Here is a 142,117-nt window from a genome sequence, read left to right as displayed (position 1 = left end):
GCTTCCCGCCGCCCGGAGCCGCCGCCACATGGACGCCACTCACCGTCCGAGAAGCCTGGCAGGAAAGGGCGGTGCTGCGCATGCGCCCCGCCCACCTGATAACCCTCCAGCCCGCATGCGCGGCCGTCCTCTACTGTCGCCCCGCCTCCACCCTCAGCACCGCGCATGCGCGGGCGCAGACCCGCCCACCCGCATTGCGCCTGCGCCCCTTCTCCTCTTCCCCTCCGCGGGGTTCGGAGGGAGGGCACGGGATTCTCTCAGTGCACATGCGCGCAACTCATCCTCCTCCTCCTCCTCCTGGCCCTGCCCTCACGGAGATTTTGCGCCTGCGCACCTCCATCCCATTTCCCCCGTCCCCCACCTTTGGACTGCGCCTGCGTGCCTACTCCCCATCGTTCCCAACGCGCACTGCGCCTGCGCGCGTTCTCGTTTCCCTCCGTCCCCCCCAGCCTCCCGTCATGACTGACTGCGCCTTGCGGTGGGCGTGACAGCTCTGCTCAGCGCGCCTTTGCCCCGGTCCCTTCTTCCACCCTCATTATTGCGCACTGCGGCTGCGCGCGCCTCCTATGCTCCCCTTCCCTTTGCGCACTGCGTCTCCCCCCCCCCCCCCATCTCCTGTTTGGTGCTCTTGTTGTTGGGTGGAGGTGACAGCTTTCCTCAGTGCGCCTGCGTGCGGGCTTTCCCCGCCCCCCTCCGACTCCTTTCCCTACTGCGCCTGCGCGCGGGCTTTCCCCTTTCCCCGCCCTTCCTCCGACTCCTTTGCATACTGCGCCTGCGCGGGTTCTTCTCCCTCCCCCGAGTCCCGAGCCACACCGTTGCGCAGTGCGCCCCGTGTCACAGCGCAGGCGCAGCATTCTGCCCTCTCTCTGCCTGGCGGGGGGAGGGGAGAGGGGAGAGGGCAGGGCCGCATCTTAAAGGGACCGCGTCCCTTCTGAGGATCACTCAGTGCCCAGCAGTCAGCATGACCAAGCCACAGGGGTGAGTCAGCTGCATTCAGTCAAACAGTCTGAGATGGAATTGGGAGTGTCAGCCCTCCTCCTATTTGTTAGGATCTCTGTGATTCTGAATCACAGCTTCCCCACAGTGCACAGGGAGGCCATTCAGCCCATCTAGCCGGTTCCGGCCACAATCCCACGCAGGCCCTATCCCCCTCACCCCTGTGTATTTACCCTAGCTAGTCCGCACGGTGGTTGCCATTTCTACCTCAGAACCTGGGTTTGATGCCCGGCTTGGGTCACTGTCTGTGCGGAGTCTGCACGTTCTCCATGTTTCTGCGTGGGTTTCCTCCGGGAGCTCCGGTTTCCTTCCACAGTCCGAACGACATGTGAGTTAGGTGCATTGGCCATGCTAAATTGCCCCTTAGTGTCCAAAGATGTGTAGGTTAGGTGGATTGGCCATGCTAAATTGCCCCTTCGTGTCCAAAGATGTGTAGGTTAGTTGGATTGGCCGTGCTAAATTGCCCCTTAGTGTCCAAAGATGTGCGGGTTAGGTGGATTGGCCGTGCTAAATTGCCCCTTAGTGTCCAAAGATGTGCGGGTTAGGTGGATTGGCCGTGCTAAATTGCCCCTTAGTGTCCAAAGATGTGCAGGTTGGGTGGATTGGCCATGCTAAATTGCCCCATAGTGTCCAAAGATGTGCAGGTTGGGTGGATTGGCCGTGCTAAATTGTCCCTTAGTGTCCAAAGATGTGTAGGTTAGTTGGATTGGCCGTGCTAAATTGCCCCTTAGTGTCCAAAGATGTGCAGGTTAGGTGGATTGACCATGCTAAATTGTCCCTTAGTGTCCAAAGATGTGTGGGTTAGATGGATTGGCCATGCTAAATTGCCCGTCAGTGACCAAGCTCTGTGAAAACCTGCTGTCCTTCAGTCACATGACATGACCTGTCAATCATCCCCCAATCAAACTCCAATCCCAGGGGAAACATTAAAACCACAGAACACTGCATTAGTTCAGATTAAAATCAACATGATATCAATTATACTGCTGCAGTATCAATAAAGGACATCGGCTGCAGACAACATGGTGCCGACAAAATGATGAAGTGATGAAAATACATTTCTTAAAGGCACAGAATCTGCAGTGTTATTTATTTGTGTCACAAGTAGACAACACTGCAATGAGGTTACTGTGAAAATCCCCTAGTTGGCACACACTGGTGCCTGTCCGGGTAACACTGACGGAGAATTTACCACGGCCAATCCACTTGGCCAGCACATCTTTTGGACTGTGGGAGGAAACCGGAGGAAACCAACACGGGGAGAGAACGCGCAGACTCCGCACAGAGAGTGACCCAAGCCGGGAATCGAACTTGGGCCCCTGGCTGCTGTAAGGCAGCGGTGTTAACCACTCTGCCACCTGTAGGTCTTCTTGTGACACTGATAAATAAAATAATAGCATCAGGAGACCATTCGGCCCATTGATCCTGCTCCTCATTCATGGTTGATCTGACTGTGGCCTTAAGTCCATTTTTCTGGTCTTGGTGGGCTCTCTTAACTGTAGTGTCGACATGGAGGGACCAGGACAGGTTGTTGGTGATCTGGACGAGGGGGTCATAGGTTCAAGGTGAGGGGGGGGAGGTTTAACACGGATATCAGAAGGACGTATTTTACACAGAGGGTGGTGGGGGCCTGGAATGTGCTGCCGGGCAAGGTGGTGGAGGCGGACACACTGGGAACGTTTAAGACTTATCTAGACAGCCACATGAACGGAGTGGCAATGGAGGGATACAAAAGAATGGTCTAGTTTGGACCTAGGAGCGGCGCGGGCTTCGAGGGCCGAAGGGCCTGTCCCCGTGCTGTATTCTTTGTTCTTTGGACACTTCGAACCTTGAAGCTCTCAACTGTTTCCACTTCGTCCCCATTGATGTAGACCGGGGCATGTTCTCCTTTACGCTTCCTGAAGTCGATGGCAGTCTCCTTTGTTTTGTTGACATTGAGGGAGAGATTATTGTCCTCCCATCAGTTCACCAGATTCTCTGTCTCATTCCTGTACTCCGTCTCATCATTGTTGGAGATCCGACCCACTACGGTGGTGTCGTCAGCAAACTTGAGAATCGAGTTAGAGGGGAATGTGGCCACACAGTCAGAGGTGTATCAGGGGCATAGTAAGGGGCTATGTTTTAGCTATATTTTAGCTATGTTCCGAACTAAACTTTGTTTGATAAAAGCTTCCTAGTGGGTCACTTGAATTATCCATGGGGTGAAACACCTTATGTTTACCAATCCCAAAATCAAATGTACAACTTAGGGTGTAGGCTATCTTCACAAAACTCCTTGGAGTGTTTGGCCAAAATTGTTATCTCATGACTGTGGGTGGTACAGAATGGTGGCTGAAATAGAATCATAGAAACCCTACAGTGCAGAAGGAGGCCATTCGGCCCATCGAGTCTGCACCGACCACAATCCCACCCAGGCCCTACCCCCACATATTTACCCGCTAATCCCTCTAACCTACACATCTCAGGGGCAATTTTTTAACCTGGCCAATCAACCTAACCCACACATCTTTAGACTGTGGGAGGAAACCGGCGCACCCGGAGGAAACCCACGCAGACACGAGGAGAATGTGCAAACTCCACACAGACAGTGACCCGAGCATCGAACCCGGGACCCTGGAGCTGTGAAGCAGCAGTGCTAACCACTGTGCTACCGTGCCACCATTGTGGAACATTTGGAAATAAGAACATAAGAAATAGGAGCAGGAGTAGGCCATCTAGCCCCTTGAGCCTGCCCCGCCATTCAATAAGATCATGGCTGATCTGAAGTGGATCAGTTCCACTTACCCGCCTGATCCCTATAACCCCCTAATTCCCTTACCGATCAGGAATCCATCTATCCGTGATTTAAACATATTCAACGAGGTAGCCTCCACCACTTCAGTGGGCAGAGAATTCCAGAGATTCACCACCCTCTGAGAGAAGAAGTTCCTCCTCAACTCTGTCCTAAACTGACCCCCCTTTATTTTGAGGCTGTACCCTCTAGTTCTAGCTTCCTTTCTAAGTGGAAATAATCTCTCCACCTCGACCCTATCCAGCCCCTTCATTATCTTATAGGTCTCTATAAGATCCCCCCTCAGCCTTCTAAATTCCAACGAGTACAAACCCAATCTGCTCAGTCTCTCCTCATAATCAACACCCCTCATCTCTGGTATCAACCTGGTGAACCTTCTCTGCACTCCCTCCAAGGCCAATATATCCTACCGCAAATAAGGGGACCAATACTGCACACAGTATTCCAGCTGCGGCCTCACCAATGCCCTGTACAGATGCAACAAGACATCTCTGCTTTTATATTCTATCCCCCTTGCGATATAGGCCAACATCCCATTTGCCTTCTTGATCACCTGTTGCACCTGCAGACTGGGTTTTTGCGTCCCTGACAATGTCCCTGACAATGTTGGGTGGCACAGTGGTTAGCACTGCTGCCTCACAGCGCCAGGGACCCGGGTTTGATTCCAGCCCCGGGTGACCATCTGTGTGAAGTTTGCACGTTCTCCCCATGTCTGCGTGGGTTTCCGAAGGAACAGTGATCCACTGGTCATGCCAGGTTATCCCTTAGTGTCAGGGAAATTATCATGGAATCATAGGAACTGCAGTGCAGAAGGAGGCCATTCGGCCCATGAGTCTGCACCAACAACAATGCCACCCAGGCCCTATCCCCATAACCCCACACACTCACCGTGCTAATCCCTCTAACCTACGCATCCTGGATCACTAAGGGGCAATTTAGCATGGCCAATCCTCCTAACCTGCACATCTTTGGACTGTGGGAGGAAATCGGAGCACCCGGAGGAAACCCACGCAGACACGGGGGAGAATGTGCAAACTCCACATGACCCGAGCCGGGAATCGAACCCGGCTCCCTGGAGCTGTGAGGCAGCGGTGCTAACCACTGTGCCACCGTGCCGTCCTGTTACCGCGGGAACTCGTATTCAGCGAGCCCGACCGGGAGATCCCCGTGGAACTCATGGGGGTTATCACACCCCTCCCCCTCCGGGTCCGAGGGTTCCCCCTCGCTCCTAAGCGGCCATCTTTGCTCTTTGACCCGTGGTCTTCTTTCTGTTGTGTGTGCAGTCTGGTCAGGGGAGTGTATACCAACTGGGCGAGCGTCTCTTGCTCGAGGAATGTCGGAATGTCACTGCAGGTGGCTCAACCTCGATGGCAACCCCTTACAAATGGATATAGGTAGATCAAGAGAGTGGGCCAAATTGTGGCAGATGGAGTTTAACATGGATAAGTGTGAGGTCATGCATTTTGATTGGAAAAAATGGGAAGGCGCCTTATTATCTAAATGGGGAGAGACTTCGGGTTGCCCCGGTGCAGAGGGATCTGGGTGTCCTTGTTCATGAGTCGCAGAAAACTAGCATGCAGGTACAGCAGATAATAAAGAAAGTGAATGGAATGTTGGCATTGATAGCTAAAGGAATAGAATATAAAGGTGAGGAAGTATTGTTGCAACTATACAAGGTATTGGTGAGGCCGCACCTGGAGTATTGTGCACAGTTTTGGTCCCCTTATTTGAGGAAAGATGCAGTGACATTGGAGGCAGTTCAGAGGAGGTTCACTAGATTGATTCCAGAGATGAGGGGTTTGTCGTATGAAGAGAGATTGAACAGTTTAGGCCGATACTCTCTGGAATTTAGAAGAATGAGGGGAGATCAAATTGAGGGATACTGGATGATAAAAGGTGTGGATAAAGTAGACGTGGAGCAGATGCTTCCTCTGGTGGGACATTCTAGCTCGAGAGGTCTTAGGATAAGGGGTAACAAATTTAAAACAGCGTCGAGGAGAAACTACTTCTCCCAAAGGGTTGTGAATCTGTGGAATTCGCTGCCCCAAAGAGCGGTGGATGCCGGGACAGTGAGTACATTGAAGGAGGTGTGAGACAGATTTTTAATTGGTAATGGGTTGAAGGGTTATGGGGAGAGGGCAGGAAAATTAGGATGAGGAGCATATCAGCCATGATCGAATGGCGGGACAGACTCGATGGGCTGCATGGCCTGATTCTGCTCCTCTACCTTATGAACTTATGACTGCGTCTCCGCCGACACGGTCTCCATTTTTGACACCCTCAGAGACCTGGTCCAGTTTTTGAGAAGATGGCTCCAAGGATCCACGGGGCGCCATCTCCGAAATTTCGTACCAGGACAGTGTCTCCCAGTTTAAAAACCCAATCAGGCTGATGTCCACCAGAGCCCCATCTTTGGACACTAAGGGGCAATTTAGCACGGCCAATCCACCTAACCTGCACATCTTTGGACACTAAGGGACAATTTAGCATGGCCAATCCACCTAACCTGCACATCTTTGGACACTAAGGGACAATTTAGCACGGCCAATCCACCTAACCTGCACATCTTTGGACACTAAGGGGCAATTTAGCACGGCCAATCCACCTAACCTACACATCTTTGGACACTAAGGGGCAATTTAGCACGGCCAATCCACCTAACCTACACATCTTTGGACACTAAGGGGCAATTTAGCATGGCCAATCCACCTAACCTACACATCTTTGGACACTAAGGGGCAATTTAACATGGCCAATCCACCTAACCTGCACATCTTTGGACACTAAGGGACAATTTAACATGGCCAATCCACCTAACCTACACATCTTTGGACACTAAGGGGCAATTTAGCATGGCCAATCCACCTAACCTGCACATCTTTGGACACTAAGGGACAATTTAGCATGGCCAATCCACCTAACCTGCACATCTTTGGACACTAAGAGGCAATTTAGCATGGCCAATCCACCTAACCTACACATCTTTGGACACGAAGAGGCAATTTGGCATGGCCAATCCACCTAACCTACACATCTTTGGACACTAAGAGGCAATTTAGCATGGCCAATCCACCTAACCCGCACATCTTTGGACACTAAGGGGCAATTTAGCATGGCCAATCCACCTAACCTACACATCTTTGGACACTAAGGGGCAATTTAGCATGACCGATCCACCTAACGTACACATCTTTGGACACTAAGGGGCAATTTAGCACGGCCAATCCACCTAACCTGCACATCTTTGGACACTAAGGGACAATTTAGCATGGCCAATCCACCTAACCTGCACATCTTTGGACACTAAGGGACAATTTAGCATGGCCAATCCACCTAACCTGCACATCTTTGGACACTAAGGGGCAATTTAGCATGGCCGATCCACCTAACCTACACATCTTTGGACACTAAGGGGCAATTTAGCACGGCCAATCCACCTAACCTACACATCTTTGGACACTAAGGGGCAATTTAGCATGGCCAATCCACCTAACCTACACATCTTTGGACACTAAGAGGCAATTTAGCATGACCGATCCACCTAACCTACACATCTTTGGACACTAAGGGGCAATTTAGCACGGCCAATCCACCTAACCTGCACATCTTTGGACACTAAGGGGCAATTTAGCATGGCCAATCCACCTAACCTACACATCTTTGGACACGAAGGGACAATTTAGCATGGCCAATCCACCTAACCTGCACATCTTTGGACACTAAGGGGCAATTTAGCATGGCCAATCCACCTAACCTGCACATCTTGGGACACGAAGGGGCAATTTAGCATGGTTTCTTGTTTTCCCTCGATTTTCCCACTCAGACTGGGGGAGAGTGAGGCCAAGTCTACTCCGAGGCCCATCAATAGTTCCGCTGAGGCTATACCCCGTTGTCATGTGTGATGTTGTCCGATAAGGGTATAAGTTGAGAGAGGTGGATACTCAGTGAGACCGTGGTGTTTCCTTAGAAACACAGAAACTAGAAGCAGGAGGAGGCCATTCGGCCCCTCAAGCCTGCTCCGCTATTCATTATGATCATCGAATTCAATATCCTGATTCCACCCCTTCCTCCCCCCCCCCCATATCCCTCGATCGCTTTCGCCCCAAGAGCTATCTCTAATTTCTTCTCGAAATCACACAACGTTTTGGCCTCAACTACTTTCTGTGGGAGTGAATTCCACACATTCACCACCCTCTGGGTGAAGAAATTCCTCCTCACCTCAGTCCTAAAAGGTTTACCCCTTATCCTCAAACTATGACCCCCCTAGTTCTGGACTCCCCTCACCATCGGGAACATTCTTTCTGAATCTACCCTGTTGTGCATCAGTCGCTGAAAGTAAGTGCAGGCAGTAAAAAAGGCCTCATAGCGAGAGGATTTGAGTATAGGGAAAGGGATGTTTTGCTGCGATTGTACAGGGCGTTGGTGAGGCCACACCTGGAGTATTGGGTGCAGTTTTGGTGTCCTTATCTGATGTCCTTGCTATAGAGGGAGCACAGCGAGGGTTTACCAGGCTGATTCCTGGGGTGGCAGCTCTGTCATATGAGGAGAGACTAAGTCGGTTAGGATTATATTCACTGGAGTTTAGAAGAGTGAGAGGGGGATCTCATAGAAACTTATAAAATTCTGACAGGGTTAGACGGGGTAGATTCAGAAAGAATGTTCCCGATGGTGGGGAGAGTCCAGAACTAGGGGGTCATAGTTTGAGGATAAGGGGTAAACCTTTTAGAACTGAGGAGAGGAGAAATTTCTTCACCCAGAGGGTGGTGAATGTGTGGAATTCACTCCCACAGAAAGTAGTTGAGGCCAAAACGTTGTGTGATTTCAAGAAGAAATTAGATATCACTCTTGGGACTAAAGGGATCGAGGGATATGGGGGGGAAGAGGGGGGAATCAGGATATTGAATTTGATGATCAGCCATGATCAAAATGAATGGCGGAACAGGCTCGAGGGGCCGAATGGCCACCTCCTGCCTCTAGTTTCTGTGTCTCTACGTTGAAAGGGAAACAAGTCAGCCTCGTTTCCAAGGAGCCCCGAGTTAATTTCTGTTTTTAATATGCTAAATTCTCCCTCAGTGTTACCCGAACAGGCGCCGGAGTGTGGCGACTAGGGGATTTTCACAGTAACTTCATTACAGTGTTAATGTCAGCCGACTTGTGACACTAATAACTAAACTTAGACTTAAATATCTGGACTGCTCATTCAGCCAGGCCGTTTGAAGATTGGCGCCTTGCGGACTTGCCTCACTCCGTTTGTGGTGTGGCTACGAAGGTTTGGAACGCCCCACTTGTAAACAGCATCTCATTATCCGTTATCCATTACCCTCGTCAGACCCCACTTGGAGTACTGTGCTCAGTTCTGGTCGCCTCATTACAGGAAGGATGTGGAAAAGATTGAAAGGGTGCAGAGGCGATTTACAAGGATGTTGCCTGGATTGAGTGGCATGCCTTATGAGGATAGGCTGAGGGAGCTCGGTCTTTTCTCCTTGGAGAGACGTAGGATGAGAGGAGACCTAATAGAGGTGTATAAGATGTTGAGAGGCATAGATCGGGTGGACTCTCAGAGGCTTTTTCCCAGGGTGGAAATGGCTGCTACGAGAGGACACAGGTTTAAGGTGCTGGGGGGTAGGTACAGGGGAAATGTTAGGGGGAAGGTTTTCACACAGAGGGTGGTGGGCGAGTGGAATCGGCTGCCGTCAGTGGTGGTGGAGGCAAACTCAATAGGGTCTTTTAAGAGACTCCTGGATGAGTACATGGGACTTAATAGGATGGAGGGTTATAGGTAGGCCTAGAAGGTAGGGATATGTTCGGCACAACTTGTGGGGCCGAAGGGCCCGTTTTGTGCTGTAGTTTTCTATGTTTCTATAAGGATCTCTGGTATACCGTGAGTGTGCTGAAAGACGACCGGAGCTTTTCTGTGATGTTAAGAGAGGTTGCAGAGGCCATCCGTTGTATCAATGGTCAGTCCATATCAGTCAACGTTAGGAACATAGAACTCATAAATGCCCCTGCGATCTCTGCGTGTACTCACACCCAAGGTCTCCCCGGACATTCCCAGGGATGTAATGAGGCTGCTGGTGGGACCTTCTGGTTGTATCATAGATTCATAGAATCCCGACAGTGCAGAGGGAGGCCTTTCAGCCCATCGAGCATCCTGCACCGGCAACCAATCCCACCCAGGCCCTATCCCCGTGATCCCACGTAATTACCCTGCTCGTCCCCTCTGACACTAAGGGGCAATTTAGCATGGACAATCCACCTAACCTGCGCATCTTTGGACACTAAGGGGCAATTTAGCATGGCCAATCCACCTAACCTGCACATCTTGGGACACGAAGGGGCAATTTAGCATGGCCAATCCACCTAACCTGCACATCTTGGGACACGAAGGGGCAATTTAGCATGGCCAATCCACCTAACCTGCACATCTTTGGACACTAAGGGGCAATTTAGCATGGCCAATCCACCTAACCTGCGCATCTTTGGACACTAAGGGGCAATTTAGCATGGCCAATCCACCTAACCTGCACATCTTGGGACACGAAGGGGCAATTTAGCATGGCCAATCCACCTAACCTGCACATCTTGGGGGAATAAGGGGCAATTTAGTATGGCCAATCCACTAACCTGCACATCTTGGGGTTCTAAGGGGCAATTTAGCATGGCCAATCCACCTAACCCGCACATCTTTGGACACTAAGGAGCAATTTAGCACGGCCAATCCACCTAACCCACACATAGAATCATAGAATCATAGAATCCCTACAGTGCAGAAGGAGGCCATTCGGCCCATCGAGTCTGCACCGACCACAATCCCACCCAGGCCCTACCCCCACATATTTTAACCGCTAATCCCTCTAACCTACGCATCTCAGGACTCTAAGGGGCAATTTTTAACCTGGCCAATCAACCTAACCCGCACATCTTTGGACACTAAGGGGCAATTTAGCACGGCCAATCCTTAGTGTCCAAGGATGTGTAGATTAGGTGGATTGGCCGTGTTAAATTGCCCCTTAGTGTCAGGAGGATGAGCAAGATAGATATGAAGGGTTATGGAAATAGGGCCTGGGTGGGATTGTGGTTGGTACAGTCTTGATGGGCCGAATGGTCTCCTTCTGTACTGTAGGGATTCTGTGATGACAGTCCCTCCATGGGGGGAGGCGTTGTAGACGATGATGAGTTTTTGTGGGTCATAGTGGGTCAGTGCGTTTGTCGATAGTAATCGGTGTTTCACCCTTATAAGAGCTTCCTCCTTTTTGTATTTTGATTTGATTTGATTTATTATTGTCACATGTATTAGTAATCATGATGTGGAGATGCCGGTGTTGGACTGGGGTAAACACAGTAAGATGTTTAACAACACCAGGTTAAAGTCCAACAGGTTTATTTGGTAGCAAACGCCACACAAGCTTTCGGAGCCCCAAGCCCCATCTTCAGGTGAGTGGGAATTCCCACTCAGCTGAAGAAGGGGCTTGGGGCTCCGAAAGCTTGTGTGGCTTTTGCTACCAAATAAACCTGTTGGACTTTCACCTGGTGTTGTTAAACTTCTTACATGTATTAGTATACAGTGGAAAGGAATAGAGAAGGATGTGGAAGCGCTGGAAAGAGTGCAGAGGGGATTTACCAGGATGCTGCCTGGTTTGGAGGGTAGGTCTTATGAGGAAAGGTTGAGGGAGCTAGGGCTGTTCTCTCTGGAGCAGAGGAGGCTGAGGGGAAACTTAATAGAGGTTTATAAAATGATGAAGGGGATAGATAGAGTGAACGTTCAAAGACTATTTCCTCGGGTGGATGGAGCTATTACAAGGGGGCATAACTATAGGGTTCGTGGTGGGAGATATAGGAAGGATATCAGAGGTAGGTTCTTTACGCAGAGAGTGGTTGGGGTGTGGAATGGACTGCCTGCAGTGATAGTGGAGTCAGACACTTTAGGAACATTTAAGCGGTTATTGGATAGGCACATGGAGCACACCAGGATGATAGGGAGTGGGATAGCTTGATCTTGGTTTCAGATAAAGCTCGGCACAACATCGTGGGCCGAAGGGCCTGTTCTGTGCTGTACTGTTCTATGTTCTAAGGAAAGGGGAGAGTGCAGAATATAATGTTCCAGTCATAGCTAGGGTGTGGAGAAAGATCAACTCAATGGGAAGTTCTTTTTTCCATTTATGGGACATGGGCGTCGCTGGCTGGGTCAGCATTTATTGCCCATCCCTGGTTGCCCCTTGAAGGGCAGTTGAGAATCAACCACATTGCTGTGGCTCTGGAGTCACATGTAGGCCAGACCGGGTAAGGACAACAATAAGGTGGCACAGTGGTGAACACTGCTGCCTCACAGCGCCAGGGACCCGGGTTCGATTCCCGGCTCGGGTCCTCTGTCCATGTGGAATTTACACATTCTCCCCGTGTCTGCGTGGGTTTCCTCCGGGTGCTCCGGAGGCATAGGTTTAAGGTGCGAGGGGCAAGGTTTAAAGGAGACGTACGAGGCAGATGTTTTACACAGAGGGTGGTGGGTGCCTGGAACTCACTCCGGTTTCCTCCCACAATCCAAAGATGTGCGGGTTAGATGGATTGGCCGTGCTAAATTGCCCCTGAGTGTCAGGGGATCGGCAGGGTAAACATGTGGGGTTATGGGAATAGGGCCTGGGTGGGATTGTGATTGGTGCAGACTCGATGGGCCGAATGGCCTCCTCATGTCCTTTTGGGGATTCTATGATATGATTAGTATACGGTGAAAAGTATGGTTTCTTGCTAAACAGACAAAGCATACCGTTCATAGAGAAGGAAAGGAGAGAGTGCAGAATGCAGTGTTACAGTCAAAGCTCGGGTGTAGAGAAAGATCAACTTAATGCAAGATTTTTTTTCATTCATTTATGGGACGTGGGAGTCGCTGGCTGGGTCCAGCATTTATTGCCCATCCCTAGTTGCTCTTGGAGGGCAGTTGAGAGTCAACCACATTGGCTGTGGCTCTGGAGTCACATGTAGGCCAGACCGGGTAAGGACGGCAGATTTCCTTCCCCAAAGAAACCAAATGGGTTTTTCTGACAATCGACAATGGGGTCATCAGTAGATTCTTAATCCCAGATATATTTTTATTGAATTCAAATTCCACTATTGGCCGCGGCGGGATTCGAACCCGGATCCCCCAGAACATTGGATAAAAGCAAATTACTGCGGTTGCTGGAATCTGAAACCAAAAGGGAAGATGCTGGAAAATCTCAGCAGGTCTGGCAGCATCTGTAACGAGAGAAAAGAACTGACGTTTCGAGTCCAGATGACCCTTTGTCAAAGCTTCTGGGGAAACCAAAAGTCTCTCTTGGTTTCCCCAGAACATTGGCTGAGTTTCTGGGCGGCACGGTGGCACAGTGGTTAGCACTGCTGCTTCACAGCTCCAGGGTCCCGGGTTCGATTCCCGGCTCGGGTCACTGTCTGTGTGGAGTTTGCACATTCTCCTCGTGTCTGCGTGGGTTTCCTCCGGGTGCTCCGGTTTCCTCCCACAGTCCAAAGATGTGCAGGTTAGGTTGATTGGCCAGTTTAAAAACTGCCCCTTAGAATCCTGAGATGCGTAGGTTAGAGGGATTAGTGGGTAAAATATGTGGGGGTAGGGCCTGGGGTGGGATTGTGGTCAGTGCAGACTCGATGGGCCGAATGGCCTCCTTCTGCACTGTAGGGATTCTATGATAATAGTCCAGCGATAATACCACTCGGCCATCGCCTAGGGTGGTCTAATCAAGAGTCCGATGGCAGCAGGGAAGAAGAGATTTAAGTAGAGTATTGTTGGAGAGTTTAAAAGAGCTAGAATGAAGTTTTAGAAGTGTAGAATGAGAGTAAAAGATAGAATGAGAAGGTATGGTGGGCACAGCTTGCAAGAAGAAGCCTCGCCCCGGCGCCATCTTGAGCCTTGTGACGTTTGCCATGACCATTTTTATTTTTAGGGGGGTGTTAGCACGGTTGTGTTGTCTGTTGACTCGATGGGCCGAATGGCCTCTTTCTGCACTGTAGGGTTTCTATGACTCGATGAAAAGTGCCTTGGAGTTCCTCTGGTCTCCTCTGGTCCCTCTCCAGCACATCCTTCCTTAGATACGGGGCCCAAAGTTACTCACAATGGCTGGAACTTTACCGGCGGGTGAGGCTCGGAGAACGGCCTTCTTCGTTGGCCTCGGGTGGGATTGTACAAACCTCGGGCGGACGTTGTGGTAAAATTTCACCCAATATAACTCCAACTGTGGTCTTCTAAAGCCTTATAAAGCCTCAGTAGTCCATTCCTTATGGATTGTACTTTTAAAAAGGGGATCCAACTCCAAGGGACACGGAATGGATTTTCCGAAGATGAGACCTAGGAAAGGCTTCTACTCTGTTGTGTCCCTTGGAGTTGGATCCCCTTTTTAAAAGTACAATCCATAAGGAATGGACTACTGAGGCTTTATAAGGCTTTAGAAGACCACAGTTGGAATGATATTGGGTGAAATTTTACCACAACGTCCGCCCGAGGTTTGTACAATCCCACCCGAGGCCAACGAAGAAGGCCGTTCTCCGAGCCTCACCCGCCAGTAAAATTCCAGCCATTGTGAGTAACTTTGGGCCCCGTATCTAAGGAAGGATGTGCTGGAGAGGGACCAGAGGAGACCAGAGGAACTCCAAGGCACTTTTCATCGAGTCATAGAAACCCTACAGTGCAGAAAGAGGCCATTCGGCCCATCGAGTCAACAGACAAAGAACAATACAGCACAGGAACAGGCCCTTCGGCCCTCCAAGCCCGCGCCGCTCCCTGGTCCAAACTAGACCATTCTTTTGTATCCCTCCATTCCCACTCCGTTCATGTGGCTATCTCGATAAGTCTTAAACGTTCCCAGTGTGTCCGCCTCCACCACCTTGCCCGGCAGCGCATTCCAGGCCCCCACCACCCTCTGTGTAAAATACGTCCTTCTGATATCTGTGTTAAACCTCCCCCCCTCACCTTGAACCTATGACCCCTCGTGAACGTCACCACCGACCTGGGGAAAAGCTTCCCACCGTTCACCCTATCTATGCCTTTCATAATTTTATACACCTCTATTAGGTCTCTCCTCATCCTCCGTCTTTCCAGGGAGAACAACCCCAGTTTACCCAATCTCTCCTCATAACTAAGCCCCTCCATACCAGGCAACATCCTGGTAAACATCCTCTGTACTCTCTCCAAAGCCTCCACGTCCTTCTGGTAGTGTGGCGACCAGAACTGGACGCAGTATTCCAGATGCAGCCGAACCAACGTTCTATACATCTGCAACATCAGACCCCAACTTTTATACTCTATGCCCCGTCCTATAAAGGCAAGCATGCCATATGCCTTCTTCACCACCTTCTCCACCTGTGACGTCACCTTCAAGGATCTGTGGACTTGCACACCCAGGTCCCTCTGCGTATCTACACCCTTTATGGTTCTGCCATTTATCGTATAGCTCCTCCCTACATTATTTCTACCAAAATGCATCACTTCGCATTTATCAGGATTGAACTCCATCTGCCATTTCTTTGCCCAAATTTCCAGCCTATCTATATCCTTCTGTAGCTTCTGACAATGCTCCTCACTATCTGCAAGTCCTGCCAATTTTGTGTCGTTCGCAAACTTACTGATCACCCCAGTTACACCTTCTTCCAGATCGTTTATATAAATCACAAACAGCAGAGGTCCCAATACAGAGCCCTGCGGAACACCACTAGTCACAGGCCTCCAGCCGGAAAAAGACCCTTCCACTACCACCCTCTGTCTTCTGTGACCAAGCCAGTTCTCCACCCATCTAGCCACCTCCCCCTTTATCCCCCTTTATCTGCACCGACCACAATCCCACCCAGGCCCTACCCCCATATCCCTCCATATTTACCCACTAATCCCTCTAACCTACCGCATCTCAGGACACTAAGGACAATTTTTAGCGTGGCCAATCGACCTAACCCGCACATCTTTGGACTGTGGGAGGAAACCGGAGCACCCGGAGGAAACCCACGCAGACACGGGGAGAATGTGCAAACTCCACACAGACAGTGACCCAAGCCGGGAATCGAACCCAGGTCCCTGTCGCTGTGAAGCAGCGGTGCTGACCACAGTGCCACCGCGCTGCCCGTGGAATATAGTGTTCAATTCTGTTCACCAGGATGTTGCCTGGTAGGGAGGGGGTCAGCCATGAGGAGAGTCGGAGAAACTTGGTTTGTTCTCACTGGAACGACGGAGGTTGAGGGGTGACCTGATAGAAGTCTACAAGATTATGAGGGACATGGACAGAGTGGATAGTCAGAAGCTTTTTCCCCAGGGTGGAAGAGTCAATTACTAGGGGCACAGGTTTAAGGTGCGAGGGGCAAGGTTTAAAGGAGATGTACGAGGCAAGTTGTTTACACAGAGGGTGGTGGGTGCCTGGAACTCGCTGCCGGGGGAGGTAGTGGAAGCAGATACGATAGTGACTTCTAAGGGACATCTTGACAAGTACATGAATAGGATGGGAATGGAGGGATATGGTCCCCGGAAGGGTAGGGGGTTTTAGTTCAGTCAGGCAGCATGGTCGGTGCAGGCTTGGAGGGCCGAAGGGCCTGTTCCTGTGCTGTAATTTTCTTTGTTCTTTGAGGTTCACGAGAATGATCCCACGAATGAAAAGCTTGACATATGAGGACCATTTGAGGATTCTGATTTGATTTGATTTATTATTGTCACATGTATTGGGATACAGTGAAAAGTATTGTTCCTTGTGCGCTATACAAAGCATACGTTTATAGAGAAGGAAAGGAGAGAGTGCAGAATGTGGTGTTACAGTCATAGCTAGGGTGTAGAGAAAGATCAACTTAATGCGAGGTCGGTCCATTCAAAAGTCTGACAGCAGCAGGGAAGAAGCTGTTCCTGAGTCGGTCGGTACGTGACCTCAGACTTTTGTATCTATTTCCCGACGGAAGAAGGTGGAAGAGAGAATGTCCGGGTTGTGTGGGGTCCTTAATTATGCTGGCTGCTTTTCCCGAGGCAGCGGGAAGTGTAGACAGAGTCAATGGATGGGAGGCCAGTTAGTGTGATGGGGAGGGGGAGGGATCTCATTGAAACTTACAGAATACTGAAAGGCCTGGATAGAGTGGACGTGGGGAAGATGTTTCCAGTAGTCGGAGAGACTGGGATCCGAGGCACAGCCTCAGAGTAAAGGGACGACCCTTTAGAAGCGAGATGAGGAAGAATTTCTTCAGCCAGAGGTTGGTGAATCTGTGGAATTCACTGCCACAGAGGAGGTCGGGTCACTGAATGTCTTTAAGACAGAGATAGATAGGTTCTTGATTGGTAAGGAGATTAAGGGTTACGGGGGAAAAAAAATGGGAGAATGGGTTTGAGAACCATGTCAGTCATGATCGAATGCCGGGGCAGACTCGATGGGCCGAATGGCCTAATTCTGCTCTTATGGACTTTTATGGCCTTCACCTTCTCCTCGATGGGGTATAGTCCATCCTTATTGACACTGTATCCAAGATATATCACTTTGTTTAGCTGGAACACACACTTTTCCCTTTTTAGCCTGACCCCAGCCTCAGAGAAACCCCCTAAAGCTTCGTCCAAACTTTCCAAATGTTCCTCAACAAGTGGCTCCTGCAATTAACACACCATCCAGTCAGACCGCAACTCTGGGTACTCCTTGAAGGATGTTCTCCATTACCCTTTGGAAGACAATACCAGCTGAAGACACCCCAAAAGACAAGCCAGTGTACTCATACAGTCCTTTGTGGAAAAGTGTGAGGTTATGGCACTTTGGAAGGAGGAATGGAGGCATAGACTATTTTCCAACTGGGGAAATGCTTAGGAAATCAGAAACACAAAGGGACTTGGGAGTCATTGTCCAAGATTCTCTTCAGGTTAACGTGCAGGTTCAGTCGGCAGTTAGGAAGGCAAATGCAATGTTAGCATTCATGTCGAGAGGGCTAGAATACAAGAGCAGGGATGTACTTCTGAGGCTGTATAAGGCTCTGGTCAGACCCCATTTGGAGTATTGTGAGCAGTTTTGGGCCCCGTATCTAAGGAAGGATGTGCTGGCCTTGGAAAGGGTCCAGAGGAGGTTCACAAGAATGATCCCTGGAATGAAGAGCTTGTCGTATGAGGAACGGTTGAGGACTCTGGGTCTGTACTCATTGGAGTTTAGAAGGATGAGTTGGGATCTTATTGAAACTTACAGAATACTGCGAGGCCTGGATAGAATGGACGTGGAGAGGATGTTTCCACGAGTGGGAAAAACTAGAACCAGAGGGCCCAACCTCAGGCTAAAGGGACGATCCTTTAGAATGGAGATGAGGAGGAATTTCTTCAGCCAGAGAGTGGTGAATCTGTGGAACTCTTTGCCGCAGAAGGCTGTGGAGGCCGGGTCATTGAGTGTCTTTAAGTCAGAGATAGATAGGTTCTTGATTAATAAGGGGATCAGGGGTTATGGGGAAAAGGCAGGAGAATGGGGATGAGAAAAATACCAGCCATGATTGAATGGTGGATCAGACTCGATGGGCCGAGTGGCCTAATTCTGTTCCTATGTCTTATGGTCTTTGGGGGTACTTATAGTCACACATTTCCGGGAGGACATCTCAAGCTTTCAGTTGGAGGTAGGCTTGGCTTATATCCAATTTGGAGAATATAAGACCCCCCAGCCAATTTTGCCTCCAAGTCTTCTCTGTGTGGCATCGGGTATCTGTCCAATTGAGTCCAATTTATCGACACCCCCACAGAGACGGATTGGGTTGTAAAACCGGGACGACTGGTGTGACCCGCGTAGCGAATTGTACGGGGCGTAGCATGCCAAGTTAGAATCCTTACAGTGCAGGAGGAGGCCATTCAGCCCATTGAGCCTTCACCGACAACAATCCCACCCAGGCCCTATCCCCCGCGATCCCACATCTTAACCCTGCTCATCCCCCAACACTAACACCAGACTTTTCCCGTTCTGCCCGCCACAGGAATCGTAGAGGGGGGAGCAGGTGCAGACCATGCAAAGGTCCGTTGACCAGTGGCGGGACTTTTGAGGGGGGGGGGGGGCGAGCGTGGCCGGGATATCCAGCCCTAAGTGCCAATTTAGCACGGCCAATCAACCTAACCAGCACACCTTTGGACTGACAGAAGTCTACACGATTATGAAGGGCATGGACAGAATGGATAGTCAGAGGCTCTTTCCCAAGGCGGCTCGGTGTCACAGTGGGTTAGCACTGCTGCCTCACAGCGCCAGGGACCCGGGTTCGATTATTTGGTAGCAAAACCCACTAGCTTTCGGAGCGCTGCCCCTTCGTCAGGTGAGTGGGAGTTCTGTTCATAAACAGGGCATATAAAGACACAAACTCAATTTACAAGATAATGGTTGGAATGCGAGTCTTGACAGGTAATCAAGTCTTAAAGGTACAGACAATGTGAGTGGAGAGAGGGTTAAGCACAGGTTAAAGAGATGTGTATTATCTCCAGACAGGACAGTTAGTGAGATTTTGCAAGCCCAAGCCAGTCGTGGGGGGTTACAGATAGATTTTGCTACCAAATAAACCTGTTGGACTTTTAACCTGGTGTTGTGAGACTTCTCACAATAAATGCTGGCCCAGCCAGTGACATGCCTCATAAATGAATTTTAAAAAATAGTCTTGATTGTACGCAAGTCGATGACACTTCGTATAGATTACCAGCACCCATCCTCTCTGCTAGGGACTTCCCAAGAGGCTGGGCCCTATTCTTTGCACCACTAAAAGGATAAAGTAACATTGGGAGCTGTCCAAAGGCAGAAAAAGAGAGAGAGAGGCAGAGAGAGAGAGAGGCGGAGAGAGAGAGGCAGAGAGAGAGAGAGAGGCAGAAAAAGAGAGCAAGGCAGAAAAAGAGAGGCAGAGAGAGAGAGAGGCAGAGAGAGAGAAAGGCAGAGAGAGACAGAGAGAGAGGGGGGCAGAGAGAGAGAGAGGCAGAGAGAGAAAGAGAGGCAGAGAGAGAGAGGCAGAGAGAGAGGCACAGAGAGAGAGACAGAGTTAAAGTTTAAAGTTTATTTATTCATGTCCCAAGTAGGCTTACATTAACACTGCAATGAAGTTACTGTGAAAATCCCCCAGTCGCCACACTCCGGCGCCTGTTGGGGTAACACTGAGGGAGAATTTAGCACGGCCAATGCACCCGAACCAGCACATCTTTCAGACTGTGGGACCAGAGCACTTGGAGGAAATGAATGAAGGAGCAGCGCTCCGAAAGCTCGTGATTCCAAATAAACCTGTTGGACTTTAACCTGGTGTTGTGAGACTTCTTACTGTGCTTACCCCAGTCCAACGCCGGCATCTCCACATCAGGAAATGTATTATTAATCCATTTCAAAAAATGGCTCATAAACTGGAAACAAAAGTTTGTAAATAGTAGTTAGCAAAGAGATAGGAACAATTTTCATAAACTTTAATAAAACAACTACCAAATTGGGAGATATAGGGGAATAATTAGAACATGTTTAGGGGAGGCGATGGCCTAGTGGTATTATCACTAGACTATTAATCCAGAAACTCAGCTAATGTTCTGGGGGGACCCGGGTTCGAATCCCGCCACGGCAGCTGGTGGAATTTGAATTCAATAAAAAAATATCTGGGATTAAGAATCTACTGATGATCCATTGTCGGAAAAACCCATCTGATTCCCTTTAGGGAATGAAATCTGCTGTCCTTACCCGGTCTGGCCTACATTGAATGGACCCACCTCGTATTAAGTTGATCTTTCTTGACACCCTAGCTATGACTGTAACACTCTCTCCTTTCCTTTTCTATGAACAGTATGCTTTCCCTGTATAGCGTGCAAGAAACAATACGATATGCTAATACATGTGACAATAATAAATCAAATTAAATCAAATGATGGGTGGCACAGTGGGTTAGCACTGCTGCCTCACAGCACCAGAGACCCGGGTTCGACTCCCGGTTCGGGTCACTGTCTGTCTGGACTTTGCACATTCTCTCCGTGTCTGTGTGGGTTTTCTCCGGGTGCTCCGGTTTCCTCCCACAGTCCAAAGATGTGCAGGTTAGGTGAATTGGCCGTGATAAATTTGATTTGATTTGATTTATTATTGTCAAATGTATTGGGATACAGTGAAAAGTATTGTTTCTTGCGCGCTATACAGACAAAGCATACCATTCATAGAGTACATAGGGGAGAAGGATTTGATTTATTATTGTCACATGTATTGGGATGCAGTGAAAAGTATTGTTTCTTGCGTGCTATACAGACAAAGCATACCGTTCATAGAGAAGGAAACAAGTGCAGAATGTAGTGTTACAGTCATAGCTAGGGTGTAGAGAAAGATCAACTTAATGCGAGGTCGGTCCATTCAAAAGTCTGACAGCAGCAGGGAAGAAGCTGTTCTTGAGTCGGTTGGTACGTGACCTCAGATTTTTGTATCTTTTCCCCGACGGACGAAGGTGGAAGAGAGAATGTCCGGGGTGCGTGGGGGGTCCTTGATTATGCTGGCTGCTTTTTCCCGAGGCAGCAGGAAGTGTAGACAGAGTCAATGGATGGGAGGCTGGTTTGCGCGATGGATTGGGCTACATTCACGACCTTTTGTAGTTCCTTGTGGTCTTGGGCAGAGCAGGAGCCCAGACCAAGCTGTGATACAACCAGAAAGAATGCTTTCTATGGTGCATCTGTAAAAGTTGGTGAGAGTCATAGCTGACATGCCAAATTTCCTTAGTCTTCTGAGGAAGTAGAGGCGTTGATGGGGCTTTCTTAACTATAGTGTTGGCATGGGGGGACCAGGACAGGTTGTAGGTGATCCTCAGTGTCAGGGTTAGGGAGATTGGCCATGCTAAATTGCCCCTTAGTGTCACGTACCAACCGACTCAAGAACAGCTTCTTTCCTGCTGCTGTCAGACTTTTGAATGGACCTACCTCGCATTAAGTTGATCTTTCTCTACACCCTAGCTATGACTGTAACACTACATTCTGCACTCTCTCCTTTCCTTCTCTATGAACAGTATGCTTTGTCTGTATAGCGCGCAAGAAACAATACTTTTCACTGTATCCCAATACATGTGACAATAATCATAGAATCCTACAGTGCAGAAGGAGGCCATCTGGCCCATCGAGTCTGCACCAACCACAATCCCACCCAGGCCCTACCCCCATAACCCCATGTATTTACCCTAGCTAGTCCCCCTGACACCAAGGGGCAATTTAGCATGGCCAATCCACCTAACCAGCAGATCTTTGGGACTATGGGAGGAAACCGGAGCACCCGGAGGAAACCCACGCAGACATGGGGAGAACGTGCAGACTCCGCACAGACAGTGACCCAAGCCGGGAATCGAACCCGGGTCCCTGGCGCTGTGAGGCAGCAGTGCTAGCCACTGTGCCTAAATCAAATCAAATCAGGGGGACTAGCTAGGGGTAAATGAATGGGGTTACGGGGATAGGGGCCTGGGCGGGATTGCCCCTTAGTGTCAGGGGGACTAGCTCGGGGTAAATGAGTGGGGTTACGGTGATAGGGGCCTGGGCGGGATTGCCCCTTAGTGCCAGGGGGACTAGCTCGGGGTAAATGAATGGGGTTACGGGGATATTTATTAGTGTCACAAGTGGGCTTACATTGACACTGCAGTGAAGTTACTGTGAAAATCTCCTAGCCTCCACACCTGATTGGCCGTGCTAAGTTGCCTTTGGTGCCTATGTGGGGGTTATGGGGATAGGGCCTGGGAGGGATTGTGGTTGGTGCGGGCTCGATGGGCCGAATGGCCTCCTCCTGCACTGTCGGGATTCTATGACTCTATGACCAGCTGTTCGGGTATTCTGAATGTGTACAATGTTGCTATGGGCCTGGAATCAGGTGAATCATAGAATCCCTACAGTACAGGAGGCCATTTGGCCCATCGAGCCTGCACCGACAATCCCACACAGACCCTATCTTCATACCTCCGAGTCTTTACCCTGGGGTTACGGGGATAGGGCCTGAACAAGATTGCCCCTTAGTGCCAGGGGGACTAGCTAGGGGTAAATGAATGGGGTTACGGGGATAGGGGCCTGGGCGGGATTGCCCCTTAGTGTCAGGGGGACTAGCTAGGGTGAATACATGGGGTTACGGGGATAGGGGCCTGGGCGGGATTGCCCCTTAGTGTTAGGGGGACTAGCTAGGGGTAAATGAATGGGGTTACGGGGATAGGGGCCTGGGCGGGATTGCCCCTTAGTGTCAGGGGGACTAGCTGGGGTGAATGAATGGGGTTACGGGGATAGGGGCCTGAATGGGATTGACCCTCAGTGTCAGGGGGACTAGCTAGGGTAAATGAATGGGGTTACGGGGATAGGGGCCTGGGCGGGATTGCCCCTTAGTGTTAGGGGGACTAGCTAGGGGTAAATGAGTGGGGTTACGGGGATAGGGGCCTGGGCGGGATTGCCCCTTAGTGTCAGGGGGACTAGCTAGGGGTAAATTAATGGGGTTACGGGGACAGGGGCCTGGGCGGGATTGTGGTGTGGGTCGGGGGGGGCAGACTGGATGGGCTGAATGGCCTCCTCCGACACTGTGGGGGGACCCTGTGATTCGATGAAGTGTGACCCCAGAGCCGCAGCGATGCGGTCGACTCCCCCCCAAGCACAATTAGGGATGGACAATGAGTGCTGCCCATGTGCCACATTAAAAGAAAAGTTGTAGAAACTTTTTTTGTGTCAATTTCAATTTCATTCAAAAAAAAGGTTTCCCCCGCGGTGGGGGGTAGGGGGGCGGGGGGGATTGGGTTGCAGCCAATGGGAGGCAGTATGTTAATTTCAGGCCGGCCAATGGGAGAGCAGCTAGGCTGGCTGGCCCCTCCCTTGCCTGGCCGCGGACTTCAGAAAAAGTTTCAGAAAAGTTTGACAAGTTTGTCCAGGAACTTTGGCTGCAGGAGGGAAGCGAAGTCACGGAAGAGGCCTCTTAAAACGCACCCATTGCAAGCAGGAGGCCAGGACCATCTCCAGGAATGAGTGAGGCGGAGATACAGCCCGAAAAAACCCCTCCCAGTGCTGGGGAAAAGAAAATACTTGGTAGGGAAAAAAAAACAGTGGAAAGGGGGAAGGGAATGAAAAATTTAAAACAAAAACCCACAAGAGTTTAAAGTTACCTAACTTGGCTTAGAGTTGGGGAGGGGGGAAAGAGAAATATCTAAAAGTTTTAAACACTTGTTTTGTTAAAAAGCAAAAGTTTCCAACACTTGGTGGGTATTGGACAGAAAGTAAAACAGCACTTTTGTTTTTGGAAAGACTTTTTATTAAGTTTTTTTTTGTTACTTTTGCTCTTAAAAAGTTTATCGATTTTTTTTTTTTTCTTTCAAGCAGAGCAGGTTAATTTCTGGGTTAGGGCTTTGCTGATTCTGAGTTCTGACTGTGTTTTAATAAATGTGAACTTTGATTTGCTGCCACGCTTGTACAACCCCTCCTACCGCTCTTAAAGTGACCTTACACCCGATTGTGTCCTGATTTAAAGTGACCTGTTGTTTGAGGGGGAGGGGAGGGGAATCCCTCTGGGTGTTGCAATCGGAACCAAATACAGGTGGCGAGGAGGAAGCGTTAATTTTTAATTTTATTTATTAGTGTCACAAGTAGGTTTACATTGACACTGCAGTGAAGTTACTGTGAAAATCACCCAGCCTCCACACCCGATTGTCTGAGTTGCCACTTAGTGCCTGTGTGGGGGTTACGGGGGTAGGGAGGGATGGTGGTTGTGGCGGGCTCGATGGGCCAAATGGTCTCCTCCTGCACTGGGGATTCTATGACTCTATGACCAGCTGTTCGGGTATTCTGAAGGTCTACAATGTTGCTATGGGTCTGGAATCACGTGTATCATAGAATTCTTACAGTACAGGAGGCCATTTGGCCCATCAAGCCTGCACCAACAATCCCACACAGACCCTATCTCCATACCTCTGTGCCTTTACCCTGCTAATCCCCTAACATAAGGGACAATTTTTTTATACACAGCCAATCCTCCTAACCTGCACATCTTTGGACACTAAGGGACAATTTAGCATGGCCAATCCATCTAACCCAAACATCTTTGGATACTAGGGGACAATTTAGCATGGCCAATCCATCTAACCCAAACATCTTTGGATACTAGGGGACAATTTAGCATAGCCAATCCACCTAACCCAAACATCTTTGGATACTAGGGGACAATTTAGCATGGCCAATCCATCTAACCCAAACATCTTTGGATACTAGGGGACAATTTAGCATGGCCAATCCACCTAACCCAAACATCTTTGGATACTAGGGGACAATTTAGCATGGCCAATCCACCTAACCCAAACATCTTTGGATACTAGGGGACAATTTAGCACGGCCAATCCATCTAACCCGAATATCTTTGGATACTAAGGGACAATTTAGCATAGCCAATCCACCTAACCCAAACATCTTTGGATACTAAGGGACAATTTAGCATGGCCAATCCAGCTAACCCAAACATCTTTGGATACAAGGGGACAATTTAGCATGGCCAATCCATCTAACCCGAACATCTTTGGATACTAGGGGACAATTTAGCATGGCCAATCCATCTAACCCAAACATCTTTGGATACAAGGGGACAATTTAGCATGGCCAATCCATCTAACCCAAACATCTTTGGATACAAGGGGACAATTTAGCATGGCCAATCCATCTAACCCGAACATCTTTGGATACTAGGGGACAATTTAGCATGGCCAATCCACCTAACCCGAACATCTTTGGATACTAAGGGACAATTTAGCATGGCCAATCCACCTAACCCGAACATCTTTGGATACTAAGGGACAATTTAGCATAGCCAATCCACCTAACCCGAACATCTTTGGATACTAAGGGACAATTTAGCATGGCCAATCCATCTAACCCGAACATCTTTGGATACTAAGGGACAATTTAGCATGGCCAACCCACCTAACCCGAACATCTTTGGATACTAGGGGACAATTTAGCATGGCCAATGCATTAAAAAAAAAAAATTCATTTGTGGGACCTGGGCGTCGCTGGCTGGGCCAGCATTTATTGCCCATCCCTAGTTGCCCCTTGAGAAGGTGGTGGGGGAGCCGCCATCTTGAATCACTGCACGTGCTGTGGGGTTGACCCACAATGCCGCTAGGGAGGGAATTCCAGGATTTTGACCCAGCGACAGTGAAGGAACGGCCGATATATTTCCAAGTCGGGATGGTGAGTGGCTCGGAGGGGGACTTGCAGGTGGTGGTGTTCCCAGGTATCTGCTGTCCTTGTCCTTCTAGATGGAAGTGGTCGTGGGTTTGGAAGGTGCTGTCTAAGGATCTTTGGTGAGTTGCTGCAGTGCATCTTGTAGATGGGACACACGGCTGCTACTGAGCGTCGGTGGTGGAGGGAGTGGGTGTTTGTGGATGGGGGGCCAATCAAGTGGGGCTGCTTTGTCCTGGATGGTGTCAAACTTCTTGAGTGTTGTTGGAGCTGCACCCATCCAGGCAAGTGGAGAGTGTTCCCTCACACTCCTGACTTCTGTCCTTGTGGATGGTGGACAGGCTTTGGGGAGTCAGGAGATGAGTTACTCACTGCAGGATTCCCAGCCTCTGACCTGCTCTCGTCGCCCATGTGTTTATGTGGTGGGCCCAGTTGAGTTTCAGGTCAATGGTAGCCCCAAGGATGTTGACAGTGGGGGACTCGGTGATGGGGAACACCATTGAATGTCGAAGGGTGGGTCTTTTGGACTGGGGGAGGAAACCCACGCAGATACGGTGAGAATGTGCAGACTCTGCCCAGACGGTGACCCAAGCTGGGAATCGAACCCGGGTCCATAGCCCTGTGAGGCAGCAGTGCTGACCACTGTGGCACCGAGGATTGAGAGAGATGCTTTTCATTTTGTGTCTCTATTTTGCCCCTCCATCCTTTTACCCTCAGACTTTTGATCTCTCTCAGTTTAAAGTGAGGAACCAGATTGTGGCTTTTTTTGAAGGGGGGCCAATAATCTCACCGCACACAAGCTCGTTGGTACCTTGCCCCCTCCGAGGTGACACTGATCTATCCCTGGTCAAGTGGTTTGGAGTGGGGTTACACTCTGATTTCAATCTAATCGGATAAATTCAGTTTCCTGTGCTTCATCCAGTAGGTGTTGAGCAGTGAGTTACAGAATTCAGATTGACAGAGGGATTGGAGTAGCTTATGTGTAGGATAACAGATACTTTACTTGGTTATTTAATTTAGAAGTGAGTTACAGACTGGAATCTAATCGAGGGGTTCGGGGTGGTTTATTTATGGAATAACAGATACCCGGGAGTGAGTTACAGACTGGAATCTAATCGAGGGTTTCAGGGTGGTTTATATATAGAATAACAGATACCCGGGAGCGAGTTACAGACTGGAATCTAATCGAGGGGTTCGGGGTGGTTTATATATAGAATAACAGATACCCGGGAGTGAGTTACAGACTGGAATCTAATCGAGGGGTTCAGGGTGGTTTATATATAGAATAACAGATACCCGGGAGTGAGTTACAGACTGGAATCTAATCGAGGGATTCGGGCTGGTTTTTATATAGAATAAGAGATACCCGGGAGTGAGTTACAGACTGGAATCTATTTGAGGGATTCGGGCTAGTTTATGTATAGAAGGGGGTGGCACAGTGGTTCGCACTGCTGCCTCACAGCGCCCGGGACCCGAGTTCAAATCAGGTCTTGGGTCACTGTCCATGTGGAGTCTGTATGTTCTCCCCGTGTCTGCATGGGTTTCCTCCGGCTGCTCCGGTTTCCTCCCACAGTCCAAAGATGTGCGGGTTAGGTTGATTGGCCGTGCTAAATTGCCCCTTGGTGTCAGGGGGTTAGTAGGGTAAATATGTGGGGTTACAGGAATAGGGCCTGGGTGGGATTGTGGTCGTGCAGTCTCGATGGGCAGAATGGCCTCCTTCTGCATTGTAAGGATTCTATGAATAATGAGTACCCAGGAGTGAGTTACAGACTGGAATTTAATCGATTTGATTTACTATTGTCACATATATTGGGGTAAAGTGAAAAGTATTGTTTCTTGCGTGCTATACAGACAAAGCATACCGTTCATAGAGAAGGAAAGGAGAGAGTGCAGAATGTAGTGTTACAGTCACAGCTAGGGTGTAGAGAAAGATCAACTTAATGCGAGGTAGGTCCATTCAAAATGGCAGCAGCAGGGAAGAAGCTGTTCTTGAGTCGGTTGGTACGTGACCTCCGACTTTTGTATCTTTTTCCCAATGGAAGAAGGTGGAAGAGAGAATGTCCGGGGTATGTTAATTATGCCGGCTGCTTTTCCCGAGGCAGCGGGAAGTGTAGACAGAGTCAATGGATGGGAGGCTGGTTTGCGTGATGGATTGGGCTACATTCACAACCTTTTGTAGTTTCTTGCAGTCTTGGGCAGAGCAGGAGCCCAGACCAAGCTGTGATACAACCAGAAAGAATGCTTTCTATGGTGCATCGGTAAAAGTTGGTGAGAGTTGTAGCTGACATGCCAAATTTCCTTCGTCTTCTGAGAAAGTAGAGGCGTTGGTGGGGCTTTCTTAACTATAGTGTCGGCATGGGGGGGACCAGGACAGGTTGTTGGTGATCTGGACACCTAAAAACTTGAAGCTCTCGACCCTTTCTACTTCATCCCCGTTGATGTAGACAGGGGCATGTTCTCCACTACGCTTCCTGAAGCCGATGACAACCTCCTTCGTTTTGTTGACATTGAGGGAGAGATTATTGTTGCCGCACCAGTTCACCAGATTCTCTATCTCATTCCTGTACTCTGTCTCGTCATTGTTTGAGATCCGACCCACTATGGTAGTGTCGTCAGCAAACTTGAAAATCGAGTTGGAGGGGAATTTGGCCGCACAGTCAAAGGTGTCTAAGGAATATAGTAGGAGTCTGAGAACACAGCCTTGTGGGACACCGGTGTTGAGGATGATCGTGGAGGAGGTGTTGTTCCTATCCTTACTGATTGTGGTCTGTGGGTTAGGAAGTCTAGGATCCAGTTGTAGAGGGAGGAGCCGAGCCCGTGAGTGAGTTACAGACTGGAATCTAATCGAGGGGTTCAGGGGGGTTTATATAGAGAATAACAGATACCCGGGAGTGAGTTACAGACTGAAATGTAATCGAGGGGTTTGGGGTGGTTTATATATAGAATAACAGATACCCGGGAGTGAGTTACAGACTGGAATCTAATCGAGGGGTTCAGGGGGGTTTATATATAGAATAACAGATACCCGGGAGTGAGTTACAGACTGGAATCAAATCGAGGGGTTCGGCATGGTTTATATACAGAATAACAGATACCCGGGAGTGAGTTACAGACTGAAATGTAATCGAGGGGTTCAGGGTGGTTTATATATAGAATCACAGATACCCGGGAGTGAGTTACAGACTGAAATGTAATCGAGGGGTGCGGGATGGTTTATATACAGAATAACAGATACCCGGGAGTGAGTTACAGACTGGAATCTAATCGAGGGGTTCGAGGTGGGTTATATATAGAATAACAGATACCCGGGAGTGAGTTACAGACTGGAATCTAATCGAGGGGTTCAGGGTGGTTTATATATAGAATAATAGATGCCTGGGAGTGAGTTACAGACTGGAATCTAATCGAGGGGTTCGGGGTGGTTTATATATAGAATAACAGATACCCCGGAGTGAGTTACAGACTGGAATCTAATCGAGGGGTTCGGGGTGTTTATATATGGAATAACAGATACCCGGGAGTCAGTTATAGACTGGATTCTAATCGAGGGTTTCGGGGTTGTTTATATATAGAATAACAGATACCCGGGAGTGAGTTGCAGACTGGAATCTAATCGAGGGGTTCAGGGTGGTTTATATATAGAATAACAGATACCCGGGAGTGAGTTACAGACTGGAATCTAATCGAGGGGTTCGGGGTGGTTTATATACAGAATAACAGATACCCGGGAGTGAGTTGCAGACTGGAATCTAATCGAGGGGTTCAGGGTGGTTTATATATAGAATAACAGATACCCGGGAGTGAGTTACAGACTGGAATCTAATCGAGGGGTTCGGGGTGGGTTATATATAGAATAACAGACACCCGGGAGTGAGTTACAGACTGGAATCTAATCGAGGGGCTTGGACTGGTTGTCCAGCCCTGTCTGAATTTGATACGTTTCAATCAGATTCCTCTATTCTAGTTGGTCCACTTGTTGTTCAGACAACACTTTTGGCATCCCAGGAATCAGTCTGGTGAACCTTTTGCTGCACTCCCTCTATTTCCTCAGATTTTGGTACATTGAACCAGGGCAGGACTTACTCAGTTAATGGTAGGACGTTGGGGAGAGTTACAGAACCAAGAGATCTAGGGGTACATGTTCATAGCTCCTTGAAAGTGGAGTCACAGGTGGACAGAGTGGCGAAGAAGGCATTCGGCATGCTTGGTTTCATTGGTCAGAACATTGAATACAGGAGTTGGGACGTCTTGTTGAAGTTGTACACGACATTGGTAAGGCCACACTTGGAATACTGTGTGCAATTCTGGTCACCCTATTATAGAAAGGATATTATTAAACTAGAAAGAGTGCAGAAAAGATTTACTCGGATGCTACCGGGACTTGATGGATTGAGTTATAAGGAGAGGCTGGATAGACTGGGACTTTTTTCTCTGGAGCGTAGGAGGCTGAGGGGTGATCTTATAGAGGTCTATAAAATAATGAAGGGCATAGACAAGGTAGATAGTCAATATCTTTTCCCAAAGGTAGAGGAGTCTAAAACTAGAGGGCACAGGTTTGTGAGAGGGGAGAGATGCAAAAGTGTCCATAGGGGCAATTATTTCACACAGAGGGTGGTGAGTATCTGGAACAAGCTGCCAGAGGTAGTAGTAGAGGCGGGGACAATTTTGTCTTTTAAAAAGCATTTAGATAGTTTCATGCGTACGATGGATATAGAGGGATATGGGCCAAATGCGGGCAATTGGGACTAGCTTAGCGGTTTTTTAAAAAAAAGGTCGGCATAGACAAGTTGGGCCGAAGGGCCTGTTTCCATCTGTAAACCTCTATTACTCTATGATAAGGAGATCAAATCTCAATACTCAAGGTATCTCTCCAGGGCCCTGTGTAGCTGCCGTAAGATATCCTTGCTCCTGCACTCGGGGCCTGATAATCTACATCCCAGAGTACTTCAGGAAGTGGCCCCAGAAATAGTGGATGCCTTGGTGGTCATCTTCCAAGGTTCTATAGACTCTGGAACAGTTCCTACAGATTGGAGGGTAGCTAACGTAACCCCACTATTTAAAAAGAGAGGTAGTGAGACACAGGGAATTATATATATATATAAATGATTTGGAAGAAGGTGTAACTGGTGTAATCAGCAAGTTTGCGGATGACACGAAGATGGCTGGAATTGCGGATAGCGAAGAGCATTGTCAGGCAATACAGCAGGATATAGATAGGCTGGAAAATTGGGCGGAGAGGTGGCAGATGGAATTTAATCCGGATAAATGCGAAGTGATGCATTTTGGAAGAAATAATGTAGGGAGGAGTTATACAATAAATGGCAGAGTCATCAGGAGTATAGAAACACAGAGGGACCGAGGTGTGCAAGTCCACAAATCCTTGAAGGTGGCAACACAGGTGGAGAAGGTGGTGAAGAAGGCATATGGTATGCTTGCCTTTATAGGACGGGGTATAGAGTATAAAAGCTGGAGTCTGATGATGCAGCTGTAAAGAACGCTGGTTAGGCCACATTTGGAGTACTGCGTCCAGTTCTGGTCGCCGCACTACCAGAAGGATGTGGAGGCATTGGAGAGAGTGCAGAGAAGGTTTACCAGGATGTTGCCTGGTATGGAGGGTCTTAGCTATGAGGAGAGATTGGGTAGACTGGAGTTGTTCTCCTTGGAAAGACGGAGAATGAGGGGAGATCTAATAGAAGTATACAAGATTATGAAGGGTATAGATAGGGTGAACAGTGGGAAGCTTTTTCCCAGGTCGGAGGTGACGATCACGAGGGGTCACGGGCTCAAGCTGAGAGGGGCGAAGTATAACTCAGACATCAGAGGGATGTTTTTTACACAGAGGGTGGTGGGGGCCTGGAATGCGCTGCCGAGTAGGGTGGTGGAGGCAGGCACGCTGACATCGTTTAAGACTTACCTGGATAGTCACATGAGCAGCCTGGGAATGGAGGGATACAAACGATTGGTCTAGTTGGACCAAGGAGCGGCACAGGCTTGGAGGGCCGAAGGGCCTGTTTCCTGTGCTGTACTGTTCTTTGTTCTTTGTTCTATAGACCAGTTGGCCTGAGTCATAGAGGTTTATTGCATGGAAACAGGCCCTTCGGCCCAACTTGTTCATGCCGCCCCCTTTTTTTAAACCACTAAGCTAGTCCCAATTGCCTGCGTTTGGCCCATATCCCTCTATACCCATCGTACCCATGTAACTGTCTAAATGCTTTTTAAATGACAAAATTGTCCCGACCTCTAGTCCTACCTCTGGCAGCTTGTTCCAGACACTCACCACCCTCTGTGGGGGGGAAAAAAAATTGCCCCTCTGGACACTTTGGTAAAATTGATTGGGTAAACTGGGCTTGTTCTTCCTGGAGAATGAGGGGAGACCTGATAGTGGTGTACAAAACTATGAAGGGTATAGATAGGGTGAACAGTGGGAAGCTTTTTCCCAGGTTGGAGGTGACGATCACGAGGGGTCACGGGCTCAAGGTGAGAGGGGCGAGGTATAACTCAGATATCAGAGAGATGTTTTTACACAGAGAGTGGTGGGGGCTTGGAATGCGCTGCCAAGTAGGGTGGTGGAGGCAGACATGCTGGCATCATTTAAGACTTGCCTGGATAGTCACATGAGCAGCCTGGGAATGGAGGGATACAAACGAATGGTCTAGTTGGACCAATGAGCGGCACAGGCTTGGAGGGCCGAAGGGCCTGTTTCCTGTGCTGTACTGTTCTTTGTTCTTTTGTGTCTCTCCCCTCTCGCCTTAAACCTATGCCTTCTAATTTTAGACTCCCCTACCTTTGGGAAAAGATGTTGACTATGTATGCAGTTCATTATTTTATAGACTTCTAGAGAGAGAGAGACAGGGAATTATGACGATGTCGGGCGAACTTCTCTGTAAGGAAAGTTCTAGAATCCATTATCCAAGATTCTATAACAAAACTTTTGGAAAACAGTGGCAGGATTGGACAGAGTCAGCATGGATTTACAAAGAACAATACAGCACAGGAACAGGCCCTTCGGCCCTCCAAGCCCGCGCCGCTCCCTGGTCCAAACTAGACCATTCTTTTGTATCCCTCCATTCCCACTCCGTTCATGTGGCTATCTAGATAAGTCTTAAACATTCCCAGTGTGTCCGCCTCCACCACCTTGCCCGGCAGCGCATTCCAGGCCCCCACCACCCTCTGTGTGAAATATGTCCTTCTGATATCTGTGTTAAACCTCCCCCCCACCCCCCCTTCACCTTCCCTTACGAAAGGGAAATTATGCTTGAGAAACCTACTGGAATTCTCTGTGGATGTAACTAGTGGAGTTGATGAGGGGGAAACCAGTGGATGTGGTTTATTTAGATTTCCAGAAGGCTTTTGACAAAGTCCCACTTAAGAGAGCGTGTAAAATTATAGCGCATGGGATTGGGAGAAGTATCCTCGTGTCTGTGTGGGTTTCCTCCGGGTGCTCCGGTTTCCTCCCACAGTCCAAAGATGTGCGGGTTAGGTTGATTGGCCATGCTAAAATTGCCCCTTAGTGTCCTGGGATGCGTAGATTAGAGGGATTAGTGGGTAAATGTGTAGGGATATGGGGGTAGGGCCTGGGTGGGATTGTGGTCGGTGCAGACTCGATGGGCCGAATGGCCTCTTTCTGTACTGTAGGGTTTCTATGATGATTTCTATAATTCTATTCTATGATCTTGAGATGGATAGAAAGCTGGTTGGCAGACAGGAAACAAAGAGTAGGAATTAACGGGTCTGTTTCGAATGGCAGGCAGTGACTAGTGAAGTATTGCAGGGATCTGTGCTGGGACCCCAGCTATTCATGATATATACAAGAGTACAGGCCCTTCGGCCCTCGATGTTGTTATATTGATGGTTCCGACGAGGAAACTCAAAGAAATATCTCCAAATTTGCAGGTGACACAAAGCTGGGAGGGAGGGTAAAATGTAGGGAGGGTAAAATGTGAGGAGGATGCAGAGATCCTTCAGTGTGATTTGGACAAGTTGAGTGGGCAAATGCATGGCAGATGCAGTATAATGTGGAGGAATGTGAGGTTATCCACTTTGGAAGCAAAAACAGGTCCGCAAGGAACTACAAAAGGTCTTGAATGTAGCCCAATCCATCACGCAAACCAGCCTCCCATCCATTGACTCTGTCTACACTTCCCGCTGCCTCGGCAAAGCAGCCAGCATAATCGAGGACCCCACGCACCCCGGGCATTCTCTCTTCCATCGGGGAAAAAGCTACAAAAGTCACGTACCAACCGACTCAAGAACAGCTTCTTCTCTGCATTTGTCAGACTTTTGAATGGACCTACCTCGCATTAAGTTGATCTTTCTCTACACCCTAGCTATGACTGTAACACTACATTCTGCACTCTCTCCTTTCCTTCTCTATGAACGGTATGCTTTGTCCGTATAGTGCGCAAGAAACACTACTTTTCGCTGTATCCCAATACATGTGGCAATAAATCAAAGGTAGATTGTCTGAATGGCTGTAGATTGGGAGAGGGGAGTGTGCAGCGGGACCTGGGTGTCCTCATGCAACAGGCAGTAAAGAAGGCAAATGGTATGTTGGCCTTCATAGTGAGAGAAATCGAGTACAGGAGCAGGGATGTCTTAATCCAATTTTACAGGGCCTCGATGAGGCCACACCAAGAGTATTGTGTGCAGTTTTGGTCTCCTTAGCTGAGGAAGGATGTCCTTGCAGTTGAGAGAGTGCAGAGAAAATTTACCAGACTGATTCTTGAGATGGCGAGACTGACGTATGAGGAGAGATTGAGTTGGTTAGGATTATATTGGCTGGAGTTTAGAAGAATGAGGGGGGGAAAAATCTCTTGGAAACCAACAAAATTCTAACAGGACCAGGGTAGAGGCAGGAAGGATGTTGCCAATGGCGGGGGGGGGGTCCAGAACCAGGGGGGGTCACAGTCTGAGGATACATGGTAGACCGTTTAGGACGGAGATGAGGGGGAATTTCTTCACCCAGAGGCTGGTGAGCCTGAAGGCGGAAAGGCCGGTTAATAGGGTGGTGAAAAAGGCAAATAGAAAAACTACAGCACAAACAGGCCCTTCGGCCCCACAAGTTGTGCCGAACATATCCCTACCTTCTAGGCCTACCTATAACCCTCCATCCTATTAAGTCCCATGTACTCATCCAGGAGTCTCTTAAAAGACCCTATTGAGTTTGCCTCCACCACCACTGACGGCAGCCGATTCCACTCGCCCACCACCCTCTGAGTGAAAAACTTCCCCCTAACATTTCCCCTGTACCCACCCCCCAGCACCGTAAACCTGTGTCCTCTCGTAGCAGCCATTTCCACCCTGGGAAAAAGCCTCCGAGAGTCCACCCCATCTATGCCTCTCAACATCTTATACACCTCTATTAGGTCTCCTCTCATCCTTCGTCTCTCAAATGGCACACTCGCCTTTATCAATCGGGGTATAGATTACAAAAGCAAGGAAGTCATGTTGGAGTTGTGTAGAACTTTGGTGAGGCCACAGCTGGAGCACTGTGTGCAGTTCTGGTCGCCACATTATAGGAAGGACGTGATCGCACTGGAGGGGGTTCAGAGGAGATTCACCAGGATGCTGCCTGGGATGGAACATTTAAGTTACGGGGAGAGGTTGGGTAGGGTTGGGTTGTTTTCGTTGGAGCAGAGAAGACTGAGAGGGCGATCGAAGTGCTCAAGATTATGAGGGACATGGACAGGGAGCAGCTGTTCCCCCTTAGTTAACATAGAACATAGAACAGTACAGCACAGAACAGGCCCTTCGGCCCACGATGTTGTTCCGAGCTTTATCTGAAACCAAGATCAAGCTATCCCACTCCCTATCATCCTGGTGTGCTCCATGTGCCTATCCAATAACCGCTTAAATGTTCCTAAAGTGTCTGACTCCACTATCACTGCAGGCAGTCCATTCCACACCCCAACCACTCTCTGCGTAAAGAACCTACCTCTGATATCCTTCCTATATCTCCCACCACGAACCCTATAGTTATGCCCCCTTGTAATAGCTCCATCCACCCGAGGAAATAGTCTTTGAACGTTCATTCTATCTATCCCCTTCATCATTTTATAAACCTCTATTAAGTCTCCCCTCAGCCTCCTCCGCTCCAGAGAGAACAGCCCTAGCTCCCTCAACCTTTCCTCATAAGACCTACCCTCCAAACCAGGCAGCATCCTGGTAAATCTCCTCTGCACTCTTTCCAGCGCTTCCACATCCTTCTTATAGTGAGGTGACCAGAACTGCACACAATATTCCAAATGTGGTCTCACCAAGGTCCTGTACAGTTGCAGCATAACCCCCACGGCTCTTAAACTCTTAAAGGATCAGTTACGAGGGGACACAAGTTAAAAGTGAGGGGTGGGAGGTTTAGGGGGGATTTTGAGGAAAAATGTTTCACCCAGAGGGTGGTGAGGGTCTGGAATGCGCTGCCTGGGAGGGTGGTGGAGGCGGGATGCCTCACATCCTTTAAAAAAGTACCTGGATGGGTACTTGGCACGTCATAACATTCAAGGCTATGGGCCAAGTGCTGGCAAGTGGGATTAGGTGGACAGGTCAGGGCCTTTCATGTATCGGTGCAGACTCGATGGGCTGAAGGGCCTTTTCTGCACTGTAGTATTATGTAGAATTCTCTACCACCAAGCGGTTGAGGCCAAAATGTTGTATGTTTTCTGGATGGAGTTAGATGTAACTCTTGGGGCGAAATGGATCAGAGGATGGGGGAGGTGGGATTAGGCTGTTGAGTTGAATGATCGGCCATGATAATGGATGGTGGAGCAGGCCTGAAGGACCTATTTTTCCTACACCTCTTTTCTGTTTTTTAAAATTCATTCTTTGGACATGGGCGTCGCTGGCCGACCAGCATTTATTGCCCATCCCTCGTTGCCCCTTGAGAAGGTGGTGAGGGAGCCGCCATCTTGAATCGCTGCAGTCCGCGTGCTGTGGGATGACCCACAATGCCGTTAGGGAGGGAATTCCAGGATTTTGACCCAGCGACTGCGAAGGAACGGCCGATATATTTCCAAGTCGGGATGGTGAGTGGCTGGGAGGGGAACCTCCAGGTGGTGGTGTTCCCCAGGTATCTGCTGCCCTCGTCCTTCTCGATGGTCGTGTGTTTGGAAGGTGCTGTCTAAGGATCTTTGGTGAGTCGCTGCAGTGCGTCTTGTAGATGGTTCACACGCTGCTACTGAGCGTCGGTGGTGGAGGGAGTGAATGTTTGTGGATGGGGGGCCAATCAAGCGGGGCTGCTTTGTCCTGGAGGGTGTCGAGCTTCTAGTGTTGTTGGGAGCCGCACCATCCAGGCAAGTGGGGAGTGTTCCATCACACTCCTGACTTGTGCCTTGTAGATGGTGGACGGGCTTTGCGGGGGGTGTCAGGAGGTGAGTTACTCGCCGCAATATTCCCAGCCTCTGACCTGCTCTTGAAGCCACTGTGTGGTGAGTCCAGTTGAGCTTCCAGTCAATGGTAACCCCGAGGATGTTGACTTGGGTGTACTCTTGCCCGGAAGGCCAACGTACCGTTTCCCTTCCTAACCGCTTGCTGGACCTGCATGTCTGCTTTCCAGTGACTGGTGGACAAGGTCCACGGCACAAGGATACCCAGGTCCCTTCGTACATCAACATTTCCCAATCTATCGCCATTTTAAATAACACTCTGCTACATTCGGCCCATCTTGTCCATGCCAGCCCAATGACACTCGGGTGCCCTTTCTAATCCCACCTTCCTGCACCTGGCCCATAGCCCTTACAGCATTTAAGATGCAGGTACTTTTCAAAAGGGTCTTTGCCTCCACCACCAACTGGGGGACAGAGAGTTCCAGGCACCCACCACGCTCTGTGTATAAAACATGTTCTTTCTCATGTTCCCTCTACACTTACTGCCACTTATCTTGAATCTATGTCCTCTGGTTCTAGAATTCTCCACCAAGGGAAACAATTTTGTCCTGTCCATTCTATCTCTTCCTCTCATAATTTTGGACACCTCAATCAAGTCACCCCCTCGGCCTTCTTTGTTCAAAGGAAAATAACCCCAACCTCTCCAATCTCTCCCCATAGCTACATCTTTCCAGCCCTGACCACATTCTTGTCAACCTAATTTTTAAAATTCATTCGTGGGACACGGGCGTCGCTGGCTGGGCCAGCATTTATTGCCCATCCCTAGTTGCCCCTTGGAGGGCAGTTGAGAGTCAACCACATTGCCGTGGCTCTGGAGTCACATGTAGGCCAGACCGGGTAAGGACGGCAGATTTCCTTCCCTAAAGGGCATTGGTGAACCAGATGGGTTTTTCTGACAATTGGTCATCAGTAGATTCTTAATTCCAGATTTCTTCTTTTATTGAATTCAAATTCCACCATCTGCCGTGGCGGGATTTGAACACACTATTCTAATCGAGGGGTTTGGAGTGGTTTATATATAGAATCACAGATACCCGGGAGTGAGTTACAGACTGGAATCTAATCGAGGGGTTCGGGGTGGTTTATATATAGAATAACAGATACCTGGGAGTGAGTTACAGACTGGAATCTAATCGAGGGGTTCGGGGTGGTTTATATACAGAATAACAGATACCCGGGAGTGAGTTACAGACTGGAATCTAATCGAGGGGTTCGGGGTGGTTTATATACAGAATAACAGATACCCGGGAGTGAGTTACAGGCTGGAATCTAATCGAGGGGTTAGGGGTGGTTTATATATAGAATAACAGATACCCGGGAGTGAGTTACAGACTGGAATCTAATCGAGGGGTTTGGGGTGGTTTATATATAGAATAACAGCTACCTGGGAGTGAGATACAGACTGGAATCTAATCGAGGGGTTCGGGGTGGTTTATATATAGAATCACAGATACCCGGGAGTGAGTTACAGACTGGAATCTAATCGAGGGGTTCGGGGGGTTTATATATAGAATAACCGATACCCGGGAGTGAGTTACAGACTGGAATCTAATCGAGAGGTTCGGGGTGGTTTATATATAGAATAACCGATACCCGGGAGTGAGTTACAGACTGGAATCTAATCGAGAGGTCTGGAGTAGTTGTCCAGCCCTGTCAGAATCGAATCGAGGGAGTGAGCTCGAGGCTGGAGTCTCGAATCGGGTAGTGAGCTCGAGGCTGGGGTCTCGAATCGAGGGAGTGAGCTAGAGGCTGGGGTCTCGAATCAAGGGAGTGAGCTAGCGGCTGGGCTCTCGAATCGAGGGAGTGAGCTAGCGGCTGGGCTCTCGAATCGAGGGAGTGAGCTAGAGGCTGGGGTCTCGAATCGGGGAGTGAGCTAGCGGCTGGGCTCTCGAATCGGGGAGTGAGCTAGCGGCTGGGCTCTCGAATCGAGGGAGTGAGTGTGTACTATTTGGGTCTTGCTGTGTGAGGTTGATTTGAAGTGGAATCTCAGCACCGAACACGGTTTTTCTGAAGTTAGCCAGCTGATTGCAATCTTGAGTTACGCCTTAATTTATTTTGTTTTGTTTCTTAATTTCCATTAGAAAATCAGTGTTTCCGGCCTGCTGGCACCATTCCAGCTTGTTCTTTATTTTACAGAGATTGTGTGTGTCTTGGCTGCCTCTGCTGCTTGAAGCAGCTTAGAAAGTTTTGTCCAAATTCCACGGTTATGCTTTTTCCCAATGTCTCAGTCATGTGCCTATTCCTGTTTGACTTTCTAAGATGGCCGCCGGGCCTATTTAATTAGGCCCGAACCTTCCGGTCTGTCCCCTCGGGAGGAAGCATTACGAATTGAATTGTAAAATCTTAATTTAAACCAAAAAATGGAGGGTACGCATTGCTGCCACTGTGCGCCAGTGGTGGAGGGAGTGGGTGTTTGTGGATGGGGGGCCAATCAAGTGGGGCTGCTTTGTCCTGGATGGTGTCGAGCTTCTTGAGTGTTGTTGGAGCCGTACCATCCAGGCAAGTGGGGAGTATTCCATCACACTCCTGACTTGTGTCCTTGTAGATGATTGGTTTGATTTGATTTATTATTGTCACATGTATTGGGATGCAGTGAAAAGTATTGTTTCTTGCGCGTTATACAGACTAAAACATACCGTTCATAGAGAGAGTGCAGAATGTAGTGTTACAGTCATAGCTAGGGTGTAGAGAAAGATCAACTTAATGCGAGGTAGGTCCATTCAGAAGTCCGACAGCAGCAGGGAAGAAGCTGTTCTTGAGTCGGTTGGTACGTGACCTCAGACTTTTGTATCTTTTTCCCGAAGGTGGAAGAGGGAATGTCCGGGGTGCGTGGGGTCCTTAATTATGCTGGCTGCTTTTCCGAGGCAGCGGGGGGTGTAGACAGAATCGATGGATGGGAGGCTGGTTTGCGTGATGGATTGGACTACACTCATGACCTTTTGTAGTTCCTTGCGATCTTGGGCAGAGCAGGAGCCAGACCAAGCTGTGATACAACCAGAAAGAATGCTTTCTATGGTGCTTCTGTAAAAGTTGGTGAGAGTCGTAGCAGACATGCCGAATTTCCTTGGTCTTCTGAGAAAGTAGAGGCGTTGGTGGGGCTTTCTTAACTATAGTGTCGGAATGGGGGGGACCAGGACAGGGTGTTGGTGATCTGGACACCTAGAAACCTGAAGCTCTCGACCCTTTCTACTTTGTCCCCGTTGATGTAGACAGGGGCATGTTCTCCTTTACACTTCCTGAGGTCGATGACAATCTCCTTCGTTTAGTTGACATTGAGGGAGAGATTATTGTTGGTGGACAGGCCTTGGGCGGGGGTGGGGGGGGACGGGGGGGGGGGCGGGGGGGGAAGAGTCAGGAGGTGTGTTACTCCCCACAGGATTCCCAGCCTCTGACCTGCTCTTGTCTTAGAAATCCTACAGCACAGAGAGAGGCCATTCGGCCCATCCAATTTGCATCGACCACAATCCCACCCAGGCCCTACCCCCATATCCCGACATATTTTACCCACTAATCCCTCTACGCATCCCAGGACACTAAGGGCAATTTTAGCTTGGCCAATCAACCTAACCTGCACATCTTTGGACTGTGGGAGGAAACCGGAGCACCCATAGGAAACCCACGCAGACACGGGGAGAGCGTGCAAACTCCACACAGACAGTGACCCAAGCCGGGAATCGAACCCAGGTCCCTTGTAGCCACAGTATTTATACAGCTGGCTCCAGTTCAGTTTCTGCTCAATGGCAACCCTCAGGATGTTAATAGTGGGGGATTTAGTGATGGTAACCCCCAGGATGTTAATAGTGGGGGATTCAGTGATGGGAACCCCCAGGATGTTAATAGTGGGGGATTCAGTGATGGTAACCCCCAGGATGTTAATAGTGGGGGATTCAGTGATGGGAACCCCCAGGATGTTAATAGTGGGGGATTCAGTGATGGTGACCCCCCAGGATGTTAATAGTGGGGATTCAGTGATGGTGACCCCCAGGATGTTAATAGTGGGGGATTTAGTGATGGTGACCCCCAGGATGTTAATAGTGGGGGATTTAGTGATGGTGACCCCCAGGATGTTAATAGTGGGGGATTTAGTGATGGTAACCCCCAGGATGTTAATAGTGGGGGATTCAGTGATGGTAATGCCAAGGGGTAATGGGTAGAGTCTCTCTGGTTGGAGACAGGCATTGCCTGGCAGTTGTGTGGCTCGAATGTTAGTTGCCACTTGTCAGCCCAAGCCTGGATATTGTCCAGGTCTTGCTACATTTGCACACGGGACTGTTTCAGTATCTGAGGAGTCGCGAATGGTGCTGAACATTGTGCCAACATCCCACTTCTGTCCTTATGATGAAAGGAATGTCATTGATGAAGCAGCTGAAGATTGCTGGGGCCTCGGACACTCTGAGGGACTCCTGCAGAGATGTCCTGGAGCTGGGATGACTTTTGTGGAAAGATACACCGCCACCTTTCTATGTACCAGGTATGACTCCAACCAGCGGAGTGTTTGACCCCTGATGTCCACCGATTCCAGTTTTGCTTCACTCCTTGGCGCCACACTCGGTCAAATGCGACCTGGATGTCAAGGGCTGTCACTCTCGCCTCTGGAATTCAACTCTTTTGTCCATGTTTGAGCCAAGGCTGTAATGAGGTCAGGAGCTGAGTGACCCTGGCGAAACCCAAACTGGGCGTCGCTGAGCAGGTGCTGCTTGATAGCGCTGTTGATGACCCCTTCCATCACCTTTACTGATGATCGAGTGTAGACTGATTCGCCAGGTTCAATTTGTCCTGTTTTTTGTGTACAGGACATACCTGGGCAATTTTCCCCATTGTAGGGTAGATGCCAGTGTTGTAACTGTGCTGGAAGAGCTTGGCTAGGGGAACGGCCAGTTCTGGAGCACAGGTCTTCCGTACTATTGCCGGAATGTTATCAGGGCCCATTGCCTTTGCAGTATCCAGTGCCTCCAAACAAGGGCGGCACGGTAGCACAGTGGTTAGCACTGCTGCTTCACAGCTCCAGGGACCCGGGTTCGATTCCCGGCTCGGGTCACTGTCTGTGTGGAGTTTGCACATTCTCCCCGTGTCTGCGTGGGTTTCCTCCGGGTGCTCCGGTTTCCTCCCACAGTCCAAAGATGTGCGGGTTAGGTTGATTGGCCAAGCTAAATTGCCCCGTAGTGTCCAGGGATGCGTAGATTAGAGGGATTAGTGGGTAAATATGAGGGTTAGAGGGATTAGTAGGTAAATGTTTAGGGATATGGGGATAGGGCCTGGGTAAGATTGTTGTCGGTGCAGACTCGATGGGCCGAATGGCCTCTTTCTGTACTGTAGGGGTTCTATGGTTATTTCTTGATATCCAGATAAACGCGAAGTGATGCATTTTGGTAGAACTAACGTAGGGGGGAGCTATACGATAAATGGCAGAACCATAAAGAGTGTAGATACGCAGAGGGACCTGGGTGTGCAAGTCCACAGATCCTTGAAGGTGACGTCACAGGTGGAGAAGGTGGTGAAGAAGGCATATGGCATGCTTGCCTTTTATAGGACGGGGCATAGAGTATAAAAGTTGGGGTCTGATGTTGCAGTTGTATAGAATGTTGGTTTGGCCGCAGTTGGAATACTGCACCCAGTTCTGGTCGCCACACTACCAGAAGGACGTGGAGGCTTTAGAGAGAGTGCAGAGGAGGTTTACCAGGATGTTGCCTGGTATGGAAGGGCTTAGTTATGAGGAGAGATTGGGTAAACTGGGGTTGTTCTCACTGGAAAGACGGAGGATGAGGGGTGACCTAATCGAGGTGTATAAAATTATGAAAGGCATAGATAGGGTGAACGGTGGGAAGCTTTTTCCCAGGTCGGTGGTGATGTTCACGAGGGGTCATAGGTTCAAGGTGAGGAGGGGGAGGTTTAACACGGATATCAGAAGGACGTATTTTACACAGAGGGTGGTGGGGGCCTGGAATGCGCTGCCGGGCAAGGTGATGGAGGCGGACACACTGGGAACGTTTAAGACTTATCTAGATAGCCACATGAACGGAGTGGGAATGGAGGGATACAAAAGAATGGTCTAGTTTGGACCAGGGAACGGCACGAGCTTGGAGGGCCGAAGGGCCTGTTCCTGTGCTGTATTCTTCTTTGTTCTTGATATCACGTGGAGTGAATCGAATTGACTGAAGACTGGCATCTGAGATGCTGGGGACCATTGGGGGAGGCCGAGATGGATCACCCACTCGGCACTTCTGGTTGAAGATTGTTGCGAATGTTTCAGCCTTGTCTTTTTGCGCTGATGCGCTGGGTTCCTCCATCATTGAGGATGGGGATATTTGTGAAGACTCCTCCTCCCAATGAGTTGTTTAATTGTCCACCACCATTCACGACTGGATGTGGCAGAACTTGGATTGTGAAGTATTGTTGATCACTTGCTGTTTTGGCATGCAGGTAGTCCTGTTTGGTAGCTTCACAGGGTTGGCACCTCGTTGGTGTTGCCCCCTGGCATGCCCTCCCGCACTCTCCATTGAGCCAAGGTTGATCAACTGGCTTGATGGTAATGGTAGAGTGGGGGATAAGCCAGGCCACGAGGTTGCAGATTGTGCTGGAGTACAGTTGTGCTGAGGTAGATGGCCCACGGCGCCTCATGGATGCCCAGTCTTGAGTTGCTAGATCAGTTCGAAGTCTGTCCCGTTTGGTACGGTGGTAGTGCCACACAACACGATGGAGTTCATCCTGCAAGTGAGGACGAGACTTTGTCTCCGCAAGGACTGTGCGGTGGTCATTCCTCCCAATATCATCGTGGACAGATCCCCATTCACGGTAGCACAGTGGTTGGCACGGTAGCACAGTGGTTAGCACTGCTGCTTCACAGCTTCAGGGACCCGGGTTCGATTCCTGGCTCGGGTCACTGTCTGTGCGGAGTTTGCACATTCTCCTCGTGTCTGCATGGGTTTCCTCCGGGTGCTCTGGTTTCCTCCCACAGTCCAAAGATGTGCGGGTTAGGTTGATTGGCTAGGTTTAAAAAAAAAATTGCCCCTTAGAGTCCTGGGATGCGTAGGTTAGAGGGATTAGCGGGTAAAAAAATATGTGGAGGTAGGGCCTGGGTGGGATTGTGGTCGGTGCAGACTCGATGTGCCGAATGGCCTCCTTCTGCACTGTAGGGTTTCTATGATTTCTATGATTCAGGTCCTCTGCTACTCTTCCTGAGAGGGAAGTGAGGTTTGGGCAGTTGTGAGGAGCGAGAGTCATAGAGATAGGAAATTTGGCATGTCCGCTACGATTCTCTCCAACTTTTACAGATGCACCATAGAAAGCATTCTTTCTGGTTGTATCACAGCTTGGTCTGGGCTCCTGCTCTGCCCAAGACCGCAAGGAACTACAAAAGGGTCATGAATGTAGCCCAATACATCACACAAACCAGCCTCCCATCCATTGACTCTGTCTACACTTCCCGCTGCCTTGGGAAAAGCAGCCAGCGTAATTAAGGACCCCACGCACCCCGGACATTCTCTCTTCCACCTTCTTCCGTCGGGGAAAAGATACAAAAGTCTGAGGTCACGCACCGACCGACTCAAGAACAGCTTCTTCCCTGCTGCTGTCAGACTTTTGAATGGACCGACCTCGCATTAAGTTGATCTTTCTCTACACCCTAGCTATGACTGTAACACTACATTCTGCACCCTCTCCTTTCCTTCTCTATGAATGGTATGTTTTGTCTGTGTCACGCGCGAGAAACAATACTTTTCACTGTATCCCAATACATGTGACAATAATAAATCAAATCCTTCTCCCCTATGTACTCTATGAACGGTATGTTTTGTCTGTATAGCGCGCAAGAAACAATACTTTTCACTGTGTCCCAATACATGTGACAATAACAAATCCAATTAAATATGCAGCATATTAACTTCAGCCGAACTTATCCATACCGACCAGAATTCTAAAACTGAACTAGTCCCATTTGCCCGTGATTGGCCCCTGTCCCTCTGAACTTTCCCCATCCATGTACCCGTCCAAATATCGTTTAACTTTGGGTGGCACAGTGGTTAGCACTGCTGCCTCACAGCGCCAGGGACCCGGGTTCGATTCCCGGCTTGGATCACTGTCTGTGTGGAGTCTGCACATTCTCCCCGTGTCTGCGTGGGTTTCCTCCGGGTGCTCCGGTTTCCCCCCACATTCTGAAAGACGTGCTGGTTAGGGGTGCAATGACCCGAACAGGCGCCGGAGTGTGGCGACTGGGGGAATTTCACAGTAACTTCATTGCGGTGTTAATGTAAGCCTTATTTGTGACACTGATGAACTTTAAAAACATTTAAAGTTTATTTATTAGTGTCACAAGTAAGGCTTGCATTAACACTGCAATGAAGTTACTGTGAAAATCCCCCAGTCGCCACACTCCGGCGCCTGTTCGGGTAACACTGAGGGAGAATTTAGCACGGCCAATCCACCCTAACCAGCACAGCTTTCGGACTGTGGGTGGAAACCGGAGCACCCGGAAATATTTACTATAATAGTCCCAGAGATGAGGGATTTCAGTAACGAGGAGAGACGGGAAGTTGTGCTGCTTTAAATGGAGACCGTTACGGGAAATTTGAAAGAGTTGTTGAAATTGAGAAGGTTTTTAACAGTACAGTGAAGTAGGAGAAACTATTTCCTGCAATATTCTTGGCTTGTTAGACTAATACAGAACTTTTATTGAGTGCGCAGAGGCACTGTGCTGGGAACCCACTCCAGCCCTATTCCCCTAACCCCACACATTTACCCTGCTAGCCCCCCTGACACTAAGGCGCAGTTTAGCACGGCCAATGCACCCTAACCAGCATGTCTTTCAGACTGTGGGAGGAAACCGGAGCACCCGGAGGAAACCCACGCAGACACGGGGAGAACGTACAGACTCCGCACAGACAGTGACCCCGAGCCGGGAATCGAACCCGGGTCCCTGGCTGCTGTGAGGCAGCAGTGCCTCCTTTTGGGGAGCTGCTCCTTTTATTTTGTCCTGACTTGATCTGAGTTTGTTTATTTGGTTTGACCTAAAAAGAGGGCAGCGGTGCTAACCCACTGTCCACCGGGAATGTTGCTATTGTACCCGCCTCTCCCACCTCCCCTGGCAACTCATTCCAGACACGCACTGCCCTCCTGTGTGGAAAAAGTTGCCCCTCTCACCTTTAAACCTACCCTCTCTGGTTTTGGACTCCCCCCCACCCTGGGGGGAAAGACCTCGGCTCGTCACCTTATCTCTGCCCCTCATGATATTTATAAACCGCTATAAGGTCGCCGTTTATCCTCCGATGCTCCAGGGAAACAAGTCCCAGGGTGGGATTTTCCAGCCACACTTGCCCCAAGACTGGAAAATCCTGCCCGAGATCAGTGGACCTTTGCATTGTCCGTGTCTCGCCCGCTACGATTCCCGTGGCGGAGCGGGTGGGAAAATTCCATCACCAGCCTATCCGGCGCCTCCTTGTAATTCAAAGCTTCCAGTCCCGGCAACATCCTTGTCAATCTTTTTTTGCACCCTTTCCAGTTTAATTACATCCTTCCTGTAACAGGGTGATCAGAATTGTTTGCAGTATTCCAAATATGGCCTTGTCAATGTCTTGTCCAGTTAGAATCATCATAGAATCTCTAAAGTGTAGAAGACAGCCATTCGAGAATGCACTGACCACAATCCCACGCCAGCCTTATTCTCCTAACCCCACACATTTACCCTGCTCATCCCCCTGACGCTAAGGGGCAATTTAGCACGGCCAATCCACCTAACCCGCACATCTTTGGACTGTGGGAGGAAACCGGAGCACCCGGAGGAAACCCACGCAGACACGGGGGAGAATGTCTGTGCGGAGTTGGCACAGTGACCGGAGGCTGGAGTTGAACCCGGGTCCCTGGCGCTGTGCGATAGCAGCAAACAAAGAAAATTGCAGCACAGGAACAGGCCCTTTGGCCCTCCAAACCCGTACTGACCATGCTGCCCGTCTGAACTAAAACCCCCTAACCTTCCCGGGGACCGTATCCCTCCATTCCCATCCTATTCATGTATTTGTCAAGACGCCCCTTAAAACTCACTACCGTATCCGCCTCCACTACCTCCCCCGGCAACGAGTTCCAGGCACCCACCACCCTCTGTGTAAAAAAATCTGCCTCGTACATCTTTAAACCTTGCCCCTCGCAGCTTAAACCTGTGCCCCCTAGTCATTGACTCTTCCACCCTGGGGAAAAAGCTTCTGACGATCCACTCTGTCCATGCCCCTCATAATCTTGTAGACTTCTATCAGGTCGCCCCTCAACCTCCGTCGTTCCAGTGAGAACAAACCAAGTTTCTCCAACCTCTCCTCATAGCTAATGCCCTCCATACCAGGCAACATCCTGGTAAATCTTTTCTGTACCCTCTCCAAAGCCTCCACATCATTCTGGTAGTGTGGCGACCAGAATTGAACACTATATTCCAAGTGCGGCCTAACTGAGGGTCTATAAAGCTGCAACACGACTTGCCAATTTTTAAACTCAATGTCCCAAAGTGCTGACCACTGTGCCGCCCTTAACGTCCCAACTCCTGGACTGGAGACTCTGACCAATGAAGGCAAGTGTGTCAAACCCCTTCTTCACCACCTGTGATGCCACTTTTAAGGAACTGTGTACCTGCATCCCTAGCATCTCTCTGTTCGATAACCCTCTCCAGGCCCAACCATTAACTGTGTAAAAGCTCTGCCCTAGTTTGTGTTACTGGAAATAAATTTGGTACAGGTTTTGGGAATAGTTATGTCTTGAACTCTTGTCAATTCTCACACACACTCTCTCTCCCTTTTCTCTCATTCCAGCCACAAGTGTTCTAGGTACGGTGAAGTGGTTTAATGTTCGCAATGGCTATGGATTCATTAACAGGTAAATTTTACCCCTCTCCACCCCCCGAAACCATTTCCCCCTCTCTCTCTCTCTCTCCTGTAAGCGCTAAAGACTGGGTCAGAATTACAGTGGGTTAGCACTGCTGCCTCTCAGCACCAGGGACCCGGGTTCGATTCCCGGCTTGGGTCACTGTCTGTCTGTGTGGACTTTGCACGTTCTCCTCGTGTCTGCGTGGGTTTTCTCCGGTTTCCTCCCACAGTCTGAAAGACGTGCTGGTTAGGGGTGCATTGACCCGACCAAGCGCCGGGGGTGTGGGCGACTTGGGGAATTTCACAGTAATTTCATTGCGGTGTTAATGTAAGCCTTACTTGTGACACAAATAAATAAACTTTTCATCTATTCATGTTCCGAGATGTTAAGAGGAACTATGTGAGGGAGAGCACTTCCCACAAATTGGTGAGCTCAGGATGAGAGAAAGTTTTAAAGTTTATTTATTAGTGTCACAAGTCGGCTTACATTAACACTGCAATGAAGTTACTGTGGACATCTCCTAGTCGCCACACTCCAGCGCCTGTAACACTGAGGGGGAATTTAGCACGGCCAATGCACCCTAACCAGCACGTCTTTCAGACTGTGGGAGGAAACCAGAACACCCGGAGGAAACCCACGCAGACACGGGGAGAACGCGCAACCTCCACACAGACAGTGACCCGAGCTGGGAATCGAACCTGGGTCCCTGGCGCTGTGAGGCAGCAGAGCTAACCCACTGTGCTACCGTACTGCCCAAGGCAATCTCTTGAGGTTTAGAGCCAGACCAATCGGGTGGGTGAAATTGGAGAACACTTGGTGACGTACACGGGTGAATCTCTTTCACAACAGGCGTTTTGAAGCAAGGATTGGTCGATTCTTCATGAACAAAGATGTGCAGGAATGCGGGGCAATGGCTGGGATATGGAAGTTGAAGTTCATCTTATTGGGTGGTGGAACAGGCTACGAGGGGCAGAATGGCCTCCGGCTGGTATAGCTTGCTTCCTCACCCTTGCAGCCGAGTGGAGGACTCTCTCTGGTTGTCCCACTCCCGATGCACCCATTCCATCCCTTTTTTGGGCAGTGCTGCTCAGATACACACACCTTGCCTATATTTTCCAGCACAGAAACAGGCCATTCAGCCCACCTTCTCCGTGCTGGCGCCTCTGCTCCACACGAGTCTACTCCCACCCGCACTCCATCTCGCCCAAGCAGCAGAACCTTCTATTCCTTTCTTCTCCCTCGTGTTTTATCCAACTTCACCCCAAACCCCTTAACTGTCTCGATACTATTCACCTCGACCGATCGCTGTGGGAGCGAGTCCCGTGTTCTCCTCTTCACTACCCCCCCCCCCCCACCCCAACCCCCTGCTCGCCGTGGGTGGGAGTGAGTCCTGTATTGCCCCACTCCCTGCTCGCCGTGGGTGAGTGGGAGCGAGTCCCGCCCACCCACCTTTGCTGCTGACAAGAGCCCATTCCCACCTCCTGCATCCGCTCCCGGTAGGAACCCGTTTCTCCTGATTTTTTTTTTCCCCAGTTGGATTTATCGGTTATCATCCGATATCGAAGACCCCAAGTTCTGGTCTCCCCCCACAAGTCTTAACATCCTCTCTGTCGCCCCTATTGAAACCCCACGAAAACTTTAAAAAACACTATAATGTCGCGTCCGCTTTGAAGCGTGAACTTTCTTCAAGTTTATTTATAAGTGCCAGAAGCCGGCTGACATTGACACTGCAATGAAGTTACTGTGAAAATCCCCCTAGTCGCCACACTCCGGCGCCTGTTCGGGTCACACTGAGGGAGAATTTAGCACGGCCAATCCACCCTAACCAGCACGGTCTTTCGGACTGTGGGAGGAAACCGGAGCACCCGGAGGGAAACCCACGCAGACACGGGGAGAATGTGCAAACTCCACACAGACGGTGACCCCGGGCCGGGAATCGAACCCGGGTCCCTGGCGCTGTGAGGCAGCAGCGCTAACCCGCTTTGCCGCCCCGAGGTTTTTAATGACTGCTGTGTGGGTTTGTACTCTGCGGTTACCTGCTAAAATGGCGGGCAAACGCAGGCAAATACCTCAGGAGTTTATCACCATGGAAACGCCAGCCAAATTCTGCCAAGTCGCCTGGAGCAGTGTCTTTTAATTGTTGAGCCACGCCCTGCTCAGCGTCCGCATCGTAAAACAGAGAGAGTGGGGCAATGCAGAACGTCAAAACGTGATTGATGTGAAAGATGAGAGGTTTTGGTTGTCTGCAGGGAAAGACTGAATGGGTCGTGGATCCTCCCTTGCCCTCACACACACAAACATAGAAAGATAGGAGCAGGAGGAGGCCATTCGGCCCTTCGAGCCTGCTCCCCCATTCATCACCATCATGGCTGATCATCCAACTCGACCTAATCCTGCTTTCCCCCCATAACCTTTGACCCCATTCGCCCCAAGTGCTATATCCAGCCGCCTCTTGAACACATTCAATGTTTTGGCATCAACTACTTCCTGTGGGGAGAGCAGGGGGAGAATGTGGGAGGCGCTCCCCCGGGGAGAGCGGGGGGGAGAATGTGGGGCGCGCGCTCCCCCGGAGAGAGCGGGGGGGGAATGCGGGGTGCGCTCCCCTGGGGGGAGAGAGAATGTGAGGCGCACTTCCCTGGGGAGAGCCGGGCGGAGAATGTGGGGCGCGCTCATTTTATCAACAAATGCTGAAAAAAAAAAGGTGGACATGATGCCAACCACAGAGCAATCTCCGTTTTGCCTGTTCTGCCCCTGCACTGAATAATCAGGCCTGTGCAGGCTCCAACCCGAGCTAGGCCCCTGTCTGCCTTTCATTCCACTGGCAGGATGCGGAAGATTCCGGGGTCGCTCTTTCAAAGGAGGCAGTCCCGTCGCATCCTGAAGCAATGTTTGTCCTACGCCCAAGAACACCTTGTGGGGTGGGGGGATATAAAATAAAAAGCAGGATTTGTCACTGGAGTTTGTGGGATCTTGCTGTGCAATATGGCCGCCGTGTGTGTGTGTCGCGGGGATGAGGGTGGGTGTATGTGGCGGGGGGGTGGGGGGGGTGGTGAAGGGGTGTGTGTGTGAGGGGGGGGGAGGGTGTGTGTGTGTGAGGGGCGGAGGGAGGGTGTGTGTGTGTGAGGGGCGGAGGGAGGGTGTGTGTGTGTGAGGGGCGGAGGGAGGGTGTGTGTGTGAGGGGCGGAGGGAGGGTGTGTGTGTGTGAGGGGCGGAGGGAGGGTGTGTGTGCGTGAGGGGCGGAGGGAGGGTGTGTGTGCGTGAGGGGCGGAGGGAGGGTGTGCGTGCGTGAGGGGCGGAGGGAGGGTGTGCGTGCGTGAGGGGCGGAGGGAGGGTGTGCGTGCGTGAGGGGCGGAGGGAGGGTGTGCGTGTGTGAGGGGCGGAGGGAGGGTGTGCGTGTGTGAGGGGCGGAGGGAGGGTGTGCGTGTGTGAGGGGCGGAGGGAGGGTGTGCGTGTGTGAGGGGCGGAGGGAGGGTGTGCGTGTGTGAGGGGCGGAGGGAGGGTGTGCGTGTGTGAGGGGCGGAGGGAGGGTGTGCGTGTGTGAGGGGCGGAGGGAGGGTGTGCGTGTGTGAGGGGCGGAGGGAGGGTGTGCGTGTGTGAGGGGCGGAGGGAGGGTGTGCGTGTGTGAGGGGCGGAGGGAGGGTGTGCGTGTGTGAGGGGCGGAGGGAGGGTGTGCGTGTGTGAGGGGCGGAGGGAGGGTGTGCGTGTGTGAGGGGCGGAGGGAGGGTGTGCGTGTGTGAGGGGCGGAGGGAGGGTGTGCGTGTGTGAGGGGCGGAGGGAGGGTGTGCGTGTGTGAGGGGCGGAGGGAGGGTGTGCGTGTGTGAGGGGCGGAGGGAGGGTGTGCGTGTGTGAGGGGCGGAGGGAGGGTGTGCGTGTGTGAGGGGCGGAGGGAGGGTGTGCGTGTGTGAGGGGCGGAGGGAGGGTGTGCGTGTGTGAGGGGCGGAGGGAGGGTGTGCGTGTGTGAGGGGCGGAGGGAGGGTGTGCGTGTGTGAGGGGCGGAGGGAGGGTGTGCGTGTGTGTGGGGCGTAGGGAGGGTGTGTGTGGAGGGAGAGGGGGTTTGGAGAGAATAGCTGAGTAGATATTTCTTGCCTCTCTAATCCTCCCACTTCTCTCCCCCCTCTCTCTCTCTCTCTCTCTCAGAAACGACACCAAAGAGGATGTCTTTGTACACCAGGTATGGCCTCGCGCTCTCTCTCTCTCTCTCTCTCTCACACTCGCGCTCTCTTTAATCTCAGAGTTTTATCTCCACACTCATTCTGTGACCTTTACAGTGGGTTGGGCAACTGTTGTTGAAATAAGGTTTCAACTCCTCAGTCAAACAAACCTTGCACCAATCCCATTGCCTTGGCTAAACTCATCCCGGCAGCCAAGAATATCCATGTTTTCTTCTTCAAATGATCGAAGTCGGAGCAATGAGAAGGAACGGTGTGGGAGACAAAGTACAGAAAAGCTAGAATGGTTTAGAGATACTTGATTGTGTTTGATCGGGGATGGTATAGAGGGAGCTTTACTCTGTATCTAACCCCGTGCTGTACCTGTCCTGGGAGTGTTTGATGGGGGGCAGTGTAGAGGGAGCTTTACTCTGTATCTAACCCCGTGCTGTACCTGTCCTGGGAATGTTTGATGGGGGACAGTGTAGAGGGAGCTTTACTCTATCTAACCCCGTGCTGTACCTGTCCTGGGAGTGTTTGATGGGGACAGTGTAGAGGGAGCTTTACTCTGTATCTAACCCCGTGCTGTACCTGTCCTGGGAATGTTTGATGGGGGACAGTGTAGAGGGAGCTTTACTCTGTATCTAACCCCGTGCTGTACCTGTCCTGGGAGTGTTTGATGGGGGACAGTGTAGAGGGAGCTTTACTCTGTATCTAACCCCGTGCTGTCCCTGTCCTGGGAGTGTTTGATGGGGGACAGTGTAGAGGGAGCTTTACTCTGTATCTAACCCCGTGCTGTACCTGTCCTGGGAGTGTTTGATGGGGACAGTGTAGAGGGAGCTTTACTCTGTATCTAACCCCGTGCTGTACCTGTCCTGGGAGTGTTTGATGGGGACTGTGTAGAGGGAGCTTTACTCTGTATCTAACCCCGTGCTGTACCTGTCCTGGGAGTGTTTGATGGGGACAGTGTAGAGGGAGCTTTACTCTGTATCTAACCCCGTGCTGTCCCTGTCCTGGGAGTGTTTGATGGGGACAGTGTAGAGGGAGCTTTACTCTGTATCTAACCCCGTGCTGTCCCTGTCCTGGGAGTGTTTGATGGGGGACAGTGTAGAGGGAGCTTTACTCTGTATCTAACCCCATGCTGTACCTGTCCTGGGAGTGTTTGATGGGGACAGTGCAGAGGGAGCTTTACTCTGTATCTAACCCCGTGCTGTACCTGTCCTGGGAGTGTTTGATGGGGACAGTGTAGAGGGAGCTTTACTCTGTATCTAACCCCGTGCTGTACCTGTCCTGGGAGTGTTTGTTGGGGGACAGTGTAGAGGGAGCTTTACTCTGTATCTAACCCCGTGCTGTACCTGTCCTGGGAGTGTTTGATGGGGGACAGTGTAGAGGGAGCTTTACTCTGTATCTAACCCCGCGCTGTCCCTGTCCTGGGAGTGTTTGGGGTTTACACTACTGATAGATTGATGGAATCCATACAGTATTGAAGGAGGCCATTTGGCCCATCATGCCTGCACTGGCTGCCCAAGTGAGCATCATGATTTAATGCCATTCCCCTGTACCCCTACACACTTCCAGGTAGAACATTCCAGAACCCAACCACTCACTGGAGGAAAAGGTTTTTTCTCACATCACATTTCCTTCTTTTACAAACCTGTCTCTCTCTCGTTCTCGAAGCTTCGACCATCTTGTGACCACTATCCCCGAACGTTTCCATTCCGATGTTCTGTCAGATTTGCATACCTGTGACTAACTCAGGATATAAACTGTAAAGTTATTTATTAGTGTCACAAGTAGGCTTACATTAACACTGCAATGAAGTTACTGTGAAAATCCCCCAGTCGCCACACTCCGGCGACTGTTCGGGTAACACTGAGGGGGAATTTAGCACGGCCAATGCACCCTAACCAGCACGTCTTTCGGACTGTGGGAGGAAACCGGAGCACCCGGAGGAAACCCACGCAGACACGGGGAGAACGTGCAGACTCCGCACAGACAGTGACCCAAGCTGGGAATCGAACCCGGGTCCCTGGCGCTGTGAGGCAGCAGTGCTAACCCACAGTGCCGACCCTGCCACCGTGTATCATAGAATCCCCACAGTACGGAAGGAGGCCATTCGGCCCATCAAGTCCGTGGCCCAGGCCCTATTCCCCTCACCCTCATTTCCCCTGCTAATCCCCCTTACACTAGGGTCGATTTAGCATGGCCAATCAACCTAACCCGCACATTTTTTAAAGTTTATTTATTAGTGTCACAAGTAGGCTTACCTTAACAGTGAGTGGCAGAACCCTTTGGAGTATTGATAGGCAGAGGGATCTGGGTGTACAGGTACACAGGTCACTGAAAGCGGCATCGCAGGTGGAGAAGGTAGTCAAGAAGGCATACGGCATGCTTGCCTTCATCGGCCGGGGCATTGAGTTTAAAAATTGGCAAGTCATGTTGCAGCTTTATAGAACCTTAGTTAGGCCGCACTTGGAATATAGAGTTCAATTCTGGTCGCCACACTACCAGAAGGATGTGGAGGCTTTGGAGAGGGTACAGAAAAGATTTACCAGGATGTTGCCTGGTATGGAGGGCATTAGCTATGAGGAGAGGTTGGAGAAACTTGGTTCCTTCTCACTGGAAGGTTGAGGGGCGACCTGATAGAAGTCTACAAGATTATGAGGGGCATGGACAGAGTGGATAGTCAGAAGCTTTTTCCCAGGGTGGAAGAGTCAATTACTAGAGGGCACAGGTTTAAGGCACGAGGGGCAAGGTTTAAAGGAGATGTACGAGGCAGATCTTTCACACAGAGGGTGGTGGGTGCCTGGAACCCGTTGCCAGGGGAGGTAGTGGAAGCGGATACGGTAGTGACTTTTAAGGGGCGTCTTGACAAATACATGAATAGGATGGGAATAGAGGGATATGGTCCCCGGAAGGGCAGGGGGGTTTAGTTAGGTCGGGCAGCATGGTCGGTACAGGCTTGGAGGGCCGAAGGGCCTGTTCCTGTGCTGTGATGTTCTTTGTTCTAACACTGCAATGAAGTTACTGTGAGAATCCCCTAGTCGCCACACTCCGGTGCCTGTCCGGGTAACACTGTGAGGGAGAATTTAGCAGGGCCAATGCACCCTAACTAGCAGGTCTTTCGGACAGTGGGAGGAAACCGGAGCACCCGGAGGAAACCCACGCAGATACGGGGAGAACGTGCAAACTCCACACAGACAGTGACCCAAGCCAGGAATCGAACCCGGGTCCCTGGTGCTGTGAGGCAGCAGTGCTAACCACTGTGCCACCCCTGCCACTGTATATCATAGAATCCCCACAGAACAAAAGGTGGCCAATCGGCCCATCGAGTCTGTAATCGACCACTATCCCACCCAGGCCCTATTCCCCGCGCCCTCATTTACCCTGCTAATCTCCCTTGCACTCGGGTCGATTTAGCATGGCCAATCAACCTAACCCGCACACTTTTTCAAGTTTATTTATTAGTGTCACAAGTGGCCTTGCGTTAACACTGCAATGAGGTCACTGTGAAAATCCCCTCGTCTAAAGGAAAGGTTTAAAGTTTATTAGTCACAAGTAAGACTTACATTAACTAATGAAGTTACTGTGAAAATCCCCTAGTCGCCACACTCCGGCGCCTGCTCGGGTAACACCGAGGGAGAATTTGGCACGGCCGATGCAACTAACCAGCACGCCTTTCGGACTGTGGGAGGAAACTGGAGCACCCGGAGGAAACCCACGCCGACACGGGGGGGAGAACGTGCAGACTCCACACAGACAGTGACCCAAACCCGGAATCGAACCCAGGTCCCCGGCGCTGTGAGGCAGCAGCGCTAACCCGCTGTGCCGCCTCTATCTTTCATGACGTTAAAAGTTTTTGATAAATGTTAAGTTGTCATGCCCCAATCCTGCCGGGAGTCGGGTTTGCCAGCTTTGTGTGAAATGTTGTGTGTGTGTGTGTGTGGACAGGAAAACCTTGACCGATGGTTTGTTAGCTTATGCTGGCTGCCAGTTTTTAGTGGTGTTGTTGTTGCTGAGGCAGTTTGCCGGGGGGCGCGGAGGGAAATGCTGTCGTCTTTACTTTTCTGCTTAACCCTTCAAATCCCTGTTTCCATCCGCCGCCCTCCCCCTGCAGACAGCCATCAAGAAAAACAACCCCCGTAAGTACCTGCGCAGCGTGGGAGACGGAGAGATCGTGGAATTCGATGTGGTGGCGGGAGAGAAGGTATCGTACATGTTTTCCTGGATTGAATGTTGATTTTTGGGGAGGGGGTGGGGTTGGGTGATCGCTCCCAATGTACTGGTGCTCTCATTCCCTCTGGTACCCAATCCCAGGTGACCGTATCTCACCTTGACCTCTGACCCTGATGTGGGGGGGGGGTGGGGTTATTGTCCCTAGTTGGCCTCATCCCATTTGTTTGATTCTCCTTGAGTTTTCTTCGTCCAAGGGATGTGGGGGTGTTGCTGGCCCGGGCCCAGAATTGATCCGCCCCATCCTTCATTGCCCCCTTGAGAAGAGCCGCCATCTTGAATCCGTCCCGTTGAGGTGTAGGTGCACCCACAGTGCCGTTAGGGGAGGGGAGTTCCAGGAATTTGACCCCAGTGAGGGAACGGCCGGTTTTATATTTCCAGTAAGAAGTCTCTCAACGCCCAGGTTCAAGTCCGACAGGCTTATTTGGAATCGCGAGCTTTCGGAGCGCCGCTCCTTCTTCAGATGAGTGGAGAGGTGGGTTCGCAAACACGGCCTTTGCAATTGTGTTTGTATATGCCGTGTTTGTGAACACACCTCTCCACTCAACTGAGCAAGGAGCAGCGCTCCGAAAGCTCGTGATTCCCAATAAACCTGTTGGACTTTAGCCTGGTGCTGTGAGACTTCTTTGAGGTTTTAGTCGTTGAAGTTCAAGTCCACCAGCTGCCAGGGTGAGAAACTTACCCGGGTCCCCGGAACAGTTGGCCCTGACCTCTTGGCTACTGGGCCAGTGACGTCACACTAAGCCATTGCTACCAGGGTGTGCCGGTTGTGGGGAATGGGGGTGATTTTTTTTCATTGAATGCCTACAGTGCAGAAGGAGGCCACTTGGCCCATCGAGCCTGCACTGACAACGATCCCACCCAGGCCTTATCTCCATAACCCCACATATTTACCCTGCTAATCTCCCTGACACTAAGGGGCAATTTAGCATGGCCAATCCACCCAACCCGCACATCTTTGGACACTAAGGGGCAATTTAGCATGGCCAATCCACCTAACCTGCACATCTTTGGACCGTGGGAGGAAACTGGAGGAAACCCACGCACATACTGGGGGAGAACATGCAAACTCCACGCAGACAGTGACCCAAGCCGGGAATCGAACCCAGATCCCTGGTGCTGTGAGGCAGCAGCGCTGACCCGCTGTGCCACGGAGAATGTGTGGTTCTACATAGAAGGTTTTATCAACCTTCAGGTAAGCGTTCTCCAAGGCGGCCTTCGCGACACACGACAGCGCAGAGTCACTGAGCAGAAACTGATAGCCAAGTTCCGCACACATGAGGACGGCCTAAACCGGGATGTTGGATTTATGTCACACTCTCAGTAACCCCCACAGCTTGCCTCCTGGACTTGCAGAATCTCACTAGCTGTCCTGTCTGGAGACAATACACATCTCTTTAACCTGTGTTGAATGCTCCCTCCACCCACATTGTCTGTACATTTAAGACCTGGCTGGCTGTAGAGATTTGCATTCGAATCAGTATTCTGTAATTTGATTTCTGTGTCTGTTTGCACTGTTGGAGAACAGATAACCACTCCATCTGACGAAGGAGCTGTGCTCCGAAAGCTTATGGTATTTGCTACCAAATAACTTGTTGGACTTTAACCTGGTGTCGTGAGACTTCTTACGGTTCTACATAGATGCAGAGACTGTTCAGAGATTGGCCATCTCCTGAGCGGGTTCCAGAGCTGTGTAATTACTGCCCCTGCAACCCCCCCCCCCTCCCCGTGTCTGCAGGACTCCTCTCTGGCTCCCTGACGTGAACCCACCAAAATCTGTTGGAAGTGCTTCACGTAGTCAGGGCTCTGAGCAGAGCAGATGGGGAGAAACTGCTCCTATGGGTGGCACAGAGGTTAGCATCGCTGCCTCACAGTGCCAGGGACCCAGGTTCGATTCCCGGCTTGGGTGACTGTGTGGAGTTTTCCTCCAGGTGCTCCGGTTTCCTCCCACAGTCCGAAAGACGGGCTGGTAGGGGCGCATTGACCCGAACAGGCGCCGGAGTGTGGGCGACGAGGGAATTTCACAGTAACTTCATTGCAGTGTTAATGTCTGCCTACTTGTGACACTAATAAATAAACTTCAACTTGCAAGTCTTTTGGAGTGTGGGAGGAACCCAACGCAGACAAGGGAGGGGGAATAAAGTGCAAACTCCGCACAGACAGTGACCTGAGCCGGGGAATCGAACCCGGGTCCCTGGTGCTGTGAGGCAGCAGCGCTAACCCGCTGTGCCACCGTGTCGAAAAGGAAGAATGTTCTGGGTTACTGGGAGATGGCGGGAGAGGAACATTAGAACGAGGAGTAGGCCATCTGGCCCCTCGAGCCTGCCCCGCCATTCAATAAGCTCATGGCTTGATCTTTTCGTGGGCTCAGCTCCACTTACCCGCCCGCTCACCATAACCCTTCATTCCTTTAACACTTGATACAATTCTCCTTCAGAAGGTCAGCACAGATACGACGGCTGAGTGGCCTCTCCTGTGCTCGAACCATTCTATGGTTCGACTATTGAATGAAATACAGGAGGGAATATGATCTAATTTTTTTTCTCTCTTTCCCCCACCTGGTTTTCTCTCTCTCTCTCTCTTCCCACCCCCCCCCCCCCCCCTCCACCGCTCCCCCCGTTTTCTCTCTCTCTCCTCTCTCTCTCTCTCTCTCTCTCTCTCTCTTTCTCTCTCTCTCTCTCTCTCTCTCTCTCTCTCTCTCTCTCCCTCTCTCTCTCTCTCTCTCTCCTCTCTCTCTCCTCTCTCTCTCCTCTCTCTCTCTCCCTCTCTCTCTCTCTCTCTCTCTCTCTCCTCTCTCTCTCTCTCTCCTCTCTCTCTCTCTCTCTCTCTCTCTCTCTCTCTCTCTCTCTCTCTCTCTCTCTCCCCTCTCTCTCTCCCTTCTCTCTCTCCTCTCTCTCTCTCTCTCTCTCTCTCTCTCTCTCTCTCTCTCTCTCTCTCTCTCTCTCTCTCTCTTCTCTCCTCTCTTTCTCTCCTCTCTCTCTCTTTCTCTCCTCTCTCTCTCTTTCTCTCCTCTCTCTCTCTCTCTCTCTCTCTCTCTCTCTCTCTCTCTCTCTCCCTCTCTCTCTCTCTCTCTCTCTCTCTCCTCTCTCTCTCCCCCGCACAGGGAGCGGAAGCTGCGAATGTGAGTGGGCCGGGTGGAGTTCCGGTCAAGGGGAGTCGCTATGCTCCAAACCGTCGCCGGTTTCGTCGAGGCTACTTCAGACGCCACGGTCCTGTCGCTCAGGCAAGAGGCCATTCAGCCCTTCTACGTCATGGCAGACCTGTCCCTTATCTTGGTTTAGTTCTGCTTTTGTTCTGAGTCTCTCAGCGCACCTTATCCGACAGGAATCGTGGGAAGTTTTATCAACTGTTTGTCTTTGATTTGATTTCGTGGAAATGGAATGGAATCCCCCGCTGTGCAGAAGAGGCTGTTCGGCCCACTGAGGCTGCACTGACTCTCAGAGAGAGTACCTAACCCACACCATCTATCCCTGTAACGCTGCACATTTAGCATGGCCAATCCACCGAACCCGCACATCTTTGGACTGTGGGAGGAAATTTGAGGAAACTCATACAGACACTGGGGAGAATGTGCAAACTCCACACAGACAGTGACTGGAATGGAACCCGGGTCCCTGGCACTGAGGCAGCGTTGCTAACCACTGTGATTCACTATTGTCACGTAGAGTCATAGAGATTTACAGCATGGAAACAGGCCCTTCTGCCCAATCTGTCCATGCCGCCCCTTTTGTTTTAACCCCTAAGCTAATCCCAATTGCCCGCATTTGGCCCATATCCCTCTCTACCCATCTTACCCGTGTAATTGTCTGAACGCCTTTTAAAAGACCAAATTGTACCCGCCTCCACTACTACCTCTGGCAGCTTGTTCCAGACACTCACCACCCTCTGTGTGGAAAAAATTGCCCCTCTGGACCCTTTTGTATCTCTCCCCTCACCTTAAACCTATGCCCTCTAGTTTTAGACTCCCCTACCTTTGGGAAAAGATATTGACTATCTCGCTGATCTGTGCCCCTCATTATTTTATAGACCTCTATAAGGCCACCCCTCAGCCTCCGACACTCCAGAGAAAAAAGTCCCAGTCTATCCAGCCTCTTCTTATAACTCAATCCATCAAGTCCCGGTAGCATCCTAGTAAATCTTTTCTGCACTCTTTCTAGTTTAATAATATCCTTTCTATAATAGGGTGACCAGAATTGCACACAGTATTCCAAGTGTGGCCTTACCAATGTCTTGTACAACTTCAACAAGATGTCCCAACTCCTGTATTCAATGTTCTGACCGATGAAACCAAGCATGCCGAATGCCTTCTTCACCACTCTGTCCACCTGTGACTCCACTTTCAAGGAGCTATGAACATGTACCCCTAGATCTCTTTGTTCTGTAACTCTCCCCAACGCCCTACCATTAACTGAGTAAGTCCTGCCCTGGTTCAATCTACCAAAATGCATCACCTCGCATTTGTCTAAATTAAACTCCATCTGCCATTCGTCAGCCCACTGGCCCAATTGATCAAGACCCTTTTGAAAGGAGATAACTTCCTTCACTGTCCACTATGCCACCAATCTTCGTGTCATCTGCAAACTTACGAACCATGCTTCCTATATTCTCATCCAAATCATTAATATAAATGACAAATAACGGTGGACCCAGCACTGATCCCTGAGGCACACCGCTGGTCACAGGCCTCCAGTTTGAAAAACAAGACTCTACAACCACCCTCTTCTGTCAAGAAGCCAATTTTGTATCCATTTAGATACCTCACCCTGGATCCTGTGAGATTTAACGTTATGCAACAACCTACCATGCGGTATCTGGTCAAAGGCCTTGGTAAAGTCCATGTAGACAACATCAACTGCACTGCCCTCATCTACCTTCTTGGTTACCCCTTCAAAAAACTCAATTAAATTTGTGAGACATGATTTCCCACTCACAAAGCCATGCTGACTGTCCCTAATCAGTCCTTGCGTCTCTAAATGCCTGTAGATCCTGTCTCTCAAAATACCTTCCAACAATTTACCCACCCAGTGTAGAGGGAGCTTTACTCTGTATCTAACCCCATGCTGTCCCTGTCCTGGGAGTGTTTGATGGGGACAGTGTAGAGGGAGCTTTACCCTGTATCTAACCCCGTGCTGTCCCTGTCCTGGGGATGTTTGATGGGGGACAGTGTAGAGGGAGCTTTGCTCTGTATCTAACCCCGTGCTGTACCTGTCCAGGGAGTGTTTGATGGGGACAGTGTAGAGGGAGCTTTGCTCTGTATCTAACCCCGTGCTGTACCTGTCCAGGGAGTGTTTGATGGGGACAGTGTAGAGGGAGCTTTACTCTGTATCTAACCCCGTGCTGTACCTGTCCTGGGGGTGTTTGATGGGGACAGTGTAGAGGGAGCTTTACTCTGTACCTAACCCCGTGCTTTACCCGTCCTGGGAGTGTTTGATGGGGGACAGTGTAGAGGGAGCTTTACTCTGTATCTAACCCCGTGCTGTACCTGTCCAGGGAGTGTTTGATGGGGACAGTGTAGAGGGAGCTTTACCCTGTATCTAACCCCGTGCTGTCCCTGTCCTGGGAGTGTTTGATGGGGGACAGTGTAGAGGGAGCATTACTCTGTATCTAACCCCGTGCTGTACCTGTCCAGGGAGTGTTTGATGGGGACAGTGTAGAGGGAGCTTTACCCTGTATCTAACCCCGTGCTGTCCCTGTCCTGGGAGTGTTTGATGGGGGACAGTGTAGAGGGAGCTTTACTCTGTATCTAACCCCGTGCTTTACCCGTCCTGGGAGTGTTTGATGGGGGACAGTGTAGAGGGAGCTTTACTCTGTATCTAACCCCGTGCTGTACCTGTCCAGGGAGTGTTTGATGGGGACAGTGTAGAGGGAGCTTTACCCTGTATCTAACCCCGTGCTGTCCCTGTCCTGGGAGTGTTTGATGGGGGACAGTGTAGAGGGAGCTTTACTCTGTATCTAACCCCGTGCTGTACCTGTCCAGGGAGTGTTTGATGGGGACAGTGTAGAGGGAGCTTTACTCTGTATCTAACCCCGTGCTGTCCCTGTCCTGGGGATGTTTGATGGGGGACAGTGTAGAGGGAGCTTTGCTCTGTATCTAACCCCGTGCTGTACCTGTCCAGGGAGTGTTTGATGGGGACAGTGTAGAGGGAGCTTTGCTCTGTATCTAACCCCGTGCTGTACCTGTCCAGGGAGTGTTTGATGGGGACAGTGTAGAGGGAGCTTTACTCTGTATCTAACCCCGTGCTGTACCTGTCCTGGGGGTGTTTGATGGGGACAGTGTGGAGGGAGCTTTACTCTGTATCTAACTCCGTGCTGTACCTGTCCTGGGAGTGTTTGATGGGGGACAGTGTAGAGGGAGCTTTACTCTGTATCTAACCCCGTGCTGTACCTGTCCTGGGAGTGTCTGATGGGGACAGTGTAGAGGGAGCTTTACTCTGTACCTAACCCCGTGCTTTACCCGTCCTGGGAGTGTTTGATGGGGGACAGTGTAGAGGGAGCTTTACTCTGTATCTAACCCCGTGCTGTACCTGTCCTGGGAGTGTTTGATGGGGACAGTGTAGAGGGAGCTTTACTCTGTACCTAACCCCGTGCTTTACCCGTCCTGGGAGTGTTTGATGGGGGACAGTGTAGAGGGAGCTTTACTCTGTATCTAACCCCGTGCTGTACCTGTCCTGGGAGTGTTTGATGGGGGACAGTGTAGAGGGAGCTTTACTCTGTATCTAACCCCGTGCTTTACCCGTCCTGGGAGTGTTTGATGGGGGGGGGCAGGAAGAATCTTCTCCATTTGCTCCATTCTGGGAGGAATACCTCGATCTCTCTGCCATTCCCCCCCCCCCCCCCCTCCCTCCTGGTTGATGGGGAGAGGCTTTGAGTTTCCCTCTGCCGACTGCTCTTGTCTTTCTGTTTCCCGCAGGGCGACGAGTCGGGGGCCGGTGCGGCTGCGGAAAGTTCTGGCGAGCGGCCAGAGGGCTCGACGGAGGAGGGCGACGACCAGCAGCGGACCCTCAATCAGCGCCGGCGCCTGCCCCCTCCGTACTTGTACCGGAACCGGTTCCGGCGCCGCCCTCGCCCCCAGGCCTCCCCTCGAGGCGGAGAGGGGCCGGAGATGAGCGTGAGTGCCCTCTCTCGCTGGTGTTTCACCCACTGGAGTTTGCCCTGGCACCTTGGTTGTTTCACTGTCGTTACCTGACCACTGCTCCCTCCCCCCACACCCCCCCACACCCCACACCCCACCCCCACACCCCCAATCCTCTGACCCATATTTAGCTGCCTCCTACAGTGGGTGGCACAGCGGGTTAGCTCTGCTGCCTCACAGCGCCAGGGACTTGAGTTCGATTCCTGGCTTGGGTCACTGTCTGTGCGGAGTCTGCACATTCTCCCCGTGTCTGCGTGGGTTTCCTCCGGGTGTTCCGGTTTCCCCCCACAGTCCGAAAGACGTGCTGGTTAGGGTGCATCGGCCGTGCTAAATTCTCCCTCAGTGTGACCCGAACAGGCGCCAGAGTGTGGCGACTCGGGTGATTTCATAGTAACTTCATTGCTGTGTTAATGTAAGCCTACTTGGGCGGCACGGTGGCACAGTGGGTTGGCACTGCTGCCTCACCGCGCCAGGGGCTTGGGTTCGATTCCCGGCTCTTGGGTCACACTGTCTGTGCGGAGTCTGCACGTTCTCCCCGTGTCTGCGTGGGTTTCCTCCCACAGTCTGGAAAATGTGCTGGTTAGGGTGCATTGGCCGTGCTAAATTCTCCCTCAGTGTTACCCGAACAGGCGCCTGGAGGGTGGCGACTAGGGGGATTTTCACAGTAACTTCATTGCAGTGTTAATGTAAGCCTTACTTGTGACACTAATAAATAAACTTTTTAACTTCGTGACACTAAAAAATAAACTTAGACAGTAACCCAAGGCCGGAGTTGAACCGGGTCCCTGGCGCTGTCCAGTGCTAACCACTGTGCTGTCCATACATGGCTCAAGATGTAGAACATAAAACATTACAGCGCAGTACAGGCCCTTCGGCCCTCGATGTTGCACCGACCAGTGGAACCAATCTAAAGCCCCTCTAACCTACACTATTCCAATATCATCCATATGTTTATCCAATAACCATTTAAATGCCCTTAATGTTGACGAATCCACCACTGCTGCAGGCAGGGCATTCCACGCCCTTACTACTCTCTGAGTAAAGAACCTACCTCTAACATCTGTCCTATATATCTCTCCCCTCAATTTAAAGCTATGTCCCCTCGTGCTAGCCATCACCATCCGAGGAAAAATGCTCTCACTATCCACCCTATCTAATCCTCTGATCATCTTGTATGCCTCTATTAAGTCACCTCTTAACCTTCTTCCCTCTAACGAAAACAACCTCAAGCCCCTCAGCCTTTCCTCATATGATTTTCTCACCATACCAGGCAACATCCTGGTAAATCTCCTCTGCACCCTTTCCAACACTTCCACATCCTTCCTATAATGCAGCGACCAGAACTGTACGCAATACTCCAAATGCGGCCGCACCAGAGTTTTGTACAGTTGCAACATGACCTCCTGGCTCCGAAACTCAATCCCTCTACCAATAAAAGCTAACACACCGTACGCCTTCTTAACAACCCTATCAACCTGAGTGCCAACTTTCAGGGATCTCTGCACATGGACGCCCAGATCCCTCTGTTCATCCACACTACCAAGTATCTCACCATTAGCCCAGTACCCTGTATTCCTGTTCCTCCTTTGTACACACGGCTGCCACAGTGCGTTGGTGGTGGAGGGTGAGAATGTTTGAGGAAAAGGTGACTGTATTCCACCCTGACCATTCTAAACTCCTTCAGCACTTTTATCATTGAGTGCATTGCAACGTCCAACATCCCAACCATCCTTCCAAACTGCATTGGAGTGAAGGTGCATAGAATCCTACAGTGCAGATGGAGTCCATTCAGCCCATCGAGTCTGCACTGACAATAATCCCACCCAGGCCGTATCACCATCACCCCATGCATTAACCCTAATTGGTGCCCCTGACAATGAACAATACAGCACAGGAACAGGCCCTTCGGCCCTCCAAGCCTGCACCGCTCATGTGCCCAACTAGACCATTCGTTTGTATCCCTCTATTCCCCAGTCTGTCCATGTGGCTATCTAGATAAGTCTTAAACGACCCCAGCGTGTCCGCCTCCATCACCTTGCTTGGGAGTGCATTCCAGGCCCCCACCACCCTCCGTGCAAAATACGTCCCCCTGACATCTGTGTTGAACCTTGCCCCCCCTCACCTTGAACCCGTGACCCCTTGTGTTCGTCACCTCCGACCTGGGAAAAAGCTTCCCACTGTTCACCCTATCTATGCCCTTCATAATTTTATACACCTCTATTAGGTCGCCCCTCATCCTCCGTCTTTCCAGGGAGAACAACCCCAGTTTACCCAATCTCTCCTCATAGCTAAGACCCTCCATACCAGGTAACATCCTGGTGAACCTTTTCTGTACTCTCTCCAAAGCCTCAACGTCCTTCTGGTAGTGTGGCGACCAGAACTGGACGCAGTACTCCAAATGTGGCCTAACCAGCGTTCTACACAACCGCAACATCATATGCCAACTTTTATATTCTATGCCTTGTCCAATAAAGGCAAGCATGCCATGGGCAATTTAGCATGGCCAATCCACCTAACCTGCACATCTTTGGACCCTAAGGGGCAAGTTAGCATGGCCAATCCACCTAACCCGCACATCTTTGGACACTAAAAGGCAATCCAGCACAGCCAATCCACCTAACCCGCACACCTTTGGGTGAACTGAGCTGGGAATGGGGGCAGGGTGAAGGGCTTTGATTTGACATCTATCTGGGTGATGGGGTGGCGCCAAGCCTGGGTAGGTTCTGGTCAGTCGAGGCAGCGTTGGAATTCATTGCCACAGAAGGCTGTGGAGGCCAGGTCCTTGAGTGTATTTAAGACCAGAGATAGATGGGTTCTTGTTGGTGAGGGGGATCAAAGATGGCGGGGGAATGGGGTTGAGGAACGTATCCGCCATGGCAGAGCAGACTCTATGGGCCGAATGGCCTGATTCCGCTCCTATACCTTTGTGGTCTTATGTTGAGACCTGGTTCCCTTTCAGGGAGACGACATGTCGGAGAATAAGGAACCCGTTCCAGAATCCGGACAGGTCCAGCCACAACAACCGGGTCAGCGTGGGACGGCGGGAGCCAGGCCTCGATCCCAATTTCGCAGGTAACGTGTTGAAGCAGAAGACCAAGAGAATAGGACAAGATTTATACTGTTTGTCGGGGGATGTGGAGCTGACAAAGATGTCATGGGCAAAAGGACAAAGGAAATGTAAATAGTGGTGATAAAGGCTGAGAATGGTGCTAATAGCGTCCAAGAGAGGTTATCATTTTGGTCAGAGGAATGCTGTTATAGAAGGGAGGTCGATCCCCTCTCTGAGAACTAACACTCCACCACTCAAAGAGAAGTTCCTTCCTTCATAATCTGTTAAAGTGAGTGCGAGAAGTGGTAGTATCTGCTCTTCAGCAACTTTTAGTAGTTAACCCAAGATAACTACCTGAAACTCTCTCTGTAAAATCAACAAGTAACACTTTTTTTATTTATCTAACTAACGGTAAACAGACATGGCAGGTGGAGTTTAATTTGGACAAATGCGAGGTGATGCGTTTTGGTAGGTTGAACCAGGGCGGGACTTACTCAGTTAATGGTTGGGCGTTGGGGAGAGTTAGAGAACAAAGAGATCTAGGGGTACATGTTCATAGCTCCTTGAAAGTGGAGTCACAGGTGGACAGAGTGGTGAAGAAGGCATTCGGCATGCTTGGTTTCATCGGTCAGAACATTGAATACAGGAGTTGGGACGTCTTGTTGAAGTTGTACAAGACATTGGTAAGGCCACACTTGGAATACTGTGTGCAGTTCTGGTCACCCTATTATAGAAAGGATATTATTAAACTAGAAAGAGTGCAGAAAAGATTTACTAGGCCAAAGATGTGCAGGTTAGGTTAATTGGCCACGCTAAATTGCCCCTTAGTGTCCCGGGATGCATAGGTTAGAGGGATTAGCGGGGTAAATATGTGGGGATATGGGGATAGGGCGTGGGTGGGATTGTGGTCGGTGCAGACTCGATGGGCCAAATGGCCTCTTTCTGCACTGTAGGGTTTCTATCTTCTATGATGCTACCGGGACTTGATGGATTGAGTTATAAGGAGAGGCTGGATAGACTGGGACTTTTTTCCCTGGAGTGTAGGAGGCTGAGGGGTGATCTTATAGAGGTCTATAAAATAATGAGGGGCACAGATCAGCTAGATAGTCAATATCTTTTCCCAAAGGTAGGGGAGTCTAAAACTAGAGGGCATAGGTTTAAGGTGAGAGGGGAGAGATACAAAAGTGTCCAGAGGGGCAATTTTTTCTCTCACAGGGTGGTGAGTGTCTGGAACAAGCTGCCAGAGGTAGTAGTAGAGGCGAGTACAATTTTATCTTTTAAAAAGCATTTAGACAGTTACATGGGTACGATGGGTATAGAGGGATATGGGCCAAATGCGGGCAATTGGGATTAGCTTAGGGATTTTAAAAAAAAGAAATAAGGGTGGCATGGACAAGTTGGGCCGAAGGGCCTGTTTCCATGCTGAAAACCTCTATCACTCTATAACAGGTTAACTAAACTATTAACAAACCGAATTAAACACTATTCTAATGGAATGTTGTTTGGATAAATCCAATTCCCACTTATTAACAAAACAAAAATTATTTGTCACTCTCAAAATACAACCAGGTTTGCTTTCCGGCATCTTCTGTTTTCTTTTTGGGATCTTTGGCTTCTTGAGCTATCTGTACTTTCGAGATGAGTCTTTCTTTTAAGACACCAATGCAGCTATGAGAGATTCAGCAAGTCTCTCTCGCGCTCTGAGCTGTTACTCGGCAGGTGGCAGATGTTCTTCTACTGTTTTTTTTTGCCACTGCTCCCGTCTTTTATGCCCCCCGATGACCTGACATAACATCCCCATGATAGTATTGGTTTACAGGTTACCAAAACATCAAATTCAAGTCTGATAGGCTGCTGCTATTCAAATGCCTATTGCAAATTGATTGGTTAACATTCAAATGCCTGCGGTCTGCTACCAAGTCGGTGCAACATCGTGGGCCGAAGGGCCTGTTCTGCGCTGTAATGTTCTATGTTCTATGTTCTATCACTGAATCCCCCCACTATTAACATCCTGGGGGTTACCATCACTGAATCCCCCACTATTAACATCCTGGGGGTTACCATCACTGAATCCCCCACTATTAACATCCTGGGGGTTACCATCACTGAATCCCCCACTATTAACATCCTGAGGGTTACCATCACTGAATCCCCCACTATTAACATCCTGGGGGTTATCATCACTGAATCCCCGACTATTAACATCCTGGGGGTCACCATCACTGAATCCCCCCACTATTAACATCCTGGGGGTTACCATCACTGAATCCCCCCCACTATTAACATCCTGGGGGTTACGATCACTGAATCCCCCACTATTAACATCCTGGGGGTCACCATCACTGAATCCCCCGCTATTAACATCCTGGGGGTCACCATCACTGAATCCCCCACTATTAACATCCTGGGGGTTACCATCACTGAATCCCCCACTATTAACATCCTGGGGGTCACCATCACTGAATCCCCCACTATTAACATCCTGGGGGTTACCATCACTGAATCCCCCACTATTAACATCCTGGGGGTCACCATCACTGAATCCCCCACTATTAACATCCTGGGGGTTACCATCACTGAATCCCCCACTATTAACATCCTGGGGGTTACCATCACTGAATCCCCCACTATTAACATCCTGGGGGTTACCATTACTGAATCCCCCACTATTAACATCCTGGGGGTTATCATCACTGAATCCCCGACTATTAACATCCTGGGGGTCACCATCACTGAATCCCCCACTATTAACATCCTGGGGGTTACCATCACTGAATCCCCCACTATTAACATCCTGGGGGTCACCATCACTGAATCCCCCACTATTAACATCCTGGGGGGTCACCATCACTGAATCCCCCACTATTAACATCCTGGGGGTTCCAATCACTGAATCCCCCACTATTAACATCCTGGGGGTTACCATCACTGAATCCCCCACTATTAACATCCTGGGGGTTACCATCACTGAATCCCCCACTATTAACATCCTGGGAGTCACCATCACTGAATCCCCCACTATTAACATCCTGGGGGTTACCATCACTGAATCCCCCACTATTAACATCCTGGGGGTTACCATCACTGAATCCCCCACTATTAACATCCTGGGGGTTACCATCACTGAATCCCCCACTATTAACATCCTGGGAGTTACCATCACTGAATCCCCCACTATTAACATCCTGGGAGTTACCATCACTGAATCCCCCCACTATTAACATCCTGGGAGTTACCATCACTGAATCCCCCCCACTATTAACATCCTGGGGGTCACCATCACTGAATCCCCCCACTATTAACATCCTGGGGGTTACCATCACTGAATCCCCCCACTATTAACATCCTGGGAGTTACCATCACTGAATCCCCCACTATTAACATCCTGGGGGTCACCATCACTGAATCCCCCCACTGGCAACGTCCTGGGGGTTACCATCACTGAATCCCCCACTATTAACATCCTGGGGGTCACCATCACTGAATCCCCCCACTGTCAACGTCTTGGGGGTTACCATCACTGAATCCCCCACTATTAACATCCTGGGGGTCACCATCACTGAATCCCCACTATTAACATCCTGGGGGTCACCATCACTGAGTCCCCCCACTGTCAACGTCCTGGGGGTTACCATCACTGAATCCCCCCCACTATTAACATCCTGGGGGTTACCATCACTGAATCCCCCACTATTAACATCCTGGGGGTCACCATTGACCAGAAACTCACCTGGACTAGCCATATAAATACTGTGGTCTACCACAGAAGTCAGAGGGTGGTGGAGGAAGGGTGTTTTCCTGGCTGGAGGTCCATGACTAGTTGTGTTCTGTCGGGATCCATTCTGGGGCCTCTGCTGTTTGAATGTGGATGGGTGGGTTAGTAAGTTTGCAGGTGGCACAAAGATCGGTGGAGTTTGTGGATAGCGTAGAAGTTTGTTAACGGATACAGCGGGATATCGATCAGCTGCAGATATGGGCGGAGAAATGGCAGCTGGAGTTTAATCCGGGTAAGTTTGAGGTGCCGCACTTTGGGAGGTCAAACGTTAAGGGTAAGTATACAATTAATGGCTGGCCCCTGAACAGCACTGAGGTACAGAGGGATCTTGGGGTTCAAGTCCATAGCTCCCCGAAAGTGGCCACACAAGTAGACAGGGTGGTAAAGAGGGCGTATGGCACGCTTGCCTTTATTGGTCGGGGCACTGAGTCCAAGGGTCAGGATGGCAAGTTGCAGCTTTATAAAACTTTAGTTAGGCCGCACTTATAGAATATTGCGTTCAATTCTGGTCGCCACATTAGAGGAAGGATGTGGAGGCTCTGGAGAGGGTGCAGAAGAGGTTTACCAGGTTGCTGCCTGGATTAGAGGGGATGAGCTACAAGGAGAGGCTGGACAAACTAGAGTTGTTTTCTCTGGAGCGGCGGAGGCTGGGGGGAGACCGGATAGAAGTCTATAAAACGATGAGAGGCACAGATAGGGTTGACAGTCAGAATCTTTCTTCCCCAGAGTTGAAATGTCTAATACTCGGGGGACACGGACTGAAGGTGAGGGGGGGAAAGTTCAAAGGAGATGAGAGGGGCAAGGTTTTTTTTTAAAAACACAGTGGTAGGTTCTGGAACACGCTACCAGGGGTGGTGGTGGGAGGCAGAGACGACAGGGGCGTTTAAGGGGCTTTTAGATAAACACATGAATATGCGAGGAATAGAGGGATATGGAGCAAGAGCAGGCAGAAGGGACTAGTTTAATTTGGCGCCATGTTTGGCCCAATATGATGGGCCAAAGGGCCTGTCCGTGTGCTGTACTGTTCTATGTTCTCTCTCCTCAAATTAGTCTAGTGTTCCAGTGTCCACTGCACGCTGGGGTAGCGAATTCCACCGGTTCACGACCCTTTGAGTGAAGCAACGCCTCCTCTTCTCGGTTTTCAACCTGCCAACCCTTAGCCTAAAACTATGGCCTCGCTTTCTGGAATGTCCAACAGGGGGAAACATTCGCTCTACCCGGTCAACGTCCCCGAGCATCTTGCACACCTCGATTAGACCTCCGCTCTTTCTTCTAAACCCCCAAGTATAGGCTCAGGCTCTCTTCATAAGTCAAGTCCTTCATCCCCGGAATCTTCTCTGACCCGCCTCGAATGAATTAACATCCTTCCTCAAGTAAGGGGCCCAAAACGGTGCGCAGTGCTTTAAATGCGGTGTCACCAATGCCCAATGCAATTGCAACAGCACCTCCCTACTTCCATCATCAATGAATGCCAAGATTCTATTTGCCTTCCTGCTGGACCTTCACACTAACTTTCTGCTATTCGTGCACAAGGACACCCAGATCCCTCTGCACTCAAACAATTCCCTCCATTTAGATAATAAGTTGCCTTTGTATTGTTGCAAAGTTAGTGTTTGCTAAAATTATAAAAGAAATTGTCTCTTAAAAAAGGGGAGTTTTTTAAATTCTGTGCTGAAAATAAGAAAGGTGCACGTAGAGTACACAGACTGAAACATTTTATCAGAGGCAGAAACAACAGGATTGCCTTAGAACATAGAACATAGAACATAGAACATTACAGCGCAGAACAGGCCCTTCGGCCCACGATGTTGCACCGACCAGTTAAAAAAAAAACTGTGACCCTCCAACCTAAACCAATTTCTTTTCGTCCATGAACCTATCTACGGATCTCTTAAACGCCCCCAAACTAGGCGCATTTACTACTGATGCTGGCAGGGCATTCCAATCCCTCACCACCCTCTGGGTAAAGAACCTACCCCTGACATCGGTTCTATAACTACCCCCCCTCAATTTAAAGCCATGCCCCCTCGTGCTGGATTTCTCCATCAGAGGAAAAAGGCTATCACTATCCACCCTATCTAAACCTCTAATCATCTTATATGTTTCAATAAGATCCCCTCTTAGCCGCCGCCTTTCCAGCGAAAACAATCCCAAATCCCTCAGCCTCTCCTCATAGGATCTCCCCTCCATACCAGGCAACATCCTGGTAAACCTCCTCTGCACCCTCTCCAAAGCCTCCACATCCTTCCTGTAATGTGGGGACCAGAACTGCACACAGTACTCCAAGTGCGGCCGCACCAGAGTTGTGTACAGTTGCAACATAACGCTACGACTCCTAAATTCAATCCCCCTACCAATAAACGCCAAGACACCATATGCCTTCTTAACAACCTTATCTACTTGATTCCCAACTTTCAGGGATCTATGCACACATACACCTAGATCCCTCTGCTCCTCCACACTATTCAAAGTCCTCCCGTTAGCCCTATACTCAACACATCTGTTATTCCTACCAAAGTGAATTACCTCACACTTCTCCGCATTAAACTCCATCCGCCACCTCTCGGCCCAACTTTGCAACCTGTCCAAGTCTTCCTGCAAACTACGACACCCTTCCTCACTGTCTACCACACCACCGACTTTGGTGTCATCAGCAAATTTGCTAATCCACCCAACTATACCCTCATCCAGATCATTAATAAATATTACAAACAGCAGTGGCCCCAAAACAGATCCCTGAGGTACACCACTTGTAACCGCACTCCATGATGAATATTTACTATCAACCACCACCCTCTGTTTCCTATCCGCTAGCCAATTCCTGATCCAATTTCCTAGATCACCCCCAATCCCATACATCTGCATTTTCTGCAGAAGCCTACCATGGTGAACCTTATCAAACGCCTTACTAAAATCCATATATACCACGTCCACTGCCTTGCCCCCATCCACCTCCTTGGTCACTTTCTCAAAAAACTCAATAAGGTTAGTAAGGCACGACCTACCTGCCACAAAACCATGCTGACTATCACCTATCAATTCATTACTCTCCAAATAACTATAAATCCTATCCCTTATAATTTTTTCCAACATCTTGCCGACAACAGAAGTGAGACTCACCGGTCTATAATTCCCGGGGAAGTCTCTGTTCCCCTTCTTAAACAATGGGACAACATTCGCTAACCTCCAATCTTCTGGTACTATACCAGAGGCCAACGACGACCTGAAGATCAGAGCCAGAGGCTCTGCAATCACTTCTCTTGCCTCCCAGAGAATCCTTGGATAAATCCCATCCGGACCAGGGGATTTATCTATTTTCAGACCCTCCAGAATATCCTGCACATCCTCCTTATCAACTGTAATACTGTCTATTCTACTCCCTTGCAACCCAGTGTCCTCCTCAGCTATATTCATGTCCCCTTGCGTGAACACCGAAGAGAAATATTGGTTCAATGCTTCACCAATCTCCTCCGGTTCCACACATAACTTCCCTCTGCCATCTATAACTGGCCCTAAACTTGCCCTAACCAACCTTCTGTTCTTGACATACCTATAGAACGCCTTAGGATTCTCTTTAACCCTATCCGCCAAAGTCTTCTCATGTCCCCTTTTAGCCCTTCTAAGCTCGCTCTTCAACTCCCTCTTAGCCAATCTAAAGCTTTCTAGTGCACTACCCGAGTGCTCACGTCTCATCCGAACATAAGCCTCCTTTTTCTTTTTAACCAACAAAGAAACTTTTTTGGTGCACCACGGTTCCCTAGCCCTACCAATTCCTCCTTGCCTGACAGGGACATACCTATCACAGACTCGCAGTAGCTGCTCCTTGAAAAAACTCCACATGTCGGACGTTCCCAGTCCCTGTAATCTCCTAGTCCAACCTATGTTTCCTAATTCTCTCCTAATAGCCTCATAATTACCCTTCCCCCAGCTAAAACCACTGGCCCGAGGTTCATGCCTATCCCTTTCCATCACTAAGGTGAACGTAACCGAATTGTGGTCACTATCACCAAAATGCACACCAACTTCCAAGTCTAGCACCTGGTCTGGCTCATTTCCCAGCACCAGATCCAATATAGCCTCACCTCTAGTTGGCCTGTCTACATACTGAGTCAAAAAACCTTCCTGCACGCTTTGAACAAAAACTGACCCCTCTAACGAGCTAGAGCTATAACAATTCCAGTCAATATTAGTCAAGTTAAAATCCCCCATAACAATTGCCCTATTACTTTCACTCCTAAGCAGGATTGACTCCGCAATCCTTTCCTCAACCTCTCTAGAACTTTTAGGAGGTCTATAAAAGACTCCCAACAGGGTGACCTCTCCTCTCCTATTTCTAATCTCCGCCCATACTACCTCAACAGATAAGTCCTCATCAAACCTCCTCTCTGACACTGTGATACAATCTCTGACCAATAATGCTACCCCTCCCCCTCTTCTACCTCCTTCCCTACTTCGACTAAAACATTTGAACCCCGGGACCTGCAGCATCCATTCCTGCCCCTGCTCTATCCATGTCTCTGAAATAGCCACAACATCGAAGTCCCAGGTACTGATCCACGCTGCAAGTTCACCCACTTTATTGCGAATACTCCTGGCATTGAAGTATACACATTTCAAACCCTGCTCCACCCCACCTCTGCAATGCCGTGCATTGCAGTCCCCATCCATGCATCCCTCACTTTCAGCCCCACTACTCAGGATCCCTCCCCCCCCCCCCCCGAATCAGTTTAAACCTCCCTGCATGGCCTTAGCAAATTTACCCCCCAGGATATTGGTCCCCTTCTGATTAAGGTGTAGACCATCCTTCTCATAGAGGTCACACCTTCCCCAGTACGAGCCCCAATTGCTTAAGTACCTGAACCCCTCCCTCCTGCACCATCCCCTCAGCCATGAATTCAAACCTTCCCTCTCCCTATTCCTCTCTAAACTATCCCGTGGTACAGGCAAGAGTCCAGAGATAACCACTCTGTCAGTCTTGGCCTTTAGTTTCCACCCCAACTCCATAAATCCCTGCCTAATATCCCCTTCCCCTATCCTCCCTATGTCGTGTGTCCCCACATGTACAATAACTTGTGGTTTATCTCCCTCCCCCCTAAGAGTCCTGAATACCCTGTCAGACACATCCCGGACCCCAGCCCCTGGTAGGCAACACACCAACCCTGAGTCCCTACCTTTAGTTCCGACCCTCCTATCTGTCCCCTTAATTGTGGAGTCCCCAATCACAAGGCCCAGTCTTTTACAGCCCCTAACCACCTGAGCTTTCTCACTCGGCTCACCCCCAGAGATCTGCTCTCTATGCTCAGTTGATTCCTCCTCAACTGTAGCCTCCAGCACCGAAAACCTATTATGGAGGGGAACCGCCCCAGGGGATTGTCTTCCCGATTGCTTCTTACCCCTCCTCCTGGCATTGACCCAAGCCTCATTTCTAGGAGTTACTATTTCTCTATAAATAATTATGCGGAGTTCCTCTACCTCCCCCTCCAGCTCCTTTACACGCTCCTCCAGAAGCTGCAATCTAATGCACTTCTTACAACTAAAATCTCCTGAAACACTACTGGATTTCCTCACCACATACATCCCACAGGAGATGCAGCATACTGCCTGAACTGCCATCCCTGAAGCCATTACCAGCAAGAAAAAAAGAAAACAAAAAAACTTCCCCATGATGGTGACCCCCAGGATGTTAATAGTGGGGGGATTCAGTGATGGTAACCCCCAGGATGTTAATAGTGGGGGATTCAGTGATGGTAACCCCCAGGATGTTAATAGTGGGGGGATTCAGTGATGGTAACCCCCAGGATGTTAATAGTGGGGGGATTCAGTGATGGTAACTCCCAGGATGTTAATAGTGGGGGGATTCAGTGATGGTAACTCCCAGGATGTTGACAGTGGGGGATTCAGTGATGGGAACCCCCAGGATGTTAATAGTGGGGGATTCAGTGATGATAACCCCCAGGATGTTGATAGTGGGGGATTCAGTGATGGTGACCCCCCAGGATGTTAATAGTGGGGGGATTCAGTGATGGTAATGCCAAGAGGCGATGGTGAGAGTCTCTGATTGGAGATGGTCATTGCCGGGCACTTGTGTGACGTATCATTCATGCCACACTTGTCAGCCCCGGCCTGGGTATTGTCCAGGTCTTGCTGCATTTGGAACATGGACTGCTTCAGTGAGAGAGAATATACACCAGGAAGCTAAACTCCAGGTCAAACCGGGCATTCAAGTTTTCAAACAGACTGGTTCTGTGGCCAGAGGGCTGGAGTCGGTTACTGGGGGAGCAGCGTTTGGAGCAGGTACTGAAAACAATACTTTTGATGATTAATTGGGGAAAATCATGGAATCGTACAGTGCAGAAGAGGCCCTTCGGCCCATCGAGTTCACGCCAACACAGTAGAAACACTTGAACTCCCACTTAATCCCATCTGCCAGCACTTGGCCCATAGCCCTGAATGTTATGATGTGCCAAGTGGCCATCCGGGTACTTTTTAAAGGATGTGCAGAGTTTTGGTCCCCTTATTTGAGGAAAGATGCAGTGACATTGGAGGCAGTTCAGAGGAGGTTCACTAGATTGATTCCAGAGATGAGGGAATGTCGGATGAAGAGAGATTGAACAGTTTAGGCCGATACTCTCTGCAATTTAGAAGAATGAGGGGAGATCAGATTGAGGTTTACAAGATGATGAAAGGTGTGGATAAAGTAGACGTGGAGCGGATGCTTCCTCTTGTGGGACATTCTAGGACGGAGAGGTCACAGTCTTAGGATAAGGGGTAGTAAATTTAAAACAGAGTTGAGGAGAAACTCCTTCTCCCAAAGGGTTGTGAATCTGTGGAATTCGCTGCCCCAAAGAGCGGTGGATGCTGGGACAGTGAGTACATTGAAGGAGGTGTGAGACAGATTTTTAATGGGTTGAAGGGTTATGGGGAGAAGGCAGGAAAATGGGGATGAGGAGCATATCAGCCATGATCGAATGGCGGAACGGACTCGATGGGCCGAATGGCCTAATTCTGCTCCTATATCTTATGTGAGGCATCCCGCCTCCACCACCCTCCCAGGCAGCGCATTCCAGACCCTCACCACCCTCTGGGTAAAAAGGTTTTTCCTCACACCCCCCCCCCCCCCCCAAAACCTCCTGCCCCTCGTCTTGAACCTATGTCCCCTTGTGACTGACTCTTCAACTAAGGGGAACAGCTGCTCCTTATCCACCCTGTCCGTGTCCCTCATAATCTTGTTCACCTCGATCAGGTCGCCCCTCAGTCTTCTCTGCTCCAGAGAAAACAACCCAAGCCTACCCAACCTCTCCCCGTAACTGAAATGTTCCATCCCAGGCGAATCCATCCCTGGTGAATCTCCTCTGCACCCTCTCCAGTGCGTCCACATCCTTCCTATAATGTGGCGACCAGAACTGCACACAGTGCTCCAGCTGTGGCCTCACCAAAGTTCTACACAACTCCAACACAACTTCCCTGCTTTTGTAATCTATGCCTGGATTTATAAAGGCAAGTGTCCCATATGTCTTTTTCACCATCCTACGAACATTGTCCTTCTGCCTTCCGAGATCTAATGACAAACACGTCAAGGTCCCTTTGTTCCACAGAACTTCCTGGTGTCCTACCATTCATTGAGCACTTCCTTGTCAAGTTACTCCTTCCAAATTGTATCACCTCTCGTGTCTCAGGGTTAAATTCCATCTGCCACTTATCCGTCCATTAGACCATTCCGTCTATATCACAGAATGCAGAAGGAGGCCATTCGGCCCATCGAGCCTGCACCGACCACAATCCCACCCAGCCCCTATCCCCATAACCCCACATATTTACCCTAGCTAGTCCCCCTCACACTGAGGGGCAATTTAGCATGGCCAATCCCCCTAACCAGCACATCTTTCGGACTGTGGGAGGAAACCGGAGCACCCGGAGGAAACCCACGCAGACACGGGGAGAACGTGCAGACTCCGCACAGACAGTGACCCAAGTCGAACCTGGGTCCCTGGCGCTGTGAGGCAGCAGTGCCAACCACTGTGCCACCACCATGCCGCCCTTCTTGTAGCCCACCTCACCGTTAACCACCTGGCCAATCTTTGTGTCATCCGCAAACTTGCTAATCCTCCTCATTCCGTACCTTGGGGTGTCTGGGAAAAGTGCTTCCTGATTGTCGAGCATTCCATCCTAAACAGTTCTCCCCGTGTCTGCGTGGGTTTCCTCCGGGTGCTCCGGTTTCCCCCCACACTCCAAAGATGTGTAGGTTAGGTGGATTGGCCGTGCTAAATTGTCCCTTAGTGTCCAAAGATGTGTAGGTTAGGTGGATTGGCCATGCTAAATTGTCCCTTAGTGTCCAAAGATGTGTAGGTTAGGTGGATTGGCCATGCTAAATTGTCCCTTCGTGTCCAAAGATGTGCAGGTTAGGTGGATTGGCCATGCTAAATTGTCCCTTAGTGTCCAAAGATGTGTAGGTTCGGTGGATTGGCCATGCTAAATTGTCCCTTAGTGTCCAAAGATGTGTAGGTTAGGTGGATTGGCCATGCTAAATTGTCCCTTCGTGTCCAAAGATGTGCAGGTTAGGTGGATTGGCCATGCTAAATTGCCCCTTAGTGTCCAAAGATGTGTAGGTTAGGTGGATTGGCCATGCTAAATTGTCCCTTAGTGTCCAAAGACTTGCAGGTTAGGTGGATTGGCCATGCTAAATTGTCCCTTAGTGTCCAAAGATGTGCAGGTTAGGTGGATTGGCCATGGCTAAATTGTCCCTTAGTGTCCAAAGACTTGCAGGTTAGGTGGATTGGCCATGCTAAATTGCCCCTTAGTGTCCAAAGATGTGTAGGTTAGGTGGATTGGCCATGCTAAATTGCCCCTTTGTGCCAGGGGGATTCGCAGGGTAAACGCATGGGGTTATGGGGATAGGGCCTGGGTGGGAATGTGGTGCAGACTCGATGGGCCGAATGGCCTCCATCTGCACTTTTTTGGGGATTCTGTGATGAAACCCAACGTCCCCTTCTGCCCGGAAGACAGCAGCAATGACGGGGGGGGCGTTCCAGAGATGGGGAGAAACGATCCGGTCGTTACTTTTCCGGGAGCCACGCTCGGAGCTGGTGGCTGAATGGGCGCGAGTTGGAACAAAGGGTGGCCACCGTGGTGGGTTGGTTGGTTGCGTTGGTGATGTTCACAGCTCCTGACGGTTTGCCCCCCTTCCCTGCAGACGTCCCTTCCGCCCCCAGTCCCAGCAGGAGGAGGGAGCAGCCAGGGCGGACGAGAACAAAGATCCCAAGACTGAGCAGCCGCTTCCAGAGCGCCGGCGATTCCGTCGCCCGTTCTTCCGCCGGAGGCCCAACGCGGGGTCCGCAGCCCAGGAGCCGCCCACCGCTGAGGTGAGTCACCTGCGTTCTACCCCCACCCCTGGGTCCTCCTCCCCCTCCCCTGTCACCCCCCTCCCTATGTGTGACTTTAAAGGGGGTGTCTTGACAAATACATGAGTAGGATGGGAATGGGGGGGATATGATCCCCGGAAGGGTAGGGGGTTTTAGTTCACAAGGGCAGCATGGTGGGTGCAGGACTGGAGGTGCTGAAGGGCTTATTCCTGTTCTCTAAACCTTGACTTCCAAATTTGACTTTAACACAAACAAACATTAACACAAGATACTTGACCGACAGATTGCCTTTATTGTACTTGCTAGCAAGGGGAGGTTCTTGAGACAATGGGTCAGAGACACCACTCCACTGGACAAAGCAAATCATCCTGGTTTATACAATTCTGCAACTCACAGTCAGTTAGACACAATTCAATCAAATATAATTTTAAAAAAGCATAATTAATGACCCCACGCACCCCGGACATTCTCTCTTCCACCTTCTTCCATCGGGAAAAAGATACAAAAGTCTGAGGTCACGTACCAACCGACTCAAGAACAGCTTCTTCCCTGCTGCCCTCAGACTTTTGAATGGACCTACCTCGCATTAAGTTGATCTTTCTCTACACCCTAGCTATGACTGTAACACTACATTCTGCACTCTCTCCTTTCCTTCTCTGTGAACATTATGCTTTGTATAGCGCGCAAGAAACAATACTTTTCATTGCAACCCAATACTCTATTATAATAATAAATCAAATCCTTCTCCCCTATGTACTCTATGAACGGTATGCTTTGTCTGTATAGCGTGAACGAAACAATACTTTTCACTCTATCCCAATACATGTGACAAATCAAATCCCTCTCCCCTCTGTATTCTATGAACGGTATGCTTTGTCTGTATAGCGCGCAAGAAACAATACTTTTCATTGCAACCCAATACATGTGACAATAATAAATCAAATCCTTCTCCCCTATGTACTCTATGAACGGTATGCTTTGTCTGTATAGCGTGAACGAAACAATACTTTTCACTCTATCCCAATACATGTGACAAATCAAATCCCTCTCCCCTCTGTACTCTATGAACGGTATGCTTTGTCCGTATAGTGCGCAAGGAACAATACTTTTCACTCTATCCCAATACATGTGATAATAATAAATCTAATCATTACTTTAAGTATTGATCCAATAGAAAAATTACTGAACGACCCTGATCTGTGAGATCACAACACCTCGTGGGATACCCCAGTAGATCATCCCTAAGCCTGCCCTCTAGTCTCTTAGTCAGACATCATGTCTCTATTTTGATAAAAGCCTCACAAAGTAGACAAACCAAAGTAGAACGTACAGGGTAAATGGTAGGACTCTGAAGAGTGCAGTTGAACAGAGGGATCTGGGAATACTGGTACAGAATTCCCTAAAAGTGACGTCATTGGTGGATAGGGTCGTAAAGAGTGCCTTTGGTACATTGGCCTTTATAAATCGGAGTATCGAGTAGAAAAGTTGGAGTGTTATGGTAAGGTTATATAAGGCATTGGTGAGGCCGAATTTGGAGTATTGTGTACAGTTTTGGTCACCTAGTTACAGGAAGGATGTAAATAAGGTTGAAAGAGTGCAGAGAAGGTTCACAAGGATGTTGCCGGGACTTGAGAAGCTGAGTTACAGAGAGAGATTGAATAGGTTGGGACTTTATTCCCTGGAGCGTAGAAGAATGAGGGGAGATTTGATAGAGGTGTATAAGATTTTGATGGGTATAGATAGGGTGAATGCAAGCAGGCTTTTTCCGCTGAGGCTCGGGGAGAAAAAAACCAGAGGGCATGGGTTAAGGGTGAAAGGAGAAAAGTTTAAAGGGGATATTAGGGGGGGCTTCTTCACGCAGAGAGTGGTGGGAGTGTGGAATGAGCTGCCGGATAAAGTGGTAAATGCACTTTTAACATTTAAGAAAAACTTGGACGGGTTAATGGATGAGAGGGGTGTGGAGGGATATGGTCCAAGTGCAGGTCAGTGGGACTAGGCAAAAAATGGTTCAGCCACAGACAAGAAGGGCCAAAAGGCCTGTTTCTGAGCTGTAATTTTCTATGGTTCAAAGCATCCTCACTGAAACAGTCTCACGTGGGCATCCTTTAATTGCGAAAGGGGGTGCCTACAAAAGCCATTAGTGTTTTATGGCCTTGTCAGTGAAGTTAGCTGAATCTCTAAGGGATGTGGTCAACTCATCTTGCCTTCAGGATATTTCCCGATTATAGCCCTGATAAGTTTATATATTGCCACCATCATGAAACACGCGTATACATTGCTTATCAATCCAATGACTGAGCTTTATATCACTTTTTAATCACTCCCTACGATTTTGAGGGGTGTCACCATGTTGCCATTAATTCTTGCCAGTTGCCACCAAGTTCCTCTACCATAACTTTTTCATTAGCTCTGACGTTAATGTCTTCCCGACTCTGTTGCGATGAGAAACTGTGAAAGCAGCTTCATTAAAACTCACTCTTGTATCAGTTGATTCTGATGAGGGGTCGGGTGAGGCAGTTGAGTCTCCTTTATGGCCCTGTGGTTCCAACAGTTGGGTGCTTCAAAGGAATGTATCCAACATGTGTTTAGTGTCAATGGGGCACTCCCGTAACTGTGCATCTAAGTTCCTTTAACTTCTAAAAATGTATAGAAGATATATTTTATATATATATGGACTAATTAAAGGTATTGCATGTACCTTTAAAACTACAAAGTATTTAAAACACCTCATTACAATTACTAACAAACTTGCTCCCACTGATAAAGTGAATTCTACATCTAAGTTGATTAAACAAAACATCCTAGCAGAATCTGGCAATTTTTATAGTAGCCCTTTTCTATCTTTCATAGAACCATAGAAACCCTACAGTGCAGAAAGAGGCCATTCGGCCCATCGAGTCTGCACCGACCACAATCCCACCCAGACCCTACCCCCATATCCCTACACATCCCCACACACCGACCACAATCCCACCCCAGACCCTACCCCCATATCCCTACACATCGAGTCTGCACCGACCACAATCCCACCCAGACCCTACCCCCATATCCCTACACATCCCCACACACCGACCACAATCCCACCCCAGACCCTACCCCCATATCCCTACACATCGAGTCTGCACCGACCACAATCCCACCCAGACCCTACCCCCATATCCCTACACATCCCCACACACCGACCACAATCCCACCCCAGACCCTACCCCCATATCCCTACACATCGAGTCTGCACCGACCACAATCCCACCCAGACCCTACCCCCATATCCCTACATATGTTACCCACTAATCCCTCTGACCTATGCATCCCAGGACACTAAGGGGCAATTTTTTAGCATGGCCAATCAACCTAACCCGCACATCTTTGGACTGTGGGAGGAAACCGGAGCACCCGGAGGAAACCCACGCAGACACGAGGAGAATGTGCAAACTCCACACAGACAGTGACCCAAGCCGGGAATCGAACCCAGGTCCCTGGAGCTGTGAAGCAGCAGTGCTAACCCACTGTGCCACCGTGCCGCCCTACACTGTGTTGTGATTTTCTTTTTCTTTTGAAGAGTGCGTCAGAATAATGGCCATTTGGCCCATCATGCCTGGACTGGCTCACCAAACAAGCAGTGTGACTTAGTGCTGTTCTCCTGCCTTTCCCCCCCACCCTATACCCCATCACACTTCCAGGCAGAACATTCCAGACCCCCTACCACTCGCTGGGTGAAAACTTTTTTTTCTCACATCGAGTTCGCTTCGTTTGCAAATCACCTTTAACCCCGTGTCCCCCTCGTTCTCGATCCTTTTGCGAGCGGGACCAGTTTCTCCCGATCTACTCTGTTCGGCTTTGAACATCTCTATTAAACCTGCCCGTAGCTGCCCTCCCTCCAAGAAGAACAGTCCCAACCTCTCTGTGATATGGGCAGCATTGTCGTTAGCACTGCTGCCTCACAGCGCCCAGGGGACCCGGGTTCGATTCCCGGCTTGGGGTCACTGTCTGTGCGGAGTCTGCACGTTCTCCCCGTGTCTGTGTGGGTTTCCTCCGGGTGCTCCGGTTTCCTCCCACACTCCAAAGACGTGCTGGTTAGGTGCTAAATTCTCCCTCAGTGTTACCCGAACAGGCGCCGGAGTGTGGCGACTAGGGGATTTTCGCAGTAACTTCATTGCAGTGTTAACGTAAGCCTACTCATGATACTAATAAATAAACTTTAGCCTCCAACACACTTCCAGGCAGATCATTCCAGACCCCCCAAACCTCTCGCTGTGTGAAAAAAGGTTTATCTCACATCGCATTTGCTTCTTTTGCAAGTCACTTTAACCCTGTGTTCCCTCGTTCCCGATCCTTTTCCGAGTGGGAGCAGTTCCTCCCAACCTGTTCTGTCCAACCCCCTCGTGATTTTTGAATATCTTTATCAAATCTCCTCTTAGCTGCCTTCTCTCCACGAAGAACAGTCCCAACCTCTCTGTAATATGGGTGGCACAGTGGTTAGCACTGCTGCCTCACAGCGCCAGGGACCCGGGTTCGATTCCCGGCTCGGGTCACTGTCTGTGTGGAGTCTGCACATTCTCCCCGTGTCTGCGAGGGTTTCCTCCGGGTGCTCCAGTTTCCTCCCACAGTCTGAAAGACGTGCTGGTTAGGGTGCATTGGGCCGTGCGAAATTCTCCCTCGGTGTACCCGAACAGGCACCAGAGTGTGGCGACTAAGGGATTTTCACAGTAACTTCATTGCAGTGTTAATGTAAGCCTACTTGTGACACAAGTGTAAAATTAATTTGTCACAAGTAGGCTTACATTAACACTGCAGTGAAGTTACAGGGGAGGTGGTGGCCTCGTGGTATTATCGCTAGACTATTAATCCAGAAATGTAGCTAATGTTCTGGGGATCCGGGTTCGAGGGCGGCACGGTAGCACAGTGGTTAGCACTGCTGCTTCACAGCTCCAGGGACCTGGGTTCGATTCCCGGCTTGGGTCACTGTCTGTGTGGAGTTTGCACATTCTCCTCATGTCTGCGTGGGTTTCCTCCGGGTGCTCCGGTTTCCTCCCACAGTCCAAAGATGTGCGGGTTAGGTTGATTGGCCATGCTAAAAATTGCCCCTTAGTGTCCTGAGATGCATAGGTTAGAGGGATTAGTGGGTAAATATGTAGGGATATGGGGGTAGGGTCTGGGTGGGGTTGTGGTCGGTGCAGACTCGATGGGCCGAATGGTCTCTTTCTGCACTGTAGGGATTCTATGATTCCCGCTACGGCAGGTGGTGGAATTTGAATTGAATTTTAAAAATCTGGAATTAAGAATCTATATCCAGAGATCTCTAAAGGTTGCCACTCAAGTGGATAGAGCTGTGAAGAAGGCCTATAGTGTGCTAGCTTTTATTAACAGGGGGTTGGAGTTTAAGAGCCGTGGGGTTATGCTGCAACTGTACAGGACCTTGGTGAGACCACATTTGGAATATTGTGTGCAGTTCTGGTCACCTCACTATAAGAAGGATGTGGAAGCGCTGGAAAGAGTGCAGAGATTTACCAGGATGCTGCCTGGTTTGGAGGGTAGGTCTTATGAGGAAAGGTTGAGGGAGCTAGGGCTGTTCTCTCTGGAGCGGAGGAGGCTGAGGGGAGACTTAATAGAGGTTTATAAAATGATGAAGGGGATAGATAGAGCGAACGTTCAAAGACTATTTCCTCGGGTGGATGGAGCTATTACAAGGGGGCATAACTATAGGGTTCATGGTGGGAGATATAGGAAGGATGTCAGAGGTAGGTTCTTTACGCAGAGAGTGGTTGGGGTGTGGAATGGACTGCCTGCAGTGATAGTGGAGTCAGACACTTTAGGAACATTTAAGTGGTTATTGGATAGGCACATGGAGCACACCAGGATGATAGGGAGTGGGATAGCTTGATCTCGGTTTCAGATAAAGCTCGGCACAACATCGTGGGCCGAAGGCTATGTTCTATGTTCTATGTTCTATGTTCTATGTTCTATGTTCTATGTTCTATGTGTCGGGAAAAACCCATCTGGTTCTTTTGGGGAAGGAAATCTGCCATCCTTACCCGGTCTGGCCTACATGTGACCACAGCCAATGTGGTTGACTCTCAACTGTCCTCCAATGGTCGAGCGAGACACTGAGTTAAAGGGCAAGTCGGGATGGGTAATGAATGGTGTCCCAGTCAGTGACACCCACGTCCCATAAATAAAATAAGTGGGTAAATAACTAACTGAAAGACTCACCTGAGAAAGGGGCAGCGCTCCGAAAGCTCGTGATTCCAAATAAGCCTGTTGGACTTTAACCAGGTGTTGTGAGACTTTGTACACTGCCCAGTCCAACGCCAGCGTAAAGTAAAATTTTAATCTTTATTTCTCCGTGTCACAAGTCAGGCTTACATTAACGCTGCAATGAAGTTACTGTGAAAATCCCCCTGGTTGCCACACTCTCGGCGCCTGTTCGGGTGACACTGAGGGAGAATTTAGCACGGTCCGATGCACCCTAACCAGCACGTCTTTCGGACTGTGGGAGGAAACCGGAGCACCCGGAGGATCTTGGTGGGATCTTCCTGTGTGCGCCAGTTAAGTGACCACACTTTGTGCGAAGCCTTCGGTTTAGCTCCGTGAGCCTTCCCACTCCTTTAAAAAGTGAGGAGTTGGTTTTCAAAATGGAACCGTGCTTCCTGGTTTTTTTTGCTTTCAGTGTTGGCAGCTTCTGGGGGAATTCCTGAGGGGGATGTAATTCGGGATTTGCTCCGATTGGAGTCGCGACTGGCCACGTTGCGGTACTACGTAAAAATTCAGTCGCGGGACACGGGCGTCGCTGGTTGGGCCAGCATTTATTGCCCATCCCTAGTTGCCCCTTGGAGGGCAGTTTGCGCTTGGCCGTTCCAGAGGACAGTTGAGAGTCAACCACATTGGCTGTGGCTCTGGAGTCACATGTAGGCCAGACCGGGGTAAGGGCGGCAGATTTCCTTCCCTAAAGGAACCAGGTGGGTTTTTCCGACAATGGGTCATCAGTAGATTCTTAATCCCAGATATTTTTTTATTGAATTCAAATTCCACCAGCTGCCATGGCGGGGATTCGAACCCGGGTCCCCCCAGAACATTGGCTGAGTTTGGCCAAGTTAAGTTGCCCCTTAGTGTCCAAAGATGTGTAAGTTAGGTGGATTGGCCATGCCAAATTGTCCCTTAGTGTCCAAAGATGTGTAGGTTAGGTGGATTGGCCATGCTAAATTGTCCCTTAGTGTCCAAAGATGTGTAGGTTAGGTGGATTGGCCGTGCTTTGGACCCAGAGACTGCCCCCCCTGGACTCGTAGCTCCAGCTTCTGAAATCTTCCCTTCTTCCCAACAGGTGCCGAAGGACGCACCCACCATTGAGAGTCCGGCTGCTGGAACCCCTGCCGAAGGAGCCGCAGAAACCCCTCCAGTGGCGGATCCGGTGCCGGTGCCGGCCCCTCTGGAAATGGCGGGGACCAAAGAGCTGCCACCACCAGTTTTGGCAGAGACCGTCGCCACGGCGACAGCTGAAGAGACGCAAAGTGTGGTGACATTGGAGCCCGTGCAAACTCTCCTTGCCGATGTAAGTGCCTCGAAACCATCTCCGGTTGGAATTGAACTCATTTGCAGGCGTTTCTTCAATGTTGACTTCACGTTACACCACAGGAAGCCATTCAGCCCGTCGAGTTGTTACTATCTATGGAGGAATGCAGTCAGTCCCACTCTTCCCGTTCTATCCCTGCACCTCTGAGAATTTATTTTCCTCAGTGTCTATCCAATTGTAAACCTATACACTCCTTATACACCGACCTGTGGGGCCAAATTCCCCTCCAACTTGATTTTCAAGTTTGTTGATGACACCACTGTAGTGGGTCGGATCTCAAACAATGACGAGACAGGGAGACAGAGTGCAGGAATGAGACGGAGAATCTGGTGAACTGGCGCGGCAGCAATAATCTCTCCCTCAATGTCCACAAAATGAAGGAGATTGTCATCGACTTCAGGAAGCGTAAAGGAGAACATGCCCCTGTCTACATCAATGGGGACAAAGTGGAAATGGTCGAGAGCTTCAGGTTTTTAGGTGTCCAGATCACCAACAACCTGTCCTGATCCCCCCATGCCGACACTATAGTTAAGAAAGCCCCACCAACGCCTCTACTTTCTCAGAAGACTAAGGAAATTTGGCATGTCAGCTACGACTCTCACCAACTTTTACAGATGCACCATGGAAAGCATTCTTTCTGGTTGTATCACAGCTTGGTCTGGGCTCCTGCTCTGCCCAAGACCGCAAGGAACTACAAAGGGTCGTGAATGTAGCCCAATCCATCACTCAAACCAGCCTCCCATCCATTGACTCTGTCTACACTTCCCGCTGCCTCGGGGAAAAGCAGCCAGCATAATCAAGGACCCCCCCACGCACCCCGGACATTCTCTCTTCCACCTTCTTCTGTCGGGAAAAAGATACAAAAGTCTGAGGTCACGTACCGACCGACTCAAGAACAGCTTCTTCCCTGCTGCCGTCAGACTTTTGAATGGACCTACCTCGCATTAAGTTGATCTTTCTCTACACCCTAGCTATGACTGTAACACTACATTCTGCACTCTCTCCTTTCCTTCTCTATGAACGGTATGCTTTGTCGGTATAGCGCGCAAGAAACAATACTTTTCAATTTATCATAATACATGTGGCAATAATAATCCAATCCATTCCCTATCGAGTTTGTTCATAGCCTCTGCTTCTCGCAATCTGATTTGATTTATTATTGTCGCATGTATTGGGATCCAGTGAAAAGTATTGTTTCTTGCACGCTATACAGACAAGGCATGCCATTCATAGAGTACATAGGGGAGATGGAAGCATGCCATTCAGAGAGAAGGAAAGGAATGGGTGCAGAGTGTAGTGTTACAGTCATAGCTAGGGTGTAGAGAAAGATCAACTTAATGCGAGGTAGGTCCATTCAAAAGTCTGACAGCAGCAGGGAAGAAGCTGTTCTTGAGTCGGTTGGTACGTGACTTCAGACTTTTGTATATTTTTCCTGACGGAAGAAGGTGGAAGAGAGAATGTCCGGGGTGCGAGGGGTCCTTGATTATGCTGGCTGCTTTTCCTGAGGCAGCGGGAAGTGTAGACAGAGTCAATGGATGGGAGGCTGGTTTGCGTGACGGACTGGGCTACATTCACAAACATGTAATTTTTTGCGGTCTTGGGCAGAGCAGGAGCCCCATACCAAGCTGTGATACAACCAGAAAGAATGCTTTCTATGGTGCATCTGTAAAAGTTGGTGAGAGTCGTAGCTGACATGCCAAATTTCCTTCGTCTTCTGAGAAAGTAGAGGCGTTGGTGGGGCTTTCTTAACTATAGTTTCGGCGTGGGGGGGACCAGGACAGGTTGTTGGTGATCTAGAATCATAGAATCCTACAGTGCAGAAAGAGGCCATTCGGCCCATCGAGTCTGCACCGACCACAATCCCACCCAGGCCCTATCCACACATCCCTAAATATTTACCCTCTAACCTATGCATCCCGGGACACTAAGGGGCAATTTAGAATGGCCAAACAACCTAGCCTCAATCTGGACACCTGAACACTTGAAGTTCTCGACCATTTCCACATCATCCCCATTGATGTAGACAGGGGCATGTTCTCCTTTACGCTTCCTGAAGTCGATGACAATCTCCTTTGTTTCGTTGACATTGAGGGAGAGATTATTGTTGCCGCACCAGTTCACCAGATTCTCTATCTCATTCCTGTACTCTGTCTCGTCATTGTTTGAGACCCGACCCAGTACAGTGGTGTCGTCAGCAAACTTGTAAATGGAGTTGGAGGGGAATTTTGGGAGCGAGTTCCGCATCATTACCCCTCTCTGTGGTAACGGTTCATTCACGTCCCCCTTGAGTCCGTGCACCAATTAGCCAACAGGAACAGCTTTTCTTTGTCTTGTACAGTAAATGGGAGAACCCTTAGGAACATCGACATAGAGGGATCTAGTCAAGAAGGCAATACAACATGCTTGCCTTCATCGGCTGGGACATTGAGTGCAAGAGTTATGTTACAGCTGTATAAAACTTTAGCCAGGCCACATTTGGAGTATTGCGTGCAGTTCTGGTCGCCACACCACCAGAAGGACGTGGATGCTTTGGAGAGGGTGCAAAGAAGGTTTACCAAGATGTTTCCTGGTCTGGACTGTTTTAGGGATTGAGGAGAGGTTGGATGAACGCGGATTGTTTTCACTGGGAAAAACGGATGCTGAGGGGCGACCTGATAGAAGTCTCCAAAATTGAGAGGTGTGGATAGTTGGAGTCTTTTTCCCCAGAGTGGAAAAGTCAACTGCAAGAGGGCACAGGTTCAAAGGTGAGGGGGGGACAGTTTAGGGGAGACGTGCAGGGAAGGTTTTAAGTTGAAGTTGTACAAGACCTTAGTACGGCCACTTGCAATACTGTGTACAGCTCTGGTCACCCTATTATAGAAAGGATATTATCGAACTAGAAAGAGTGCAGTACTCGGATGCTACTGGGACTTGATGGATTGAGCCATAAGGAGAGGCTGGATAGACTGGGACTTTTTTCCATGGAGCGTAGGAGGCTGAGGGGTGATCTTATAGAGATCTATAAAATAATGAGGGACAGCTAGATAGTCAACATCTTTTCCCAAAGGTAGGGGAGTCTAAAACTAGAGGGCATAGGTTTACGGTGAGAGGGGAGAGATACAAAGGGGTCCAGAGGGGCAATTTTTTCACAGAGGGTGGTGAGTGTCTGGAACGAGCTGCCAGAGGTAGTAGTAGAGGCGGGTACAATTTTGTCTTTTAAAAAGCATCTAGACAGTTACATGGGTACGATGGGTATAGAGGGATATGGGCCAAATGCGGGCAATTGGGGTTGCTTCGGGTTTTTTAAAAAAAGGGATAGCATGGACAAGTTGGGCCGAAGGGCCTGTTTCCATGCTGTAAACCTCTATGACACGGAATGGTGGGTGCGTGGAACGCATTGCCAGTGGAGGTGGTGGAAACAGGCACATTGGTGGTGGAAGGGCGGCACGGTAGCACAGTGGTTAGCACTGCTGCTTCACAGCTCCAGGGACCTGGGTTCGATTCCCGGCTTGGGTCACTGTCTGTGTGGAGTTTGCACGTTCTCTTCGTGTCTGCGTGGGTTTCCTCCGGGTGCTCCGGTTTCCTCCCACAGTCCAAAGATGTGCGGGTTAGGTTGATTGGCCATGCTAAAAATTGCCCCCGAGTGTCCTGAGATGTGTAGGTTAGTGGGTAAATATGTAGGGATATGGGGATAGGGCCTGGGTGGGATTGTGGTCGGTGCAGACTCGATGGGCCGAAGGGCCTCTTTCTGTACTGTAGAGTTTCTATGATTTCTATTGGCAACGTTCAAGGCCCATCTTGATGGGTACATGAATGGGAGGCAAATAATGGGATAGAAACCACATAAGGGCATTAAGTATTGGGTCAAAATAAGGATTAAGAATTGGTGCCAGTTTGGTAGGCTGAAGGGCCTGTTCCTGTGCTGTAATGTTCGTTCTTCTCCAATCCTGTCACCATCATGTCCGCCTCGATCAAATCCCACCTCGATCTCCTTCACCCCCAGGGGAACAACCCCAACTTCTCCCACCCGGACCCCTCAGCTCCTTTAAATGGTTCAGCGGAACCATTTCTACTCTGCCTCTGGATCCCACAATGCCTTGCTACTTCCACACTATGTCCCACCATCTTTAAAGAATCTGTTGACGTAACGTCACCTCCCACACCCTCTGCCGTCCTTACCCCGGTCTGGCCTACATGTGACTCCAGAGCCACAGCCAATGTGGTTGACTCTCCACTGCCCTCCAAAAGGGGCAACTAGGGATGGGCAATAAATGCTGGTCCAGTCAGCGACGCCCATGGTTGGCCACTGCTGCCTCACCGTGCCAGGGATCCAGGTTCGATTCCCGGCTCGGGGTCACTGTCTGTGTGGAGTCTGAGCATTCTCCCCCCCGTGTCTGCGTGGGTTTCCTCCGGGGGCTCCGGTTCCCTCCCACAGTCCGAAAGACATGCTGGTTAGGGTGCATTGGCCGTGCTAAATTCTCCCTCAGTGTTACCCGAACAGGCGCCGGAGTGTGGCCACTGGGGGGTTTTCACAGTAACTTCATTGCAGTGTTAATGTAAGCCGACTTGCAACACTAATAAATAAACTTTAAACTTAAATTCTCCCTCAGTGTTACCCGAACAGGCACCGGAGTGTGGCAACTCGGGGATTTTCATTGCAGTGTTAATGTAAGCCGACTTGTGACACTAATCATAGAATCCTCACAGTACAGGAGGCGGCCGTTTGGCCACAGTCCGACTCAGGCCCTATCCCCGTACACATTTACCCTGCTAATACCCCTGACACTAAGGGTCAATTTAGCATGGCCAATCCACCTAACCCGCACGTCATTGGAGTGTGGGAGGAGACACGGTGGCACATTAGTTAGCACCGCTGCCTCACAGGGACCCGGGTTCGATTCCCGGCCTCGGGTCACTGTCTGTGTGGAGTCTGCACATTCTCCCCGTGTCTGCGTGGGTTTCCTCCGGGTGCTCCGGTTTCCTCCCACAGTCCAAAAGACGTGCTGGTTAGGGGTGCGTTGACCCGAACAGGTGCCGGAGTGTGGCGACTAGGTGCATTTCACAGTAACTTCACTGCAGTGTTAATGTGAGCCTTGCTTGTGACTAATAAATAAACTTTAAACCGGAGCGCCCGGAGGAAACCCACGCAGACATGGGGAGAACGTGTAGACTTTGCACAGACAGTGACCCGAGCTGGGAATCGAACCCGGGTCCCTGGCGCTGTGAGGCAGCAGCGCTAACCACTGCGCCACCCCTAAAAACCCTCAATCTACCGTGGTTTAGGTTTGGACCCCGGGTGTCTCGATTACCAATCCCTGACACTGCAAGACGGCTCGGGTCACTGTCTGTGCGGAGTCTGCACGTTCTCCCCGTGTCTGCGTGGGTTTCCTCCGGGTGTTCCGGATTCCCCGCCCCAGTCGGAATGACGTGCATTGGCCGTGCTAAATTCTCCCTCGGTGTTAGCCGGACAGGCGCCGGAGTGTGGCGACTAGGGGGATTTTCACAGTAACTTCATTGCGGTGTTAATGTAAGCCTCCTTGTGACACTGGGAAATAAACTTTAAAACCTCTCTGCTCTGACGAAGGGTCACCCAGACTCTCAACGTTGGCTCTATTCTCTCTCCCCACAGGTGCTGTCAGACCTGCTGAGATTTTCCAGCATCTTCTGTTTTTGTTTCGGGTTCCAGCATCCACAGTGTGTTGCTTGGACATTTAAACTCCCCTTTCCCAGACACGCAGCCTCGACACTTTATTCTCTCTCTCTCTCTCTCTCCCTCTGTAGACAATAGTGGAAAGTGTCCCAGACCAAGTCAGTGTGGATCCGCACTCTGAAGGACAAAGTGCCCTGTGAACTGAAGGCACTGGATTGGAAACGGTGAGTGTGGAGCGGGGGCGGGGGGAGACTTTCCTGAGCCGATTCCAGTCGGATCGACCGAAATCCATTTCCTCACCTCTTTGCCCACTGCCTCCGCAATCGGGGGAGGGGGTTACAGAGATAGGGAGGGGGTGTAGGGGGCTGGAGGAGGTTACAGAGATAGGGAGGGGTGTAGGGGGCTGGAGGAGGTTACAGAGGGAGGGATGTAGAGGCTGGAGGAGGTTACAGAGATAGGGAGGGGGGTAGGGGGCTGGAGGAGGTTACAGAGATAGGGAGGGGTTGTAGGCGCTGGAGGAGGTTACAGAGATAGGGAGGGGGGTGTAGGGGCTGGAGGAGGTTACAGAGATAGGGAGGAGTGTGGGAGCTGGAGGAGGTTACAGAGATAGGGAGGGGGTGTAGGGGCTGGAGGAGGTTAGAGATAGGGAGGGGGTGTAGGGGGCTGGAGGAGATTACAGAGGGAGGGATGTAGAGGCTGGAGGAGGTTACAGAGATAGGGAGGGGGGTAGGGGGCTGGAGGAGGTTACAGAGATAGGGAGGGGTTGTAGGCGCTGGAGGAGGTTACAGAGATAGGGAGGGGGGTGTAGGGGCTGGAGGAGGTTACAGAGATAGGGAGGAGTGTGGGAGCTGGAGGAGGTTACAGAGATAGGGAGGGGGTGTAGGGGCTGGAGGAGGTTACAGAGATAGGGAGGGGGTGTAGGGGCTGGAGGAGGTTACAGAGATAGGGAGGGGGTGTAGGGGCTGGAGGAGGTTACAGGGATAGGGAGGGGGTGTAGGGGGCCGGAGGAGGTTACAGAGATAGGGAGGGGTGTAGGGGCTGGAGGAGGTTACAGAGATAGGGAGGGGTGTAGGGGTTGGAGGAGGTTACAGATAGGGAGGGGTGTAGGGGGCTGGAAGAGAGTACAGAGGTAGGGAGGGGGTGTAGGGGCTGGAGGAGGTTAGAGATAGGGAGGGGTGTAGGGGGCTGGAGGAGGTTACAGATAGGGAGGGGTTTAAGGGCTGGAGGGGGTTGGAGGAGGTTACAGATGGGGAGGGGTGTAGGGGCTGGAGGAGATTACAGAGGGTGGTTTGCAGGGGCTGGAGGAGGTTGCAGATATAGGGAGTGGTGTCGGGGGCTGGAGGAGATTACAGAAGGAGGGTTGTAGGGGCTGGAGGAGGTTACAGAGATAGGGAGGGGGTGTAGGGGCTGGAGGAGGTTACAGAGATAGGGAGGGGGTGTAGGGGCTGGAGGAGGTTACAGAGATAGGGAGGGGGTGTGGGGGGCTGGAGGAGGTTAGAGATAGGGAGGGGGTGTAGGGGGCTGGAGGAGATTACAGAGGGAGGGATGTAGAGGCTGGAGGAGGTTACAGAGATAGGGAGGGGGGTAGGGGGCTGGAGGAGGTTACAGAGATAGGGAGGGGTTGTAGGCGCTGGAGGAGGTTACAGAGATAGGGAGGGGGGTGTAGGGGCTGGAGGAGGTTACAGAGATAGGGAGGAGTGTGGGAGCTGGAGGAGGTTACAGAGATAGGGAGGGGGTGTAGGGGCTGGAGGAGGTTACAGAGATAGGGAGGGGGTGTAGGGGCTGGAGGAGGTTACAGAGATAGGGAGGGGGTGTAGGGGCTGGAGGAGGTTACAGGGATAGGGAGGGGGTGTAGGGGGCCGGAGGAGGTTACAGAGATAGGGAGGGGTGTAGGGGCTGGAGGAGGTTACAGAGATAGGGAGGGGTGTAGGGGTTGGAGGAGGTTACAGATAGGGAGGGGTGTAGGGGGCTGGAAGAGAGTACAGAGGTAGGGAGGGGGTGTAGGGGCTGGAGGAGGTTAGAGATAGGGAGGGGTGTAGGGGGCTGGAGGAGGTTACAGATAGGGAGGGGTTTAAGGGCTGGAGGGGGTTGGAGGAGGTTACAGATGGGGAGGGGTGTAGGGGCTGGAGGAGATTACAGAGGGTGGTTTGCAGGGGCTGGAGGAGGTTGCAGATATAGGGAGTGGTGTCGGGGGCTGGAGGAGATTACAGAAGGAGGGTTGTAGGGGCTGGAGGAGGTTACAGAGATAGGGAGGGGGTGTAGGGGCTGGAGGAGGTTACAGAGATAGGGAGGGGTGTAGGGGTTGGAGGAGGTTACAGATAGGGAGGGGTGTAGGGGGCTGGAAGAGGGTTCAGAGGTAGGGAGGGGGTGTAGGGGCTGGAGGAGGTTAGAGATAGGGAGGGGTGTAGGGGGCTGGAGGAGGTTACAGATAGGGAGGGGTTTAGGGGCTGGAGGGGGTTGGAGGAGGTTACAGATGGGGAGGGGTGTAGGGGCTGGAGGAGATTACAGAGGGTGGTTTGCAGGGGCTGGAGGAGATTACAGAGGTAGGGAGGGGGTGTAGGGGCTGGAGGAGGTTACAGAGATAGGGAGGGGGTGTAGGGGCTGGAGGAGGTTACAGAGATAGGCTACTGTTAGCCAAGTGCCGAGTTGAAACCAAGTGGGCAAAAATTCAAACACCGCTTGTTGTCTTGGCAACTCTACTGCCTCGCCCCCCTCGATACAAATATTGCACTCTGTGTACTCTCTATGCACCTGCCAAAACCCCTCACTAATCGATATTTTTAATCTCTTCTGCTACAGGACTTGTTTTTTGTTTTGCGAATTGCACGTGGAGCTCTCGGACTTGTGGGCAGTGAAAAGGGGGGGTGGAAAAGAGGACAAAGCTGGAGCAGTACCCCCCCCCCCCCCCCCTCCCCATCCCCAATGTATATTGTGTGACCCTTGGATTTCTATTGCAAAGAAACTAGATCCCAAATGAAGGTGGGGAGATGATGGACTTATCAGAGATTTTTATTCTAATTTGTTTTCCCTGTAAACGATGTCTTATTTCTTTCCTCCCCTTTTGAGGGTTGTTTTTTTGTATTTTTTTGTTGGTACCCGTAGCGCCCTCCTGGATTTGCTTTGAGCTTGGTGTTGCGTTTACCCCGCCCCCGCTCCTGATTTTACTTTACTCGTGCTGATGTGGGGTCATGTGCAATAATAATAAAACCGAAAGATCACCAGCAACTGTTCCGTCTCCTGTGTCTGCTCCTTCGGCCCCTTCCACTGGTCTGAGGAGACCCTTCGGCCCACTTGTAGGCCCCCTTGTGCTAGCTCTCCGAAAGGGCAGGTGCAGTGTGTCATTCTAAAAACACAAGGGCCAATGGGATGTTGGCATTTACAGAAGATGGGGGCAGGATGGGGCTGCTGACTCACAGCAGCCAGGGACCCGTGTTCAATTCCGGCCTCGGGTCACTGCCTGTGTGGAGTCTGCACGTTCTCCCCGTGTCTGCGTGGGTTTCCTCCGGGTGCTCTGGTTTCCTCCCACAGCCCAAAGATGTGCGGGTTAGGTGGATTGGCCGTGCTAAATTGCCCCTTAGTGTCCAAAGATGTGTAGGTTAGGGGGATTGGCCGTGCTAAATTGCCCCTTCGTGTCCAAATATGTGTAGGTTAGGGGGATTGGCCGTGCTAAATTGCCCCTTAGTGTCCAAATATGTGTAGGTTAGGGGGATTGGCCATTGAGCCTCGTGTCGGGGGGAGTAGCAGGGGAAATATGTGGGGTTATGGAAATAAGGCCTTGGTGGGATTGTGGTCGGTGCAGACTCGATGGGCCAAATGGCCTCATTCTGCACTGTAGGGATTCTACAAGGAGGAGGCCATTCGGCCCTTCGAGCCTGCTCCACCATTCATCACCATCATGGCTGATCATCCAACTCCATAGCCTAATCCTGCTTTCCCCCCATAACCTTTGATCCCATTCACCCCAAGTGCTATATCCAGCCGCCTCTCGAATACATTCAATGTTTTGGCATCAACTACTTCCTGTGGGAATGAATTCCACAGGCTCACCGGGTGAAGAAATGTCTCCTCACCTCCGTCCTAAATGGTCTCCCCCCAATCCTCAGACTGTGACCCCTGGTTCTGGACTCCCCCCACCATCGGGAACATCCTCCCTGCATCTACCCTGTCTAGTCCTGTTAGAATTTTATAAGTCTCTATGAGATCCCCCCCCTCATTCGTCTGAACTCCAGTGAAAACAATCCTAACCTGGTCAATCTCTCCTCATACATCAGTCCCACCATCCCCGGAATCAGCCTGGTAAACCTTCGCTGCCCTCCCTCGAGAGCAAGAACATCCTTCCTCAGAAAAGGAGACCAAAACTGCACACAATACTCTAGGTGTGGCCTCACCAAGGCCCTGTATAATTGCAACAACACATCCCTGCTCCTGTACTCGAAACCTCTCGCAATGAAGGCCAACATACCATTTGCCTTCTTTACCGCCTGCTGCACCTGCATGCTTACCTTCAGCGACTGGTGCACAAGGACACCCAGGTCCCTCTGCACACTCCCCTCTCCCAATTTACGCCCATTCAGGTCGTAATCTGCCGCCTTGTTTTTGCTTCCAAAGTGAGTAACCTCACACTTATCCAAATTCTACTGCATCTGCCATTGATTGGCCCACTCACCCAACCTGTCCAGATCATTCTGAAGGATCTCTGCATCTCGTCACGGTTCACCCTCCCACCCAACTTGGTCTCATCTGCAAACTTTGAGATGTTACATTTTGTTCCCTCATCCAACTCATTATTACTGTTGCAATTGTATAGGGTGTTGGTGAGACCACATCTTTTTGATTTATTGTTGTCACATGTATTGGGATACAGTGAAAAGTATTGTTTCTTGCGCGCTATACAAAGCATACCGTTCATAGAGTACATAGGGGAGAAGGATTTGATTTGATTTATTATTGTCACATGTATTGGGATACAGTGAAAAGTATTGTTTCTTGCGCACTATACAAAGCATACCGTTCATAGAGTACATAGGGGAGAAGGATTTGATTTGATTTATTGTTGTCACATGTATTGGGATACAATGAAAAGTATTGTTTCTTGCGCGTTATACAGACAAAGCATACCGTTCATAGAGAAGGAAAGGAGAGAGTGCAGAATGTAGTGTTACAGTCATAGCTAGGGTGTAGAGAAAGATCAACTTAATGCGAGGTCGGTCCATTCAAAAGTCTGACGGCAGCAGGGAAGAAGCTGTTCTTGAGTCGGTTGGTACGCGACCTCAGACTTTTGTATCTTTTTCCCGAAGGAGGAAGAGAGAATGTCTGGGGTGCGTGGGGTCCTTGATTACGCTGGCTGCTTTTAGAACCATAGAAAATTACAGCTCAGAAACAGGCCTTTTGGCCCTTCTTGTCTGTGCCGAACCATTTTATGCCTAGTCCCACTGACCTGCACTTGGACCATATCCCCCCACAACCCTCTCATCCATGAACCCGTCCAAGTTTTTCTTAAATGTTAAAAGTGACCCCGCATTTACCACTTTATCCGGCAGCTCATTCCACACTCCCACCACTCTCTGGGAGTGTGGAATGAGGGACCCATGTCAAATGCCTTACTGAAATCCACGTAGACAAGATCCACAGTCGTTCCCTCGTCAATCACTTTTGTCACCTCCTCAAAAACATTAGTGAGGCACGACCCCCCTCTCTTTTCCCGAGGCAGCGGGAAGTGTAGACAGAGTCAATGGATGGGAGGCTGGTTTGCGTGATGGACTGGGCTTTGCTCATGACCCTTTTGTAGTTCCTTGCGGTCTTGGGCAGAGCAGGAGCCCAGACCAAGCTGTGATACAACCAGAAAGGATACATATCTGAGGTCTAGGCAACTTAAAATACGACTAAGCATTTGAAAAATGCAGGGAAAGTGGGAAAGAGCTTAAACAGGGAGTTAGGAGGGCAAAAGGGGGTCACGAAATGTCCTTGGCGGGCGGGATTAAGGAGAACCCCAAGGCGTTTTATACATGTATTAGGAAGGAGAGGGGAGCTGGAGAAAGAGTTGGTCCACTCAAGGAGGGAAATTGTGTAGAACCAAAGGAAGTGGGTGAGATCCTTAATGAGTACTTTGCATCAGTATTTCCAGAGGAGAGGGGCATGTCGATTCAAGTTAAAGTTTATTTATTGCACTCAAGTAGGCTGACATTAACACTGCAATGAAGTTATGGAGTATAATGTTGACAAATGCGAGGAATGGAGTATAACATTGACAAATGCGAGGTTATTCACTTTGGAAGAAATAATAGCTAATTGGATTATTATCTAAATGGAAAAAAATTGTAACATGCTACTGTGCAAAGGGACCTGGGGGTCCTTGTGCATGAGACGCAAAAACCCAGTCTGCAGGTGCAACAGGTGATCAAGAAGGCAAATGGGATGTTGGCCTATATCGCAAGGGGGATAGAATATAAAAGCAGAGATGTCTTGCTGCATCTGTACAGGGCATTGGTGAGGCCGCAGCTGGAATACTGTGTGCAGTATTGGTCCCCTTATTTGCGGAAGGATATATTGGCCTTGGAGGGAGTGCAGAGAAGCTTCACCAGGTTGATACCAGAGATGAGGGGTGTTGATTATGAGGAGAGACTGAGCAGATTGGGTTTGTACTCGTTGGAATTTAGAAGGCTGAGGGGTGATCTTATAGAGACCTATAAGATAATGAAGGGGCTGGATAGGGTAGAGGTGGAGAGATTCTTTCCACTGAGAAAGGAAGCTAGAACTAGAGGGCACAGCCTCAAAATAAAGGGGGGGTCAGTTTAGGACAGAGTTGAGGAGGAACTTCTTCTCTCAGAGGGTGGTGAATCTCTGAAATTCTCTGCCCACTGAAGTGGTGGAGGCTACCTCGTTGAATATGTTTAAATCACGGATAGATGGATTCCTGATCGGTAAGAGAATTAGGGGTTATGGGGGTCAGGCGGGTAAGTGGAACTGATCCACTTCAGATCAGCCATGACCTTATTGAATGGCGGGGCAGGCTCGAGGGGCTAGATGGCCTACTCCTGCTCCTATTTCTTATGTTCTTACTGTGAAATTCCCCTCGTCGCCACAGTCCGGCGCCTGTTCGGGTCAACGCACCCTAACCAGCACGTCTTTCGGACTGTGGGAGGAAACCGGAGCACCCGGAGGAAACCCACGCAGACACGGGGAGAATGTGTAAACTCCACACAGACAGTGACCCAAGCCGGGAATCGAACCCGGGTCCCTGGCGCTGTGAGGCAGCAGTGCTAACCGCCGTGCCCTGGATTCTCAGAGGGCTGTGTAAACTCTTCGGGGCAAGTCACCATTACAAGGGAGGAAGTGTCAGGCGTATTAAAAAGCATTTAAGGTAGACAAATCCCCAGGGCCAGATGGCCTCTGTCCCAGGTTACTGAGGGAGACGAGATGAAATTGCCTCTAACAGAAATCTTTCCTCGTTGGCCTCGGGTGAGGTCCCTGAGGATTGGAGGATAGCCGATGCTGTCTTGTTATTTAAGAAGGGTAGGAAGGATAACCCGGGTAATTGTAGGCCGGTGAGCTTGAAGTCAATGACCGTGAAATCGTTGGAGAAGATCCTTAGGATCTCTGGACAGTTGGAACTGAATGGTCTTGTTAGCGACAGACAGCATGGTTTTGTACGAGGGGGGTCGTGCCTCACTAATGTTTTTTGAGGAGGTGACAAAAGTGATTGACGAGGGAACGACTGTGGATATTGTCCATGTGGATTTCAGTAAGGCATTGACACGGGTCCCTCATGGCAGGCTAGTGCAAAAGATTAAATATCAGGGGTGAACTAGCTGGATGGATTCAGAACGGGCTTGGCCGTAGAAGACCGAGGCTAGCAGTGGAAGGGTGGTTTTTCTGAATGGAGGTCTGTAACTAGTAATGTTGTAAGAAGTCTCACAACACCAGGTTAAAGTCCAACAGGTTTATTTGGTAGCAAATACCATAAGCTTTCGGAGCGCTGCTCCTTCGTCAGATGGAGTGGAAATGTGCTCTCAAACAGGGCACAGAGACACAACATCAAGTTACAGAATACTGATTAGAATGCGAATCCCTACAGCCAGCCAGGTCTTAAAGGTACAGACAATGTGGGTGGAGGGAACATTAAACACAGGTTAAAGAGATGTGTATTGTCTCCAGACAGAATAGCTAGTGACATTCTGCAAGATCAGGAGGGAAGCTGTGGGGGTTACTGATAGTGTGATATAAATCCAACATCCCGGTTTAGGTGTCTACCTGATACGCTGCAGGAAAGGATGTCCCGAGGCATGGTACATTGGGGAAACCATGCAGACGCTACGACAACGGATGAATGAACACCGCTCGACAATCACCAGGCGAGACTGTTCTCTTCCTGTGGGGGAACACTTCAGCGGTCACGGGCATTCAGCCTCTGATCTTTGGGTAAGCGTTCTCCAAGGCGGCCTTCACGACACACGACAGCGCAGAGTCGCTGAGCAGAAACTGATAGCCAAGTTCCGCACACATGAGGACGGCCTAAACCGGGATGTTGGATTTATGTCACATTATCAGTAACCCCCACAGCTTGCCCCCTGGACTTGCAGAATCTCACTGACTGTCCTGTCTGGAGACAATACACATCTCTTTAACCTGTGCTTAATGCTCCCTCCACCCACATTGCCTGTACCTTTAAGACCTGGCTGGCTGTAGATTCGCATTCTAATCGGTATTCTACAACTTGATTTTGTGTCTCTGTGCCCTGTTTGAGAGCAGATTTCCACTCCATCTGACGAAGGAGCAGCGCTCCGAAAGCTTATGGTATTTGCTACCAAATAAACCTGTTGGACTTTAACCTGGTGTTGTGAGACTTCTTACTGTGTTCACCCCAGTCCGATGCCGGCATCTCCACATCATGACTAGTAATGTTCCGCAGGGATCAGTGCTGAGACCTCTGCTGTTTGTAATATATATAAATGACTTTGGAAGAAAATGTAACTGGTCTGATCTGCAGGTTTGTGGATGATACTAAGATTGGCGGAGTTGCGGATAGTGATGGAGATTGCCAGGGATTACAGCAGGATATAGATAGGCTGGAAAATTGGGCGGAGAAATGGCAGATGGAATTTAATCCAGACAAATGCGAGGTGATGCATTTTGGTCGATCCAATTCAGGTGGGAGCTACAAAATAAATGGCAGAGCCATCAGGAGCATCGACACGCAGAGAGATCTGGGAGTACAGGCCCACAGATCCTTAAAAGTGGCAGCACAGGTGGAAAAGGTGGTGAAGAAGGCATGTGGCATGTTTGCCTTCATTGGACGGGTCATCGAATACAAAAGTTGGCAAATTGTTACAGTTGTATAAAATGTTAGTTAGGCCACGTTTGGGATACTGCGTCCAATTCTGGTCACCACACTACCGGAAGGACGTGGAGGCTTTGGACAGAGTACAGAAAAGGTTTACCGGGATGTTGCCTGGTTTGGAGGGTATTAGATATGAGGGGAGATTGAATAAACTGGGATTGTTCTCCCTGGAAAGACGGAGGTTGAGGGGGTGACCTGATAGAAGTTTATAAAATTATGAGGGGTGTGGACAGGGTGAACAGTTGGAAGCTTTTTCCCAGGGCAGAAATGGCAATTACAGGGGGCACAAGTTGAAGGTAAGGGGGGGGAGAGGTTCAGTGGAGATGTGTGGGGGAGGTTTATTTACACAGGGTGGTGGGGGCCTGGAATGCACGGCCAAGTGAGGTGGTTGAGGCAGTTACATTAGCCACATTTAAGACTTATCTGGATAGACAGATGAACAGGGGGATATAGGTGGGTGGTCTAGATAGGACAACATGATAGGTGCAGGCTTGGAGGGCCGATGGGCCTGTTCCTGTGCTGTTCTTTGTTCTTTGTTCATGCTTTCTATGGTGCATCTGGAGTACTGTGTCCAGTTTTGGTCTCTTTATTAGAGGAAGGACGCGGTGGCATTGGAGGCAGTTCAGAGGAGGTTCCCCAGATTGATTCCGGGGATGAAAGGGTTGACGTATGAGGAGAGATTAAACAGTTTGGGGTTTGTACTCGCTGGAGTTTGGAAGGATGAGAGGGGATCTGATCGAGGGATATAAAATACTAAAAGGGATTGATCGAGTAAATGTGGACCAAATGTTTCCCTCTTGTGGGGCAATCTGGAACAAGAGGTCACAGGGTAGAGGCTGAGAGGCGGTAGATTTAAAACTGAGATGAGGAGGAGCTACTTCTCGCAGAGGGAGGTGAGTTTGTGGAACTCGCTGCCCCATCGCGCGGTGGAGACTGAATCATTGAATGGATTCAAGAAGGAGATGGATAGATTTCTGATATAAAAACGGGTTAAAGGGAGATGGGGAAGAGGTGGGGAGGTGGATTGGGGACCAGGGAGAGATCAGCCATGATCTCCGAGTCAGAGAGATTTAAAGCATGGAAACAGGCCCTTCGGCCCAACTTGTCCATGCCGCCCAATTTTTACCATTTTAAGCTAGTCCCAATTGCCCGCGTTTGGCCCATATCCCTCTATACCCGTCTTACCCATGCAACTGTCTGAATGCTTTTTAAAAGACAAAATTGTACCCGCCTCTACTACTACCTCTGGCAACTCGTTCCAGACACTCACCACCCTCTGTGTGGAAAAAATTGCCCCTCTGGACACTTTTGTATCTCTCCCCTCTCACCTTAAACCTATGACCTCGAGTTTTAGACTCTCCTACCTTTGGGAAAAGATGTTGACTATCTCGCTGATCTGTGCCCCTCATTATTTTATAGACCTCTATAAGATCACCCCTCAGCCTCCTACGCTCCAGAGGAAAAAGTCCCACCCTCTCCCTATAACTCACACCATCAAGTCCCGGTAGCATCCTAGTAAATCTTTTCTGCACTCTTTCTAGTTTAATAATATCCTTTTCAGCAGCACAGCGGTTAGCACTGCTGCCCCTCAGCGCCAGGGACCGGGGTTCAATTCCAGCCTTGGGTGACTGTCTGTCTGTGTGGAGTTTGCACATTCTCCCCATGTCTGCGTGGGTTTCCTCCCACAGTCCAAAGATGTGCAGGTCAGGTGGATTGGCCGTGCTAAAATTGCCCCTTAGTGTCAGGGGGATTAGAAGGGTAAATATGTGGGGTTAGGGCCTGGGTGGGGTTGTGGTCGGTGCAGGCTCGATGGGCCAAATGGCCTCCTGCATTGTAGGGATTCTATGATTCCTATAATAGGGCCAACCAGAACTAGACACATTTTAAGGGCGGCACGGTAGCGCAGTGGTTAGCATTGCTGCTTCACAGCTCCAGGGTCCCGGGTTCGATCCCCGGCTCGGGTCACTGTCTGTGTGGAGTTTGCACATTCTCCTCGTGTCTGCGTGGGTTTCCTCCGGGTGCTCCGGTTTCCTCCCACAGTCCAAAGATGTGCGGGTTAGGTTGATTGGCCAGGTTAAAAATTGCCCCTTCGAATCCTAAGATGCGTAGGTTAAAGGGATTAGCAGGTAAATATGTGGGGGTAGGGTCTGGGTGGGATTGTGGTCGGTGCAGACTCGATGGGCCAAATGGCCTCCTTCTGCACTGTAGGGTTTCTATGATTCTATGATTCCAAGTCTGATTGAACGGGCGGAGTAGATTCCTAATTCCTCTGTTCCCGGGCCCCGCTCTTGCCCCAAAACACTGCAAATGTGCACCCCAATTCCCTTCGACTGTTGCTACTGTTATAAAGGGGAGGTTGGTCCCTTCTCTCAGAACTAACGCTCAACCACTCAGAGGAGTACCTTACTTCATAATCTGTTAAAGTGAGTGTGCGATGGGCATTATCTACACTTCAGCAACTTGTAGTGGTTATGTCAAAATAACTACCTGAGATTCTCTCTGTAAAATCAGCAAGTAACACTTTAGTTAACCTGTTCACTGTTAGATAGATAAATAAACTATTAACAACCCGAATTAAACGTGACTCTAATGGAATACTGGTTCGAAAATTCCCAAAATTTCACCCAGCTTTGTCGTCTTCCGGAATCTTCTGTCCTCTTTCCTGATTTCTTCTGGCTTCACTATGTCTTCTGTTGATACCTTTTGCGATTGAGATGTGGCTTTCTTTTAAGGCAGCTATGAGAGATTCAGCAAGTCTCTCTCTCTCTCTCTCTCTCCCTCTCTCTCTCTCTCTCTCCCTCTTTCTCTCCCAGAGCTGAACTAAGCTGTTACTCGGCAAGTGACAGGCGTTCTTCTACCGTTTGCGCCCCTGCTCCTGTCTTTTATACCCCTGATGACATCCCAAACCCCCCCCCCCCCCCCGTTGATAGGATTGTTTAACAGGTTGCCAAAACTTCAAATTCAAATCTGATGGGCTGCTGTTCTTCAAATGCCTACTTTAATCTGATTGGGCCAACTTCAAAAACGACCCGTTGTCTTGGCAGCACAACTGCCTCGGCGCGCGGTGCAATATTTCAGTCTGTGTACTCGGTATACACCCTGCGTCTCTTTAGTACAGAAAAAAAAACTACATTTTCTAATAGAAGCATGAAACTTTACACTAACTTCACAACGCTAATACATTTAAATTATTGAACAGATTTAGGATTTTTTTTTGACAAAGAGATTTCGGGACAGGGGAGAATTTGAGGAGGAACATTTTTTTTTTCCCCCAGCGAGGGGTAATGGCCCTTCCCACCTGGGTGGTGGAAGCCGAGATAGACAAGGACATTGGGTGGATACTGAGGGAAATAAACTTCTGGAGGAATGGAGCGTCAGGAGGAATGGGTACTGACTGGATTAGGTCTCCCGAGATGCTCTCCTGCCATTGGAAATAGCATTCGCCGTGAGTAGTGAAGGATCTGGTTGGCACAGTGGGTTAGCACTGCGGCCTCACAGCGCCCGGGACCTGGGTTCGATTCCCAGTCTTGGGTCACTGTGTGGAGTCTGCACATTCTCCCCGTGTCTGCGTGGGTTTCCTCCCACAGTCCGGAAGACGCGCTGGTTAAAACATGGAAACGTAGATGATAGGAGGCGGCCATTTGGCCCTTCGAGCCTGTTCCACCATCACGATCATGGCTGATCATCCAACTCAATAGCCTAATCCTGCTTTCCCCCCATAACCTTTGACCCCGTTCGCCCCAAGTGCTATATCCAGCTGCCTCTTGAATACATTCAATGTTTTGGCATCAACTCCTTCCTGTGGGAATGAATTCCACAGGCTCACCGGGTGAAGAAATGTCTCCCCACCTCCGTCCTAAATGGTCTCCCCCGAATCCTCAGACTGTGTCAGGTGCTAGATTCTCCCTCAGTGTTACCCGAACAGGTGCCGGAGTGTGGCAACTAGGGGGATTTTCACAGTAACTTCATTGCAGTGTTAATGTAAGCCGACTCGTGACACTAATAAATAAACTAAACTCGCCACTGCTTCCCCCAAAAAGAGTGGGCGTCCAATCTGTGCCCCCACCCCCGGGCAAGACAGCGTACCCTCGGCCCTCCCGTCCTCGGGCAGGATGGCCTTCCCTCTGCTTCTCCCCTCGGGCAGGGTGGAGTTCCCTCTGCTCCCCCCCCCTCCGCTTCCCCCCTCAGGCAGGGCAGACTTCCCTCTGCCCGCCCCCCCTACCCTAGGGTAAGGCTTTCAGAAGCGAGTTCTCCGGGCTACAGGACGGAGTTGGGACTTGCAAAGTTGGTCTTGCCTAGGGCTGGCATGGATGAAACGGGCCGAATGGTCTTTCCGTGCTGTAATCATTCCTTCCTGTTCCGGGATTGGAATAAAATGGAGCGCAACAACAATCACCGGGCAGGAGTGTTCTCTTCCTGTCGGGGAGCACTTCAGCGGTCACGGGCCTCTGATCTTTGGGTAAGCGTTCTCCAAGGCGGCCTTCACGACACACGACAGCGCAGAGTCGCTGAGCAGAAACTGATAGCCAAGTTCCGCACACACGAGGACGGCCTCAACCGGGATCTTGGGTTCATGTCACACTATCTGTAACCCCCACAACTTGCCTGGGATTGCAAAATCTCACTAACTGTACTGTCTGGAGACAATACACACCTCTTTAACCTGTGCTTAATCCTCTCTCCACTCACATTGTCTGTACCTTTTAAGACTTGATTACCTGTAAAGACTCGCATTCCAACCATTATCTTGTAATTGTGTCTTTGCCTATATATGCGCTGTTTGAGTTTATTTGATTTGTCACATGTATTAGTATACGGTGAAAAGTATTGTTTCTTGCGCGCTATATTCTACGCTCCAGGGACTTTATTCCCTGGAGCGTAGAAGAATGAGGGGAGATTTGATAGAGGTGTATAAGATTTTGATGGGTATAGATAGAGTGAATGCAAGCAGGCTTTTTCTGCTGAGGCTAGGGGAGAAAAAAACCAGAGGGCATGGGTTAAGGGTGAAAGGAGAAAAGTTTAAAGGGAATATTAGGGGGGGCTTCTTCACGCAGAGAGTGGTGGGAGTGTGGAATGAGCTGCCGGATAAAGTGGTAAATGCGGGGTCACTTTTAACATTTAAGAAAAACTTGGACGGGTTCATGGATGAGAGGGGTGTGGAGGGATATGGTCCAAGTGCAGGTCAGTGGGACTAGGCATAAAATGGTTCGGCACAGACAAGAAGGGCCAAAAGGCCTGTTTCTGAGCTGTAATTTTCTATGGTTCTATACAGACAAAGCATACCATTCATAGAGAAGGAAAGGAGAGAGTGCAGAATGTGGTGTTACAGTCATAGCTGGGGTGTAGAGAAAGATCAACTTCATGCGAGGTAGGTCCATTCAAAAGTCTGACAGCAGCAGGGAAGAAGCTGTTCTTGAGTCGGTTGGTACGTGACCTCAGACTTTTGTATCTTTTTCCCGATGGAAGAAGGTGGAAGAGGGAATGTCCGGGGTGCGTGGGCTCCTTGATTATGCCGGCTGCTTTTCCCCGAGGCAGCAGGAAATGTAGACAGAGTCAATGCCTGTCACCTGATGAAGGAGCGGCGCTCCGCAAGCTCGTAATTCCAAATAAACCTGTTGGACTTTAACCTGGTGTTGTGAGACTTCTTACTCTGCCCTTCATTTAGTATGTTGCCTTTCTGCGGGATGGATTGCACTATGTTTGGGTTTGGGGTGGGGATGGGGGGGGAATGTCTACGAATGTAGTTAAGGGGCTGTGACACTGGGTGGGAGTGTGGCTTGCTCTGGAACACATTGTGGGTGATCTCACCAGAATTTGGCAGCGTGTCATTCCCGGTGGGATGAAAAGGAGTGAATCACTCCGACGGCCCTGGTGTAAGTTTTGACCTGATCTTCAGCCTCGTTGACAAACGTTTCTGTGGCCACAAGAATCACGTCGCACCCACGATGGCCTCCCTCTGCTCGCAGCTGAATCATAGAATCCCGACAGTGCAGAAGGAGGCCACTCGGCCCATCGAGTCTGCACCAACAACAATCCCACCCAGGTCCTATCCCCATCACCCCATGCTTTTACCCTAACTGGTCCCCCTGACACTAAGGGGCAATTTAGCATAGCCAATCCACCGAACCCGCACATCTTTGGACACTAAGGGACAATTTAGCATAGCCAATCCACCGAACCCGCACATCTTTGGACACTAAGGGACAATTTAGCATGGCCAATCCACCTAGCCTGCACATCTTTGGACACTAAGGGGCAATTTAGCATGGTCAATCCACCTAACCCGCACATCTTTGGACACTAAGGGGCAATTTAGCATGGCCAATCCACCTAACCCGCACATCTTTGGACACAAAGGGGCAATTTAGCAAGGCCAATCCACCTAACCCGCACATCTTTGGACACAAAGGGGCAATTTAGCAAGGCCAATCCACCTAACCCACACATCTTTGGACACAAAGGGGCAATTTAGCAAGGCCAATCCACCTAACCCACACATCTTTGGACACAAAGGGGCAATTTAGCACGGCCAATCCACCTAACCTACACATCTTTGGACACTAAGGGGCAATTTAGCATGGCCAATCCACCTAACCCACACATCTTTGGACTGTGGGAGGAAACTGGAGCACCCGGAGGAAACCCACGCAGACACGGGGAGAACGTGCAGACTCCACACACTGACTTTCTCCCCATGACCTTTGATCCCATTCGCCCCAAGTGCTATATCCAGCCGCCTCCTGAATACATTCAATGTTTTGGCATCAACTACTTCCTGTGGGAATGAATTCCAGGAGTGTGATGGAACACTCCCCACTTGCCTGGATGGCTGGAGCTCCAACAACACTCAAGAAGCTCGACACCATCCAGGACAAAGCAGCCCCGCTTGATTGGCCCCCCATCCACAAACACCCACTCCCTCCACCACCCACGCTCAGTAGCAGCCGTGTGTCCCATCTACAAGATGCACCGCAGCGACTCACCAAGACTCCTCAGACAGCACCTTCCAAACCCACCACCGCTTCCATGTGGAAGGACAAGGGCAGCAGATACCTGGGAACACCACCAGCTGGAGGTTCCCCTCCGATCCACTCGCCATCCCGACTTGGAAATATATCGGCCGTTCCTTCGCAGTCGCTGGGTCAAAATCCTGGAATTCCCTCCCCAACGGCATTGTGGGTCAATCCACAGCACGCGGACTGCAGCGATTCAAGATGGCGGCTCACCCACCACCTTCTCAAGGGGCAACTGGGGATGGGCAATAAATGCTGGACCCGGCCAGCGACGCCCATGTCCCACGGATGAATGAAAAAGAGAGAGTGCTGGCGCTACGTCATTGGTTTGACTTTACACCCATTGTGGGAGACCCACAATGCTACTCTCCGAAACGAGAGGCCATCAGGGCATCTCTTGCTCGACGGTCGATTCTGGTCCTGCCCTCTGCCCAAAATTCTCCCTCTTCCTGCTCCTCCTCCTCCGCCTTGCCATCATCAGCCTCACCTCAGCATCCTCCTCCTCCTCAGAAGACTAAGGAAATTTGGCATGTCCGCTACAACTCTCACCAACTTCTACAGACGCCCCATGGAAAGCATTCTTTCTGGTTGTATCACAGCTCGGTCTGGGCTCCTGCTCTGCCCAAGACCACAAGGAACTACAAACGGTCGTGAATGTAGCCCAATCCATCGCGCAAACCAGCCTCCCATCCATTGACTCTGTCTACACTTCCCGCTGCCTCGGGGAAAGCAGCCGGCATAATCAAGGACCCCCACGCACCCCGGACATTCTCTCTTCCGCCTGGGAAAAAGATAGAAAAGTCTGAGGTCGCGTACCAACTGATTCAAGAACAGCTTCTTCCCTGCTGCTGTCAGACTTTTGAATGGACCTACCTCACATTAAGTTGATCTTTCTCTACACCCTAGCTATGACTGTAACACTACATTCTGCACTCTCTCCTTTCCTTCTCTATGAACAGTATGCTTTGTCTGTATAGCGCGCAAGAAACAATACTTTTCACTGTATCCCAATACATGTGACAATAATGAATCAAATCCTTCTCCCCTGTGTTCTCTATGAACGGTATGCTTTGTCTGTATAGCGCGCAAGAAACAATACTTTTCACTGTATCCCAATACATGTGACAATAATGAATCAAATCCTTCTCCCCTGTGTTCTCTATGAACGGTATGCTTTGTCTGTATAGCGCGCAAGAAACAATACTTTTCACTGTATCCCAATACATGTGACAATAATAAATCAAATCCTTCTCCCCTATGTACTCTATGCAGAGTGACAGCAACAGAGAGCCAGGGTGCCAGAGCAACAGACAGCCAGAGCGACAGAGAGCCAGAGCGACAGAGAGCCAGAGCAGCAGAGAGCCAGAGCGACAAAGCGAGCGACAGAGAGAGAGCTGCTCTGGCTCTCTATCGCTCTGGCTCTCTGTCGCTCTGGCTCTCTGTCGCTGTGACTCTCTGTCGCTCTGGCTCTCTGTCGCTCTGGCTCTCTGTCGCTCTGGCTCTCTGTCGCTCTGGCTCTCTGTCGCTGTGACTCTCTATCGCTCTGGCTCTCTGTCGCTGTGACTCTCTGTCGCTCTGGCTCTCTGTCGCTGTGACTCTCTGTCGCTGTGACTCTCTGCCGTTCTGGCTCTCTGTCGCTCTGGCTCTCTGTCGCTGTGACTCTCTGTCGCTGTGACTCTCTGCCGTTCTGGCTCTCTATCGCTCTGGCTCTCGGTCGCTGTGACTCTCTGTCACTCTGGCTCTCTGTCGCTCTGGCTCTCTGTCGCTCTGGCTCTCTGTCGCTCTGGCTCTCTGTCGCTCTGGCTCTTTGTCGCTCTGGCTCTCTGTTGCTCTGGCTGTCTGTCGCTCGCTCTGTCGCTCTGGCTCTCTGTCGCTCACTCTGTCGCTCTGGCTCTCTGTTGCTGTGACTCTCTGCCGTTCTGGCTCTCCATTGCTCTGGCTCTCTATCGCTCTGGCTCTCTGTCGCTGTGACTCTCTGTTGCTCTGGCTCTCTGTCGCTCGCTCTGTCACTCTGGCTCGCTGTCGCTCTGGCTCTTTGTCGCTCTGGCTCTCTGTCGCTCTGGCTCTTTGTCGCTCTGACTCTCTGGCTCTCTGTCGCTCTGGCTCTCTGTTGCTCTGGCTCTCTGTCGCTCTGGCTCTCTGTTGCTGTGACTCTCTGCCGCTCTGGCTCTCCATTGCTCTGGCTCTCTATCGCTCTGGCTCTCTGTCGCTGTGACTCTCTGTTGCTGTGGCTCTCTGTCGCTCGCTCTGTCACTCTGGCTCTCTGTCGCTCAGGCTCTTTGTCGCTCTGGCTCTCTGTCGCTCTGGCTCTCTGTCGCTCTGGCTCTCTGTCGCTCTGGCTCTCTGTCGCTCTGGCTCTTTGTCGCTCTGGCTCTCTGTCGCTCTGGCTCTTTGTTGCTCTGACTCTCTGTCGCTCTGACTCTCTGTCGCTCTGGCTCTCTGTCGCTCTGGCTCTCTGTCGCTCTGGCTCTCTGTCGCTCTGGCTCTCTGTCGCTCTGGCTCTCTGTCGCTCTGGCTCTCTGTTGCTTTGGCTCTCTGTCGCTCTGGCTCTCTGTCGCTCTGGCTCTCTGTTGCTTTGGCTCTCTGTTGCTTTGGCTCTCTGTCGCTCTGGCTCTCTGTCGCTCTGGCTCTCTGTCGCTCTGGCTCTCTGTCGCTCTGGCTCTCTGTTGTTCTGGCTCTCTGTCGCTCTGGCTCTCTGTCGCTCTGGCTCTCTGTTGTTCTGGCTCTCTGTTGCTCTGGCTCTGTCCCTGAACTGGAATCCCACTGAGAGGCACCACTATCCATTTAAACTCCAGTCTCCTCATCCTCCTGAGCACAGTCACTGGGTCTGAAGAGTTCAGTGCAGGACGGGAGAGACTCAGCTCAATAATCCTAGCACCTGGCACCCACAGAGTGAGACCTCCCACATGCCCCTGCAGATTGCCCATCACCTACCCCCCCCTTGCCCGCTAACCACCCTGTTACCACCACCAGACCCTTTCGAGGGTTACACAATCAGGAGACTGGAATACCTGTCACCAAACTGCAGGGGGCGCGGTGGCACAGTGGGTTAGCACTGCTGCCTCACAGCGCCAGGGACCCGGGTTCGATTCCCGGCTTGGGTCACTGTCTGTGCGGAGTCTGCATGTTCTCCCCATGTCTGCGTGGGTTTCCTCCGGGTGCTCCGGTTTCCTCCCACAGTCTGAAAGACGTGCTGGTTAGGGTGCATTGGCCGTGCTAAATTCTCCCTCAGTGTTACCCGAACAGGTCCCGGAGTGTGGCGACTGGGGGATTTTCACAGCAACTTCATTGCAGTGTTAATGTAAGCCTTACTTGTGACACTAATAAATAAACTTTAGACTTAAATCCTCCCTCAGTGTTACCCGAACAGGCGCCGGAGTGTGGCGACTGGGGGATTTTCACAGCAACTTCATTGCAGTGTTAATGTAAGCCTTACTTGTGACACTAATAAATAAACTTTAAGCTTAAATTCTCTCTCAGTGTTCCCAAACAGGCGCCGGAGTGTGGCGACTAGGGGGATTTTCACGGTAACTTCATTGCAGTGTTAATGTAAGCCTTACTTGTGGCACTAATAAATAAACTTTTAAAAAAACTTTGAACTTTAAGTCAGAATTCTAGCACTGAATCGACTTCCCCAGATTCACATCTTGTTGCGTCACCCAACTTTCCCGAATCCCAGCACCGGACAATGTCCTTGTAGATGCGCTGTTCAGAATTTAAACCTCAAGAAAATCAGGGGGAAGCTACAGGGAGCTGCCATTTCCTCCGTTACTGTGTGTCCGATACACCAACATGAATGAGAGAATTCTCCCCTTTCCCATACTTCCTTCTTAAGACCCAGATATAATTCCATCACCAATAACCGACACTCTAACCACGCTTGTCATTCAACGGTGTTCCCCAACACTGAATCCCCCACTGTCAACATCCTTGGGGTTATCATTGACCAGAAGCTCAACTGGACTCACCACACAGTGGCTACCAGAGCAGGTCAGAGGCTGGGAATCCTGCGGAGAGTAACTCACCTCCTGGCTCCCCCCCCAAAGCCTGTCCACCATCTACAAGGCACAAGTCAGGAGTGTGATGGAATACTCCCCACTTGCCTGGATGGGTGCAGCTCCAACAACACTCAAGAAGCTCGACACCATCCAGGACAAAGCAGCCCCGCTTGATTGGCCCCCCATCCACAAACACTCACTCCCTCCACCACCGACGCTCAGTAGCAGCCGTGTGTACCATCTACAAGATGCACTGCAGCGACTCACCAAAGATCCTTAGGCAGCACCTTCCAAACCCACGACCACTTCCATCTAGAAGGACGAGGGCAGCAGATACATGGAAACACAACCACCTGGAAGTTCCCCTCCAAACCACTCACCATCCCGACTTGGAAATATATCGGCCGTTCCTCCGCAGTCGTTGGGTCAAAATCCTGGACTTCCCTCCCTAAAGGGTCCAACCCACAGCACGTGGACTGCAGCGATTCAAGATGGCGGCTCACCAACACCTTCTCAAGGGGCAACTAGGGATGGGCAATAAATGCTGGGCCCAGCCAGCGACGCCCATGTCCCACAAATGAATAAAAAAAAAAAATTATTTTGTGCTCCAGCAAGTGAGGTATGCCATGCCAAGAAAAAAAATATATATATATCAGCCTGGCAATGTTATAAAATTATTTATTTATTTAAATATAATGAACAAAATGCTTTACACATTGACTGAAGGCATGACTGGCTACGACTCACACAAAAGGAACTTCTAGCCTTCAGAAAACCGCAGCAACCTTTAATGCCCCCCCTGTAACTGCAGGAATCAAATTTCCAGGAAATGTGCAAAGGCCTCTTTACATTTCCAAAGCAAAACCCTAGCCAATGGGGACAATCCATCTGTGAGAACCCTGAGACCTCTGGTAAACTTCTTAACGGATTCACCATCTCAAGAGTCCAGAGCAGGAATTATGCCTCCTTTGTGGTCTGTGTAAAATAAACTAACCCTCTGAGTTTATCCTATCTCGAGTTTGTTGTGGGATGATTAATAGAGGATTGGATTGTTCCAAAACTAAAGGATTGGAGCAAATGCATCACATCTTCCTGCTTCTAGTTTCCATTCAGCTGATTTGGCCACTCTCCGGCCTCTTTCACAGGAGCTAGAAGCAGGAGGAGGCCATTCGGCCCTTCGAGCCTGCTCCACCATTCATTAAAATCATGGCTGATCATCCAATTCAATATCCTGATCCCACCGCTTATCCCTTGATCCCTTTAGCCCCGAGAGCGATATCTAATTTCTTCTTGAAATAATACAACGTTTTGGCCTCAACTACTTTCTGTGGGAGTGAATTCCACACATTCACCACCCTCTGGGTGAAGAAATTTCTCCTCACCTCAGTTCTAGAAGGTTTACCCCCTTATCCTCAAACTATGACCCCCTCGTTCTGGACTCCCCCCACCATCGGAGGAATGCCTCCACTTTCTCAGAAGGCTAAGGAAATTTGGCACGTCCGCTACGACTCTCACCAATTTCTACAGATGCACCATAGAAAGCATTCTTTCTGGTTGTATCACAGCTTGGTCTGGCTCCTGCTCTGCCCAGGACCGCAAGGAACTACATGTTTGTGAATGTAGCCCAATCCATCACGTAAACCAGCCTCCCATCCATTGACTCTGTCTACACTTCCCGCTGCCTCGGGAAAAGCAGCCAGCAGAATTAAGGACCCCACGCACCCCGGACATTCTCTCTTCCACCTTCTTCCATCGGGATAAAGATAGAAAAGTCTGAGGTCACGTACCGACTGACTCAAGAACAGCTTCTTCCCTGCTGCCATCAGACTTTTGAATGGACCTACTATATATTAAGCAGATCTTTCTCTACACCCTAGCTATGACTGTAACACTACATTCTGCACTCTCTCCTTTCCTTCTCCCCTATGTACTCTATGAACGGTATGCTTTGTCTGTATAGCGCGCAAGAAACAATACTTTTCACTGTATGTTAATGCATGTGACAATAATAAATCAAATCCTTCTCCCCTATGTACTCTATGAACGGTATGCTTTGTCTGTATAGCACGCAAGAAACAATACTTTTCACTGTATCCCAATACATGTGACAATAATAAATCAAATCCTTCTTCCCTATGTACTCTATGAACGGTATGCTTTGTCTGTATAGCGCGCAAGAAACAATACTTTTCACTGTATCCCAATACATGTGACAATAATAAATCAAATCCTTCTCCCCTATGTACTCTATGAACAGTATGCTCTGTCTGCATAGCGCGCAAGAAACAATACTTTTCACAGTATCCCAATACATTTGACAATAACTCAAATCAATCTATCTGTAACCTCCTCCAGCCTCTTTGAATCTCAGAGATCTCTGCGCTCCTCCAATTCCGGCCTCTTGAGTATCTCCTGATTCCCATCGCTCCATCATTGGCAGCCGTGCCTTCAGTCGCCTGCGGGGCGGGGTAGGGGGTGGGCCCTAATCTTTGGAATTCCCTCCCTACACCTCTCCTCCTCTCTCCTTTAGTATCTTCCTTCGAAACTGACCTCTTTGGTCGAACGTTGTGGGTCGTGCCTACCTGATTTCCCCTGGTGTGACTTGCTGTCAGCTTTTCACAGAACCCTACAGTGCAGAGGAGGCCCTTCGGCCCATCGAGCCTGCTCCGATGCATGAGAGGCCCTGACCTGCCCACCTAATCCCACTTGCCAGCACTTGGCCCACAGCCTTGAATGTTATGGCGCGCCAAGTATTCATCCGGGTATAACAGTCTTGTGGAGGGTGTGTGAGAGAGATGTGCCCCCCCCCCTTCCCTCACTAATAGGCCTCCTCCCCACTTAGTCATCTTTCACCAGCACCTAGAGGCCTTGGGCTTACTTTGTAATTAACTTAAAGAGAAAGGTGTTTGGTTTATTGGAGGGGGGGTGGGGGTTGGGGGGTCGGGGGGGGGGGTGCGGCTGCTAAGTAACTCCACATGGGAGGGGGCCGTCACCTTTAGGAGGAACAGCTGACATTCTGCTTTCCTGACCAGCCTGTGGACACGACCCACCGTCGGCCATTTTGTTGTCTGCGGCTGGCAAATGGACCCCACAAATCTGAGGAGATGCTCACTTCTCTCTCTCTGCCTCTCTCTCTCTCTCTGTCTCTCTCATTCTCTCTCTCTGTCTTTCTCTCTCTCTCCATCTCTATCTCTCTCCCTCTGTCTCTCTCTCTCTCTCTCTCTGTCTTGTTCTCTCTCTGTTTTTCTCTCCCTCTCTTTCTCTCTCTCTCCATCTCTATCTCTCTCCCTCTGTCTCTCTCTCTCTCTGTCTCGTTCTCTCTCTCTGTTTTTCTCTCCCTCTCTCTCTCTCTTTCTCTCTCCCTCTCTCTCTATATATCTCCCTCTCTCTGTCTCTCTCTGTGTCTCATTCTCTCTCTCTGTCTTTCTCTCTCTCCCTCTCTTTCTCTCTCTCTCTCCCATCTCTATCTCTCTCTCTGTCTCATTCTCTCTGTCTCATTCTCTCTCTCTGTCTTTCTCTCTCTCTCTCCCATCTCTATCTCTCTCTCTCTGTCTCATTCTCTCTGTCTCATTCTCTCTCTCTGTCTTTCTCTCTCTCCCTCTCTTTCTCTCTCTCTCTCTCCCATCTCTATCTCTCTCTGTCTCATTCACTCTGTCTCATTCTCTCTGTCTCATTCACTCTGTCTCATTCTCTCTCTCTGTCTTTCTCTCTCTCCCTCTCTTTCTCTCTCTCTCTCCCATCTCGATCTCATTCTCTCTGTCTCATTCTCTCTGTCTCATTCTCTCTCTCTGTCTTTCTCTCTCTCCCATCTCTATCTCTCTCTCTGTCTCATTCTCTCTGTCTCATTCTCTCTGTCTCATTCTCTCTCTGTCTTTCTCTCTCTGTCTTTCTCTCTCTCCCTCTCTTTCTCTCTCTCTCCCATCTCTATCTCTCTCTCTCTGTCTCATTCTCTCTGTCTTTCTCTCCCTCTCTCTCTCTCTCTCTTTCTCTCTCTCTCTCACACACACTCTTGTTTTTTTTCTTGGTTCCTTCATCCTTCGAAACGTAATCACAGAATTTTAGAAAAACAAACACATTTACAAGTAACAGCAGAAAGCTACAAGTGCTAAAGTGTCCACTCGGTCAGCAAGTGTTGGTGGGCCAGCAGGGCGGGACGAACTCCTAATGCTTCCTCCTCCACTCCCTCACTCCTTCCCTCGCGCGCCCTCACACGCTGGAGTCATCGTCAAGGTACTCCAGCTCGGTGCTGTTCTGCTTGAACTCTTGGTCCAGGAGTGAGGGGGTCCGGCGGAAGGCAGCTGCGATCTGGTCAAAGGTCTTCCCCCGGGTCTCTGGCACCTTGAAGTAGGTGAAACCAAAGAATCCGGCGAGCAGGAGGGAGAAGATGAGGAAGACAAAGGGGCCGCAGATCGCCTGGCAAAGCAGAAAGAGAGAGAGAGATAGAGAGAGACTTGCATTGACATAACACCTGGCACCGTCGCTTGTTGTCCCAAAAACAGCCAGTGTGTGTGGCAGTTGCGCCATAATGGTGGCACAGTGGTCAGCACTGCCGCCTCACAGCGCCAGGGGCCTGGGTTCGATTCCCGGTTTGGGTCACTGTGCAAGCTCCACACAGACATTCTCCCCGTGTCTGCTTGGGTTTCCTCCGGGTGCTCCGGTTTCCATCCACACTCCAACAATGTGTAGGTTAGGTGGATTGGCCATGCTAAATTGTCCCTTAGTGTCCAAAGATGTGTAGGTTAGGTGGATTGGCCATGCTAAATTGTCCCTTAGTGTCCAAAGATATGTAGGTTAGGTGGATTGGCCATGCTAAATTGTCCCTTAGTGTCCAAAGATGTGTAGGTTAGGTGGATTGGCCATGCTAAATTGTCCCTTAGTGTCCAAAGATGTGCGGGTTAGGTGGATTGGCCATGCTAAATTGTCCCTTAGTGTCCAAAGATGTGTAGGTTAGGTGGATTGGCCATGCTAAATTGTCCCTTAGTGTCCAAAGATGTGCAGATTAGGTGGATTGGCCATGCTAAATTGTCCCTTAGTGTCCAAAGATGTGCGGGTTAGGTGGATTGGCCATACTAAATTGCCCCTTAGTGTCCAAAGATGTGCGGGTTAAGAGGATTGGCCATGCTAAATTGTCCCTTAGTGTCCAAAGATGTGCAGGTTAGGTGGATTGGCCATACTAAATTGCCCCTTAGTGTCCAAAGATGTGCGGTTTAGGTGGATTGGCCGTGCTAAATTGCCCCTTGGTGTCCAAAGGTGTGCAGGTTAGGTGGATTGGCCATGCTAAATTGCCCCTTGGCGTCCAAAGATGTGCAGGTTAGGTGGATTGGCCATGCTAAATTGTCCCTTAGTGTTCAAAGATGTGCAGGTTAGGTGGATTGGCCAGCTAAATTGCCCCTTAGTGTCCAAAGATGTGCGGGTTAGGTGGATTGGCCATGCTAAATTGCCCCTTAGTGTCCAAAGATGTGCAGGTTAGGTGGATTGGCCATGCTAAATTGTCCCTTAGTGTCCAAAGATGTGCGGGTTAGGTGGATTGGCCATGCTAAATTGTCCCTTAGTGTCCAAAGATGTGTAGGTTAGGTGGATTGGCCATGCTAAATTGTCCCTTAGTGTCCAAAGATGTGCAGATTAGGTGGATTGGCCATGCTAAATTGTCCCTTAGTGTCCAAAGATGTGCGGGTTAGGTGGATTGGCCATACTAAATTGCCCCTTAGTGTCCAAAGATGTGCGGGTTAGGTGGATTGGCCATGCTAATTGTCCCTTAGTGTCCAAAGATGTGCAGGTTAGGTGGATTGGCCAAGCTAAATTGCCCCTTAGTGTCCAAAGATGTGCGGGTTAGGTGGATTGGCCATGCTAATTGTCCCTTAGTGTCCAAAGACGTGTAGGTTAGGTGGATTGGCCATGCTAAATTGCCCCTTAGTATCCAAAGATGTGCAGGTTAGATGGATTGGCCATGCTAAATTGCCCCTTAGTGTCCAAAGATGTGCGGGTTAGGTGGATTGGCCATACTAAATTGCCCCTTAGTGTCCAAAGATGTGCGGGTTAAGAGGATTGGCCATGCTAAATTGCCCCTTAGTGTCCAAAGATGTGCAGGTTAGGTGGATTGGCCATACTAAATTGCCCCTTAGTGTCCAAAGATGTGCGGTTTAGGTGGATTGGCCGTGCTAAATTGCCCCTTGGTGTCCAAAGGTGTGCAGGTTAGGTGGATTGGCCATGCTAAATTGCCCCTTGGCGTCCAAAGATGTGCAGGTTAGGTGGATTGGCCATGCTAAATTGTCCCTTAGTGTTCAAAGATGTGCAGGTTAGGTGGATTGGCCAGCTAAATTGCCCCTTAGTGTCCAAAGATGTGCGGGTTGGGTGGATTGGCCATGCTAAATTGTCCCTTAGTGTTCAAAGATGTGCAGGTTAGGTGGATTGGCCATGCTAAATTGTCCCTTAGTGTTCAAAGATGTGCAGGTTAGGTGGATTGGCCATGCTAAATTGTCCCTTAGTGTTCAAAGATGTGTAGGTTAGGTGGATTGGCCATGCTAAATTGTCCCTTAGTGTTCAAAGATGTGCAGGTTAGGTGGATTGGCCGTGCTAAATTGCCCCTTAGTGTCCAAAGATGTGCGGGTTGGGTGGATTGGCCATGCTAAATTGTCCCTTAGTGTTCAAAGATGTGCAGGTTAGGTGGATTGGCCATGCTAAATTGCCCCTTAGTGTCCAAAGATGTGCGGGTTGGGTGGATTGGCTGTGCTAAATTGCCCCCCAGTGTCTGGGGGATTAGCAGGGTAAATACAAGGGGTTATGGGAATAGGGCCTGGGTGGAATTGTTGTCAGTGCAGGCTCGATGGGCCGAATGGCCTCCTTCTGCACTGTAGGATTCTATGATTCTAAGATCTGAACAACATAATCCAAGCTTAAATGCCCAGTCCAAACACACTGCCAGAGTGCTACACTGCCAGAAGTGTTGGCTTTAGGTGCTACTGTGGATCCTCTCTGTCTCAGGTGGAGGTTAAAGATGCCAGGACTCCTCGTGGAGTCCAGAACTAGGGGGTCACAGTTTGAGGATAAGGAGTAAACGTTTTAGGACTGAGGTGAGGAGAAATTTCTTCACCCAGAGGGTGGTGAATGTGTGGAATTCACTCCCACAGAAAGTATTTTGAGGCCAAAACGTTGTGTGATTTCAAGAAGGAATTAGACATCGCTCTTGGGGCGAAAGGGATCGAGGGATAAGGGGGGGAAGGGGGGGGATCAGGATATTGAATTTGATGATCAGCCATGATCAGAACGAATGGCGGAGCAGGCTCGAGGGGCCGAATGGCCTCCTCCTGCTTCTAGTTTCTATGTTTCATCCAAGTCATCTATGTAAATGGTGAACCGCTGAGGTCCAGGCAATGGATGCATGTGGCACAATCACTTATAGGTATCCCGAACCCCCACCGGTTGTTACCCCTCACACTATCGCTCTCTTCCTTACGCACCACGATGTACTGGAACGTCATCCCCACCAGGAAGTTGGAGGTCCAGTTGGCGAATCCGGCGATGGTCATTGCCGCCGGCCGCGGACCCTGGCTAAAGAGTTCCGCCACGATGAACCACGGGATAGGCCCTGGCCCCACCTCGAAGAAGGCGACAAAACCAAAGATGGCGACGGTGCTGATGTAACTCATCCACGGCAACTTCTCCTGCAGGGCGGCGACAGAGGGGGAGAGAGAGCATTAAACATGGCGGAGGGGATGACCTAAAGCTCAGGGGTCAGATCAGGTGTATGGCCCACAACTGAACCATCCCACCCCGGCGGGTCGGGGGGCGGGAGTGACGATGGGAGGCTTTGAGACAATCAGGAGTTACAGGGATTATGGGGGAATGAGGGGGAATACTTCGATAGCACGGTGCTGAGCACTGCTGCCTCTCAGCGCGAGGGACCCGGGTTCGATTCCGGCCTGCACATTCTCCCCATGTCTGCGTGGGTTTCCTGAGGGTGCTCCCGTTTTCTCCCACAGTCGAAAGATGTGAGGGTTAGGTGAATTGGCCATGCTAAATTGCTCCTTAGTGTCCAAAGTTGGGCAGGTTAGGGGGATTGACCATGCTAAATTGTCCCTTAGTGTCCAAAGATGTGTAGGTTAGGTGGATTGGCCATGCTAAATTGCTCCTTAGTGTCGAAGGTTGGGCAGGTTTGGGGGATTGGCCATGCTAAATTTCCCTTTAGTGTTCAAAGATGAGCAAGTTAGATGGATTGGCCATGCTAAATTGCCCCTTAGTGTCCAAAGATGTGCAGGTTAGGTGGATTGGCCATGTTAAATTGCCCCTTAGTGTCCAAAGATGTGCAGGTTAGGTGGATTGGCCATGCTAAATTGCCCCTTAGTGTCCAAAGATGTGCAGGTTAGGTGGATTGGCCATGCTAAATTGCCCCTTAGTGTCCAAAGATGTGCAGGTTAGGTGGATTGGCCATGCTAAATTGCCCCCTAGTGTCCAAAGATGTGTAGGTTAGGTGGATTGGCCATGCTAAATTGCCCCTTAGTGTCCAAAGATGTGTAGGTTAGGTGGATTGGCCATGCTAAATTGCCCCTTAGTGTCCAAAGTTGGGCAGGTTTGGGGGATTGGCCATGCTAAGTTTCCACTTAGTGTTCAAAGATGTGTAGGTTAGGTGGATTGGTCATGCTAAATTGCCCCTTAGTGTCCAAAGATGTGGAGGTTGAGGGATTGGCCATGCTAAATTGTCCCTTAGTGTCCAAAGATGTGCAGATTGGGAGGATTCACTGGGTAAGTACGTGGGGTTCTGGCGATAATGTGGATCTATGAAAGATGTTTTGTTGGAGAGTTAGTGCCCGACTTGATGGGCCAAATGGCCTCCTTCAGCATTGTAGGGATTCTATGTTCTCTAATATTGACAAATCGACAAAATAAGACTCACAGTCACAGCACACAAATGTGAAAGAATAATTATTTAAAGTTTAATGTTTATTTATTCGTGGTCACAAGTCGGCTTACATTAACACTGCAATGAAGTTACTGTGAAAATCCTCCTAGTCGCCACACTCCGCGCCTGTTGGGGTAACACCGAGGGAGAATTTAAGTTTAAAGTTATTTATTAGTCTCACAAGTCGGCTTACATTAACACTGCAATGAAGTTACTATGAAAATCCCCCAGTCGCCATACTCCAGCGCCTGTTTGAGTAACACTGAGGGAGAATTTAGCATGGCCAATGCATCTTACCAACACGTCTTTCGGACTGTGGGAGGAAACCGGAGCACCCGGAGGAAACCCACGCAGACACGGGGAGAACGTGCAGACTCCACACAGACAGTGACCCACACCCGGAATCGAACCCGGCTCCCTGGCGCTGTGAGGCAGCAGTGCTAACCACACAACACAAACGGAAGCCATACAACGACAGATTGGAGAGAATCAGAAAGCGAACCAGAGAGGGAGACGAGGAGAATTTTTATTAGAAACGCAGCGAGTTGTTGTGATCTGGAAGGCGCTGCCTGAAAGGGTGGCGGAAGCAGATTCAACAGGAACTTTCAAGAGGGGGGAGAATTGGGGAAATACTGGAAGGAAAAATATGTGAAGCGATCGGGTCTTTTTTCCAGGGGGAGTGGTGCCAAATTGGCACTCATTGGAGGGATCTTTGAAAGAGCCAGCATTGGCACGATGGGCTGAATGGCCTCTTACTGAACAGAGTGATTCGGCGTTGGATGGAACTCAATCAGCCAATCAGACGTGCCTTTACTCACCAGGAGCGCCAAGGAGACGGTCATGATGAAAGCACAGACACTCATTCCAGCCAAACCCAACAGGTGTAACGTCCTGCGACCCATTCGCTCCACAAGGAACAGCTGCAGAGCGGGAAAACAGGGAGACAGCATCACATGACAAATCTCAAAACTTTTCCTGCACACAGACTATCCTTCATCTTACAACATTGGAGCTGAAGGGCCTAAAAACAGCAAAACCTGCCTGCTGATTCCTCTCTCTATCCTGGGGACATCAAACACTCCCAGGACAGGTACAGCACGGGGTTAGATACAGAGTAAAGCTCCCTCTACACTGTCCCCATCAAACACTCCCAGGACAGGTACAGCACGGGGTTAGATACAGAGTAAAGCTCCCTCTACACTGTCCCCATCAAACACTCCCAGGACAGTTACAGCACGGGGTTAGATACAGAGTAAAGCTCCCTCTACACTGTCCCCATCAAACACTCCCAGGACAGGTACAGCACGGGGTTAGATACAGAGTAAAGCTCCCTCTACACTGTCCCCATCAAACACTCCCAGGACAGTTACAGCACGGGGTTAGATACAGAGTAAAGCTCCCTCTACACTGTCCCCATCAAACACTCCCAGGACACGTACAGCACGGGGTTAGATACAGAGTAAAGCTCCCTCTACACTGTCCCCCATCAAACACTCCCAGGAGAGGTACAGCACGGGGTTAGATACAGAGTAAATCTCCCTCTACACTGTCCCCCATCAAACACTCCCAGGATAGGTACAGCACGGGGTTAGATACAGAGTAAAGCTCCCTCCACACTGTATCCCATCAAACACCCCCAGGACAGGTACAGCACGGGGTTAGATACAGAGTAAAGCTCCCTCTACACTGTCCCCCATCAAACACTCCCAGGACAGGTACAGCACGGGGTTAGATACAGAGTAAAGCTCCCTCCACACTGTATCCCATCAAACACCCCCAGGATAGGGACAGCACGGGGTTAGATACAGAGTAAAGCTCTCTCTACACTGTCCCCATCAAACACTCCCAGGACACGTACAGCACGGGGTTAGATACAGAGTAAAGCTCCCTCTACACTGTCCCCATCAAACACTCCCAGGACAGGTGCAGCACGGGGTTAGATACAGAGTAAAGCTCCCTCTACACTGTCCCCATCAAACACTCCCAGGACAGGTACAGCACGGGGTTAGATACAGAGTAAAGCTCCCTCTACACTGTCCCCCATCAAACACTCCCAGGACAGGTACAGCACGGGGTTAGATACAGAGTAAAGCTCCCTCTACACTGTCCCCATCAAACACTCCCAGGACAGGTACAGCACGGGGTTAGATACAGAGTAAAGCTCCCTCTACACTGTCCCCCATCAAACACTCCCAGGACAGGTACAGCACGGGGTTAGATACAGAGTAAAGCTCCCTCTACACTGTCCCCATCAAACACTCCCAGGACAGGTACAGCACGGGGTTAGATACAGAGTAAAGCTCCCTCTACACTGTCCCCCATCAAACACTCCCAGGACAGGTACAGCACGGGGTTAGATACAGAGTAAAGCTCCCTCTACACTGTCCCCATCAAACACTCCCAGGACAGGTACAGCACGGGGTTAGATACAGAGTAAAGCTCCCTCCACACTGTATCCCATCAAACACTCCCAGGACAGGTACAGCACGGGGTTAGATACAGAGTAAAGCTCCCTCCACACTGTATCCCATCAAACACTCCCAGGATAGGGACAGGACAGACAAGTGCGTCCGTTGCTCTGGTGAAATATTTATTCGCTAACCAATATTGCTTCCACAGTTGATTACCGCCGTGCAGTTTGTGGGATCTTCCTCTGCCCTGTTCCCTAATTTCCTGCAATGGCTGCGCTTCTTCGAGTGGAAAAAGTTTGGGATTTCCAGGGAGACGCGGCAGAAATGCGAGTCTCTCTTCTCCACGATAAGCCTGTTTTTTAGGCCCCCCCCGCCCTGCTCCGCTCCCAGGCTCCCTCCAGCCCCTCCCTCGCCCAGTGTTTGGTCCACTGCTGAGTCCAGTGCGGATTCTGTAGGCCGCAGGCCTGGGCTAAGTTAGGGAACTGGAGGCCTCTCGGCACGGAGGCAGCTGCGATTCCCATACTCACAGAGACCACAGTGAAGGCCGTGTTGATGATGCCAACACCAATGGTTGCGTAGACCGGCTGCTGGATACCCATACTGATGAAGATACTTGTCGAATAATAGAAAACCTGTCAGGAGAGGGGGGAAGACAGAGAGAGTGAGAAAGAGAGGGCCGTTAACCATCAACCCTTTCCCCGCCGACATTTGGCCATTTTAAGATTATAAGAACAGAATTAGAATCCCAGAAGGAGGCCATTCGGCCCATCGAGCCTGCACCGACCACCCTCCATATTTACCCTAGCTAATCCCCCTGACACTAAGGGGCAATTTAGCACGGCCAATCCACCCTAACCCGCACGTCTTTCGGGGGGAAACCAGAGCACCCGGAGGAAACCCACGCAGACACGGGGGAGAACGTGCAGACTCCGCACAGGCAGTGACCCGAGCCGGGAATCGAACCCGGGGTCCCTGGCGCTGTGAGGCAGCAGCGCCAACCACTGTGCCACCGTGCCGCCCCAGTTGCTAATGGAGTTAGGAACAGAACATTGGACGGGAGGTTAACAGTGAGGCGGAGTGTCTTGGGCTACGAGAAGATATAGACGGAATGGTCAAATGGGCGGATAAGTGGCAGATGGAATTTAACCTGTCGAGGAACAGAGAAATCTCGGGGTCCATATCCACAGATGTCTGAAGGTTGCCACTCAAGTGGATAGAGCTGTGAAGAAGGCCTATAGTGTGTTAGCTTTTATTAACAGGGGGTTGGAGTTTAAGAGCCGTGGGGTTATGCTGCAACTGTACAGGACCTTGGTGAGACCACATTTGGAATATTGTGTGCAGTTCTGGTCACCTCACTATAAGAAGGATGTGGAAGCGCTGGAAAGAGTGCAGAGGAGATTTACCAGAATGCTGCCTGGTTTGGAGGGTCGGTCTTATGAGGAAAGGTTGAGGGAGCTAGGGCTGTTCTCTCTGGAGTGGAGGAGGCTGAGGGGAGACTTAATAGAGGTTTATAAAATGATGAAGGGGATAGATAGAGTGAACGTTCAAAGACTATTTCCTCGGGTGGATGGAGTTATTACAAGGGGGCATAACTATAGGGTTCGTGGTGGGAGATACAGGAAGGATATCAGAGGTAGGTTCTTTACGCAGAGAGTGGTTGGGGTGTGGAATGGACTGCCTGCAGTGATAGTGGAGTCAGACACTTTAGGAACATTTAAGCGGTTATTGGATAGGCACATGGAGCACACCAGGATGATAGGGAGTGGGATAGCTTGATCTTGGTTTCAGATAAAGCTCGGCACAACATCGTGGGCCGAAGGGCCTGTTCTGTGCTGTACTGTCCTATGTTCTATGTTCTAACCCAGAAAAGTGTGAGGTGATGCACTTTGGAAGGAGTAATTTGACAAGGAAGTATTCAATTAAAGGTAGGACACTCAGAGGTTCTGTGGAACAAAGGAACCTTGGCGTGTTTGTCCACAGATCTCTGAAACTGGAAGGACATGTCAGTAGGGTGATGAAAAAGACATACGGGACACTCGCCTTTATCAATCGAGGGGAGAGATACAAAAGGGTCCAGAGGGGGCAATTTTTTCACACAGAGGGTGGTGAGTGTCTGGAACGAGCTGCCAGAGATAGTAGTAGAGGCGGGTACAATTTTGTCTTTTAAAAAGCGTTTAGACAGTTACATGGGTACGATGGGGAGAGAGGGATATGGGCCAAATGTGGGCAATTGGGACTAGCTTAGGGGTTTTAAATGGACAAGTTGGACCAAAGGGCCTGTTTCCATGCTGTATATCTCTATGACTCCATAACTTTGGTGAGGCCACAGCTGGAGCACTGTGTGCAGTTCTGGTCGCCACATTATAGGAAGGATGTGGACGCACTGGAGGGGGTGCAGAGGAGATTCACCAGGATGCTACCTGGGACGGAGCATTTAAGTTATGAAGAGAGGTTGGGTAGGCTTGGGTTTTTTTTCGTTGGAGCAGAGAAGACTGAGGGGTGACCTGATCGAGGTGTTCAAGATTATGAGGGGCGTGGACAGGGTGGATAAGGAGTAGCTGTCCCCCTTAGCTGAAGGGTCAATCACGAGGGGACATAGGTTCAATGTGAGGTAATGCATTTTGGAAGGTCTAAACCAAATAGGAAATATGCAGTCAATAGCAGAACCCTTAAGAGTATTGATAGGCAGAGGGATCAGGGTGTACAGGTACACAGGTCACTGAAAGTGGCAACGCAGGTGGAGAAGGTAGTCAAGAAGGCATACGGCATGCTTGCCTTCATCGGCCGGGGCATTGAGTTTAAAAATTGGCAAGTCATGTTGCAGCTTTATAGAACCTTAGTTAGGCCGCACTTGGAATATAGTGTTCAATTCTGGTCGCCACACTACCAGAAGGATGTGGAGGCTTTGGAGAGGGTACAGAAAAGATTTACCAGGATGTTGCCTGGTATGGAGGGCATTAGCTATGAGGAGAGGTTGGAGAAACTTGGTTTGTTCTCACTGGAGCGACGGAGGTTGAGGGGAGACCTGATAGAAGTCTACAAGATTATGAGAGGCATGGACAGAGTGGATCGTCAGAAGCTTTTTCCCCAGGGTGGAAGAGTCAATTACTGGGGGCACAGGTTTAAGGTGCGAGGGGCAAGGTTTAAAGGAGATGTACGAGGCAAGTTTCTTACACAGAGGGTGGTGGGTGCCTGGAACTCGTTGCCGGGGGAGGTAATGGAAGCAGATATGATAGTGAGTTTTAAGGGGCGTCTTGACAAATACATGAATAGGATGGGAATAGAGGGATACGGTCCCCGGAAGGGTAGGGGGTTTTAGTTCAGTCGGGCAGCATGGTCGGTGCAGGCTTGGAGGGCCGAAGGGCCTGTTCCTGTGCTGTAATATTCTTTGTTCTTTGTGAGGGACAGGGGGTTTAGCGGGGAGGATGTGAGGTAACACCCTTTTACCCAGAGGGTGGTGAGGGTCTGGAATGCGCTGCCTGGGAGGGTGGTGGAGGCCTCACATCCTTTAAAAAGGACCTGAATGAGCACTTGGCGCATCAGAACATTCGGGGCTATGGGCCAAGTGCTGGTAAATGGGATTAGGTGGGAGTTCCGGTGTGTCTAACGTGTGGATGTTGACTCGATGGGCCGAAGGGCCTCTTCTGCGCTGTATGATTCTATGAGAACAAAAAGAACAAAGAAAAGGAACAGGCAGGAAACAGGGAAAAGTTTAAGGGAGATGTGAGGGGGGAGGTTTCTCACGCAGAGTGGTGGGTGCCTGGAAGGCGCTGCCAGAGAAGGTGGTGGAAGCAGGCACCTCAGCAACATTTAAGAGGCCTTTGGATAGGTTCATGAATCATCCCTACAGTGCAGAAGGAGGCCATTCGACCCATCGAGTCTGCACCGACCATAATTTCACCCAGGCCCTATTCCCGTCAGCCCACATATTTACCCTGCTAATCCCCCTGACACTAAGGGGCAATTTAGCATGGCCAATCCACCTAACCTGCACATCTTTGGACACTAAGGGACAATTTAGCATGGCCAATCCACCTAACCTGCACATCTTTGGACACTAAAGGGCAATTTAGCATGGCCAATCCACCTAACCTGCACATCTTTGGACACTAAAGGGCAATTTAGCATGGCCAATCCACCTAACCTGCACATCTTTGGACACTAAGGGGCAATTTAGCACGGCCAATCCACCTAACCTACACATCTTTGGACACTAAGGGGCAGTTTAGCACGGCCAATCCATCTAACCCGCACATCTTTGGACACTGAGGGGCAATTTAGCATGGCCGATCCACCTAACCTGCACATCTTTGGACACTGAGGGGCAATTTAGCATGGCCGATCCACCTAACCTGCACATCTTTGGACACTAAGGGACAATTTAGCATGGCCAATCCACCTGACCTGCACAAATTGGAGCGTGGGAGGAAACCGGAGCACCCGGAAGAAACCCACGCAGACATGGGAAGGTGGCGGGGGGGGGGAAATGGAGTGGGCGGGGGGGCGAGGGGGTGGGGGGCGGTGGGGGGGGTGGGGTGAAGGTGCAGACTCCACACAGATGGTGACCCCAAGCTGGGAATTGAATCTGGGTCCCTGGCACTGTGAGGCAGCAGTGCTAACCACTGTGCCACCGTGCCGCCCCTAGGGAGGGGAATACAGGGATACGGACCGAGTGAGGGCGGAAGGTTATTTTTTTTAGTTTAGTTAGGGCATCACGATCGGCTAGGACGTGGAAGGCCGAAGGGCCTGTTTCTGCGCTGAGCCGCTCTTTGTTCTGCTCTGATTCTAGTTAAAAGTAGTTAAAATCTAGCGTAGAGTTCGAATGGGTAAATTAAGGTGTTTGGATACCTATTTAAATGTCCATGGTTGACAATGGTATCGTTGCAAGCTCCTGAAACTCTCACTCCTCCACCAAGCGTATGGCCACATAACTTCCCTTACATGGTCCTTATCCAATACTGTCTGATTACGACTGAGTGAATAACCGTGACAATGATTTGCTGCATTAATGGCATTTGCTGTTGTCATGGCAACGAGGCTAAGCCAAGTCATAAATATTAATCCAATCAGCAAAGTGCTGCGGCTGCCAGACTCCTTAAGTTTTAAAGTTCACTTATTAGTGTCACGAGCAGGCTTACATTAACACTGCAATGAAGTTACTGTGAAAATCCCCCAGTTGCCACACTCCAGCGCCTTTTCAGGAACACTAAGGAACAATTTAGCACGGCCAATCCACCTAACCTGCACGTCTTTGGACACTAAGGGACAATTTAGCATGGCCAATCCACCTAACCCGCACGTCTTTGGACGCTAAGTGACAATTTAGCATGGCCAATCCACCTAACCCGCACGTCTTTGGACACTAAGGGGCAATTTAGCATGGCCAATTCACCTAACCTGCATATCTTTGGACACTAAGGGGCAATTTAGCATGGCCAATCCACCTAACCAGCACATCTTTGGCCCACTGGTTAGCACTGCTGCCTCACAGCTCCAGAGGCTTGGGTTCGATTCCTGGCTTGGGTCATTGTCTGTGTGGAGTCTGCACGTTCTCCCTATGCCTGCGTGGGTTTCCTCCGGGTGCTCTGGTTTCCTCCCACACTCCAAAGATGTGCGGGTGACGTGCATTGGTCATGCTAAAATGCCTGTTAGTGTCCCGGGATGCGTAGGCTAGAGGGATTAGCAGGGTAAACATGTGGGGTTACAGGGTATGGCCTAGGTGGATTGTTGTTGGTGCAGACTCGAAGGGCCGAATGGCCTCCTTCTGCACTGTAGGGATTCTATGATTCTTAGGGACAATTTAGCATGGCCAATCCAACTAACCCGCACATCTTTGGACACTAAAGGGCAATTTAGCATGGCCAATCCACCTACCCCGCACATCTTTGGACACTAAGGGACAATTTACCATGGCCAATCCACCTAACCTGCACATCTTTGGACACTAAGGGACAATTTAGCATGGCCAATCCACCTAACCTGCACATCTTTGGACACTAAGGGGCAATTTAGCATGGCCAATCCACCTAACCTGCACATCTTTGGACACTGAGGGGCAACTTAGCATGGCCAATCCACCTAACCCACACATCTTTGGACACTAAGGGGGCAATTTAGCATGGCCATTCCACCTAACCCGCACATCTTTGGACACTAAGGGGCAATTTAGCATGGCCAATCCACCTAACCTACACATCTTTGGACACTAAAGGGCAATTTAGCGTGGCCAATCCACCTAACCTGCACATCTTTGGACACTAAGGGGCAATTTAGCACGGCCAATCCACCTAACCTGCACATCTTTGGACACTAAGGGGCAATTTAGCATGGCCAATCCACCTAACCTGCACATCTTTGGACACTAAAGGGCAATTTAGCGTGGCCAATCCACCTAACCTGCACATCTTTGGACACTAAGGGGCAACTTAGCATGGCCAATCCACCTAACCTGCACATCTTTAGAGAGCGGGAGGAAACTGGAGCACCCGGAGGAAACCCACGCAGACACGGGGGGAAGAAGGTACAGATTCCACACAGACAGTGACCCAAGCCGGGAATCGAACCCGGGTCCCTGGCGCTGTGAGGCAGCAGTGTTAACCGCCGTGCTGCCCCACTGATAATGCTGGAAAAGCAGCATCTGTAGGGAGAGGAACAGAGTTAACGTTTGACTCATCAGCGTGGATGAGGAGACTGTAATTTGGGCTGAATTTAGGCTACGTTTGCCGCGTTTTGTGGCGACGCTTACAGCGTTGACACCTGACAGCTGCTGGGAGAGTTGGAGGGTGATCGCGATGATGATAGGCTGCCGGTATGATGGTATCCGGAAGAGTTGAGCGATGGTAACTTTTGGCTCCATGTCCATTCTCCTCTTCTCATCCTTCATCTCACTCAGCGACTTTGTGACGTCCTGTCTTCCAGTCAACATCCTCAAGCCTGCGCTCGGGGAAGAAAGAAAGTAAAACTTTTTGTAACCTCCAGTTGTCAAACAACAAAGAACAAAGAAAATTACAGCACAGGAAGAGGCCCTTTGGCCCCTCCAAGCCTGCACCGACCATGCTGCCCGACTGAACTAAAACCCCCTACCCTTCCAGGGACCGTATCCCTCTATTCCCATGCTATTATGTATTTGTCAAGACGCCCCTTAAAACTCACTACCGTATCCGCTTCCACTATCTCCCCCGGCAGCGAGTCCCAGGCACCCACCACCCTCTGTGTAAAAAATCTGCCTCGTACATCTCCTTTAAACCTTGTCCCTCGTACCTTAAACCTGTGCCCCCTAGTAATTGACTCTTCCACCCTGGGAAAAAGCTTCTGATTATCCACTCTGTCCGTGCCCCTCATAATCTTGTAGACTTCTATCAGGTCGCCCCCTCAACCTCCGTCGTTCCAGCGAGAACAAACCAAGTTTCTCCAACCTCTCCTCATAGCTAATGCCCTCCATACCAGGCAACATCATGGTAAATCTTTTCTGTATCCTCTCCAAAGCCTCCACATCCTTCTGGTAGTGTGGCGACCAGAATTGAACACTATATTCCAAGTGCGGCCTAACTAAGGTTCTATAAAGCTGCAACATGACTTGCCAATTTTTAAGCTCAATGCCCCGGCCGATGAAGGCAAGCATGCCGTATGCCTTCTTGACTACCTTCTCCACCTGCGATGCCACTTTCAGTGACCTGTGTACCTGTACACCCAGATCCCTCTGCCTATCAATACTCTTCAGGGTTCTGCCATTTACTGTCACCCCAGCCTGGCCACGTTTGCTCATCCTCTCTCACACTTCAAGCAGAAGATCATGCCTTCAAGCCCAATTCCCGAGACCTTAGCACCATCCAGGACTTGTATCCTGGAACAATACAGAGGGAATGCTGCACTGTTGGAGGTTCAATATTTCAGCCGAGAATTCAAACCAAGGCACCCTCTCAGATGGTAGATCCTGCGGTCGCTACCGGGAGAAGAACGGAGGTAGTTCACCCAGTGTCCTGGGAGCAATATTCATCCCTCATCCTTAAAGTACACAGCGGGTTAGCACTGCTGCCTCACAGCGCCAGGGTCCCGGGTTCGATTCCCGGCTTGGGTCACTGTCTGTGCAGAATCTGCAAGTTCTCCCCGTGTCTGCGTGGGTTTCCTCCCACACTCCAAAGATGTGCAGGTTAGGTGGATTGGCCATGCTAAATTGCCCCTCAAAGTCCAACGATGGACAGAGTAGGTGGATTGGCCATGCTAAATTGCCCCCCAGTGTCCCAAAACGTGCAGGTTAGGTGGATTGGCCATGCTAAATTGCCCCTTCATGTACAAGGATGTGAAGGTAAGTGGATTGGCCATGCTAAAATGTCCCTTAGTGCACAAGGATATGTTGGTTAGGCGGATTGGCCATCCTAAATTACCCATTAATGTCCAAAGATTTGTGGGTTGGCCATGATAAATTACCCCTTTAGTAACCAAAGTTGAGCAGGTTAGGTGGATTGGCTGTGCTAAATTACCCCTGAGTTACAAAGATGTGCAGGTTCGGTGGATTGGCCATGCTAAATTGCCCCTTAGTGTCCAAAGATGTGCGGGTTAGGTGGATTGGCCATGCTAAATTGCCCCTTAGTGTCCAAAGATGTGCAGGTTAGGTTGACTATTCTAAATTAGGAGAGAATTCAGAAATTAGAAGTGCAAAGGGACTTGGGAGTCCTGGCTCAGGACTCTCTTAAGATTAACTTGAAGGTAGTTAGGAAGGCAAATGCAATGTTAGCATTCATGTTGAGAGGGCTAGAATACAAGAGCAGGGATGTACTTCTGAAGCTGTAGAAGGCTCTGGTCAGACCCCATTTGGAGTATTGTGAGCAGTTTTGGACCCCGTATCTAAGGAAGGATGTGCTGGCCTTGGAAAGGGTCCAGAGGAGGTTCACAAGAATGATCCCTGGAATGAAAGGCTTGATGTATGAGGAGCGTTTGAGGACTCTGGGTCTGCACTCGATGGAGTTTAGAAGGACGAGGGGGGGGGGATCTCATTGAAACTTACAGAATACTAATTGGCCTGGATAGAGTGGACGTAGGGAAGATGTTTCCATTAGTACGAGAGACTAGAACTCGAGGGTGCGGCCTTAGGGTAAAGGGGCGACCCTTTAGAACTGAGATGAGGAGGAATTTCTTCAGCCTGAGGGTGGTGAATCTGTGGAATTCATCACCACAGAGGAGGGCGGGTCATTGAGTGTCTTTCAGACAGAAATGGATGGGTTCTTGATTGGTCAGGGGGATCATGGGTTACTGGGAAAAAATGGGAGAATGGGGTTGAGAAACTTACCAGCCATGATCGAATGGCAGAGCAGCCTCGATGGGCCGAATGGCCTAATTCTACTCCTATATCATATGGTCTTATGATTAGCCTGGATAGGATAGTCAGAGAGTTGGTGCAGACTCGATGGGCTGAATGGCCTCTTCTGCACCGTAGGGATTCTATAACTCTATGATATAGATCATTTATTATCACATCACTGTTTGTGGGATCTTGCATTGTACAAGACGATTATTGTGTTCCAACATGTACCTCATTGCTTGTGAAGTGATTGCGGTCCAAAGATAGTTGAGAAATTGTTCTGGGGTTCGAATCCCGCCACGGCAGATGGTGGAATTTGAATTCAATAAAAGGAATCTGGAATTAAGAATCTACTGATGACCCATTGTCGGAAAAACCCATCTGGTTCCTTTAGGGAAGGAAATCTGCCGTCCTTACCCGGTCTGGCCTACATGTGACTCCAGAGCCACAGCCAATGTGGTTGACTCTCATAGAGTCATAGAGGTTTACAGCATGGAAACAGGCCCTTTGGCCCAACTTGTCCATGCCGCCTTTTTTTAAACCACTAAGCTAGTCCCAATTGCCTGCGTTTGGCCCATATCCCTCTATACCTGTCTTACCCATGTAACTATCTAAATGCTTTTTAAAAGACAAAATTGTACCTGCCTCTACTACTGTCTCTGGCAGCTTGTTCCAGACACTCACCATCCTCTGTGTGGCGAAATAATTGTCCCTCTGGGCCCTTTCGTATCTCTCCCCTCTCACCTTAAACCTATGCCCTCTAGTTTTAGACTCCCCTACCTTTGAGAACTGCCCTTGGGCAACCAGGGATGAGCAATAAATGCTTGCCAACCAGCGACGCCCGTGTCCCACAAATGAATAAAAAAATAAATAAAACTTTGGTTAGGCCGCACTTGGAGTATTGCGTTCAATTCTGGTCGCCACATTACAGGAAGGATGTGGAGGCTTCGGAGAGGATGCAGAAGAGGTTTCCCATGATGCCCTCTGAAATGACTCTCACCAACTTTTACAGATGCCCCATAGAAAGCATTCTTTCTGGTTGTATCACAGCTTGGTCTGGGCTCCTGCTCTGCCCAAGACCGCAAGGAACTACAAAAGGTCATGAATGTAGCCCAATCCATCACGCAAACCAGCCTCCCATCCATTGACTCTGTCTACACTTCCCGCTGCCTCGGGAAAAGCAGCCAGCATAATCAAGGACCCCACGCACCCCGGACATTCTCTCTTCCACCTTCTTCCGTCGGGAAAAAGATATAAAAGTCTGAGGTCACGCACCAACCGACTCAAGAACAGCTTCTTCCCTGCTGCTGTCAGACTTTTGAATGGACCTACCTCGCATTAAGTTGATCTTTCTCTACACCCTAGCTATGACTGTAACACTACATTCTGCACTCTCTCTTTTCTCTATGAACGGTATGCTTTGTCTGTATAGCGCGCAAGAAACAATACTTTTCACTGTATCCCAATACATGTGACAATAATAAATCAAATCCTTCTCCCCTATGTACTCTATGAACGGTATGCTTTGTCTGTACAGCGCGCAAGAAACAATACTTTTCACTGTGTCCCAATACATGTGACAATAATAAATCAAATCCTTCTCCCCTATGTACTCTATGAACGGTATGCTTTGTCTGTATAGCGCGCAAGAAACAAGACTTTTCACTGTATCCCAATACATGTGACAATCATAAATCAAATCAAATGAAAAGATCAAATAGCCTAGTGAGGTCCTCAGTTGTATTCAAGATGGCGGCTCACCACCACCTCTCAAGGGGCAACTAGGGATGGGCAATAAATGCTGGCCAGCCAGAGACGCCCATGTCCCACGAATGGATAAATAAAAATGAAAGCTCTTTAGCCCTCTGTTTGAGTCGCCCCGCTAACTCGGTGGGCACAGCACGTAGGGCCACAGATCAGGTACAAGTTGGGCATTGAGGCCACGGTCAACTCACATTTCTTGGCCTTTCCCTCTTCATTGCGAATGATGTAGAGATATCGAGGACTCTCGGGACACAGGGGTAGAAGGGCGGCCTGTAGGATAGCGGGGAAGACTGTCACCGCCAAGAGCAAAGGCCAAAGGTCGTCCGTCCCCAGGAGAACATCCAGGCCAAATATCTGTCAAGACACACAAAGTCCGTGAGGCTTCAGATGAGCTGCAAGTAACCATGGTGATATCAGGACTGGTCATGTTACAGCTACATAAAACCTTGGTTAGGCCGCATTTGGAGTATCGCGTGCAGTTCTGGTCGCCACACTACCAGAAGGACGCGGAAGCTTTGGGGAGAGAGCAAAGAAGGTTCACCAGGGTTTTGCTGGTCTCGAGGGCGTTGGCTATGAGGAGAGGTTGAATAAACTAGGATTGTTTTCACTGGAAAGATGGAGGCTGAGGGGAGACCTGGTCTACAAAATGATGAGAAGCATAAAAAGGGTGGATAGTCAGAGGCTTTTTCCCCAGGGTGGAAGCGTCAATTGCAAGGGGGCACAGGTTCAAGGTGAGAGGGGGGGGGGAAGTTTAAGGAAGATGTTACATCATAGGAAGGATGTGATTGTACCAGAGGGGGTGCAGAGGAGATTCACCAGGATGCTGCCTGGGATGGAACATTAAGTTATGAAACGAGGTTGGACAGGCTTGGGTTTCGTTGGAGCAGAGAGGACTGAGGAGCGACAAGAACGAGAGGACACAGCCTCAAAATAAGGGGGAGTCAGTTTAGGACAGAGTTGAGGAGGAACTTCTTCTCTCAGAGGGTAGTGAATCTCTGGAATTCTCTTCCCATTGAAGCAGTGGAGGCTACCTCGTTAAATATGTTTAAGTCACAGGTAGATAGATTTCTGATCAATAAGGGAATTAAGGGTTATGGGGAGCGGGCGGGTAAGTGGAACTGAACCCACTATCAGATCAGCCATGATCTTATTGAATGGCGGGGCAGGCTCGAGGGGCTAGATGGCCTACTCCTGCTCCTATTTCTTATGTTCTTATGTTTGCTGATTTGCTGATGACACCAAGATTGGTGGAGTAGTGGATGAGGTGGAGGGCTGTTGTAGGCTGCAAAGAGACATAGATAGGATGCAAAGCTGGGCTGAAAAATGGCAAATGGAGTTTAACCCTGATAAATGTGAGGTGATTCATTTTGGTAGGACTAATTTAAATGTGGATTACAGGGTCAAAGGTAGGGTTCTGAAGACTGTGGAGGAACAGAGAGATCTTGGGGTCCATATCCACAGATCTCTAAAGGTTGCCACTCAAGTGGATAGAGCTGTGAAGAAGGCCTATAGTGTGTTAGCTTTTATTAACAGGGGGTTGGAGTTTAAGAGCCGTGGGGTTATGCTGCAACTGTACAGGACCTTGGTGAGACCACATTTGGAATATTGTGTGCAGTTCTGGTCACCTCACTATAAGAAGGATGTGGAAGCGCCGGAAAGAGTGCAGAGGAGATTTACCAGGATGCTGCCTGGTTTGGAGGGTAGGTCTTATGAGGAAAGGTTGAGAGAGCTAGGGCTGTTCTCTCTGGAGCGGAGGAGGCTGAGGGGAGACTTAATAGAGGTTTATAAAATGATGAAGGGGATAGATAGAGTGAACGTTCAAAGACTATTTCCTCGGGTGGATGGAGCTATTACAAGGGGGCATAACTATAGGGTTCGTGGTGGGAGATACAGGAAGGATATCAGAGGTAGGTTCTTTACGCAGAGAGTGGTTGGGGTGTGGAATGGACTGCCTGCAGTGATAGTGGAGTCAGACACTTTAGGAACATTTAAGCGGTTATTGGATAGGCACATGGAGCACACCAGGATGATAGGGAGTGGGATAGCTTGATCTTGGTTTCAGATAAAGCTCGGCACAACATCGTGGGCCGAAGGGCCTGTTCTGTGCTGTACTGTTCTTTGTTCTTGAATTAATTTACCCGCACTCTTGGAGGGGAAATATACCTGGGTGTTGTACACCTGTCCTGTGCCACGCACACACGTGTCCTGTATGTGTGCCCCAAATAACTTACCTGAGCAACGAGAATGCCCGTTACAATTGCCAGTTGGTGTAATGTTCCCAAGGTCCCTCGCAGGTGAGTGGGTGAAATTTCTCCAATGTACATCGGAACTAAGCCAGATGAGATACCTGCATGGAAGTAACAGTGTCATAACCAACGCTATCGTTAAGAAAGCCCCACCAACGCCTCACTACTTTTCTCAGAAGACTAAGGAAATCTGGCATGTCCGTTACGACTCTCACCAACTTCTACAGATAGAGTCATGGAGGTTTACAGCATGGAAACAGGCCCTTCGGCCCAACTTGTCCATTTTTTTTAACCCCTTATGCTAGTCCCAATTGCCCGGGTTTGGCCCATATCCCTCTAGACCCATCGTACCCATGTAACTGTCCAAACGCTTTTTAAAAGACAAAATTGTACCCGCCTCTACTACTACCTCTGGCAGCTTGTTCCAGACACTCACCACCCTCTGTGTGAAAAAATTGCCCCTCTGGACACTTTTGTATCTCTCCCCTCTCACCTTAAACCTGTGCCCTCTAGTTTTAGACTCCCCTACCTTTGGGAAAAGATATTGACTATCTAGCTGATCTGTGCCCCTCATTATTTTATAGACCTCTATAAGGTCACCCCTAAGCCTCCTACGCTCCAGAGAAAAAGGTCCCAGTCTATCCAGCCTCTCCTTATAACTCAAACCATCAAGTCCGGTAGCATCCCAGTAAATCTTTTCTGCACTCTTTCTAGTTTAATAATATCACCAATATCACTAATATCATTAATGCACCATGGAAAGCATTCTTTCTGGTTGTATCACAGCTTGGTCTGGCTCCTGCTCTGCCCAAGACCACAAGAAACTACAAAGGATCGTGAATGTAGCCCAATCCATCACGCAAACCAGCCTCCCATCCATTGACTCTGTCTACACTTCCCGCTGTCTCGGGAAAAGCAGCCAGCATAATCAAGGATCCCACGCACCCCGGACATTCTCTCTTCCACCTTCTTCCATCGGGGAAAAGGTACAAAAGTCTGAGGTCACGTTCCGACTGACTCAAGAACAGCTTCTTCCCTGCTGCCGTCAGACTTTTGAATGGACCTACCTCGCATTAAGTTGATCTTTCTCGACACCCTAGCTATGGCTGTAACACTGCATTCTGCACTCTCTCCTTTCCTTCTCTATGAACGGCATGCTTTGTCTGCATAGCGCGCAAGAAGCAATACTTTTCACTGTATCCCAATACATGTGACAATAATAAACCAAATCCTTCTCCCCTATGTACTCTATGAACAGTATGCTTTGTCTGTATAGCGCACAAGAAACAATACTTTTCACTGTATCCCAATACATGTGACAATAATAAATCAAATCCTTCTCCCCTATGTACTCTATGAATGGTATGCTTTGTCTGTATAGCACGCAAGAAACAATACTTTTCACTGTATCCCAATACATGTGACAATAATAAATCAAATCCTTCTCCCCTATGTACTCTATGAACAGTATGCATTGTCTGTATAGTGTTCAAGAAACAATACTTTTTACTGTATCCCAATATTTGGGACAATAATAAATCAAATCAAATCCTTCCCCCCTATGTACTCTATGAACAGTATGTGTTGTCTGTATAGTGTTCAAGAAGCAATACTTTTTACTGTATCCCAATATTTGGGACAATAATAAATCAAATCAAATCAAATCAAAAGGTGATCCACCAATCATAAGACCAGAAGATCTAGGAGCAGAATTAGGCCATTCGGCCCATTGAGTCCGCTCTGCCATTCGATCACGGCTGATATGCTCCTCATCCCCATTTTCCTGCCTTCTCCCCATAACCCTTCAACCCATTCCCAATTAAAAATCTGCCTAACCCCTCCTTAAATTTACTCACTGTCCCAACATCCACCGCACTTTGGGGCAGCGAATTCCACAGATTCACAATCCTCTGGGAGAAGTAGTTTCTCCTCAACTCTGTTTTAAATTTGCTGCCCCCTTATCCTAAGACTGTGACCTCTCTCGTCCTAGAATGTCCCACCGGAGGAAGCATCCGCCTCCACGTCTACTTTATCCAAACCAAACCAGATTAATTTTCACGTGGCAATCCACCGCGAACGGAACTCGCTCGGAATCTCACCAGAATAAGCACCGATAACGAAACGGCCCAGGATTAGCATCTCGTAGGATTGGCAGTATTGGGAAAAGCCCATGAGGATACCGCCTAGCAGCGCAATCACATTATTCACCAGCATAGCATTCTTCCTGCGGGACGAGGCATGAGTTATTCAGAGCAATTTCATACAGACATCTGAGATGAAATTGAGGAAAGGACAACTCGGCGACAGATCGTGTTTTAAATCGAGCTCGGTGTATCATAGAATCCCTACAGAACAGAAGCCGGCCATTCGGCCCATCGAGTCTGCACCGACCGCAATCCCATCCAGGCCCTACAGATTTACCCTGTTAATCCCCCTGACACGAAGGGGCAATTTAGCATGGCCAATCCACCTAACCCGCCCATCTTTCGACACTAAGAGGCAATTTAGCATGGCCAATCCACCTAACCTACACAGCTTTGGACACTAAGAGGCAATTTGGAATGGCCAATCCACCTAACCTGCACATCTTTGGACACTAAGGGGCAATGTAGCATGGCCAATCCACCTAACCCGCCCATCTTTGGACACTAAGGGGCAATTTCACATGGCCAATCCACCTAACCTGCACATCTTTCGTGTTTGTGTTGGGTGTTTTACCACAGTTTAAGTTTAAAGTTTATTTATTAGTGTCACAAGTAAGGCTTACATTAACACTGCAATGAAGTTACTGTGAAAATCTCCCTCACTCCGGCACCTGTTCGGGTAACACTGAGGGAGAATTTAGCACCTAACCAGCATGTCTTTCGGACTGTGGGAGGAAACCGGAGCACCCGGAGGAAACCCACGCAGACACGGGGGGAGAACGTGCAAACTCCACACAGACAGTGACCCAAGTCGGGAATCGAACCCGGGTGCCTGGGTGATGTGAGGCAGCAGTGCTAACCACTGTGCTGCCCAGATAGTGTTTTAACATTAAGTTCAGTGTGTTAGTGTTGAGTACTTTAGTACATTCACACCTGAGTTGAAGTCATGAGATGTAATCTTCCCAGTGCCAGCTTGGCACTGCCCCCCCCACAGACATTCCACCCCCCCCCTCCACCCACCCCGCACGGACATTGCCCCCCTACCCCGGATTGTCCCTTTTGCAGAGTTTCCTCCCTCTCACCCTGAGGTGGGCAGGAGGAGGAGGGCAGGACCACGAGTGACAGCCAGGCCGGCGGTGGACACAGAAGTGAGCATCTGCCGAGCATTCATGCGTTCAACATATCTCACTTCTGTGTCCATCGCCGGCCTGGCTGTCACTCGTGGTCCTGCCCTCCTCCTCCTGCCCACCTCCCCCCCCTCCCCACTCCTCCTGCCAGATCCAGGGCTCTCCATCCTCAAAGGGAGTGAGGATTCTCAAGTCGGGTACCCCACCCCCAGTCTTCTCCCACTCCCAGCAGTCATGGACCATCTTCTCCCGTGGGGACGTAAGTGGGAGGGATTCAAAGCCTGGTGGCTGGAAGGTGTGGGGGAGGGGTGTCGGGGTTGGAGGATGGTTGGGTGGGGGTCCGTCGGGGGTTGTGACGGAGGGGATGTCAGCGAGGTTGGAGGCTGGCGCTCGGGAGGCTTCTGGAGGTCATAGAACCATATAATCGTACAGTGCAAAAGGAGGTCATTCGGCCCATCAAGTCTGCACCAACCCCAATCCCACCCAGGCCCTATCCCCATAACCCCATGCATTTACCCTAGCTAGTTCCCCTGACACTAAGGGGCAATTTAGCATGGCCAATCCACCCAACCCGCACATCTTTGGACATGAAGGGGCAATTTAGCATGGCCAATCCACCTAACCTACTCATTTTTGGACACTAATGGGCAATTTAGCATGGCCAATCCACCTAACCTGCACATCTTTGGACACTAAGGGGCAATTTAGCATGGCCAATCCACCTAACCTGTACATCTTTGGACACTAAGGGGCAATTTAGCATGGCCAATCCCCCTAACCTGGACATCTTTGGACACCAAGGGGCAATTTAGCATGGCCAATCCACCTAACCTGCACATCTTTGGACACTAAGGGGCAATTTAGCATGGCCAATCC

At 50.0% G+C, this 142,117-nt stretch overlaps 2 protein-coding genes across 3 annotated transcripts in view; one reads left to right on the top strand and one right to left on the bottom strand.

Moving 5' to 3' along the window:
* The first annotated feature begins 23,555 nt into the window (after positions 1 to 23,555).
* Positions 23,556 to 96,228, top strand: LOC144481680 (Y-box-binding protein 2-B-like). 2 transcript variants are annotated; one of them, XM_078200815.1, is made up of 11 exons: positions 23,560 to 23,759; positions 48,061 to 48,124; positions 52,253 to 52,286; positions 56,381 to 56,470; positions 59,600 to 59,719; positions 63,407 to 63,604; positions 66,588 to 66,700; positions 79,643 to 79,811; positions 87,130 to 87,357; positions 93,139 to 93,231; positions 95,807 to 96,228. In XM_078200815.1, the coding sequence occupies exons 1-10, from the start codon at positions 23,696 to 23,698 to the stop codon at positions 93,205 to 93,207; spliced, it is 1,149 nt and encodes a 382-aa protein (XP_078056941.1). In that variant the 5' UTR covers positions 23,560 to 23,695; the 3' UTR covers positions 93,208 to 93,231; positions 95,807 to 96,228. The 2 variants fall into 2 exon arrangements, with proteins under 2 accessions (XP_078056942.1, XP_078056941.1); XM_078200816.1 differs by lacking the exon at positions 63,407 to 63,604 and having other exon boundaries at positions 23,556 to 23,759.
* A 17,788-nt stretch (positions 96,229 to 114,016) lies between these two features.
* Positions 114,017 to 142,117, bottom strand: part of LOC144481678 (solute carrier family 2, facilitated glucose transporter member 4-like) — a 50,493-nt gene continuing 22,392 nt past the window's right edge. The window contains exons 3-10 of the mRNA XM_078200811.1: positions 140,070 to 140,194; positions 137,956 to 138,071; positions 135,916 to 136,078; positions 131,408 to 131,595; positions 125,190 to 125,294; positions 123,070 to 123,171; positions 120,813 to 121,016; positions 114,017 to 117,768 (exon numbers count right to left, since the gene is read on the bottom strand). Coding sequence (XP_078056937.1) covers positions 117,562 to 117,768; positions 120,813 to 121,016; positions 123,070 to 123,171; positions 125,190 to 125,294; positions 131,408 to 131,595; positions 135,916 to 136,078; positions 137,956 to 138,071; positions 140,070 to 140,194 — 1,210 coding nt within the window. The 3' untranslated portion in view covers positions 114,017 to 117,561. The remainder of the gene's footprint in view (positions 117,769 to 120,812; positions 121,017 to 123,069; positions 123,172 to 125,189; positions 125,295 to 131,407; positions 131,596 to 135,915; positions 136,079 to 137,955; positions 138,072 to 140,069; positions 140,195 to 142,117) is intronic.

This window comes from Mustelus asterias, chromosome 31 (assembly GCF_964213995.1).
Source record: "Mustelus asterias chromosome 31, sMusAst1.hap1.1, whole genome shotgun sequence".
Taxonomy (NCBI): domain Eukaryota; kingdom Metazoa; phylum Chordata; class Chondrichthyes; order Carcharhiniformes; family Triakidae; genus Mustelus; species Mustelus asterias.
The sequence above is the reverse complement of the archived record's forward strand: the minus strand, read 5'-3'. Positions and strand labels throughout refer to the sequence as shown.

Bases quoted from the DNA above. Each gene is read 5' to 3' on its own strand.
- LOC144481680 (XM_078200815.1), top strand. From the start codon at position 23,696: ATGAGTGAGGCGGAGATACAGCCCGAAAAAACCCCTCCCAGTGCTGGG. The intron at 23,760-48,060 runs GTAGGGAAAAAA...CTCTCATTCCAG, and splicing joins TGGGGAAAAGAAAATACTTG to CCACAAGTGTTCTAGGTACG. The intron at 79,812-87,129 runs GTGAGTCACCTG...TCTTCCCAACAG, and splicing joins AGGAGCCGCCCACCGCTGAG to GTGCCGAAGGACGCACCCAC.